Genomic DNA, 144,179 nt, shown 5'->3' with positions numbered 1-144,179 from the left:
TGTACTTATCTCGTTTCACATTAAATTTCGACAAAATAATTTAGCATTTGCTATCATCGTATAATTTACCTCTCTGAATTGTTTCTAAAAAAATCTCATGATAATGAATATCAAGATAGAAGATAGTAATTGATTTTCAAGAACTTATTTAAATACCATCAGTGATGCGTATCCAATGTCTAACATTGAAGATATTATAGACCTACTAGGAAAATCCGTATGTTTCTCGGTTTAGAGTTTGGCAAGTGAATTCCAACAAATTTGTAAGGCTGAAAATAATAAGTACAGAACAGCATTCACAACAACTTATGCGCATTTTCAATACAGATAAACGCCCAGATGCTTGAAGAACACACCTACCACGTCCCAACGACTTATGGATCTCATATGAGAAGGCTTGTTAAATGTTGTAATGTAATTGTTTTAGACGATATTTATATTTGGGCCAAGGATCTAGAAGATCACAACTATTAAGTAAGGTTACTTTTTAACTAGTTATGATCAGTGTGTATGGTACTCCACCCAGATAAAGTTTAATTGTTACGGAAAAAAGCAATATTTTTTTGGTATATTGTAAGTCATCGAGATATTGAACCAAACCCCTATAAGATACAAACCGTTAGATCTTCCCCAACAAAAACTATGAAAAATAATAATATTTTTAGAATTTGCAGGACATTATAGACGTTAAATAAAAATTGCTTGTTAAACAGTATAGCTACTGTGAGATTTAATAAATAAAGAAAAGAAAATTCATATAGATTGAAGTACAAAATGAAAGTTTCTAAATACTAAAAGACTGGCCATATCAAGAGCCTATATTTCATTTTTCTGCTGTTAAAAAATCGTTTGAGTTAACCACAGATGCCTCTGACTACGTTATTAGAGCGGTATTATATTGAGAAAAAAATGAGTTTTACCATCTTGTCATTTTTTTTTCAAGAATTCTAAATAAAGCCAAAACAAATTATTTCATGACGGAAATAAAATGCCTAGCTAAACTATTGTATACGCAATGCATCAATTTTATTCTTACTTATTGAAAAATTAGTTCATTCTTGCAGCTGATCATAAGTACTTCAATTGGATAAGATTTTAGGTGACATTTTTTATCAGTTACATCTGTCCGAAAATTTGTTGCAATCAATCGATGTACTAAGTAAATTATAAGCTGTATCCAACAATAGGAGAATGTAACTAATAATGTAACATGTAACCAATACTGTTATATGTAACCAATAAAATATACCATGTGCTTTACTGTATTTAGACTACAATGTACTTGGAGAAGAAACAAAACGTATGTATAAAAACATACGGAAAAAAGAGAGCTCATCGAAAAATAAAAAAAAACGATTTTATAAGTCAGGCATCAGCAATCATAGTCTCAACCACGTCCAATGATGCAGTATATGTCAATAAAAGAAGATCGAACGAAAAAAGACAAGAAAACTGCTAAGAGTTACAGATAAACCCATTAAAACTTTTGATAAGATTTTTATTGATACCGTTGTTAAATAAAGAATAACACTAAATGGTGATTTTACTTTTCTAATCAGAGATTAGTAGAAAGATTGCCAGTGCCTATGGAAGAGAGTGTGTAGCTTTTTTACCCTTATTTGAGCACACCGTCGTGGCAGACCAGTAGAACTATACGCACATTTTTAGCAGCGAAGAGAAAGACCAAAATGTGCTTACGATAGGTACCTCATAGGTACCTCATAGCGTCGGAAGGAATATGTACGTATACATGGGTATAGCTGTTTATGTTTTGGCTGGCTCCTGACTAAGCTCTTGGGTCTCTCGGCTCTTGGCTCTCGCAGCTCTCACATGCATGTGTACCTATATACATATAAGTTTCCAATGTGCTGTGTTAATGTGTTCCCTCAAAAAAGATTTAATTTTAAATAGTGGGCACTTAAGTATGTTATTATGTCCAGTCAAATATTACTTGTTAAATAGGTAAGTTTTAAATGCTTATATAGCTAAATATTGCTAAATAATTAATTTTTCCTCAATTAAAATGACAAATCGAGTTATAATAACGTAAGTCCTAATATTTAATGACAATTCTTGCAACTTTTCTAGAAAATTGTTATTTTTATAACTCAAATAATTTACGTAACTACAGCAACAAAGAAAAGAAAAAAAAAATTGCGTTGTAAATAACTACGTGCTCTAACGTTACAAATTATCAACAGTTTAATGAATATTTGCCTATTAGAACTTTTTTAATAACATACGTGCTCTTGGCTTTGACTTTAACGTTTAATTAACCATAAATAACTTTTCTCGAATTTAAATGTTGTTCTTCAACACATGTAACCTTTCCAATAGGAATAAGTTATTATTGAAATATTAAAAAAAATTATAATAATTCTGATTTGAGGTACAGAATCTCGGTAACGGCATATAATTTTTTTTTACAATTAGTTTTTTTATTTATTTATTTTGATATTACAAAGTATAAAATTTTTTCTTACTAATTATAATTTTCTTTATGTTCATGTTGCGTAACGAATTTCCTTAATTTGTTCGTAAGCTAGGGGATTTTCTCAGATTTAAATTAATTTTTGTAACAATATAATGCTTACTATGGTTTACATGCTTATTAACATTTTATTTTTATTTAGATAGATGTACAACTATTATCAGTATATTTAAAAATTATTGAAAGGTATAAAAATGACACTAAGTTATTTTACAATGGTTTAATTAAGTATTACCACTTTTAAAGGGTATCACCCCTTTTATAACCTTATCACCAATCACATAAAATATTGTTAAATAATTAATATGACTAATAAGTATCAGAAAAATTAAACAATAATTCTTTCTGGATGATTTTTTAATCAACAAATTAATATAGTTGGATGTTGTAGCACAAGCTCTCACAAAGAGTAGTGTTCCTTTGCGTTTTTAAAATAAACTAACGAAGAAAATTCGTTACGGAACGGAAACATGAAAAAATATAACCATTCCTAAAAAAATTTTGTACTTAGTAGTATCGAAATAAACAAAACAAAAAATGTAAAAAAAATAATATGCCGTTACGAAGATTCAAACCCTAAAGTACTCAGTGGTGCAAAAGTATACGTTGCGATACTTAGCTGCCCCAACTATTGGCGCAGTGTTTTTGAGAGTATTCAAAGTGACATATGTTAATGATAAAGTTCCATGGTTTAAGATTAGGTCTTAATTTTTTTCTCTATTGATAATTGAGTTAAAGTTTCTGTACCTCAAATCAGAATTATTATAATTTTTTTATATATTTCAATAATTACTTATTCCTATTGGAAAGGTTACATGTGTCAAAAAACAACATTTAAATTCGAGAAAAGTTAGTTATTTTTGGTTAAATAAACGTTAAAGTCAAAGCCAAGAGCACGTATGTTATTAAAAAAGTTCTAATAGGCAAATATTCATTAAACAGTTGATAATTTGTAACGTTAGAGCACGTAGTTATTTACAACGTAAATTTTTTTTTTCTTTTCTTTGTTGCTGTAGTTACGTAAATTATTTGAGTTATTAAAATAACAATTTCCTAGAGAAGTTCCAAGAATTGTCATTAAATATTGGGACTCACGTTATTAATACTCGATTTGTCATTTCAATTGAGGAAAATTCAAATATTTAGAAATATTTAGCTGTATAAGCATTTAATACTCACTTATTTAACAAGTAATATTTGACTGGATATGATAACATACTTAAGTGCCCACCATTTTAAATTAAATCTTTTTTTGGTACGCACATCTTGGTCTTTCCCTTCTCTGCTGAAAACGTGCGTATAGTTCGAATGGTCTGCCACGGCGGTGTGCTTAAATCAGGGGAAAAAAGCGACACACTCTCTACCATAGGCACTGGCCATCTTTCTACTAATCTTCGTTGCTAACAATGCACCGTAATTTTAATAAGTACATCACATTATTCCCTACATTAAATTCAAGATTAAGCATGCTTTCCAATGCACTTGTACAAAATCTAATATTGGCTCACAATGCACCTAGAGCAATTTCATCACACAGATATGCTATATTTATGTCCAATTTATTGAAACAACTTATAAGAACCCTAAGAACCAATCATCGAACTACATTAGCATATCATCTCGAAACTGACGGATCACTAGAGTAAATTATACAGCCCCAGCTGACTTTGCAATAATTTACGCTGAAGCGTATGCTGATAGGAATAGTTTGGCCAAATTTGTAGCTTGCACTTTGTTACATTCTGAGTCACTACAGAAGAATGACACTGTAAGTAAAAACGCAATTAATTTTTGAAATTCATACTATACGTAATGTGTAACGAGACACAAGCTCATACGACAAGTGGAGCTTATAAGTCACTAACATGCATGTGTTTAATTAGTTTGAAAGTAAGTATTTTATAATATGCTGATTTATTATGCAACCAGCTTTGTTACCAGAATACATATTTAGATAAAAATCATACAATATATATTTGTATATTTGTCACACTTAAACTTGTATTTGGTTTTTCTCTTGTTGCTGATGCAGGCTTGCATCATCACTCGTAAAAAAATTAAGTACACTCGTCAGAATAGCGGGATTGGATCTGTTGTATTCTTATTTCCTAATACATTAAGTCATAATATGAAACATTATCGTGTGAGCCTACTGTTTCGATGTCAACGCAGTTGCAAGAATATTGCTTACTAGTTAATCTCATTTAACCAAAGGGCTTATTGACTCGCTCTGGCACTATAAAAACGCACAATCAAAAGAAAAATTATTTTTTTCACGTCTGTCATCTGTCCTCCAAAGTTTTGGTCAACCTTCGACACGTGAGACTCTTAAGTACTTTATACATATAAGGCATAACGTGTTGGCTAGGGCAACTCAGGTACATTATAAGGACGTCAACAGTCTTGGACTATGCTAGGGAGTAAGGCGCAGCGATGGAGGCCCGCTAAATCATTAGAAAATCCTGAAGCAGCAGTAACAACAATAAATAATAGTTTTAAATTATTTGTCAGTAATACAATGAATACCAAACCCTGTTAGAGTGACCGTAGTAAGTTGTGTTTAAAGAAATAAACTGTTTTTAACTATTCTAATGAAAAAAGTTTAGTAACTAAAACTATTCATATTATTTCAATGAAGATTCTTACCAATCTTACAAGAACCAATAAAGCTCATGAGCTTAATTCTAAAACATCTATAGATGATACTAAAATAAGTTGGCTAAGACCATACTGTGAATAAGTCCGGTCATAACAACATTCAACACTAGGGTACATGCAGCTACAAATTTTATGCTCTATAAACTTTTATTTCTGAGAGTAGAAAAACGGTCTTCAAAGATACCTAAAGAAGATAGGTGACAAATTTATTCATTACATTTGAAAGATCCCATGAAATAACTTCAGGTAATACAAATTGCAGCAGGAAATCAAAAAAAGATAAATATATGCATTAATCAGATATGATAAAGAAATAAAGTCCTCATACGTGAAACTAGGAGATTGCATGTTAGTAAAAAAAGTGCATTTAATAAATATAAATTTGATCGCTACTATACTGTATTTCTAAAAGTGAAGACAGTTTTAAAGCAAAGTAATGTGTTGCAGAAAAAAGACGTTAGTGAAATCATACGAAAACATACAAATGACTTAAAACAAGTTTCTTAAAAAGGTTAGTAGTAGTAGTATTCTTATAACAATAATATCTTACATGTCTTGCAGACAAATAAAACAGCAGTGTAAATCACATTAGTATTCTTAATGATAATACTGCCTGAAAGTTGTGCAGATTCAAACTGTGCTAATCACGGTAAGTTTAGTACAAAATCACTAAAAATAAGTCCCGCAATATACTGTGAACGAATCAATATTACGAAACTAAAAGAACTGATTAGAAGATAGTAATGCGGCTTGACACCATTGAACACATGCTGTGTAATATGCACATACTTGAGAATTAAGTAAAACCTTTTCACATCATAATGCACAATTAGGTTATCCTTATTGTACTTATTATGTGGAAATAAATCTTTAAAATTTAAAGAGAATGTGATGAAAAAACTTAGAGAAACAGTATTGAACGTAACAAATACTGCATGAACCTATGCTGGAGATAACGTTACTCTACCTCTCAGCACAGAAAAAAAGTTTGACACCTTTTGGATTGTTCGAGGTATTGCTAAGGAACTTTTTGGCTTGGTCACAGAAGACGATGTCAATATTATTCACATTCACATCAACAATTTGCATAATGATAAAAAAAATATATTCAATTTAAAGTAAAAAAAAGCTATGTGTGTGCACCTGTTTTATAAGAACTATATGATACTATGAAGCACCATAAGTGTATTTTAGAAAAAGTTGTTGACATCTGACTTCAGAAAAATAGTTTACTCTCGACAGACATTTAATACATTTAAAAGTTTTCCTAAAAAAAACTTAGGCTACCTTCAATAACAACATTTATTTTCACGAAGATCTAATTACCATTAAAAAAGAAATCAAGGGCATTTGAAGTTATTTTTTCCAAAAATATTTTTAACCGTAGCCCAGGATGTAAAGAACCTATCATAAAACCTAGAATATGCAGTACCATGGGAGAATCCTTATGATGAAGAAATAATCAGTTAACGCAAATTCGATGTTGTGCATAAAGATAAAAGAACAATTGGATCAATTGGAACAAGATATGACCATTGGGTCATATAACACTTTCTACTCGTAAATTGAACCCCTTGTAATTTAAATATACTTCTGACAGTCATGACAACTCAACATGGACAAAAAGAATCTGCCAACATTAACTCAACAAGGACAAAAAGAATCTGCCTTTATTAAACTATCGTATTCTTACTTAGAAATAGTAGTATGCTATAATTCGTAATAATGATCAAACTTAGTTATGTTCAATCAATGTGATAAAACAGTAAAAGCTCAAAAATGCTGAGCTATTGAACCATTAGCCGAACTCTGTTCTATGAAGTAATGTGACATTTTTATGCTGTTAAGACCTGAATTATAAGTATGTAAGCACTATGAAATCATGTTTACACTGAAAATGAAAAGTCAATGGATTCACCTACCAGCTGATAATTTATGGTAACTCTCAACACCTAATAAAGAGCAGTTAAGCATTATCCGTCCCAATAGAATAGTTTGACAAGAAAGAGTTAAAGGTATCGATCTTTTACAAATAAATGATGGGTTATTGTAGAGGAACAACACACAAACTAATCTTAACTAATAAGCATAAGATTATCACTTAGATACAACCTTCCGGGTAGAAGTGAACTTGAACTTAAGTGTTTTCTGTAGACCCTTAAAAGACACCGATGCCTTTCATAATGCTATTAAAACGATTAAAAAAATAAGAAAGAAATTAAATAAAGGAAATACAAAAAAATGAAAAAAATGTAATAAAATGAAATATGAAAAAAAAAAAAAACAAGAAATGAAAAAAAAAAATAAATAAAACAAGAAATGAAGAAAAAAAAAAAAAAAAAAAAATAAAAAAAAAAAACAACAACAAACCAGGGGGAATAAATGGGTCATGGGACCCACGGTAAGAACGAAGTTCTTTGAACATGACGAGTATAAAAACACAATTTCTCAGGTAACAAGGGGGTCGCCAGACCCATTGAAAGAACGAAGCTCTATAAACGTTAATACTGCATTCATGTAGTTCACTAAACAAAAACTTGAAAAACGAATAAAAAAAAAAAATAAAAAAAATAGTTCAGTACTCACGATGGTTGAACTTCGTGAGAACGTCGTGCATAAATACAGTACTCACGAAGTTCAACCATCGTGAGTACTGAACTATTTTTTTTATTTTTTTTTTTTATTCGTTTTTCAAGTTTTTGTTTAGTGAACTACATGAATGCAGTATTAACGTTTATAGAGCTTCGTTCTTTCAATGGGTCTGGCAACCCCCTTGTTACCTGAGAAATTGTGTTTTTATACTCGTCATGTTCAAAGAACTTCGTTCTTACCGTGGGTCCCATGACCCATTTATTCCCCCTGGTTTGTTGTTGTTTTTTTTTTTTATTTATTTATTTTTTTTTTTTTTCTTTATTTCTTGTTTTATTTATTTTTTTTTCATTTCTTGTTTTATTTTTTTTCATATTTCATTTTATTACATTTTTTTCATTTTTTTGTATTTCCTTTATTTAATTTCTTTCTTATTTTCATATTTAATCTTTTTTTTTTCATTCCCTTTTTTTTCATACATCATTCTTTTTTTTTATATTTAATTTCATTACTTTTTTTTCATTCTTTTGTATTTCCTTTATTTCTTTTTTTTATATTTTTCTATTTATATTCATTCTTTTGTATTTTCTTTATTTCATTTTTTTTTTTCATATTTCATTTTAATATTTTTTAATATATTATTTTATTTGTTTAAATTTCATTTAATTTCATTATTATTTTTTTTCATTTTTCATTTTTTCATATTTCGTTTCTTTTTTTTTCATATTTAATTTCATTATCTTTTTTCATTTATAACAGTAATTATTAGCATTACTGTAATGCCAAAAAAACCTCAGGTTTAATGAAAATACAAATATTTAATGCGTAATAACGCGCCTTATTATATTTAATCTACATAACCATATTTATGCTAATTTAATTTTTTTTTTTTTTTTTTTTTTTTTTTTTTTTTTTTTTTTTTTTTGATGTATTATTTAGAAAACAAATACACAATTTATAAAACAAATTCATAATTGAATGTATTATCAGTGAATACATTTAAAAATGGAATGTTATAGTTACGAATCACACGACAAGTACAAGAAACCGACTTCTATAGTCGTCAGCGCTCGTAGCAGAGCGGGTAAGGTACAGGACTTACATGCAGAAGGTCGAGGGTTCAATTCCCTTTATTGGAAAATGTTTTTTTTTTTTTTTTTTTTTTTTTTTTTTTAGAATTGTAAAAGAAAAAAAAATTCAAAGTCAAAGAAAAATTACTGTGGGGAAATAAAATTAAAATTTGTTAAAAAATTAATTGCTTGGGAGTGTGAGGTGGAATGGTGGGTAAAGGTGTGTAGAAGAGTAACACGGCACGGTTGAGAGATATACATGTATAGTAAGGAGAGGGGAAGTGTGTAGAGAACACTTGGTGAGGGGGGACGGGGTGAGGGGAAAAACTTGAGAGAAAGAGATTTCTGATTCAAAAAAAAAAAAATCTGTCGGTTTTAAAATTCCAGCCCCCCGAGTAACGCGACATAAAGAACTTCGTTCTAAAAACTTTATTTTAATGAACAGGCACAGACAGATAAGGGATATTAAAGGTACAAAACATAATAAACCTAATGGAGGAAGCATGAATCCAAAAATTAGAGAAAAACAGAGTTCTCTTTTTCTTTTAATACGTTATGACTTATAAAATGGAAGCTATTATAATTATCACTATAATCGTAACTATCAACACAGCAAAAAGTTGTTTTTAAAACACTATGAAACGGAGTGTCTTGGAAAAATTCGTAAAACACACCGTCACTTTACTGAACACTGAACACCAAGTAAATGTAAAACAAGAACCAAAAAAACCTGAAATAACTGAACTGTACGTCAAAATTGAGGAAAATTAGATAATACCTCAATCATCCGAATTTTAACCTTTCATAAAGACACAGAGTTAAATACTCCCACGCCATACACCACAAAAGTTGAAAATATACTTATAAATCGATGGTATTCTGATACTTTTTTTCTTTAGGGCTTCATAATAAACTCCCACTATAAGATAACACTAAAGCCTAAGATCAACATAGTTCATCTTTTGCAGAAAGTGATTAAACAGATACAGAAAAAGAAGAAACAGCAACGAAGTGCACGTACTTCCAAATTTACATAAATATACCAATTGAACTAAAACTATCATTTACTTGTTTTTATTTGTTTGTTAAATAGCCTAAAGAAACACTACATAAGGAATAGAAAATTAAGACACTTTTTCCTTTGAAAATAAAATTTAATATGTGTCAAACATAAAAGATTTCTTTATCAACATTATCAAAAAATGGTAAAAATGATATATCAAGTATTAATCTAAAAAGACTTAAATGTTTTCTGCTGTTACGTATACAAAAAAAAAAGAAAAAAGACTTCTTTAACAAGCTCTTTTGATTTGGAGAACTAAAGTATTATTATACTGTTAGAGATTGATAAGATAGATTATTCCAAGGATATATAAAATACATGGATTTGAAAGCGCTATTCAAACATTGTAGAACAATTAACCCAAATATTGCACACGATATGCTGAACCCATGAAAAAAAAAAAAAAAATACAATTTGAATATAAAATTAACTTAAACTTTTGGTCAACAAAAACGTCAGTTGAGAGCATATAAAAGGTATGTTATTACATACAGAAGACAACAATGTATACCAATTTCAAGGCCAACTTTTGACAAAATCATTGATTTACGAAAAAAAGTTAACCGTAAGAGAGAATGTGCCTAGTAATAAGACCCTAACAGTCAACAGTCTTCATCCGACGTCAAAAGAATAGAAAAAACATAAATTTAATTTAATGTCTCATTTCAAGCTGTATGAAAACAATAAGCGAATTTATATCAAGTGCAATTATCAGCATCGCGTAAAAAAGAAAAAATGAAAAAAAATCCGAATATTACGTATCTAGATTTGCTTGAATTTTAAAACAAATAATTAAAGCTCAAGCTACATATGCAGATATACATAGTAGATTCAATTCAAAAATATTTCCATAAAAAAACTGTATTATTATATGCACAAACCCAAGCATGACTTTTGTTCACTAACGTATATGAACAGAATAAACATGAACAGCATGATCTTACATATTAAGCACACACATATATACTAATTTTATATAGCACGTACAATGGTTATTAATTACACTTAGAAAAATATATTTATTATGGACAATCAAAACCAAAAATTTTGTCGAAGTATTGGCTGATGGATGCTGACTTAGCATATTATTGTGGGGAAATTACAGCTGACTAATGCTTAATAAGGTCCTGAAAAGCTTTGAACTAGTTCAGTTCATAGAACAGGAGCCCGGTGATATGGGTGGTTCTATACCAGAGATGTTTACTATACCACAGGAGGTAGAAATTTTGGCAAACAACTTGAAATTGGCACCAACATTAAAGGGGCTTATTGACTTACAATTTCAACCACTAGATAACATGAGTGATCAAGCCACACAAACAAAGTTCATAATTCATGTAATAAAAGCAACACCTGAAGATAACAAAAAAGACTGAACAGCCCCGAAATAATGATTTGTAAGAGTAAACTGGACAGGGACTAAGGTAAACGTTTTTGTAAAAAAATCTTACATTACCAATTATACTAATAAAGTTTTCAAATACAAATATTTAATTAATGATATCTATTTTACAACCAAACCACAAAAATAAAAAGATATTATTCATGCTTATATAGTATATAAAAATGCTAAACAAGCAAAATTCGTATAAAGCACAATAGTATATTGCATAAATCAGCAGCCAAGAGATTTAAACATAGAAAATACAGAAGACACAAATACTTATGCAAATACGGGAAACAAAAAAAACATTAATGACAAAAAAAATCCTCAAGACCGTGATCCACTTTGTTGAAAAGTAGTACCAAAGGTGCCAGCTGTTACAAATCCCGATAAGCGGACCTAATTGTTATTGACGTTCGGTCTTTTAAGTCATCTTAACTACTAACAACTGCTGGATATCGCGCATGATGATGGGCAACAATCATATCTTAGCTTTGCTACTTATCGTAACAAAGTATTTATAAACGATTAGTCAAAAAAACTTCGATAGAACAACACATCTACCGTGTAAAAACTGTATGTATAAAGAATGATCTTGAAGTGAATCATCATTTATGCCAAATGCATATAAATTTGAAAAAGATTTGACTAGCACGTAAAAAAAATGTCAGTACCCGTATAGTGAAATATGACTGGCACTAAAATCTATGCCTTACGACAGGCTTCACATCAAATCTTGATACCCTTAACAAATTGACCGTTAAAAAATTAAAAGAAAAACAAAGGAATGAGAAGAAAAAAGAAGACATAAACCTATAACAAATCATAATAATTTCTATTGTCCTTAGTTTATGCACAATCCCACGTTCGAGGTCTGTCCAAAAAGTATTGGGCCTACCTCTACAACTAAATGCCGTAGTGTTTGAGTGACATCTGTGGTGCATAAATGTGAATAAAAAGGCCTTACTAACATAGTGGTTGCTCGTTGATACCTTTCGAACGTATAAATCGTGCACAGTATGTCTTTGTTTACAAAGTTACTTTGGAGCTTTGTGGATTTCGTGATTGTAAAAAATGACTAAAAAGCAAGATCAACGAATTTGCATTGAATTTTGATTTTAGTTCGGAAAAACGTTCTAAAGCTATTTAAATAATGCAGAAAGCTTTTGGAAATAATTGTATGAGTAAAACGCAAATTAAAAAGTGGCTTAATCGTATTAAAGAAGGCTGTACTTCTGTTCATAGTGATTCTCATTCTGGCAGACCTTTGACGACATAAAATTGGATAATATTGAGCGGGTGTGACTTGCGATTGAATAAGATGGTTGTATGACTGTGTGGGAATTGGAAGAAGACCTTGGAATACCAAAAACTACAATTGGGAAAATTTAAACCTTAAATATACAAATGACACGCGTGTGTGCGAGGTTCATACTAAAATTGCTCAGCACAGAGCAAAGCACCTCTGCTTAGAAATTGCACACGAAAACTTTGAAATGGTCAATAATGACTATACTTTGTTTTGAAAAGTTATCACTGATGACAAGTCATGGGCTTATGGTTATGATACTAACACAAAGCCACAGTCTTCTCAGTGGAAGGACTCTGGATCGCTAAGACCAAAAAGAGCACGTCAAAATCAAAGTAATGTTGAGTCAATGTTAATTGTTTTTTTTGTAATGATAAGGTGTTGTACACCACGAATATGCACTAACAGGTCAGACAATCGATAAAGAATTTTACGTTGAAATTTTAAAACGTTTGTGTGAAGCAGAGAGAAGAAAACGTCTGAATTTTTGGTCAAGTGTCTCCTTCATCATGATAATGCGCCAGCACATTTATCGAATCTTGTGTAACAGTGTTTGACCAAAAACAGTATTACATTACTGTGACAACCTTCGTAAAGTCCCAACATAACTCTCTGTGACTTATGGCTGTTTCTAAAACTAAAAAAACCACTTTAAGGACATAAATTTGATGACAAAATGACGGTTGAGAATAATGCTACGATAGAACTCAAAGCCATCCCTAAAAGTAAGTTCCAAGACTGTTTCAAGAAGTGGAAACATCGCTAAAACCATGTTGTTTCATAAAATAGGAATTACTTTTAAAAGTTGCCATGCATCAGATAATGAAGAATAATGCCAGCGTGGAGTTAAAGAGGTAGGCTCAATACTTTCTGGACAAACCTCGTTAATGTCATAATTTTATAGAGTAATTGTCACCTCCTTATTGAACATCACGGTATTAGTACGTGGAGAACGCAATGCGCATGCGTGTCCATCACATAACCTCTTGGATGAGTGATGTATAAAACTTTTCGACATAACGTGAGTGGGAAACATGATTTAGAACCATCCAATGTGGCTCTGCAAGAACCTTGACGTACACTCACATTCGCATGAGTGCGCAGAATGAACTGTGAGTCAGATGTGTAAATTGAGGTCTTTAGAGTCACAATAGATGGCTTACAATTGAGTCTGTCTGCATGGTGTGTCAAAAAGTATGTTACATGTATACATACAAAAAATATAATAACCATGCCTCTCGGATGCTTATGTTAGTTATTTGTACCCTAATAATTTTTAATATTGTTTAAGTTAATTAATATTCATATTTTTAGGACTATGGATCTGCTTATTGCCGCATTTTTTAGTTGCATAAATTTACAAATAGCTGCAAAAATCTGGAAAAATATTGGCATGTCAATAACTCTACTAATGGTGGATTCGTAAAGTGGACTAAGCACTAAGCCAACTTATGAAGCGAACCAATACTTTTTGGTTACGGTAAAAGAGCATGACTTCTAATGTAAATAAGAAAACTGCTAAACAGCATTATCACTTTAACTATTGCCTTGGAATCGAAAAGGTTATACCTATACGAGAAACATATAATTGCATTGAAATTTTTTTTAAGATCCAGAAATAAGGTCTTATTTCTTAATAGTTTCATTTTTTTGCTACAAAGTATGTGTTAATAGAAATTGTCGATGAAATAAAAACTTTTATTGAGAAAAAATCATTCGTTATTTAACAATCAATAATGTATAAGTTATGTATAGACTGTGATATTTTTAAAGTAATTTTGAGGTAGAGTTAAATAATCTTGCTCATGCAAGAATTAACAAAGCTTTTTATCACATTTTTACTTGCACTGTTAAGCTAAAGTACTACATTGCTAGCCCAGTAAGGAACAGTACGAACCTTACTGGGATCCTATGTACACCCTTCTATCCAAGCACTCACTCTGCATGTAAAATAAGTGAATAAAAATTATGAACTGTAGAGACTTGCTACATAATTATTGCATAAATAATAGAAAATACGCATTTACATCTATTAAAAAATTAGAGTCCACTTTAACTACCTCAAAAAGTTGCAAAGCTGTTTTGGCTCGATCAAGAAGATCTTGGCTATTAAAATTTATCAAGTAGAGTGAAAGCCCGTTGATGTTGTCAAAGCATTAGTGTCAAAGGATAAGATTTCAGTTTGAATTGACTACTTCTTAAAAAATACAAACAACAATATAGTTCGACAGCCCATTGTACATTTTGCTTGAGTTGATTCATTAAGCGAAAAATATTCTATCAAACAAAGATTTCAGTTTTAACATAAATGATTTATGGTTGATTCGAAAAAATTTTCTGGAAAGACATTTTTACCTTCTTACCTCTCTATAGCCTTTCAAACCAAGTTTCACAGTAATCTGAGTGAGTCACATGATGCATGCATGTATGTATGTACGTATGTATACATGTATCTACGTGATAAGATTTTTCAACCAACTCAAGTAATTGTTATCCAACTGATTTTGAATTTTGTAGGTTACCTTAAGTTTAATGTAAAAGCCAACGCATTTGGAGGGTTTTTATCAGAGAGAAAATGTTAATCTGAACGTTAACTATAGTACTCTAAGAATAAAAATGAGTTCTCCGGATTTGTAATACATTAAGTTTGCTTGTATGTGTTTATCAACAACAAAGTTATAGGTCACAATATAATACGACTTTTTTGTTTAACTCATTTGATTCTGTTGTGCAATGCAGGTGCTTTGTAATGAAAAAAAATTTGTTAATTAGCAAAAAAGTTGTTTTTTGCAAAAAATTTAATAAGTTTTTTTTTGAGCCATTTTAACGATACAAGTGGTAAAATTCTTGAATTCCAGAGTCGTAGAATTTATAATAATGCATTTTTTTTTGTTCTTATCATTTTAGTTAATCTTGTCTTCGTAACAATGTTCAAAAATAAATCGTTTTAAAACACTAAGAAAATTGACGTATAGCGTACAATTCAATTACGTGTCATTTGGTTACATGTACTTTACAAGATTTGTAGATGTTATTAAAATAGGCTTATGCGTAATTGACACTTATATCTTCAGTGTCATTCTAACATCAGATACAACACAAAGCGTTTGCAAAATTTCTGACTAATTGATTTCTCATTTGTATAACTATTATATTATTTGACATTTAGTAAGATATAATATTGAATTATAAGAATGATCTCAAACTAAACAACACTGAAAACTAAAATTATACTTTTATCTCTGATGAACCAGGGATTGGTTGAACCACTTATGCAAGACCAAACATTTTGCATGAATCGTTTAGCCACTTGTCATGCATATCGAAACTTTGAAGACAAACTTAACTGGTAAAATTCATTACTTATGTTCATTTGTCGAAGTACAAAGCGTATTGCATTTTCTGCATGACATAAATAAGAAACAAACTATATAATAAGAAAATGTTATTTGACAAAATTTATAATTGTTGCTACTTTGTTATTATAAAATAAAATATAAGTATTACTTTTTAACAAATTATATTCAAACAACTTTGTTTTGTACGTATGATGATTAATCTCTTATCATCTGTTCAGTATGAAACAATATATGTATATATATAACCATGGTATTACAGGTACAGTATTTTACGTTACGGTTACTCAATTCAGGGGCTTGATAACACAAGCTTTTGAGTTAAAGTTTGAATATTATTATTTGTACTGTATTATTAACTATGTAAAATAATGAAATTGCAAAGTATTTAAAACTTATTTTAGGATTCACTTAACTGCGTTTGCCTTATTTTATCAGATAAAAAAGAACCTTGAATATATCCTATATTTCTGGCCGTTAGTACGGCAACTACTTTCACGATTGTTTTACCACGTGATAATTTTATTTAAATATTCTTTTTCAATTAAGTTTGAAGTTATTTTTTCCATCATAAAGACAATCACAAGTACTTATAGAAATTCTTTCATAAGTTTTTATGTGAGTTCTTGGCTGAAAATCGACTACAAGATCTTAAGAAACTTCCTATATCAGTTCATGTAAATAACTATAAGGCAAGTTGTTAAACCGTTAATATACAAAATCGATTATTTCTTACAATAAATTAAACTGTAAAAAAATTTTTTTTAAATAAATTACAACGTTAAATGTAAGCTATTTCAGCTCACTGGGATCTTTTGATTTTCCTTTTATTCATAATTACATTAACACGATGATTTTTCGTAAGTGACCAAATTTTTAAAATTATTGTTCTTGTTAAATTATTTCTCAGCATACTTTTAGTACACGTAAAAACCGGTTTTATTGTTGACATTAGCAACTCATCAAAAAGCAAGTTACTTTTAAATACATGATATTCAGAGCAATATTTCCACGATTTAATAATCTTATTGCATTATTAGTAGATTACTATGTAATTAACATTTTAGTTTAAATAGTGTTTATTTTAAAAAAACTAAACAGACTTTTTTTATAGTCATTTACAAGTAAAAAAAAGATATTTTACAAGTATCTCACATTTCAAAAAGAATTCGATGAGAGATGTTACCATGGTTACAGTTGCAATAATATAGGAGTAGCACTAGTGTTACGTAGTATCGACTTTCATTGCAGTACGTCTATACTTCACATACTATTCCAGTAATTTTTTTACATTTAGTTTATGCAATAAAGAAGACACATGGCATTAACTCTCAACTTTTAGTGGTACAAAATATACATGTAAGATACAATTTTTTATTTATGTTTAGCTTACGTTGAATAGCATATTTTGTATCTAAGCATAATTAATAATCTATATATTTCATTCAATAATCAATACACATGACTAATGTTTCTCAGGGAGTATATTAAACTATGTATTATACAAAAGTTGATGATAAGTAGTTTTGTTCAAATTTTGTCTATTAAGAATAGAAAGTAAATGAACAAAATTAAACACCAAAAAGTAAAATATTTTCTATGACATATAAATAAAAAAAACATAAAAACTACACGTAGTAGTTTGATTTAAGTTTTAAGGGTAGTAATAAGCTTAAGTAAATAATTTTTCATTCATAAAAAATAAATATCATAATGTCAAATGGCACTAAAAACAGTTTTGTCTATAGATTTACATACTCACATCTATTTTAGTAACCAAAAGTGTTAACGAACTACTTTTTTCATGGTACTTTATGCTTGTGCAGTAATAATTTGTTTTAATAAGAAAGTTTAAAAAAAAAGTTTCAAAAGTTCACCCACATCTGAAAATTATTGTGTTAAGGTAGTTTTGCATGAAAAGAAAACAAAAAAATCATGGTAAGTCTAAATAATGGACGTACAGTGTTATAACTAGACGATTTGAAAAAACGTTTTATACTATATAATTTAGAATGCCTAATAAATAATTTTTGATATTTATGGCTATAATACTCAGATAATAGTTTTTATAAGAACCGATATAAGAAATTTTGTACCAAATTTTGATTCATTTTTGGCCAAAAACTAACATAAAAACTTTTAAACGAATTCACAGAAGTACTTATGACTACTTTTCTGACAAGACAAATTAGTTAAAAGTTAATTAGAAAAAAATATAGCAAGAAGATCACCACTTGGTAAAACATCTATGAAAGTAGTTATTATACGGAAAGCCAGAGTTATGGGGCACATTCAAATAGTTTTTTTCCCGTAAAATCAGACTTATGCATTTATATAAATTCTGAAATAAGTTAATATTATTCAATCAAAAGCTTTAATAGTATGTAAAAAATGATGTAAGAACTTATTTAAAAATTTAGATGATGTTTTTTACTGTACTATTTGTTATAAAAAATAATCGATTCTTGACCTTAACCTCTTCTATACCTATCTAAAAGTTATTTAGGTGAATTCATATATGATAAACAAGTCAAAACCTTAAACGTGAGCAAGTAATGCTCATCGTGATTTTTTTTTATTTTTCTATACATAACTATCTTAAAAAAATTAGTAACTATATCTGGGCTTTGTATCTCTCTCTGGTCATAATACGATTAGTTGGGACACTCCGTGTATTTAACAGTGCTTATTGCCAGAGTGAGAAGGTAAAGGCACCAAATTTATAACTGTAGTAACATGTTGGAAGCACTTAGTCCTACGAAGAATTTTTTAAGCTAAAAGTTTTTTAAATTCAGATTCGTGGTGTCAATCACAAAAACATACAGTACATAATACAAATATTGTACTATTTTTGTTTTTGCAATCGTGTAAAGAGGTATTTTACGCTTTAACACGAGGCAAAAATAATAATAATATTGCATCATTAATGTTTATACATTAATTAGAGAACACAAAGAAAAATGTTTTAGTTTACGGTTAACTTGAAAGTGTCAATTTCATTTTTTTTATTTTAATTAACTGTTTCTCTTTCACACAAACAAAACAAAAATAAGTCATTTTAAACTGCTAGAAATCTAATGTATATGGTTTGCTTACACCTACAACGTAATTCTTATCAGTTATTCAGTACATTATGTAACACCTCTTAAATCTTTTAATTCTTACACTTCTTGCATTTATGTGTCAACACTGCCTCATGTCTGTCTGTTAAAACAAAATAACAACTCTAAACTACGTATGAGTATAGTGTCTGTATACGTAAGAAGCCTTTTTTCGGAAAACGTTAAAAAACTAATCAGAGCACAGGTGAAAGTAATCTATATAGCCTGCGTAACTTATTAACTCATTTTTTTCGAACTTCACTATCGATGTACAGATGCTTGGCTAATGCTTTATACGTCTGTGTGAATTCAAATAAAACTGACATTTTTTGTATTTTTGATACATCTTTGTAAGCTGGAGGTAAAAAATTAAACGAAAAGTTTTAGCTAATTTCCAACATTACTACAATTATGCAGCAAAAATTTATGATTTTTTCGCTTCAACATAAACTTAAAATTATCATAAATACTCAAATTCCTTAGTTATAAGATAAATAAACCAAAAGTACAAAATTTTATAAATTTCCTAACTTGAAAAAAAATTGCAGCTCTTAAAAAAAAAGCAGCAGTTGGTAGAAAAATAATTTTGACTTTAGATGAATTTAATATTATTTTATGTAATAAAAAAACTGATTTCAACAAATAATAGTGTGTTTAAAAATAAGAAAAGCAAAAGAGTACTATAAAATATAACAAATTTTTTTTTAATGATTGATGTGTATATGTGTCTGGTTTGAAAAAATGTAGATCTAATAAGTTAAGTGTACTTTATCGGATAAATTTATTAGAAAATCAGAAAAAAATTGAAGGAGTTTGAGAAAAAGAATTTAACTCATTTTGTTCTTGAGCACTAGCAAAACTCATTTGTATGGTACACGATTGATCGTATCAGTCGACAAATATGACTGATACTTTCAGATGCTTACTTGTTATGCATGCATTTTTAAGATTTACACAACTTGTTGGGAGGAGTTATAGAAGGGAATAAGTAATTACCAGAGAGATTGTGTGAGCTTGTATTAAATAAAACGTTAATTTTTGCGTTTTCTGCCTAAAAATATGTAATAAAACATGTCATATTTGTCTACGGCTAAGATTTCAAGCGTAACGTACTAATCTGTTTAGCTAGTGGTCAAGAATTAAAAGACTTCAATTTCTTTCCTGAAGTTTCTTGTTTGTTTCTCATTTTCTAGGACATATGTACAATAAGGTGTAGTCCACATACATACGCACACAATGTATGATAAAAAAAAAATTAATATAAGTGACAATAGAGTGAAATGTAAGCTTATTATTATTTTTTCTTACTATTTACAAAGCACACAATGACATCTTGTAATCTACTTCTTAATTACAAAAACTTATAGTCGATTCATCTGAAGTCAAAGTTATACGTCTATCGGCTATCACCTCTCTATTTTTCTGAAGTGATTACGATTGAGGTGATTTGTGACTTAAGGACGTTTTGCACATAGTTATCGGGGAAAGATTCTGAGAAGTGAGAGCAAAAATTAGGAGATACCTACACGTCGTGTAAATGCAGTTTTTAGTGATTTTTCCATAAGGATGGTTTTTCTGATCCTTTTAGGTATGATGGTATTCTAGGTCAAAAATATGGACTAGAAATAAGTATGTAGGCATACTAAACATATGGAAGTGTGATGTTTGAGATGTAGTCAACGTAGGTACGAGGAAATCATTTAGAAATAATCAGAAGATTCGATGAAAGCAGACAGTCTTTTACTAGCCAGCCTATATATTGTTTATATTGTATTGTGTTTTAGTTAATTGTTAATTATTTATTTGTCAAATACTAATATGTGACTTGAAACTACACCCACGTAACGTAGGCATACTTATTCTCATGATTATTGCACCACCTTTGTAAATAATATTTATTGTCTTACAGAAGGTATTTTTATACGAATAATTGTATTGTCTGCCAAATAGTTTCATAAAAGTGTGACTTTATACTTGGGTACCAAAGCACCCCCTGTCCACTGACTTTTTAAGTTAAAAAAGTTATGTACACTTATATTCTTGATCCATCTGTTTTCAAATTAAAAAGATTTTATTTTTCAATAATTTTAAAATTATGTTGCAGCAAAACCTGTAAAGACTTAGTGCTTGTGTTTTTAAGTATAAGATTATGCTTCTGTTTTATTCCATGGTAAACAATACATAAATATAAATACACCCCATATAAAACAATACTTTTTACCCAGGAGATGCAATTATCCTTGAGACTAGGATATTCATTAATAAGGTGGGGTGGCAATATATACTTTTATATTGAATCAAGGAAAATTTATAAAAGACACAATATCTAAAAGAAGTTTCTACGCTGATAACGTTTTTAACGTCATGTTCTTACTAGTCACATAAGGTTACACGCCTTTGTCAGTCACAAACAGAGCACCTACGATGAATTTTTAAAAGAAGAGATAGAGAATAATAAGTAATAATTTTTAATAATCACTGTTCATTTAAGAAATTTTGTCTAATAATTGGTCTAGTAATATTTTGCTTTGGCTGTTCGTATATACTGATAGCTTGAAATGGACATGGTTAACTCTAGTTACCGATTAAAATTATGTGTAATTCACCAAAATCAGTACTAAAGTTACCTGTGCCTTGCTTGATTGATTGATAATAAATTCTTTAACGTACTTGAATAATGTTATGTCTTGTTGGACAACACGTCTCGTAAGGAGGAGCAGTTTTAATAAAAAAAGTTTTTTACATTTTATGGACAGTTGTACCATCAATACACGGAGGATAATTGTCGTAAATAATCACTGTTCTCACATGCAAGCACTGAAAACTTGGATGAAAATAAAAGAGCATCATCAATAAGCATGTATGAACAATAAAGTATGATGTATGACACGTTATTTTAACGACCACTGATAAAAAAAAATTAAGTTGTGTGTGCACGGTTACTTTGCGTATAAATATATCGTACACGACGAGATTTTCGATGTACGACGCAGGATGCATCCAAAATCTCGGTAAAACTCAAGGTACCGTGTAGGATATTTATAAGTTGACACATTACAGGTTATGTGGCTCGTATCATATGGTTGTCAGTATCAAACGTTCCTGGTTACACAAACGCATCGTTAAAATTTTGTACCTTGCAACTTACTAAAAACTCAAACCCTTTCTAAAAACTTCATGTGTATTAATAACTTTATTAACGTATCATTGTATCATGGTATATAGATACAAAATCTCAACTTGGATGCAACGCTTCAACGTACACTGGAAATTTCAGTGAATGCAAGAGCGTTCACTGAAAACTTTGATGAATGTATTGTGACATCGATATTAGCAATGTATGCACGCAATATAACCGTTTACATACACCTTAATTTTATGATGTCTGCATGCACTTGAAATGTTTGTGTCATACATCGTACTTTTTGGTTACAACACATTAATTAACAAGGGCGCTATTTTAAGAATCGACTTTCATTTAGACATTAATCCTCTGTGTAGCAACATTAGCTTTTTCTGTTAATACACCCATGATATATGCATTACAATTGCCATACGTGTCACTGAATTGATTGCATATTTCTATAATCAATTTAATAATAAAGGTCTTAACACAGCCAGGTAGGACAGTAAAAGATATTTGTAAAGGTAAACTGTTAGCCGTTAAGATATGATATACAACATGCATTCTAAAATTTATCTGTTTTTCATTAGCAAGTATCTTCAATTCACGGGAGGTATAAAGTTCAATTATATTTTTACTTTTTTTGGCACAAGCACCTAATTTATTTAAAGTGGCAATACTCAAATTTAAATTAAAGTCTCTATTTAAATTATTATCCAGTTCTTGCAATAAATAAGAAGCAAGGGTGTTTCCAGCTATGTCCGTCATGACATCTTTATTTGGATCCCCATTCTCTCGATACATCTCTATTGTTCTAGTGATATCTAAATTAAACTTAAATTTTTTCCTTCTATTTGGAATCAGGTCTTTATTATCATTGTAAATTTTGATAAATTTTAATCCATGCGAAACACCATTGTCTTCATTTTTAAATAATACACGTAGAGTTAGCATTTTTTTTAAAGTCATTAGGATCATTACATACATCGTAATTTCTATATCTAATAGTTCTTAGTTTCTTCTTAATCCAATTTCTAAAGCTGTTTTTCATAGATTTGAAAACAATTTTCCTTCAAAGTATCAGTCAAATTAGCATCGAGTTAATTAACTTCTCTGAGTATTTTTCGAATTTGCTATTATCTGGTGAGCAATACTACAATTATGTTCGTAACAGCCATAGAATGTAAAACATAGGCTTTTGTAGGAAGTATTTAGCTACTTCTTGATATGTCATTTTAACACTGTTTCATACATCGCTTTTTCAAGTAATTCAACAACATTGAGCTCTTCATGTTTATTCATAAATTCTGTAACTTTTCGTTGTAACTGACTAATGCTGCTATTTATTTATTGACATACTTAGCAACGTAACCAGCACAAGAGTATTGCTTGAGAATAATTTAAATCTCATAATGTTAAAAACATAATAATTTAATAAATCATTCAACTTTTTGACGGTAACTTTTCATAAAAATCCTTTGGTATTTTCATTTGGTATTTCAATATTTTGTAGTAATCGCTGAAAATACGATAAAGTGCAGTTCTTTTACAGTCATTTATACTCTTAAATCAAAGTATTTTAAATTCATTCTTATTCTGAAATATTGGTACTCTTTAAGTCCCACTTTTTTTCATAGAAATTATTATGACAGTTTGTCGAAAAGGCATGAATAAGGATTTTTTGGTGTATTAGCAACAACTGTTTTGCAACACGCAAAAGTATCTTTATAGTTTTGAAATTCTATATTATTAGAAGCTTTAGATTCACAGACAGAGACTAAAGTATCAATCAAACTGATAGTTTGAGCTTGAATTACATCACCAAAAAGATTTTCTAGAGTATTCACCATCAGAAGTAAAATGTAAGCATGCGGGCTTCCATGATGTTAAAACTTTTTTTTTTTTCATAGTGGAAGATTTTATATGGACTAAATGGAGAAGATCTTTTTGACTACAAAATTTGAGGGTTTACAGTAACGTTAACTAATTTATTAAGATTAACTACACAGTTAACAGCATTTTTACTGACTTGTACCCTTTTATGAATTAAATTCAACTCTGACAAGGCTTCTTCACTAATTATTTCTTTATTATTTGCCAATTAAAATAAAGTTTGTAATAAATCAGCTCACCCCAATTTATTGGCCCTTAGTATCACAAATGCTGTTTATTTACCTAATTGTTTGATCATCGCAAACAAATCTCTTTTTCTATCCCACCAATAGCAGACAAAGTTAGATATTAACGGATGGAAAGTAGGTTGGGTTTTCATGCAGCTGTTTACATAATTTTTAAGTTGTGTTTAATCTTCAGTAACGTTGGCACCATGCCCTATTTGCTTATACGCAACTGTGAGATAGTCTTTTACTTTTAATTGCATAGTTTCTACTAAAAATAAAAAATAACAGGAGGTACATCCGTCAGAACGATCATCGATTAGAACGTCTCAACCCGCTAACAGCCGTCATAAACTCTAACACTTTCTTGAAATACGTGAAATCGCAAAAAACAAAAATCTGTAAATAATAAATCTCTAGCATGGTTATTGAATAAAATGCTTTGCAGAACATTACATTTTCCAGGATTAATTCTAGTATAATGATCTTTATTCCAAAGTAATGTTTATTTTTGAGCAACGAGATGTTTTTTAATTGCAACAGCATTACTTTTATTATTTATACCATCGTAATAATTAAATATTGCATTTAATTCAAAGAAGATTTAATATATATTGATGTTACAAAATCTATATGAGAATCGTTGTATTAAGTAACTTTATGAAAGTTGAATCTTTCCTTTATTAACGAAGCCATGGACGTAGCTTAGTTTGTGTATTAACTATTAATTAATTCACATGTAAGATCTGTGCTTGTTATTAACATTTCTTGGCAAAGAAATGACCACAATATTAATAGACACTGGGGCGTCTATGGCTTGACTGAAAATGACACACTGCTTTTTTTCATGACATAATCTTCGTATATGCATCAATGGTATCTGAGAAAAAGTTAATCTTTCTCTTACAAGATCAATTTAAGGTCAATTAAAGATAAATTCTGTTTAATTTTTAAGTATCAGAAATAATTATAAACAGCCATTAAAGGTAATTTGATCTTATTGAGTAATAATGTGCAGGTAGAGCATTAATTAATAGATTTAACAACATTATAAATTTTTGTACGACTAATTGTTAGAAGATGAGTAATTTTATATAAAATGTGTAACTAGTTACATATATTGTGGGGCCTAATTACTATGAGTGCAAGATTATATTCATATGTATTTTTTATAGCGATACAGTTAGAGCAGACGGACCATGGACGTGGCCGCACACGCATGCTCTCGTTGGGTCTCTTGGTACGATGAGTGACTACCTTGTATTCTAATTTAATTTAAGTTATTATTGCTGCGTACACCTGTTTGTATAGTAATAAGTGTACATTTGTTATTCCACTACGTTGAAATACATTTATTCAAAGCTATCAAATAATAAGGAAAAATTTATGAATATAAAATAGAAATCAGCCTTAACTATAGTTTGTCCAATTTCAGTATTAATTTTTTTTAGTTTGATTTTTGAATCTCTTTGAAACCATTAGATATTATGAATGGTGCATGAATAACCTCAATGGTCGTTTGAAAAATTTTTACAAAATTGTTGTATATTTGTATTATTTCTACTGCTCATAAGAATTACGAGCTACCGTCAAATTACTCTTTATAAAGTTTCTTCAATCATATCTTTATTTTCGTTTATTTTTAAGAAACAATAAAAGTTTGACTTTTCTTCATAAGAGCAGTGTAAATTAACCTATACTCTAACTGTACGTATTAAGTGGGTTAGCGTGATTTCAATAGTAACAGCCAAAACATTGGGTATTTTTTATTTAAATGAGAAAAAATAAGTAACTAAAATTAAGTTCATTTGAGTTTCTTAATAGTAATAACCAAGTAAAGGTCCTAAAACGCTGATGCCCTAAAGTAAAAAAAAAAAAAAAAAAAAAAAAACAGGAAAACTAAACAAAGTAAGAATAAACTCCAACGGCTTTGGTCAGGCTGCAGACTTATACACGTTTAACTCCTAATAAGGGCACTACTATGGGCACTGAGCACATAGAAAGAGAAAAGGGAAAGGGATAGGGAGGCCTCTGAGTATAACGAGGAGGGTAGGAAGAATTGAGTCATTTGTTGCAAGAAGGTCACGGTCACCCATTTCCTTTATGAGAAGCATCGCGTGGTGAAAAAGCACCTATAAAAAATCACATATTTGAAGGAAATTTAGCCTCAAACCCCCCCCCTATTCCTCCATCCCCCTTTATTCCTACTTTACTTCTAAATAACCTTAATAGTTTAAAAAATGAGTGTCATAATGAAGAAAAATAAGCTATTCGTGTACCGAAATAACAATTTATTTCAAAAAAATTGTACATTATAAATTTATCAATTGTGAATTTGCATATGTCTCTTTTAATTTTCTTACCTTGAAAATATTTTGCACATTTTGTACGGATTTGCTTAATTTCACATTTACTGTAAATTTTTATATGCCTATTTAAATGTGTTAATTTCTGTAATTTTGAATTACAATACATGCATGTAAATGTTTTTTCTAAACTGTCTTCCTTTTGACATCTAACAAAATTTTTTTTTTCAAGTCAATACAATTTTACAAGTATAACAAACGTATAATAATTTTTGATGTGTCTTTTCATGTTCTACTACCTTTTCAGGGTTCAAAAACTTTGTTTTGCATAAATTGCAGATAAATCAATCTTTCAAACTGAAATACAATTCTTTATGACAAGTTGTGCTTAAATTATTGTGTGAGTTCAATAACATATTCTTACCTTAACTGCAATGTATGACCTAAAATAAGTAACAAGTTAAATTTTCTAATTAACAATGTCTATTTATTGTAATTTTTGTTACATTTCTAAAGAACCCTAACCATATTTGTGTACATTTAAAAAACAGATAATGACTTTTTTTTGAATTTTTTTATTTTTTAAAATAAAATTTACAAAATTCGAAAACTCACAAATTACGGATAACATTATGAAATACAAAAATATTCGTAGACGGATAAAAAATTTTTTACTCTTAAAATTTTTTTAAACATTGCTCAATGTGGATAATGTAGATAAAAAGGTATCTGAATTTTTATTAAGTATTGAAAAAGTTCGGACTTAACAATATTTTTTGTTTAAAATTTATTTTTGGATTCAATTTGAATAAAAATATTGCTTGAATTTTTATATCTCAAAAGGGCAACATATAACTGTCCATCAGAAAGTAAAGGTTTTTTAACACATAATCTTGCAGAATCAAAACTTTGACTTTGAGATTTGTTAATAGTCATCGAAAAAGCTTATACAAAAAGAAACTGTTTTCTGTACAAAATAAAAGAAAGTGATGAACTACTTGTACTTTATGTTATTTTCAGTTAAAAACTTTACATTCTTTTTTGTCATCTGTAATTATTTCTGCTTCTATAATACATTTAGATAATTATGTTATATTTATCCTTGTATTATTACAAAGGCCATCAGAAATACTAAAGTTTCTTTTTAACATAACTATAGAATTAATTGTTTAATTTAATTTTTGTGGTGGAAGTCATTCTTAGATATTATATAAAAATTTTATAGGAAAGTTAATGAACATATAATCGTTTGTTTTATCCACACCCTTATGAGTAGCATGGTCTATGCTTTAATAAGTTTTTTTCTCTTCTTTCATTTTTCCTCAAATTTTGTTGTTTAAAAAATAAGCGTCTTTATTATGAGACGTTAATATTACATTATTTATTAAAGAACTACTATTATTACTGAAAATTTTCGAACAAACATTTTTTGTTTTTCATTGTTCAGGTATTTTTAAACGATCTATTTTTTTATTACGAATATTCAACAAAAACATCAAGAATTCTTTGTCTAATAATATAATATACGTTTTCAAATCAGAAATCTTGAAATATATATCAAATTTTTGAGAATTCTTAGTCCTTTTCATAATCTTAAGTTTATCACCATATTCAACTACTAGCAGAGTTTGACAAACATCACCTTCTAAAATAATTAATTTGTTTCCAAACAATGTGTCTGTATTACGCAAATCTCTTAGAGTTCTATCAACTATTTCTAAAGCTTTTTTTAGTATCATAGAAGCTTCGTCCCAAATTATAACATTAACTTAACGTATTTTTTTCTATCAGGTTCTAATTTTTAAAAAGCACTTTCAATCAAATTTAAATCCAACAATAATCCAAAAAATCTGGGGCTCGTCATTGCTTTTGGTAATAAAATCGAAACTGTACCTGTCCAAGCCACAGATAGAATTTTTTCGTTTATTGAGATGAAATTATATATTAACGTTTTGTCTAGAAAAGTTTTACCAGTTGCGTCATTAACAGAATTTTCTTCTGTGTGTGTGATAAGTTTTGGTAAGCCAAAATCTACGCAATATTTCTCATAGGAACTAAAAATTTCATTTACTTACATGTAAAAGAGCTGTATTTTTATTATCTTTATAATCTTCGACGAATAATTTTTTATTTTTAAGCCAAATTATATTTTCTCAAAAATTATTAGATATAATGAACCATGTAAAAAAATTACGTAAGTGAAATGGTAATATCACGTTTTTAGCTTCTTTAAACATATAATATTAAAACATAGTAATAGCCATTTCTTAAACTGTATCACAAACAATATTATCAGAAGTTTTCAAATCAGAAACTTATGTTTTACCTTTAACTTTGTTTAGTATCAATTTTGAGGGAAACCATTTTGGTTTTGTGGACAAACAACATTTATTCTACCTATAGTAATATTTTTTTGAAAATATTTTCGCCTTTTCCGTTTTTTTACTTTATCATTAAATACATAATATTCTGAAATATTAACGTACTTTATAGATTTTGTGAAATTGTATATTTTACTTAAATCAAAAGTCTCCATGCTGCTTCCATAGGACTTAAATAACGTCTATCAACGTATAGACTTATTTCATCTTTTATTTCAGAATTTTTAGATTTACTTTTTTTTTCTAATGTACAAGAAATCCTGTCAGTGCCTCTGTAAATGTAATAAAAGATGTATTTGATACTTTGGATAGAAGCACAACATTTTACATTTATGTAACAATTATATTTTTTGATAAGTATTTATTATAAGGAAACCATTGAATTTTTAACAGAAATTTTTATGTTACTGTTCTTGATTTAATAATTATGATTATTACTTGTATTGTTTTTTCTTTGGTATTCGGGATAATCATCGTTTTAAAAGGAAATTTCTAGACAAAGATTTTTTGAAAAATTTTTTTTACAAATTTTTTTGTTGAAATCGTAACAATAAGTGTCTTTATTAGGAGTTTCATGAAGCATGTGTTTTATTAATAATTTCTTTGATTATTCATTGTCAGTTACATTTTCAGCTGATACATGTTCATTAACATTTTTTGGTTTTATTAATTTATTGTTGAGATGAAGTGTAATTAGAATGTGGGCATGTGGTAAGCCTCTTTTTAGAAATTCTACTATATCACCATATGTGAGAACTTTACAAAAAGTTTTTTTTTTAATAGTGTCATCTAAAATTTACTGTAATTTTGCATGAAAGAAACGAACCGTTATACGAGAAACGTCCTTAGGAGGTGTTCTTGTGGAAAATTTTTTCAAAATTTCTTTTAGTTTCTTTTATTTTGGGTTACACGAAACTATTAAAAATAAATCTGGTTTTTCAAATTTTTTTATAATGGATATAGCGTCTTGGTCATATTTCTATGGTCATTAAAGACTGCCTATATATGTTGAAGGTAAAATAAAAAGATTGCAGACATTTTTGTTTTCGAAATTTTTGGAAATATTTAAAGTGCTATTTATAATACGAGCCAATAATCCTTGGTAACATTCTGTATTTCGAATTTTTTGATAATTTCAAAAAAAATTTATTCTATTGCTTCCCACCATTAGGGAGGCATATAAAATAATTGCTCAATTAATTGTTCTCTATACAGTAAAGCACTTCATTTTTTAAAGTTTGGTTTATGTTAAAGTCCATAATAATAATATTGTAAGAAGGTCAATTTATCTTTTTCATTTTTTAAATTCTTAGTATAATTTAAACTCCATCCTAAATCGCTGTATGGAAGAAATAAAAGAACTACTATTAGATCTACAAAATACGATAGTTTATTTAAATAGGTATAAGGTGGAACATGAACTGGTAAATTTTTTGGATGAACAATTAAATCGTAGTTGTCTACCATGCCGGAATTTGGAACAATAAAAACATTACATTCTGGTTAAAGGTTTATTATAAGTATGACCTTGTTTGTTATTTTTTTGTATAAAATACATTTTATAACAAAGTTCATTTTGAACGTCTTGAATTGAATGTAAATATGTATAATTTTTTGCAAAAGTACTATTATTAAATTTTGTTGTTAAAACTTTTTACATGTTTTTTAACTTAACTTTTATTCGATTTTTAATTTTTTTTCAATTGCAACTAAGTCATCATAAATGTATATTTGACTTCTATGTGGTACTTAATCCTAATGTAAAGTACTGGTTGGAGTAAAATAAAAAAAATGAGAATCTTTTTTATTTTACTTATTAATTTTAAACTGGCAATAGGGGATGGGCACGCGTAATGCCCAGGGGGGTTGAACTCAGATAAATATATTCGGGGTAATGGTAGTGGTGTGTGTGTGTGTATAAACTTGAAATTTCTTTTAGAGGAGCTGTCCACGTCATCATATCAAATTTTTCTGTCGCTCCCCCACTGCCATTACCCCGAAAAATGAGGAAAACCTTTCTCGTTGTTTCCCTTACTTCTAGAGTCTTCCTCTGTTCCTGATCCCGAGCAATCTCCCCTGCCAATTGAGAGAAGCTTCTCCACACCTTCACTACAGCCTTCCTGCACTATCTGTTATGATGAATCGGAAATGAAAAATTTATCTCACATCTCTGCCTTGTATACCTTACAGTCAGTACTTAAAATTTTATCTCAATGACTTTAATATGGGTCTAGGTGTTTTTTTAAATCCTGAAATAATTTCTTTCGATTGCATAACAATAGAAATCAATTTTTTTTCACGCTATTTTAAAAAAAAAAAAATTTTCTTCATACGTATCAATTTAGAATAAACTAATTTATTTTTCTTATTTTTTATTTTCTTAATCAGTCATTGACAGATTTTTTTTTACAATTCTTAGAAGTATCAAGTTTAAGTACATTAACCTTTTTTCTTCGTACTATGTTTATCTCGATGTTAAATTATTAAATCACGAAGTGTGTTAGATCACACATAAAATTACATATAATAATCTTAACTCACCATTACAACAATATACTCAAAACCGTGTTTGACATGACCGGTAACCCTACGCATCCACAACGTAATAAGTATCCTCACTCCCTTAAATAAAAAAATTATAAGTATTATTATAGAAATACTATTCAACTTTTTTTAATAGTACTTGTCCACTCATTACCCTAAATATATTTAAGCCAAATCGTTTTAAATGTAAATATTCAATTCATAATCCTTAAATCTCAAAAAATACTAATATAAGAAATATTACATTTACACATTTATAATGGTATTATAGCCATTAGGAATAATATAAACTTTGAACAAAAATAATCACAAATAACGTTAAAATTTTAAAACCAGAATGTCTTTTTTAAAAAAAAAATTGATAAATACTGTAAGTAGTTAGACTAGATTAATAAACAAACTTAAAAATATCATTTTGACGTAAAACAAAAACATATAAAATAGAATAAAATAGCAAATAAAACTAAGTATAAATGGCTTTGCATGTAGAAGATATAAGAATCCTATTACTTACCAGTTTTAAATGTTGTAAAGATCAATGGGAGGCTAGAGTTTGTACTTCTATTGTTTGAGTTTTAAGGTACATATGAGTAGATTTGGAATATGTAAGTGTGATGTGCATGTAACCTAAAATGTAAGCACATGTTATCCAAACAAAATTAAAAAAGACAAATGTACTATTAAAAAATTCATAAACTGTAAGATACGTAAAAATACTTCATCGAATGGAAAGAAAGGAAGAAGAAAATTGTACAAAAAGCATACAATGATTTACAAACTTTTAAATCGTGAGAGGACAGCAGCAGTAGAAAATTAGGAACAAACATACAATCACTAAAAGAAATATGCAATTAAAGTTTAAAATTGATTTAATAATAAAAAATAATAATAGTCACATTAGTAAAACTAGCGATATAGAATCACAGATAAATGAAGATGAAAAAATTAACTGGAGCAGATTAAATTAAAAATAAGAAATAAAAATAAATTAACAGTAAGCTATACACAGATACCAAAGAAAAACATATGCACAAATAATGGAGATATTCACAAGTTACCAGATAGGCATATCGTATATTTTAATACAAACCATACTATATAAATTAGACTAAAAAAAACACAAATATCTTCTAAAGCAAAAAGTGACATGGGGAAAAAATTCACACTAAACTTTTTAACGTTAGAGTGATTATGATAAAGAATCAAAATAAAGTCAGGGTTTGAATTTAATAATAAAGTAAAGAAAAACTCGATAAGCCTAAAAAAAATTCGTAAGTTCTCTAGAAAATTAATTCAAAACAAATCTAGAAATATAAAAAAAGGAAAAAATTAGAATTGTTAGAATAGACAAATATTGCAGTGTCCCAGAAGTAAAAAAAGTAATAATGTATACAGTAAGATTATGTAAGGTTGCACAAAATAAAATGCTTTTTGATAACTACGTCTTAGTAATTTCTACAACATAACAACAAAAAGAAGGGTATATGCTAGCTGATAACAATGTACGGTAAATTAAAATATAAATACAAGCCAAAGAACAAATGTGCAGGTTATGGTCATAGTGCTAAAAAAGTAAAAAAAAAAAAAACATTTATTTATGCGTCTGTTATTCTCGTCCACATGACAGTTGTTCATAACAAAATAAACAACAACAAAAATTTAAATCATAAAGCAAGTTATTCTAAAAATTGTAGCACATCCAAACAAAACTGCAACATTTAAGATCAAAAATTAGCTACTTAAATTCTATTTGTTGGTGGTGAGTATACTCAAGTAGAATCTTGTGAAAAAATGGTTACAAGGAGTTACAACTCTCAAAAAAAACTTTATTCTGTGTCGATATAAAAAGTTTCAACTAAAACATAAATAAATTTCAAATACTATTATTACTTTTATTACATAGTTTGCTGTATGATTTCAGAATAATTTGATTTCATACTTTTTTTATAAGATCCTCTTATATGGTTAGTAAACACAACATGGACATTATAAATTAATTAGAAAATTAATTAGAAAATAGTATGTAGAAAAGAAGATTAATTTTCTAAATCAATATGTAATATAAAATTATTTGATTCTTTAAAAGAATGTACAAAGTGTGTTTGCGTCAATATTATGTATCTATAAAATTGTCGAAATACTTAAAGAAAACTTACATTTTTTTTTAAATATGCAGTAAGAACTGTTTCTGTTGGTGAGTGTTGCAAGTCTTAAACGTTTTTTGGTAGACTGGTCGTAGCAGAAAGATTCTTGTGCCATACTTTTAACCATGACATGTTTAGGAAGCTTGCACGTCAGTCGTATGATTAAAATATTTATACATTTTTGAGTATTAATTTATTTTTATGCTTAATTTACGTAAGAATTTCGTTTTTATTTTGGCGATCTAGATAATGCTACATAAAATTCACGGTAAAGAAAAAAAAGATCTTCCGAAGAATAAAGAATAAAGGTTGAAATATTAAAAATAATAATTATCAAAAATAATAAAGCTAAAATAAACTTGTTTCTATACACATTAAATGGTAATGATGATGTACTTCCTGTATTGAAAAAATTTTGTTTAATCTGTTTTCCAGTTATAATTTGTGTTTTCATATTTTTTTTTTAATTTAGCTACTCTGAACCTCATACCATTGCATAAGCCATCAACTATACTTCAATTTCTTATCAACATAGTTATAACTTCAATTTTGAAAAAATGTTTATGGAATGAGTGACGTTCATGGTTCATGAATACGTGTTGTTACGTGGGATTCGAGAGGTTCAGGATGCTTAACAAAAAATGGCAGTTAAATTAAGTCAATCCCTTTTTACTATTCCTTGGGAGAAGGCGCTTGGCTGTCCCAAGTTGCTTAGTGTGACTACCCTCTTTTTAGTCCCAACGTTCTAGAGCTAGTTCTCCGCGGCCACTGCTGCGGGCCTTTTTATGCTCTTTACTCCCCCACTCGCCCCCCTTTCTTCTCCCAATAACTGAGGCCCATCCCACGCAGTATGTTTCATACTGTACGTGACACGTCTGAGACCGTGTCATCGTCGTCGTCCTTGACGGTGCTCTTTTTTTTCTTACTTGGGTATGATTGTTTAATTGGTGTCCGTATTTTGTTGTTCGTGTTGTAATGTATACTAATCACAACAAGAAAAAAATCAAAGAGGTGTTTTATGTACATCCCCATTTCTTCTTCTTTTACAGGTTCTGATTAGTTTTTCGCAAGTTTATAGTGAGTAATTACATATATTGTTCATGTTTACGCTCTTTTCTCTTATATAAAAACTTCATATATATCCCCTTGTGGGTCTTAGCTTTTATTTATAGTCATTTGATAACTACTTTTATTTTTATTTCAACATAATATTAACTTACATGTTGATTTTTTTTAAATATTATTTTAGGTGTATTCATCTTTATTTTTACAATTATTATTATCGAATTTTTTTTGTTTTATTTTCTATTTATTAGTTATTCCGTACATTTGTTTCATTTTTTATTATTTTTTTTTGTACCGTTTTCATTATATTTCATGCAGCGTCTTTTACAAAACATAACAAAATCTTTTACATTTTGTTATTATTATTACATACGTAATATTTCTTAAATATTTATTTGTTGCGCTAACGCATCACCTGACAACAAAAGGTATATGAACTGTTCTTAACTACATATCTACTAACTAGTTTCTTTTTCTCGATATATGTATATATACAGTGCTTAGGCATGAAGGTTCTATATTTAACTTAGCTAACGTGTATATATATATATATATATCTTATGGTAATTATTTGTTGCTGTTCATCGATTGATTTCCCCGTTGTCACTCTCCTCATACTTGAATTAATATTGGTTGCAGGGCCATAGGGTTCCCTGTATTTTCATTCCTTGCAGCATTGATCCTGCTTCTTCTTCCTGTGAACATTCTAGACAGATTAAGTGTTATCGGGACCCACCATTTCTAAATACTACCGTTCTTACCCCTTTTATCTTCTGCATTATTTTTTTAAAATTCATATTCGAACCCTTATACTTGAGTATCTGATTCTCGCCCTCTTTCTGACACGGGTCCAATCTCGTCTCTGATGTTTGGGCTGTGCAATATTTCGCTAGGTCTATCACTCCTACCTTTGTTACTTTAAATGTTTTGTGGTCGGTGTGATCGCATTGTATATGAACTTTTTTCTCTCCCGTGATACTGAACGTATGTTGGTTCTTATCGTGAAGGTGTGTCCAGTACGTACCCTTCAGTTATGCTAACACTATCGGGCATTCTTCCGGTTTCGTTACAGTTTCCCCGAGTATAAGTCGTATCTCACAAGCTTACCTTTTTCATCTTTTTGCATTGTACCGCTGTCTCCCATGCCACCAGTGCGAATCTCTTTTCACTTGTGCTACCTACTATATATTCATACGTTGGCTGTAGATAAGAGACTACGTTCGTCATATTTAACCCTTGTTGTTCTACTGGTAACGGTGATATCCTGAGAAGATCAAGCTTTCTCTTGTCACTAGCAATATCTATATGTAGTAGATAATTTCTCTATCAATCGTTCCTGTTGCTACTTTCAATATCTCTGCTACCTCCTCTTTTATCGTATTTGTCTCTCCTAAGAACCTCAGATCCGGTCTAAATTGCTCTGCTAATATTTGCGCTTCTGCTATTCTGTCCAGTGCTGTTTCCGGCAGGTGTGTCATGCCTCGACTCGCCAAATATATCATATCCGTTGCTGTTTCGAATTTAGCTACGAGTCCCTCGGCCAATTTTTCAAATTTTTCCACTATTCTCGATACTCTGTCGTATTTGTTTATAAGTTCTGCAAAAATTTTCAATCCTTCTTTCATTACCTTCTCTGCTTTATCTTCAAACTTTTTTATATCCTGAAGAACCTGCTCATGATCACTGAACGTTATAACCCTCATTTATTCCTTTAGGTATCTTGTAGTGTCAGTCGTATGCGTTAAGTTTGATCTCATCACCTCTAGTATTTTTTTCTTATCTGCTTCTGTTATTTGTTCCTGAAGTATCTGCATTGTTCCGATCTGGCTATCATCAGCTTTTTGGCCTACCACCCACCTGTGTGCCGTTTCCATTCTCTGCAGTGCCCCTGGAACTTTGCTAGTAGCACGTCCTACTTGATCCTCACATTCATCTCTCTTTTTTATGGTTACCCTACATTTCCACTTCGCTTGCCAGCTTGCTTTTAAAAATGCTTCTGCCTCTTGGACCATTTGATCCTAATCTACGTACCAAATTATTTTCCATGTTGATACGACTGACAGAATTGGACCCAAGCTTCCTACTAGTATCCCCGGATTTCTTTCAATTTGCTCTATTTCTCCTGGCTCTCCTGCTACCAGCGTGGTTTCAATCCTAAAACGTAAGATAGCTACCTTTTTTCTTTTCTTGTTCCCATTCCCATTTATCTTAAGCTCCTAGGCCTTTAAATCATCCTTGATTAAAGCAAAAAGAGAACAAAAACGAGAGACAAAAAAAAACTTTTTATCTCTCTTATTTTATTTTTGTTTACTTATTCTTTTTTCTCTAGCGATAAGCACATATATAAATTCCTATCCAATATAATTATTTAAAAATGTTTCACTAATGTTTTTCATAAAGCAAGTATTAAGACCCACTTGATTATTACGGTAAGTCGCGAGTACGGCTCTGTCTGTACATTCAAGGTATATTGTTACATACTATTTTACTTTTGTATTTGTGTGTCTTCTTATTCATTACACCATGTATGTGTTTGATATAAGCGTAAAACATATACTAGTGCTGTCCCTTAAGAATTTTCTGTTTCCCTTAAAAAAATTTTTTTCCCACTTCACGAGTTGAGTACATGTGTGTTTATTTGTTTACGGCGTCATTTTTGCCAATTTTTGTGATGTTGATGTCTGGTTCGTTTGTTGTACCTTACGAGAGTTGCGCACCAATTTGCAGTTCAGTCGTGTCCTGGTGAGAATGAACTTGGAGGAGTAGGTGGTTTTATGTTCACGCATTCCCGTAGTGAACCGTATGTCACGCTGGGACCCATACTTCACTTATTTTTCCTTTCATATTTCTTCCTTTTGTTACAGTATGCATCATTTTACTTTCGTATGTATATGTATCTTTTTTTTGGAGGGGGTGCAAGGAGAGGATGTCCAAGAGGTTCTGTTGGGTCTTCCTTCCTTCATTGCTGCTCGCTCGTCAGTGTCCTCACTGATTTTGCCTTGTACACTTTCTTGTCATTCTCTTGCCTCGGGAAAAAGAATTATTTGCCATGGCTAGTGTGAGCGCAATTTTTCACATTTTCGTGCGGCTGCCTAAGTTTTTGGAACTTGGTTTTGAAAAGTTAAGTGTGCCGGTGAAATTTTTGTCTCCCAGAGGGTCTCTATGCGCGGTCCTCTCAGGTCCCATCCTAGGGGAGGACCTTGCCTGTGGTCAGCCGCAATGCCGTCACGTAAGTAGCTGTTTGTGAGCTGACCACCACGCTTCATTTTCTCATGACTTGCCGTGTAAGTATTCTTTTCTTTTGCAGGTCACTTATCTTTATGTCTGCTGGCAGGTGCCAACCACCGGGCGACCATCACCTGCAATTGTCATCGTCGCCAAGGCCTCTACAAGTCTCGCGGCTGACCACTGCCCTACACACAGTTTGGTAAGACTGTTATATTTAATATTGTGGTCTAAAAAATTCCTTTGTTCTAGTTAGGTACACGGCTCATTATAGACCCATACGTCTATTTTGGCATACCAAGGCCTTTATGTGAGCTAGGGTGGCCCCCCAACGTGGCCCCCCTGCCCTTACGTCGGTACCCCTATTGTGGTGGCGTCGGAGCTTGCGAGGTTTGGTGTCCTTCAGGGGTGCCACTCCTTATCATCTTTTAGGACTGCGAAAAAATGCCTCACCCATCCTTTGACGGCCAGGTGTTACGAAAGTATCGCCAGATTCTCGAATCTAGAGCCTCATACACCGTTGTCATCGGGTGTAGTTGTCACCACGCCTTTATGGTGGTGGTGGTCGATGTGCAGCTTGACGCAGTCGCTTACCCTCTCGACAGCCGACCAATAATCCAGGTACGTTGTCAGTTGTCTTTTTTTTTTAGTAGTTTCCAGCTATACGTTTTTTGTTAAAACAAAATTGTCCTAGGTAGACGGTCCAACAGATGGTTTGTTCGTTGCGAAGGACGTGAGCGCCGAGCCAGTGTCGTCCTATGATGACTGTCTGCGTTGTCTACGAGGGCTGTTATTGCCAGAAAGTGACCCTGATGAAGGTGGGATAGCTCCTGTCGACGGTCGGAGGAAGGAGCGGGGAAAAGGGAAAAAAGGGCCCTGTCGCGAGTTCATGGTCCCCGGTGAAAATTTCGTAGACGCCCCATTTTATTTTATTTCCTACTCCTTCATGCTCCTCCCAGCCTTACAAATGTGCAGCCCAAAACAATAAAAAAAAACTCCCCCGTCTTTTTATGTATCTATATCTATATCTGTGCTGCTAAAAAGTTACATCTTGCTTGTGTGTTCTAAGCATGTATTCTTGTGTTTAATGGTTTCTAACGTTAGATAGAGCTACATGCGCTTCTTATTGTTTTTGATAAATCATATCAAAGGAAATTAAAATAAAATATCACCTTGTTACGATGCCTTTTTATTTATTCTCTCAAATTATTATTATTAGAATTACAATTATTATTCTTAAATGTTTCTCTCTTTACCTTAACTCCCCATTGGTGCTGACTTTACAAGCAGTATATCTTTCTTTTTGTTATCTATTTATCTCCATTTACATATATCTAACGAATCTTCGTGGCACGTCCGGGGGCTACGGAAAATAAAGGAAAATCCTTCCGTTTATTTTGCTACATCCTGTGAAAAAGAATTTTGTAGTCCGTTCAGGGGCCACCAAAATAAAAAGTCCCGAAGAGAAGTATTTATTTTTCCGTCTGTTTTGTCCTGTATTCGTCTGTAGTGCTATTATTAGTAAGTAACCGTTGAGATGGGGAGCAAGTTCGTTCCAGTCAGTCCTGATGCCTCTTGATTCCTTTCATTTTTCTCTCTCTTTTCTAGCTACAATTTTTCTGTCCCTTGGACAAAAGGCTTTAAGTACACAGGCTTTCTTTATTTTATCAGCATGTGAATTCGTATTTCTTCGTTTCTCTGTAATTTTGCATCATGATTTCTATAATCGATGCCAACTATCTCATACAGTCCCTTGTATTGCTCATCAAATTTCCCTTTAGACGGCTCTTTTAGTACATACACCATTTTACCTTCCATGAAACAATTTGTGCTCAGCGACCTATCATAGTAGTACTTTGATCGGTATTTGTTTTGTATTTGGATCATTGCTGTCAATGTTCGTGATTGCGCGAGCGTCCCCGTTACTTGCTGTAGTAACTCTGTATATGTTTGGCCTGTCTCTGGTTTCTTGAGGCTTGACGGGAGTTTTGCCTGGTGGCCGAATACAAGCTCGTAAGGTGAAAAGCCTGTGCTTTTGTGCTTTGACGTATTGTAAGCAAGCATACACAATGGCAGTAATGCGTCTCATTTTTCGGTCTCACTAACGTTAGCTTTCAAATATTCGGTTAGAACATGGTGCATGCGTTTAATTGCCCCATTGCTTTGAGGATGACATGTCATACTCCCAAGTTTTCCAATTTTGAATAATCGCATGAGCTTGTCCATTGTTTTGTTCATGAAATGTGTTCCTCGGTCTAATAATAATTTTTCCGGCTCTCCAAAGTACGCTAAAAATTTATTTGTTAAGGCTTCTACCATTTCTTCAGCTGTTGCTCTGTGTACCAGTATTAGTACAATAAATTCAGTTAGCCAATCTCGTATTGACAGGATACGTGTATAGTCGTTTGTTGAAGGCTTATTAGTTGGTCCATAATAGTCAATCGAGATTTCCTTGAACGGTCTGCTGGGCGTATCTATAACAAGCATAGCTTGCTTTGTTCTTACATGCACAAGTTTTTTAGTCTGACATGACTGGCATCCAAGTATAAATCACGTTGGCCCTCATATTCCTCCATTAATAGTTCCTTGCTATCTTATTGTAGGTCTTGTTCATTCCTTTATGACCCCCAATTGTTGATTTGTGGTACTCTTCAATAACCTTGTACCTTTGATCCACTGATGGTATAACTAAGGTGTTCATGTAAAAATTCGCTGTGACCTTGAGGTTCTTAAAAATTTTTTCAAATTGCTCCACAAAGTAGCTCCATTGATTCGAGTTGAGTATTGCCAAGTCACGTATCACGCCTATCAATTTTATTTTAATAATCCTTACAAGTGCCTTGAGTGACGTAATGCATTTTTTAATATCCGATTTTAGAGCAGTATCTTCAAAATGCGACTTAATATACATTCGCATTACCGCAACCTTTCTCACCTCTGTTTTCATGACGTCACCAACCGTTTTTTCCTCATCATTTAAGACTATTGGGTCTATGTATCCACGCTCATAAAGGGCGTCTATCGTTTTTGTGTTGGGCACGCTTTCTGTTACCGTCATAAATACCAGATTATCTTAATGATGGAAAGGGTGATCTTTTGCCCAATGGATTCTTTGTAATGGTTGTATATCCGAGTCCTTTTCCAGTAGCTACGGTGGTTTTTTATGGGGTAGCCGTGTTCTACACACTCTGTACTTCTTGAGCTGTGAGAGATTCGACAATACTTTATCTTCGAGGTTTGTTTTTCCTGGTTCATTTTCTGTTTTGAGCCTGTTCTTGTTTACGCCAGTCTCTTCCTCCACTAAGAAACTGGAAGCTCGAGGGTTCGAAGTAGACTTTTCAGTCGCTCGAAGGGATGCAAGGTCATCTCTTCCATAATTCGAATAATATCTCCATCGCTTAGTGCAGGAGTTGATTTATTGACTGTGAATATACAGCATCGTTCAATAATTATACAAATTATGAATAATAACACACTTCATACTAAAATATAATTTTCAAATAAGTAGGACTTTCTCCATGGATAATATTTACTCACAGTACCTTTCATCTTCTGCCACAAAACCTTTAACTTCTTCTATTTTGAATCACGAAGTCCACTTCTAGGCCGTTTGGTTACGCTGATGCATTATTCAAGAGATTTCCTGTATTTCTAAGCCTATCTCCCACAAGGTTTTTATACGCATGAAGTGAGCTGAAGTTGGACAAAATGCCATCAAAGAGTTATTTAAATGGCGATTTCGAAAAGAAGGGATTAATCTAAAAATCAATTTTAATGCCAATATTGCTGCATATGACTCAGCTTGAATTTGACTTTTTTTCTAGGATAAGCTGTCTGCTTCAAAAAATCATGTTCCAACGTGTTTGCAAGTCTTCTTAATCTGTAGAAGGCCAACACTCATGAAAATGTTAAGTGTCTGTTGTAAATAATAGCACCAGTGCGTGGCTTGTTTTCTAATTTTTGTTCTAAATATCTCAATAAACAATATAAGTGTTATTTAACTACTGCCTCAAGAGTCGTTAAGAAAAGAAATCAGCAGAATATTCTGTTGAAATTTCATTTTGTATAACTGTGTTTACTTGTGTTTATAAGTAAACCAACATGGCTGTCAAATAAAATAAAAAACATTTATCATAAAATGCAAATTAGTAAATGGTACACTGAGAATAAATAAGCCTACAAAGCTTTAAGGGATAACGAATATAATTACATATTTTAATTTAATTTAATACTCTGACAACTTGAAAAAAAAATTTCTTCAATGCCAAGTAACGGGCCAAATATCACCTACTTTAGCAACGCTGAAACTATGTACCCTTAAAACAATAACAAAAAAATGTTCTCCGTGTTTTTATGGTTACTGAAAACGATTGCCAACTTTTAACAAGCAAAATTAAAAAAAAAATATATTATCAATTTAAGGAAGATTATTACCTAATGCAATGTAACCTGGCTTTTTAGTTTCAAATAGAATTCAAATTGTCAAAATTCGAGCAGAATCTGATTAAAGACTTACTCAACGACTTAAGCCAAAATAATAGATCTGTAATAGCATATGCAACGACAGTCTTAAAGAACATTTAAATTCTTGTTTTTTCTAATTCTCATTACTCAATTAAATCTATTTATAATAAAAACTTAATTAAAGCAGAAAGTGTTTATTATTGAGAAAGTAAGACTAAGCTGTGCTTAGATAGCTAAATTAGCAGCAGATTTGACTATTTATTAATATTTATTGACCGTATCTGTATTATATTTGTTACATTCTACCTATTACAATAAATGAAACTGACTAATACCATAAAAAATCTTATTTAAAAACATTATCATTGTAAACATTGTTCGTTGATTAATTTTTCGTCATACACACGATCTCCGTTTCTCTGATATGAAAAGATTTTAACTGAAGAGAAGAAACATTTCCTTACTAATTGAACATTGTAATAAGAGTGTTTATTTATAAAGAATAGCTTAGGTTCTGCTTTTTTCTAAATGCATTTTTAAGGCTACGGGCACTTTGAGACAATAAATCTCTTTGAGCTTCTACACTAAATGTGAGTTCACCTGCTGATACATAAACAAGATAACCTGAACGAAAAAAAAACACAAACGCTTAGTATAAAGTGCCTCAGTCTTTATTCCAAGTAACAACAAAGTAGTTATTCTGACTTATCTAAGAGCTATGATTTTCCTACACTTAATAAAAATCTTTACCCGATTGGCTCTGTGCGCCAAAGGTATTAGTATTCCAGAGAATCATCGATAAGCAACTTGCGCAGTAAGAACGCGTCAACTTGGAGAAGCGAAACGCCCTGTATACAATTTTTTGCACCTAAAAAAAAATTCGGTTTTTTTCCAGCTACAAAGATAAGAAAACTTTAGAAAAAAATTTCAGTGTCTTAAGATCTTTGGCAAGTATTTTTAAGGTAATGTTGTGGAATATTTCTGTTTTTACTTTTACTTTGATTTAAAAGGATCATTTGACAAAAAAACAGTAGTTATAGTTGTTAAATTTCACGATATTTGGAAAGTATTGATAGAATTAGTAATAATTATTTATTTCAATATTGGTTTTATGGTTATGTACCAGAAAAAAAAAAAAAAAAAAAAAAACCCTCGAAAAAACAATTTCTCTCAATTTTGAGTGTGTGATAACGCTAAAATGATTTTTAAAATACCGCACTTTAAAAGAACGGAAAAAATAACACACAAAAGCGTTATTTTTAAGTCAGAAAAGAGTACCTGCATAATCTTAAAAACCATTTGAAATTTTCAAAAATTCCCTGGAATTTATTTCAATCAAAAAATCAGAACAAATATAATGTACGTTTGTTATGGAATCAACACGTTTTCCAATTTATAGAAAGTTTTTTGAAATAATGCATCGAACTAAAGCTTTTTTTTTAAACTCTTAGGTAAAATGGGGTATAGTGGGACACTTTTTTAAGAAAAAAATATTTATTTCTTATTTTTGAAGTTCCACCAATGCTAATTCACTTAACTTTTATTTTAAATTAAGAATATAGATCTTTACTTAAGAAAACAATATGTACTGACTATGCTTATGATTATCCGTTTCATTAAATAATTTTTCAAACAAGTCGTAAAATCGGCAGTAGTGGGATACAGTCTTTAAGGATAACGGCAGTAGTAGGACACTGTATGTGGTAGTAGTGGGATAGTTCATGACAATGTTATTTGCTTATGTAAGAACACAATTATTTTTTTTTTTTAGAGGTGAATTATCTCTCTCAAGAGCATTTAAATATTAAAAATGATCGATTCATAGGGACTTCTCTTTTATATACATTTTTTACAACGATATCACAAAATCCCTACTTACTATGTCCGGTAATATTAGAGGAAAAAATGTTGTCTCATTTATTATAAACTAAATAATAAAATTATTTATAATACAAACTACCAAAATTATGATAGTGAGCACAAGTTTAGAATAAATATTAGTTTCTAAGGTCTTAAAATTTTTCTTTTTTTCTTTTTATTTGGCTCTGCTACAAATGAACTTTACACGCACTTAATACTGTTTTATGATCTTTTAGTTTAGAGAAAAATTTTTTTTTTCCTGTACTATTGAGTCATTATTCGCATTTCCGTTTTCTTATTGTAAAGTTGGTAAACCAAAATTACTAATAATTTTTTTTCCCCGCTTGTTTCTTCGAAATTTTCCAAGTTGACTCAAAAGTACTGTCGAACAGGGACCAACGTGCATTTAAAAAGAGATAAATAACCTGCAAACTTTACTGGTAGCTGCAGCACATTGACCAAACATGATTCATGTATATGCACGTGGGTCTGTGCTGACCGGGAAAGAGAAGCAAATAAAATAATAAAATACCTTTTAATACAGGGAAACAAAATAACTTGAAAAACTGATAGAGGCAAAAAGTCCAACTGGAAACAGCTAAACTGGGGTACAATACTAAATGCTGGCACAACTTGATAAGATGTTAAAAGTTAGAATAACGTAAAGTTAATGCATTTAGACACATAATAATACAAACTACAGTAAACCTAGCAGAGCAACATTGTAAACTTTTCGCTCCTTTTAATAGATGAGCTACCCTCTTACACCATAGAATTTTTTTTCGCAATAGCCTGATTTCTATGATTTCGACAAATGTTGATACTCTTTAGAATGTAAGGGAAAATGGGAAAATTCAGCCAATAATTTACAATAGCTCCTTACCCTCTTCTTGAATCAGACATGTCGAGAGAGGGTTTGTACGGCCGCTCTCATATAAGTAACAGAATTTTTGAATCCCCAGGGCCCCACGTGCCAACATCCTCTCTGAAGAGTAAGCAAAAGGAAGAATGAGAATTGATCACACTATTAACATTTCGAAATATATTCGTAGCTAACAATAAATTAAAATGATCGGCAAGTTTAGTTAAGTTAACAAACAATGAGTCACGACAGACACTTGATTAGTATTTCGACCAAAACTACAGCTACTTCAGAGATAAGTGGTTGGACCACTGTTAACAATTACTCTTTTTCGACTATCAACTTGTTCGATTAATGTATTTGGCAACCTTAGCAACTATTATGGTTATTAACATATAAAAACTACTATCACTGAACCTGTAATTAATATAGCAATACATTAAGCGATTATTCTATTAATACTTACGTTAAATATTAGGCAATTTTCACCGCTTTTGTTACAACAAAGTTGATTGAGTAAACGAATCATGCTTAGTCGAAGTAAATTTTTGTAATATGTCATTCTAATGTTAACATAAAGTACCATAGAAATTTTGTAAAATTTTGATGTAAAAGAGAAAAAAAGGGCACTTATGAGTGAATCACCTTCCCTTCTCTTGACGCATGAAGAAGAATAAGCCGGATGTGGGATGTGCCAATTTTTGACAAGCAAAACTAAAGCATCTCTAGCAAATTGGATTTTTGGTAATTGTCTTTCCTCTCCAAGCTTTTTCTGGCTCAATTTTCCTGCGCTGTCTTGAACCAGCGCGTCACAGAGGTCCGCTACTCCTTACAGAAAGGCCCAGAGGCCCCGAGAAAAGCACTTGACTCGACGATGGCCCTTCAAGGTAGACTAAGTAGTATGAGACCGCCTCTGCTACAACTCAGTCTACTATAAAGAGAGGCACAGTACACTTCAAATTTTACCCTCAAACGATTGACTGGATAGTTAGAGTCCGTCTCTGCTATCCCACGGTCCTCCACGAGTGCGGTTTCAAAAGTTTTAACCTCGGACACTTCACGCTGGTTCTTCTTGAGTACATTCAAATACTTAAAATAAAAGTAATTTTTTTCAAAGTATTTAAATAGTTAACTGTGTTCTTTTCTTTTGTTACGAAGTCTGCATAATTGCCTATTAAGGCATCGTTAAGTTCTATAACCACGAGAATAAGTAATCGAGTGTTTTTCGTAAATCTAGAGCAATTACAGTTACTCCGGACGGTATTGCTGGATCACAGATTGATCGCAAACTCAAACTCATACGTCACGTAAATCTGGGGCAATTACCTTTTACTCTGGATGGTACTGGTGGCTCATAGATTGATCGCGAACTTAAAACTCGTTCTTTACGTAAATCTGAGGCAATCACTTTTTACTCCAGATAGTATTGGTGGATCACAGATCGGTCACAAACTCAAACTATTTTTCCCCTTGCGTAACCTCTAGGAAGCTACTACCTTTAACTTCTAGATCGCGGACGGGACACTAGTTTGACACCATCGCGTCGGGTATTCCTGACGAATCAGAGGCGCGCCACGAACGAGTGACAACCTCTTCAATTCGATCAGGACAGTTGGGCTTTCCCTTTTCAGGACGCCCTGTCAAGAGATTTAGCTACCTTTAAGCTCCGCGTCCCACCTACGTGCCCAGTGCGAATCAAGAGTTATTAAGTGCAAGCTTGGACTTAAATAATACGTTGCGCCGACGTAATATTATTTAAAGATTTCTTCTCAATTTTTAATTTTTAAGTTAATTTTTTTTTGTATTTCTAACAGTTTTCTTACTTTCTTGAAACTTCTTGTTTAAATTTTCTTTTAACTCTTTACCATTTTTTATTTTTCATCTTTTTTGCTTATTAACCAATTTTTACGGCTTTTTCAATGTTTTACCTTTTTTTTTTTTTTTTAGGTAAGTAATGTATTAAATTATTAACAATTGCCATGGGTCGGTTCTCCTTAGCTGCTTTTTTATTATCTTAAAATTAAGATTTTACAGAAAAGATATTTTTTAAAAGAGAATAATGTAATTCTTCTGTGGAGATAAGAAGCAAGTTTTTAAGGCTTAAATACCAAATAAAATTATAATGTGAGTAAAGTAATACCTGTACTTTTGTGTTGTTAATTTTCAGAGGTATTGAGTTTGTTCAGTTTTTTTTAATATTAGTATGATAAAAATTAATTATTGAAAGTATATATCATTTTCTGCAAAGTTCATTTTTTTACATTGGGTAGGATGAATTTATACAGATGGTATTGAGGATAGGTATCAGATTATGTCTATTTACCAGGTAACAATGCTTTCATTCACTCAACTACTAACCCTTCAAATATATTTGAGTTTAGTTTTACTATTTAAGATTAGACTTATGACACTTACACGATTATTATGGTAAAAAGCATGAAATCACAATCGTTTAAAATAGAGTTTGGTCTTGTCAAGTACTTGTCCCACTACTACTTAGTTTAAAAAAAAAGATGCAGTAGTAGGACAGCAAAGATAAGCCTTATCCCATTTTTACATGGTGTTTGCAGAAAATATGGGTATACAAGGACAGGCTATATTTTATGGTGAAGTAATTATTTTTCAGATCTAATTAATAAGTACTTGAGTGTCTCATTATTACATATTAATGAAATAAATGTACAAAAAAAATTTCATTTTTGGTATATCATCTTGATAGTCAACTTTAGTGTCACTCATAAAATGGATGAAATGCCTCGTTAAAGACGTATACATCAAACAAGTGCTTAGGCAGCTTGATAAAATATTTTTTTTTTTCTTTCTTGAACGTTTACCAGGATTATTTTTAGGAGTCTTATCTTGTTAAAAGAATATTAGAAATTTTTTTAAGAATATCTTTTGACAAATGAATTTATCAGTTATGATTTCTCCCTCCTGCCCCTCTTTCCCCTGCAATTTTTGCGTTGTCCCACTAGGGGAGACCGGGGAATGAGGGACACCTTATTATTAACAACTTATTGCAGCTTTCATTTTAAAGTTAGATGAACCAAAAAAACTTATTTCTAAAGAAAAGAGAATGTAGTTATCACAACACAAGCAAATTTTATAAGAACAATAAAACTTTTTGTTTGAAAACGGCACAAACCAAACTTATGAAAACTGCTAGTAGTGCCTCATAGTGTGGTACTTCTAGCTCGAGGAGGGGTACCACTAGCCTGATAAATCACTATGATTTGTTTGGGTAACTCGTAAAATTAATTTAAAAAAAAAAATTTTTTTTTATTGAGTACACATAAAATAAAATTTAAAAAAATACGAGAGCATGTATACATGTATACATATAACAAATATTTCAAATCACATTGAAGTTGTAACTTTAGAATTACACTTTTCATTTTTGATTGACATTTGGTTCTCATCCCAGTTCCCTCCGTTACTTTTTTTTTTATAGTGACACACCATTTGTAAGATTTGCTCAAACAACAATTTCTTTAAAAACTAAATTACTTCGTGTATCACGGTGTATCACTGTGTATCACAATGTTTGCTTGTCTGGACAAGGTTAGGAAATCTGTTTACGGTCGAAGCTCACCGATAATATAGAGGCCTTCCATGCTAGTAGCACCCCACCTTAAGGTGCCAGTCATTCCCCGTATAAATCACGTTATTATTTTCTAAATAACTTTTTTCCCATGCCTCTGAGAGCAAATATAAAAAAAGCATGTTGAAGCTCAAGGTTAAATCTATTAAATAGGTATTATAAAAAAGTTTAAAACAGGTTTATTTGTATCAAGTGTGTGCGATTAAAAATGAGGGAGCAGGCACTCTATTAGATACAATTTTACATGTTTTTTATTTAACGTCCGCTGCATTGTTAAGTGTTTTTACTGAGCCATGAAAAAAGTAATTTCATGAGTAATTGTTATTTACAAGGTTTGAATTAATAATATTTTATCATTCGGGAGTAACGGAGATGCTAGAGTTACCTAGTAAGCTTGTCATTCCCCAGTCTCCCCTATACCCCATTTTACGTTACGTTTTTTGGGTTTGGAAACTAACACCAGCACTTAGAGGGCTGTAACTGTAGCTGAAAAAGTCCTTACTAATGTACTTTAAAATATTTAACTGTAATGAAAAATCCAGGAAAGTGTTGTTTTTACTACTATATCCTGCTATATCTTTTTTTAAATAGTAAGGACAAAGTAACAATATTAGTGATTAAATTAACATTATTAGTAAGTAAAGGTGTAAAAATATTTATTTAGGGATGTTAATGGATCTGATTAAAAGACTGACATTAATTTTTCCACTTTAAGTCCTAAACAGTATTCATAAACGTCATTCATTCCATACATACAATTTCAAAATTGGAGTCATGATTATGTTAGTAAGGAATTTAAGTATCGTTGATGGTTCATGCAACGGTACAGGGTTAAAGGTAGATGAATTATTCAAAATAAATATTAAAATACAAATCATAACTAGAGAACAAATTAGACAAAATTACTGTAAATACAGAAAATATATAATTGTTACCGTTCAATTTGTACAAAAACAAATTTCTTTTTGCTCAAAAACTTTTGATGATTATTATTATTCATATCTAAACCTTTATTTTGTTTTCTTTAGAAAATCTTAGCTTCTTCACAGTCATTTTTATGTGACATCATCTAGATGCAAAAATGGAAACGGAATTTTTACGTAAATTAAGCGTGAAAATAATTTTATAATCAAAAATGTATTTTAGGTAGAAATTTCAAGTTTAATATAAAATAAAAATAAACAAACTAATTCAAATTAAAATACTGTGTTATTTAACAAAGAAGCTATATCGTATTTACAAATCTATGAAAAAAAATATGATTTTCATAGATTGAAAATTAGTATATTATTTTACATAACTAAATTAGTTATTCAAGTGATATAGGTTTTTTAATGATATTTAATTTTTATATTTCAAACAAGGTCAAAAATGTAGGTAAAAAAATCTAAATACTTTCGAAAAAATGATAATAATAATAAAAATAATAGTAGTGCCACATAGTTATTATATTTTAATGATACGGCTGACGTATAAGCTTTCCAAACATGGCATGGTTAAGAATATGGCACAAAAATCTATCTGCTTCGACCAGCACACTAAAAAACGATTAATAGTTGCTACACTCACTGACAGAAACAATTTTGAATGTATGATTTGAAAAAAAAATGAACGTGAGAGCTGCCCCAGCAAAATTGCGTCCACGAGGACTGCACACAGAGATCCTGCTGGCACGAATAATCACATTGTCACCAGAGCCATGTCAAAGCTGAGCTTCAAAAACTTAGACAGTGGTGTGAACACCTGAGAAACCCAAATTTTTCCAGACATAATAAAGGAAATTTAAAAGTTTTGTTGTTTAAAGAGAAAACAGCGAAAAAGCAGCGAACAAAATCAGCAAATCCGCATATGGCGTTGAGAGTGAAAGCAAACCAAAAATACCCATATAATCCTTACCCTAAACCTTATGTCATAAAAGAGAAAAAGGAAGTAGAAGAAAAACATAGTATACAGGAATGTTAGAATAAAGAGTACTAGTAAAATAAATTGATACAGGTTAAGCCATAAATGCGAAGTACACTACCGTAAAACGGTTTTTTCTTCCTCTTTATATCTCTAAGTTCGTCTCAAACAAAACACGACTAAAATGTAAGGCAACTGATCGTCGAACTATCTAACTCCACAGTGTTCTCAAACATGTTATATGACCCCACAGGCAAGATGGGGTACACAATATTACAACCAACTATCCCCACACTCAATAATTGACTAATCCACGCACTTAGTAGCTGATACGAAATAGGAGATAGTGCAATAAAACATATTGCGATAAAAAATTTTCAAACAAGAAACAATAATAATATTCATAATAATACTAAAATAAGCAATAATAATAACCGTACAAAAAAAAAAGTAAGAAAGGTAAAACATACGATCTTCATTATATTCTTTATGTGTAAGGAGAGAGGCACACTTACAGCTTAAAGCTGAGCTCGAAAAGGGGGAACGATTGAAGAAAGAGTACGGTACTTACGGTCATGCACTAAAAAATATAACTATGGATAAGGTGTTAATAGTGTCAGGATAAATATTCATTACAGGGACATCAATACTCATAAATCTAAAACGCTGCATATTGAAGACTATAGAAAAAAAGAAAAATATTTTTAATGCATGTCTACTATTTAGAAATGGGTGTGGGTGTGTGTGTGTGTGTGTGTGTGTGTGTGTGCAAAAATGTCCCTAGTGTATATGGTTGTTAAGGTTAGCGTAACGTTTAGTAGACATAAGCCTGCCAATAGGCAATAAGAGTATCGTGTGTAATGTCCAAAAACTAAAGTAAAAAAGCTCATTAAATAGTTCACATTTAACACCCTCCACTTTCTGCTTAAAAAAATATGCAGCACGGGGAAGTCTAACATAGCAAGTATGACTTTTTATATAAAAGGCAAAAAAGCATTATTGGAGAAGCTGTGTCTAATTCAAGACACTTCTTGCACAAAAACAAAGAAGAAAAGTAAGAGAAAAAAACCGCAGCATATTGCAACACCTTTTTCTCTCTCAATTAGTGAAAATCACAATAAATTGACCTCAGACCCTATTTAAATAGTTTAAGTGTGTTTGTGTGTGTTCGCGTACGCAAGCGTGTAAGTGTGTATGTGTGTATGTGCGTCTTTTTAAGGAACTATACACTCTTCAGAGCCTCTACAAATTTATTTTTCTGCAAAAAAAATCATAAATTAAATTTTGTGCTTTATTAAATTTAAAAAATATTGCAAGTGCTATTCACGTTGGCACGTCAACTGTCAACTATACTTTTCTGAAGCGAGCACACTGCTAATATCATCATCATAATCATCGTAATTACCATCATCATCGGTATCATTAAGACCACTATCAGAATATTTATCAACGTCATTATCACCATCATAATCGTCAATATCATCGTTATCTTCGCCATAATAATAATTATAATCATAACTATCATCGACATTTCAATCATTATGATCGTCATTATCATAATTATTAATAGCATCATCATTATAATCATTGTTATTATCATTATTACCATGATCATCATCTTCATTATTAACATTTTCATTATCATCATCACCATCACGAATATCATTAACATTATAAATATTATTATTATCATTATCATAACTGTCATTGTTCTAACCATCAATATCACGACTATTATGATTATCATCATCAGTATTATCTACAATGACAACATTGAAATTGTCATGGTTATGATCATTAGCGTCAGTTCCATCATTATTACCCAATTATTGTTATAAATATAATTTTTATCACCATTGACGTTATCATGATCATCGGTATCTTTATCGTAATCAACATTACCATAATCATGAGCAGAATTATTATTACTATTATTATTATTATTATATTTACCATTGTTATCATCAAGATAACCATCACTATAATCATAAACATTATTTTCATTACCATCATGATCGTTAAAATGATGATCTACATCATCATAATCATCGTTATTATAACCATTGTACTTATCGACGTCAATATTCGTATGATCATTATCATTATCATCATTGTCATTTTATTTTTCAACACTATTATAATCATTATTATAATTATTTTCATCATCATTTCAAGCATCATCATTGTTCTTATTATTATCATCGTTATCAATACTATGTTCATTATCAATCTGATTAACATTATTGTAACTATAATAATCATAGTCAATATCATTATCATTAATAGTAAGATTATAAATATAATCAATGTTAATATCATCTTTCCTATTATTATTATTATTGTCATTGTCATTGTTATAACCATTATCATTACTTTTATTGTTATAGCTCTCATGATAATTCTCATCATTATTACCAATACCATTCTTATAATCAATCATGAAACCGTTACTATTATTATCGTAATAACCATTATTGTAACAAATAATGTCACTTATGTTTTTATAATTATAAACATCATTATTATTATTATCGTTATTCTTACTATTAATACCATTATAAATGTGACCAGTACGGTTTTTACTAGAATTACTATTATTATCAATTTTCTTTATAACTGTTATTATTTGTATAATAATAACTACTATTAATATAACTATCATGTTTATCACCATTATTACTATAATTGTTATTAGAATTATTATCTCTAATTTTATCAGAATCATAATCATCATCATATAAGAGCGCGCGGTGGCTCCGTCGGCTAGGTCGTGGGTATGTATTGGGCTACTGCAGTTCATCTTTTTTCGTTAAATAGAATTTTATCTATCATGTTGTCGAGATTTAAAGTTTTGATCCTTGCAGCACGTTAAGTTCGGCTTGCCACTTAATGCAGTCAAAGAACGAGTGTTATACATCATTTTGCTCGTGGCCCCAGTACTTAGAATCAGCCGTCTGTGTTTTCCGTACCTTGTTAAGGTACAAGCAGAAGTACCTTCCATCCAATCCCTGATGGTATCTTCAAGGTAATTTCTTTTTCTTCTGTATTCTACGATACTATTTTTTAGTGAGAAGTAGCAGCTGACATACGTAATGCCTTCACTCTTTAACCAGACACAATGTTCTTCTAATGCACTTGCGTCTTGTTAGAATTTGTCTGTTCTAGGAACTCAAATAGCCGACATATTCAATGCGTTGCTCAGCCACTTAGGCGGCTCATAGTTGCTGTACTGTTTACTAATAAGCGCTATGTCTACCCTTGTTTCACAAAATTTCTTGTGGCAGAAGGGCATCTGCGTTAAATGTCCCGTTCATCATCCTTTACAGAACTGTGGGCATTATGTTAGGTTTTTTTTCGTCCAGGATCTGTGTGAATTCCCTTCATACTTTAGATCTAGGGGTACTTTAGATTTGCATAAAACGCATCGTTGTTCGGCCTTGCAGTCCTTAGCTATGTGCTTATCCTTCCCGTATCTCCAGCAGAGGCCTGATTGGTCCAGGCCTTTACAGTCGTATCTTGTGTGCCTATATCCCAAGTACCTGTAGCATCGCTGGATGATGATCCTGCGTCTAATTCGGCACCTGATCTATCCTACTGCTATCGTTCCTTTTCTTAAAATTGACACAGCACCAGCCTCGTTCATTTTGGCCAGCGCCATTCTCTCCAGCCATTATCAACATGGTGGTAGCATAGCTACTTTAATTTAACCTGGGTTTTCTTTTACAGTTTGAGCAGCCTCTTAAATAGCTACATCAACTTTCTCTTTATCAGCGACCGCCTGTTAGTCCAATACCTTTAAAGTAACTCTAGGCTTCCTCAATTGTACCTTGCCTGCGGTTCCGATAGCCAGTGAGATGGTCTGCGTTAGGTCATCGTCATTATTATCATTATTATGATTATCATGATTTTTATTGAATCGTTGATTATTATCACCGTTTTTTTATCATCTTTATCATTATAGTTATTATTCACAACATTGTTTTATATACATTATTACCATTTACAACATTATTATAATCATTATTATCATTGCTAATATCATTATTATTATTCTTATCATGATTATTGTTAAATTTACTCTGCTTATTATTATTTTTATTATTTCACTTATAATCATTATTATTATTTTCATCACTATTATTACCATAAATATTATAATCATTGTTTTCATTATTACAAATAACACCATCATTATTGTCATTATTATCAACGTCAATATTGTCATCATTATAATTATTTGATCATTACTTTCGTCATTTTTATTATCATTTCTTATTATTCATATATCCGTTATCATAAACATCGTCAACATAATGATTAATGATCCTTTTTGTTTGTTATCGTTGTCATTATTATTTTCTTCATTATCATTGTCATAATTATTACTATTATTATCATTATTATAATCATAGTCATACTTTATTATTATGATTGTTTTCGTTGTAACTTTTATTATTATTACTATTACTATTCTTATTTTTTTTTTTATGATTATTATTATTATGACTACTATTTTAATCATCTTTATTATCATTTATATGATCAGTATTATTACCATCAATAAAACTATTTTTTTTATCATCATCACCACCATTATCATCACCAATATTGTTATCATTACTTTTATCTCTATCATAAACATAATCATCATCATCATTATCTATATTTTTAACAATGTTATCATTATTATTATCATTGTTATAATGGACGCAGTTATAACTGTTATCGTAATTAATACTACAGTTTTTAATATTATTATTATCGTCATCATCATGAGCATCTATAGCATTATGGTTGTTATTGTCATATTTATTATCATTATTACTATCTTTATATTATCTCTACTGCATGTATTACTATTATTTATATTTTTATGATTATTATTATCATTATTACAATTATAATAACTCATTATTGTTATTTTTATAATCATGAGCATCATAATTATTTTTATTATTAATTTTATTGTTTTTATTTACTTTATTATTATTATTATTTTTATCACCATAACTATCATCATCATCATCACATCATTATCATTATCATTTCTATTTTCATTATTATTATCCTTTTTTTTATTATTTCTATCTTTGTCGTCGTCATTATTATCATTATCATTGATAATATTTTTACAATTGTGATTGTTATCATTATTGACATTGCCGTCGTTGTGGTCGCCGTCATATAAGTTTTCATCATTGCTTTCATCAGTATTGTTGTTGTTCATATTATTCTTGTTATTATCGCAGCCATTACTATCACTCTAATGATTATTGATATTACATGATTGATAGGTAAGGACTTTCTCTAGGCCATAGACTACGGGTTGGACGAGAAGGACACTCGTGCAAGTGCCATCTAGAGAATAAGGTGAACTAGCAAGTGCAAGTAAGTCTAGGGTAGAGAATGCGTTACGGCGATTGGTTGAGCCTAGTGCTAACAATTATACACTACTGACAGATTCCATGGTACAGACAATGATGACAATGACGTATACGTTGACGTACACGTTATCTTTTATAATGTCAGTCTTTAGATGGTAAAAAACAGGCTGAAATCTAAAAAGGAATAGTTGCGATCGATCACTGTCGATCTTAACTTGCAAAGGTGTGTGATGGTGGGTTTTCAGAGCAAGAAAACTTTTAGTGTGACTATCTACACCCTTGGTAAGTGCTTTTCTTTGACAACAGAGATTTTTCCAAGAAATGTTGGCACACCTGAAGAAAAATTATCCAAGGTCAACACAAGAGAATCAAGAACTTCTAAGGGATTCATTGGGACACAGATAAGTTAACCAGTCTGAGCCAAGGGTGAGCTATGCTTGATAGAAGGCAATAAGGGAACTGAAAAAACAAATCTGACAACTTTAGCAGATAATTAAACACTCCTTGAAGATGGTAGGGGAATCCCAAAAATTAAAATAATTTCTCAAGAATAAAATTTTTAAAAATGCATGCAGGATTTCTATTAACCGTACAATACCATTCAAAGCAAATTTTTTACTCCCGGGTAGGAAGTGAACGTGGTCGATTGGGATCAGAAAGATGGTGATGAGTACGGAAGGTGGACAAGTAAACAAACTCAATAAACTGAAGACAAGTATAGGTTGGATTGCGCGAGGATGAAAAGAAAGATATACAAAAATATAGAGAACAAGACTCAAGTAGAAGAAAATCTCTAGTTATGTAACAGAATAAACAAAAAACAAAAAAACAAAATAATAGTGGTGTCAGAACTCAGATCCACAAACAGTTTTTCGTGCACAATGCAGCCAAGTGAAACGTAGTGCGACAAACCTAACCTTTACACAACCTCGGGCCCTAAACAGAGTTTATTGCCTCACAACCTTGCTGGACTTGTTTTAATTTTTTTCACTACGGCGGAAAACATAAAATTTGTGATTTAACAGTTCACTGGAGCAATTTTTCGAGTGGGTCACCTGTCCACTGTAACTGAATCAGCATCACTAGTAGAGCCTCGAACGTCACAGTTTTCCATGCAACTTTACCATGCTGCCCATAAAATTGCAAAGGCCAGGAGAATTTATTGCCTATTTCAACTTGAGACAACCATAAAATATAACCTTTTGCGGGTATGGATCATGTTTCAATTGGATGCTTATTGAACTAACGTTCGTGGGTTCAAGTTATTACTGCAGGATTAAAGTGTCAAGTTTTCGGGAGAGCATTTAACTCCTGAAGGCTTAAAGAGTCAAGTTTTTGGGAGAAGATCGAGGTGAGGACGTGGAAGAGTTGGACGGTCTGGGACCAGGGACCATTCGCCCTGTAGCCTTTTGTAGGGCTACTTCGTGGACTCTGTGCTTCTTTGACCCTAGAGCTTGGCCTGTGCTGCTAATATTTTGTTTTTCACTCAATACCTTCAAATACGGAGTTATTTGTAAGCCTGGGCTAATTTTTATCTCTCTAGCTAGTTAAACTAAATCACCTCCTCTAACTGGGCTGTAGTACAGGCCAAAATTTTATGTCTCGGACGTCTACATGCCTACATCCCACAGCGGAGGGATTACTATGTATGTTCCGTAAGCTCGGCTTCTTGTAACTCTTCGGCTGCATCTTTCTGTCCTGAGGTGGTAAGAGTGGCTTTGTCAAACCAATGCGCTAGTTAACTATTCATTTACATACACAATACAATTAATGCATTCATACATGTAATATACAATTTCAAGACATGCCTGCATTCTTACAACGAAGCTGGTCAGATTATATGTTAGCATATGATGAAATATTTACTCTAAAGCTAATACACACACATGCCTTTATGTGACTTATAAGCTTCTGTACATACGTAATACAGAGTATATTTTTTTTCGTGATAATCAATAATCATTCAACACTTCTGCTTTAATCGTCAAGCAGTATAGATATCAAGCTACTGAATAGAAAGCGTGCGTTAGGTTTTAATAACTGTGTGTGTTTTTTTATGTATACATGTATGCATATAAGTATTTTTTTTCGTGAGATTCATGATAAAGGTCTCGAATTTTTTGTGTAGTTAGAGTTTTTTCCAGTGACATTCAGTAAATAAAGCTGTTACAATTTGTGCTCATCATGTAGGACTGTAGTTCTTGTACTACTATAGTGAAGATAAAGAAAAAAAAGAGGAAGAATGTGGTTTACTTCTTCATTGATAATTTTCTTGTAGACTTCTCTGTTTTGAGATCAAACATTTGAAGCAGCTCTGGAAACTTAACTTAATAATAATTATATATTTGTGTATATTACTACTAAAAAATTTACTTACACATTTATAAACACACACATATATATACATCTTCTTTTTTTTATATTATAGTGCTCGACGTCTGGTGCCTTTAGTAAGGGCACTACTATGGGCAGTTAGCACTTGGGAGAAGGAAGCGAAGAAGGATGGGAGGCCTCTCATTACTGAGAGTGAGGTAGGGGGTAATTAGAAAATTTTTGCTGCGGAAAGGTCACCTAAACCTTCCTCGAGAAGCATTGCGTGTTAAAAAATCACAGAGGTACTTGCCCGAAAGTCGCACTGGCCGGGAATCAAACCACGGTCTCCCGCGTGTCAATTTATGACCTAGCTGACTGAGCCACCGTGCGCTTACATATATATATATATATATATATATATATATATATATATATATATATATTTCTAAATGTGTAAGTGAATTTTTTCTCTCTGTAACAATTCAAAGGTAGCAGCGTTTTACTTTGTCAATATGTTTGTTACTTTTTTTCCCATTTTCTCATTCTTATATAACGTTAATATTGCTATGTTTTTTTTTCATTTTCAAAATTCCGTTATAAAATCCATGTAGTTTTCCTTTCTGAGGTTCTTTCAGCACATAGACTATCATTCCAACGTCCAAGTTTTGTGGCTTCAACTTATTGTCATAACACGATTTTGTATTTTGTTTTGATATTTTAAGTCTGTTGCAAGCTATTTCTTTGATTGTACATAGATAGCGAGCAAGGTCATTTACGTATAAGCTGTGTGTTTCGTGTTGAAATTCGTCTGGATGTAGATTTAAAGAACATACCTGTATACCAAGGACAAGTTCAAAAGATGTAAGGCCTGTTTCTGAATGAAGTAAAGTGTTGTACTCATGCACTGCAAGGGAACCATTTTATCCCACTTGTTTTTATTCTTATGGATAGTTCCTCAAAAACTGTTCAACATAGCGTGGCTTCTCTTTCAAGATTGTTGGTGGTATGCTCTAGTGAGAGCCTAATGGAATACAAACATTTTTTATATTTCTGTCAATACTTGATTAATAAAACTTTTTGATTTGTCACTCAGAAAAGTTCTAGATACGTTAAAAGTTAAAATAAAATGTCTTTACCAAACATAGGCAATAGTTATTTAATTGCCCATAAATAAGGAGCAGGAACTGCAATGAAAAATTTTGTGAGTAAGCATCGCATTGTTAAAGTGTGTTTATTGCCTGATGTACTCGTACTTTGAGGAAAAGGGCGTACTGTATCTATAGTGACTTTGTAAAATACTTCTGATAGTGTGTTTGTTATAACCACAGGTTCTCTGAATTTTATGTGGACTAATTTTTGTTCCTGTCAAATTTTACATTTTTGTATATATTCGGTAATAACGTGGTGCATTTCCTTCCAATTTCATTATTCTCTCATTCATCTATCAATTTTTACAACTACTACTCTATTACTTCTAAGAAAGCTAGTTTGACGAGTAATTAACTTTTCTATTCTGTCTTTTAGGGATTGATAAAAATATGCAACAAAACAAATTTTCATCGTAAGAGAAAGATGACGTTCTTCTTCTTATAAAATGAATGGCAGTTCTTCTCTAGAAACAGTATTGGTGAGTATACCTTTTCTAGAATAACGAGCAGTGTTAACTCTTTTCACTGATAAAGCATTAGCAGAATTTAAAAAGCAGGCTTGTAAAATACTAGGTCTTATTTTGCTGTTAAAGTTTTTATTTACCTCTTGTACCAATATGTAGCGGTGTCAGTTTTTTTTTAAGGGATAACGTCTTCGAAATTTTGTTAAATTTCTGATAATTCTTCTTCCAATATTGTTTATATATCTGTTAGTAATGTATTAATTATTGATTTTGAATCTATAGTTTTTGGAATAAAATGAATTTAGTTGTCTTTCATATGAGTTTAATTTCGCGAGTACTTAAAAATGTTAATATTTTTTTTAAAAGTTACATTAGACTGATTTTAATAGGGCTTATTTTTCTTGTGATCTTTTTGCTACAAGTTTAGTTCCAATGTCACTGTATGAGTTCTAATACTGCTGTATTGCTTGCTCACAGTAAAATATTTTAATTGAAAGTTTTCTTGTAAAATAGTTATTCTGAACAGTTTATTATTAGAATTTAGCAATTTATTCCTGGTAGGTCCATTTCTGTGTGGTTCAATTGGAGATTTGACTATGATAAGATTCTCGTTTGCAATACAATTATTTATTATTTTATTGGTGTATTTATTTGATATAGTAGGAGAAATTAAACTTCAAGGAGAGAATAAAAGTAAATTCAGTTGTTCTTGATCAAAGTAACTGCTATTATGATGTTCAGAAGGGGACGTAGGTAAAGATTATTGTTTTACAAGATCGCTATTATTTGGTATTTTACTCTTTTTATCATAAATATCCCACCATAAAGAAGTATGATTCTATTCTTTATTAAATTTTCCTCTGTCACGAATTTCATTATTGTTAGTATAATTTTTAGAATCAGGTAACTGCTATTCATTTTCATTTGTATAGTTCACTTGAACTTATAAGAAGCGTTGAAAACAAGATTAAAATATTTGTTGTATTGTAATTACATTAAAAGTTTCTCCGCCTAAAAAAGGAGAGTCTTTGTCTGGTTTAAATACTACAGATTTTTTATGAACGTTATTGGCTCAGAATAAACTGGGCTTATTTGGAACGTTATTTTTTCTTGTCAAAATGTCTACATTTTTTTTTATTATTCCTCCAATTTTACTGATTTTAGAATTTGTGTCACTTGAACTTTCCATTTTATTCTGTGTGATTTCTTCCGCAGGTGCATTTATTAAACTCAGCTTAAGTCATTGTTTTGTAATGGTATTAGCGTGTTGGATTGTGTGTCACTCAACTGTGAAATAGACGTGGTGTTGAGTAAAGATGACGAATCTTTCATTTAAACTCTTAGTGTTTTTTTGCTTTGTCTAGCTTTTAATCTCTCTGCTATTATAAGTGCATTTAATTCACCTTATCTGCCTTTTATACCCTGACATAGTTTTAATAGTGCATTCCTAGGTTTAATCTTTTTTACTTTAGGTGCTAATTGTATACTTTCAATTGTATCGGAATAAGATTGATTAGTTTTTTACGTACTATGGTGAGCCACTAAAGTTTTAGTTTATTAAGGCTTTATAGGTTACAAACGAGCTTTAAGTGATATTCCTTTGCACAAATAATTATCTTCTCCACTTGTGTCTTTATTAAATTCTATTGTATTTGTTAATAAGGCATCTGCGTTTGTATTGAATCCACCAGGTTTGTATTTATGATTATTGTTGTAATCTTGAAATCTTGCTATTTATCTACATAACCTACTCATAAGATCTTTGATAGATTCAATTAAAAATAGTGGTTTGTAATCGTAAGCTTTAAATTTTCTGCAGTATTAGTGATGTCAAAATATTGGATTGCTACAACTACTGCTAAACACTTTTTTCCGTTGTTGAATATTTTTTTTTAGCTTTGTTTAGAGTTTTTAATACATACGCCATTATGCATTTTTTTTTGGTTCTCCTTTGCTTAATCCGACCCCTCATACAGGTGTTCTGCATGATATTTTTTCCAAAGCTTTTTTGCTAATTATCGGTTGACTCTAACTTGTTTTCCTTAACAAAGATGTTAGAAGTTCGGCAATTTCTCTAAAATTTTTAACAAAATGACGGTAGTTGATTGCTAATACAAAGAATTGTCTAAGATTTTAGTAATTGTATTGTTTCAAAAATTTTTTAACAGCTTCTAGTTTTTTTCAATCTGGTATGACTTCGTAGCTACCTTTTTTATGTCCTAAATAAACTACTTCAGGCTTTAATAATTGACATTTGTCTAGTTGTAGCTTCAAATTTGATTTCATAAGTTTTTCAAACAAATGAGTAATTTTTTTGTTACATAATTTTTTGAGTTGACCATTATGTTAGGAAATACAAAAAACTTAAGTCCTTGCAGTCCTATCACAGTAACTAACATTAACCGCTGAATTATTGCAGGTGCATGGCATAGCCCAAACTGCATTCCAACATATTCATAATATGAAATATTTACCTTAAAGCTAATATACACACACGTTTATACGTGACGTATAAAATTTACTTTTGTCATGTAAGCTTGCATACATACACAATACGTCTTGTAAAAATATGCCGGATAAAGTACGTTTTTACTTAGAATATAATTTGCCTGTATCAATTAAACATGTAACAATAGAAGGTGTTGTAAATAAAAATTTTCGTCAAGTTTAAAAATTTGTAAAACAAAATTTCCAGTCTTCTACTTACAATATGTTTTTGCAATATTATTTAAAATTTTTTTTTTCGGAGATAACAAATATGTAAGTTAAAATATTTTTGAAGGAAGTGAGGTCTAAGTTGAAGGATTAATAGTTTTTACATACAAAAAGACATAAATTGTTGTGTTAAAATTTTAACCTTATATATTTCTTTTTTTTTACTTCTATTTACGTCATATCGATACGAACTGCATACGATAAATATTGATTTTTATAGCTTTTCTGACATTATATCCCTCTAATTTTCGTGATTTAACCTACATGTAACCAATGTCTTTAATACATATGTTTTGAAGCATCCTGCACCACATATGTTTTTTTTAATTCTGCACGCCCTTCATAAATAATAATTTTCTCTGTAACCAGAAAATTTTATAGCACTTTGACTTCCAAAGTCTCCAAATTTCTTTTACTCACTTAACAAATCTTATCTTATCTCTGAACTCTCTTTCTTTTAATAAAAAAACTTAAGGCCCTTTCACCTTTACAGGGTACTATCATGTAAGAAAACAGGTTTTTTCACGAAGTCGTTTAGCAATAAAAAGCTTCCTTACTCTTCCGGGACCCCGATTTTTTCACACTATAACTCGGTCTGTTACTAGAAGCTGTCAACCTCAAGTTAAGATTATATAATATTTGGGCTGCATTAACAGCCCACATAAGCCTACCTTTCAAAAAGACATACTATCCTGATACTGTAGCACTTCTTTTCCAGCGGCATTAATAAACAAAATAAATTTTCCCCCTACCCCCCTCTTGTAATGGAAGGCCTCTCATCCCTTTCCTTGTCCCTTTCCCAAGTGCTGAGTGCCCATAGTAGTACCCTTATCAAAGGAGCCAGACGTAGAGCACTATAATATAAAAAAAAAAAAAAAATTTAAAAACTGCGCTGGTATTCGAAGCCTCTTAAAATACCCAGCTAGGGTCCTCTCTTGTCCCCCTCCTCCGTCATCCATCACTCCTCCAACAACTTGGCTAACTCTCAGACTACTCGAGACAGACTGTTACGTCAGAGGTGTCTGAAAATGACTCACCCCTGCCTCTGCCATCAACAAATTAATTTTGTAATGCAGTTTTTGGGAAACATCAAAAATTTCATGCAAAACTTATTTTTGTAAGAGTATTGTCGTACTTTTGTATATCTTCTTTTAGTAACTGTCCTTTTCTTGTGAATTTAAAATTTTCTGCAATCTCGAAAGTGGCTAGGGTATATAATTATTTTAATTTTTCTTTCAGTGTCGTATGATTTCGCGTAAGATTTTTCACACCCATATAATCGCACAAGTTATTTAATGTGATTTCTTCTATGCAGTCTAGTAGATAAGGAACTTTTTCTCTGATGTTAGCTTCGTAATAGTAAATAGCCCGTCAAGTCTCCATAGCCATCTGTACCACAAGACATGATATTTTAAATTTAATTACACCAAGTAGAATAAAATAAAACAGTAAGCCATGTGGCAATAAAGATGCACGGCTTGCTAAAAAAGGTTAACAGTACTGCATGAGCACTTGGTTGCTTCCACAATATTTAATAAGCTCGTACACGTATCTAAAATTTTGCGCACTTAAAAGAACTGCATCCTCATAATCATTTTGTTACGTATTTGCTTGGGAATAAAATAAGAAAGAAAATACCTACTGTACGTAATCTGACATTCCGTTCCTTCTATGCTTTCCATTACATAAGTGGACAAGGTGAAAGTTACATATAGTTTGACTGCTGTTAGCTTTTGCAACATTCTCTTGTCTTGTGATATGTACTCTTTACACTCCTACGCTATAGAATACACAGACCTGTACGAACATACTCTTTCACGTTTGCTTATATGCATACGAAGACATTGACTTTCGCCTGACAATAGTACTTTTTATAATAGCTAATGTAACCTAAAGAAAGATCTACTGTAGTGTGACAAGAGTTGCTTTTTACGAAACGTAATTTTTCTCTACGTTTAGAGAAAGATTTATGCAAAGCGGTCTAGTCACATTAAAATAAATGATAATAATCGTAGAGCTAAAACTAAAATCCAAAATGTCACTTTACTTATATTGTTAGCTTGAGAAGCAACATACTTTTTTCTAAAATAGCTGTAAGGACCGTTGTGATTTAAATATCATACAAATTAAACTAAAATTATTATTTAAAGAAATAACATTATCTTTAATGATTCAAGTTTCAAGTTAAAAGGCTACACTAATAATAATTTGTTCATAAATAAAAAATATTCTTCCAAACTAAAAATAAAATTTTTATCTTATTTATTTTTAACAAAAATACTGTTTGATAAGTTCTTATCTAGTTTAATGCAAAGATTTAAAGGTTGCTAGGTCTAATAGTCTGCAAAATTATGATACCAATAATGCAAGTAATATTTTCTGTGTAACGTTACAAGAGGTTTAAGTAGTAAGTAATTATCAAGGTTACGTTCCACATATTGATAAGAACAAGAGTATTGGTTACTAAACAAAAACTCTTTCGCAACATACAGGACAAAAAATTGTCATCTGTTGATAAATTATATATATATATACTAGTGGGGCTCTGCCCCCTGTGTGCTCCACGTGCCAACCCCCCCTTTTGTTGTGTCATAAGTGTAATTTTTTCAAAATAAGGTTTGTATTATTATTTTTTAAAGCCTTGAAAAATCATAAAGTTAATTGTTAGTATAAAAATAATATGTTGATGTATATTTTATAGAATTCGGAAGACGATGGCATATTTCAAAAATACTCGGGAAGTAATTTTCTACGCTGGGGAATGATTACTGATCTGCTTTTAAGGAAATATAAAGAACAAGCTGCTAATTTCAAATAAAAGTGGTAAAGTTTATATAGACAGAGGGATGTGTTCTTGACTTTTTGTTAGTAAGCTTTATTATTTCTTTTAGTGGCTCCCTTTTTTAAATAAGCTGTCTATCCTGTATGTGTCAATAGATATTTCTTAACTCTTATAACTACATATGCCCTCTGCAGGCTCTGCGCACTAACCCCCGTAATTGCAAATTACATTTACGAAATATAAAAAAAAACCCGAATTATACTAGTTGTTTCTTAAATTTATATATTTAATGAATGTTTATTAATCATTATTAATTATATGAATTTTAAACAATCGCTTTCTATTTTCCCTAAATAATGCCTAATTATTATTTATTTAAAACGATAAAGTATTAAAAGATTTCAAGTATCGTCAAAAATTACAAAAATTACGATATTGTTAGAATCACAAATTGATTTTGTTCTAACAGTATCGTTAGTTGATTGTTTTTTCTCTTTTGATTTTTTTTAACCAAAATTTTGGCCCATTGGTATTTTTTTCTTCGTTTTTTTTTTACTTCGTGAATTCGTTTTAAAAAATTACAAAATGTTTTAAAGAAAAATTTGACAGCAAATTAGACTCTTAAATTGCAACGAAAAAAATAAAATTCTTCCTTTTACATTTACAAAGAACTTGAAGTCATAATTTAATGTTGGGGATAGATCTGTGTAAGAAAATTATTGTCAAATAATTAAAATTATTGAGAAGCATTGTCTAGATCTAGAAACCCAAAAAAAATTTTTATCCAAATTAAATCAGAAAACAAATTTAAAATCAAAAATATTGTTTGGAATCAAATCTTAGAGTAACAAAAAAACTATTTTATAGTTCATTACTATTTTTATACTTTCTTGCAAATTTTCTCTTTCATCAAAAAAGCAAATTTTAGTACCGTCTTGTATTCAGATTTATGTAATCATAAGCAATCCGTTTTTTGTAATATGTTTTCAGATACACCGTCATCAATGCAAAACTTTAACAGTGTGACAAATGTAACTCAAAATTTTCAAATCAAGAGTGTCTATCATCGCACGAAAAAATTTACAAAAAAAAATTTTTTGTATGTGATATGCGTAGCATTATGATATTAGACAAGAAAAACTATTTGCGACACACAAAGAAATGCCGAAACATTGAAAAAAATTTAAAGGTTTTAAATGCGAAAAATACCAAATGAGAGTTTTTATAAGCACTACTCTGCTTACGAAGTAAAAAAGATAGATTCAAGTATGGTAAAAAACATGAAAGATATTTTACTTTTACACAAATGTATATTTTTTAGAAAAAAAATCATTTTTTTTTGTTTAACAATACATATTGTAATGTGATTTTTTTGATACTAAAAAGTGTCCATATTTATTTACTATAAAAGGAGTACCTTTATTACAGGAAAAATGGATGCGTAAACATTTTACTACGACCTCTCCTTTCACATATTGTTTTTTTACTTTTACACTCTGATTATACTTCAATTAAACATCACATTACTATGTATATTTTACACTAGTCTTTGTTCAACTATTAAAAATACTAACCCTATTGAAGTCTATTTATAAACAAGTTCTACTGGGCACAAAAGTACAAGTGACTGTTAATGAGCGATACAAAAATAGCATGGGTCATCGGCAGTTGTGCAAGCTGTACCAATGACAGCTGTGCACCTACCTGCATATGCCACCTTTGCTGTTTATGCAGCCGTATGAAGCTGTCTACAGTCGTACCAGCAGTTTTTTTTCCAGCGAATAATAGACATAATCTCATTAAACAACCAAAGTAAATCATAATGTTATTCATGAGTCTTAGGCAGCAAAGGTCTTATAACAAGCTCACAAGGATGAAAAGCAAGCAGTATTTTTATTCACAGAGATAAATTTTACAAAAATTATCTCACGCTAAAACGCTATAACCAGCTTAATCGCTGAGTTTAGTCCTACTGGCGTGCTAGAAGATTAAACAGTGCCACTACATATAGAAATATATATATATATATTTTTTTACATTATAGTGCTCTACGTCCGGCTCCTTTTAATAAGGGCACTACTATGGGCACTTAGCACTTTGGAGAAGGAAGGGAAAAGGGATGGGAGGCCTCTCATTACTGGAAGGGGGGTAGGGGGGAATGAGGCAATTGTTGCTGCGAGAAAGTCGCCTAAACCCTCCTCGAGGAGCATTGCGTGGTAAAAAAGCACATGTGAAAGACACAGAGGTACTTGCACCAAAAGTCGCACTGGCCGGGAATCGAACCATGGTTTCCCGCGTGCCAATCCATGACCTAGCCGACCGAGCCATCGCGCGCTCAAATATATATATATGTATATATATATATATATATATATATATATATATATATATATATATATCCCCCTGTATAATATAGTTATTTAAGTAAGGCATTTTACATATCCTCCCACAGCCCCCTTCCACAGACCCCCCACAAATAAGCTGAAATTTGACCATTTTAATCGATAATTTGCCATTTTAAAACTTTTTCTTTAGATCCCCACATCCCCCCACAGCCCATCCAAGGCCCACCACACTATTTTTTCTGCTACTCCACAGACTCCCCACAGCCCCCCACAGGCCCTCCATACCATTTTTCTTACATTATGTAATGTATACTTGTTAAATGATAAAATATGAATAAGTGACTCCTAATTTATCACCATAAATATTGCTGATTAAACTATGAAAAATATCAAGTAAAGTCAATAAATTATGTAAAAATCTCTTTCCAAACAATATTTTCTATTTCTGTTTTTTTTGTCTTTCTACTTAAATAAATAAATTATTTTTATTTTTGCATCTTAATGAAGCCACATATAATTGACCATTAGAAAAAAAGGGTTTTGTTAAATACAAACCTACATTATCGAAACATTGACCTTGGGATTTGTTTATTGTCATAGCAAATGCCACAATGATTGGAAATTGTTTACGATATAAAATAAACGGTAATGTTAAGGAGTTTCCTGTGTCTAAAGTTATTCTTGCAATGAAGACTCTATTTTCAATTATCTCTTGAGTTATTATTTCTCCTTCTATATAATACTGTAATAACTTTGTAATTTATAAACGTGCTTTATTGCAGAGTCCATCTGATATACTTAAATTTCCCAGTAACATCACTATTTTATTAACTTTTTGATTTAGTTTATGAGGTGGTTATCCTTTACGAATATTGTTCAACATTTTCACCGGAAATTTTAAATAAATATTATAGTCTGATTTACCAAGCCCTTTATAAGTTGCGTTATCCATACTACAGTAAATTTTATTTTCTCCGGTTAATTTTTTAAGAATTTCAATATTTAAGTAAGAGGTGCTCTTCTTATGCGATGTAAGTATAATCCTATTCATCGAACAATTGTAGATTTTAGAAAGTATTTGAGAACATACATCATTTGAGATGCAATTTTAAGGAATGTTCAAAGTTCTTATTTTCCCTTTCCAAATTTTTAATAACAGTTTTAAAAATTCTTTATCGTTAAAACAAATATTGATTTCTAATTTTAAAATTTAAGATGAATTCTATAAAAATAAAGATTTAATAGTTTGTTCAAGTATAATTTTTCTACATCTGTTTTTTATCACTGGTAGAATCTGACGAAAATCACCTCTTAAAATAACTTATTTATTTCCAAAATACTTTTCAGTATTACATAAATTTCTTAACGTTCTGTCTACAATTTCCAATGCTTTTTTTGGATCATTAAAGCTTCATCCCAAATAATTTAATCAACTTCTCTTAGTTTTTTTTTATCTGACTTGAATTCTAAAAATGCACACTTTATATTATAAAGATTTAAAGGAAGTCTAAAAGTTCTATGACTGGTCATCCCCTTTGGAAGCAAAATTGATGCTATCCCAGTCGATGCCATTGACATGATTTTTTTATTTTGAGAAATAAAATAATAAATCAACGTTTCTTATAAATAAGTTTTTGCTGACCCTCCAGGACCACCTATGTAGAAAATTGTATTTTTTTGTTCGCAAGTAATATAAAACATATTTTTCTCGTCATCATTCAAACTTTCTTTCACAAGGTTAAACGCTTTTTTACTGAAACGTGTTTTATCATCCCTATCTTCTTTTTTTCTTTCCATTTTTTTTGGTATAGGTAAATTAAAGCATTCACGTGATTTATCTTCTGATTTTAGAATTTAATTCATATGTAAAAGAGCAAAATTATCTTTATTATTAGGCAAACCCATTGTTAAAATTTTTTTGAATTTATTCCATATTTCATCACTTTAGTTGTTTTCTAAAATTAAAAACCGATTGAAAAATTGTCTTAATTGATTTGAAAACATAACAGCAATTTTATCTTTAAAATTATCATTGATTTTTTCATCACTGGGTATAAAATCTATTGCAATTACAGTATCTTTAAAAGATTCAGAAGTTATTCCTTTATATGTTCTAATGTCTGTGAACGATGTCGAACCAGTGACTTTATTTAATACAAGCTTAAAAAAAATCTTTCAGTATCTTTTGGAGATACAATCTTTAATCGACCAATTGCAATATTTTTTATTATATTTTTCCTTTAAGATAAATTTTGAGTTTAAGATTACTATTTGAATTTTCATATGTTTGAATATTGTTGTTCGAGAAATTAACTATAACGTGAACATTAAATAAATCTCAGAAGCTTTAAATTTTAGTACGTGTACCATAAATCTTATTTTTTGACATTATGTTTATATATTTATCATTACTTCTTACGTTTTGATAATAATTGTTTCCTACTATAAATTTATAATGATTCTGCCATTTATTTTCAACATTATTGATTGCAAAAGAACGAGTTCTCATGTGGAAATCTTTGTTACTATACAGAAAATAAGAAAACGTTGTGAATAAACAATTTCCGTCCTCTTTTACAATAACTTTTATATTGTTTATTTAAAACAATTTTAAAACTATTTAGTTTGATTTTTAATTACGCTTTAATAGTACAAAGTAAAAACAATTTTTTCAATTCATCGTGTGAAATACTGTAAAGAAATTATTTCTATATTTGCCATTGAATCTAAAAATAAAAAATTTTTTCTAACCACTTATATCAATTGATAAAGTATAGACTGCATAATAGTAACAAATATAATATAAAGTACATGTTATATAAAAATTAAATAATTTATACGTGATTAAAGTGATTAACACTTTTCGTTGTTTAAAATGTTATCAATAAAAAAATATTGTATACCCTTTTTCTCTAAGCATATCGGAGAGTTCGAAAAAAGACTCTCAACGTACCACAATAGTACGTTCTGGGTGGTGTGAAAATGTACTAATTAATATATATACCTAATGCTTAACGATGTAGATCAAAAACTTTTCTTTCTCACAAAACTCTGGGCACCAACTTCTCCTCACTAACAGATGGAATTTAAAGACTCTTTTTTTTAGTTAGAACAGTAGGGGGTTGGTACGTGGAGCGCGCAGGGGGCGAAGCCCCACTAGTATATATATAAGTGTGTGTGTGTTAGCTATAAATTAACAAACGTATAACCCTTTATTCTTTCACTACCTCCCGTTTGTGTGTTTATTGATCTTAGATATAAAAAATAATCTATTTTACGAATGCAATTTCAATTCAAATGAAATGGCATTAAATCCAATTAACTATCAGTTAAACTCAAAGATACAAAAATACGAAGGCAATAAATATGTGATTCGATTAATTTCTTGATTATCTATGGCCTACTTGAATGTTATCAATTAACTCTTGAATGAAAATCGATGCTTAAACCAGTATTATTTTCCTTAGCAAACAAAAAATACATAAGCACAAATAATATAATAAAATAATATGTCCAGTATTAAAACAACGTTTAATGGTAGTACTATCATATTTTGTATTTATTTAAAAAACGAAGAAGCATTTCGGCCATTTGGACAACGTCCTGGCCCTCATCAGGTACAATAATCTATGGGTAATAACAATTCTTTACAATACAAATTTTAATAAGTTACAATGAGTGCAAATTTAGTTGAGTGTATAACATACCTTTCACTTTTACGAAAGGGATGTAAGATCGTCATGTAGTCACAGTTCTAAGTTATACTGCTTTCATACTCTGCACATACATAAATGACATATTACACGCACGCAATATTATCAAATAAGAATCGCAAGCAGTTCTTGGTGAGAAGCATTCTATAAGCTTTGAGAGAAATAAAAAAAACTCCGCAAATTAATAATATCAAGTTTATCCTCTTTCGTAATTGTCTAAATTAGGGACTAAATCAATTTTTAATTTCTTCGTATCATGTTCTTTATAAATATTTTTATTAAAGTAAAGTACATTGAAAATTTCGAAAAAAGGCTTTTTCTGCAATATTTTTTTGTGTCTAAGATTTTTATTTTATCAAAATTAGGAGTATATAAAAGCTTAACGCTGGGTTGCGATGGCACCGATCAATTTTTTTTTTCTTATGTCTCTTTTGCGTTCTGCAATTTCCGATTTCAAATCTCTGGATGTTTGACCCACATCACAGCGATTGTAATTTGCACATGGTATGTGGGAAACGACGTTTTTTTATCGAGTGGCTTAGTTACATCCTTTCCAAGAATATAAATCGAGTTTAACTTATGATTTAAACTGTATACAAGAGCAATGTAAACTTTTTTACAATAATATTTAATATGACTCTGCAAGGGAGGAATATACGGTAATGATAAAATGAGTTTATAATTATTATCATTTCTATAGCGATTGTTCGTTGTGTTCATGTTTTTAAAGGTATTTTTTGTTTTGTTCACGAATGTATCAATAAATTTTTGAGGATAATTGCTAACCATTTAGAATTTATAATGAATTTTAAAGTATTATTATGAAATTAAGTGTCAGCTAGTTCAATGCAAAAGTCTACTGGTGTATAAGTTATACCTATGTTATGTTGTATTGGATGGTGGGAGAGAAAATTCAAGTATCCGTTGCAGTGTGTGGGTTCTTCATTACAATTGGTTAGTACTGAATTATTTTGTTGATTAATAATTTTAAAATCTAAGAAACTAATGCTGTTGTTAGTACATGTCTTAACAGTGAATTGTAATTCAGGACAACAGCTATGAAAAACGTTCAATGATTAAAAGGAAAGTTAACTATTTTCTTATTATCTAGTTTAGTTTGGATTTGATTTTAAATTTAAAACAACATGCATCGATTTTGAATAAAGTTAGAATGGTCATGGTTTAGTGAAAATGTCAGCAATTTGAGACTTTGACTTAACCCATTTAATTTCCTTTACATAGTGCTCGCAAACTTTGGTCATGTGTCACACTTTGCCCCCCCCCCTCAGCTACAGTTTTTAAAATTGCAGCCTGATTACCAAACAAAGTACACTCCTGACAGGCTCTACTCATCGATATATCATGTTCCACCTGACAGATGGAAAGTGCGACAAAAGACTGTTTATGGACCTTCCTACCTATCAAATCTCTGAATGACATATCCACTGGTAGCTAAAGATCCCTTGTAGTCCGCAGAGTTAGGGCCCAAATAAGCCTTTAACTTGCCAAAGTTAGTTCGGAAGTTTAAACTCAGATGTCTCGTATCTTTACGATATCGAAAAACTCGTTTTACTGCCCTTCCATCATCCTCAGTGGGATTGCCTTGGTGACGACTTAGGACATTCACTGAATAGGCGATATCTGGACGAGTATTTGCTAAGTAGAACAGAATTCCTATGGCCTCTCTATATGGTACATTAAGTTTCGATTAAGCTTCTTTAAGAATCGAATCATCAAATTTTTCTTCTTTATTCTTCAAACTTCAAATAGTGACTTGATTTGTGATTATAGAAGATTTTTGAGGTTTTGCATTTAGAAATCTGTACCTATCGAGTATTTTATTATCAGTGTAGTTGATTTGAGAAAGATTCAAGTGCTTCTTATTTTGATTTCAATTAATTTCAATATTAAAGAAAGTCTTAACTTTACCCAGATAAGTCATTTTAAACTCTTTCTTCAGTTACATCTTAGCTTCACTGAGTTTGAGAATGCAGTTACTATCTATTATCATGTAGTCAACATAAAGCAACAGAATAATAATTGTGCCTAAGTAAATAGAAACGGTTCTGACACATGACAGTTAAGCCCAATTTTATGAGCAGCCTGGAAAAGATACTCATTCCAGCGCTTGGAGCTTATTTTCAAACCATATAACGATCTATTTGATTAGCATATCTTCGATTTTATGCTTTTGTACAGGAGACTCAAATTCTTAGGTACTTCCATGTAGGTGTCTTCGGTCACATTTCTTTAAAAGAATCCCGTTTTGACATCTAACTGACGTGTCTCCAGGTCAAGTTTATAAATTATAGCCAGAACTGCTATTATGAGAGCTAGGCGAGACATGAATGCGTAAGTCTCCAAGAAATCATAGACGTTATGGTTGCAGAACCCTTAAGTGACCAGGCAAGCTTTGAGCTAAGCCAAACTGTCCTGGTCAACTTTGCGCTTGATGAACCATTTGAGGTCAAAATTAATCAAGTTTTCCCTTTTTCCTCCTGCAGACGAGTACGGTCGATCAACCAAAGTTAAAACCTAATTCCTATACATTGAATGTAGCACCTTCTTCATTGTATTTTCCCATAAGTACTTTTTGGCTGACTACATAGCTTCTTTGTATGAAACCAGATCTTAATTGATACTAGCCAGGACAGCATAATAAGTTTAAATGCCAAAGTTAAGACTTTCATCGATCTCAGAGAATGAAGTTCGATTAAAATCATCTTAATCTTTAGTTTTTATCGTATAAATTTAAATCTTCGCAGAACTAATATCATATATAAGAGTAGAAGAAAATTTTGTGTTATCAAGAACTTTCTTAGGTACCTCTACCTTTTTTACTTTTTTACTTCCTCCATTTTTTTGATTTCTGAATTTTCATCTAACAAATTCCCGAATTCTATTGGCCATTTCTCTTTGTTTATCGATTCTACCTCTGTTTTCCAGTTTTTAATACAACTTTTTTTATAAAAATCACGATACACTAGTTTCTCATTGAATCCAACATCAAGACTTTCATAGAATTTACTCTATTGTGCTCTTAGAAATACATATCCCAATCTAGTGTAACCTATCATGATGGCTCGTCGACCCGTGCATGCAAACTTAGGGCCAATTTTCCTCTGTATCCTGAATTAAGCATGACATCTGAATCTTTTTGTCTGGTCAATATGGTTACTATAATTCAGGGTGAATCACTGTAATGGACCTATTGTTTCACTTGGTTTGTGACGGGATCGATTGTAGGCATATACGGTTGTGCTAAGAGCTAAGTCCCACACATCCTCAGGTAAACCTGAGTCAACCATTAAAAATCATGTTTCTTTTTAATTGTTCGATTAAGCCTCTCAGCTCCACCATTCAGTTCTGAAGGGTTTGAGCTTGCAAGATGCAATTTCGCACCTTGTGTACCTTGACACTCAACGGTGTACCCTTTGGTAAAGCCGGTGCCTTGATCAGATCGCAAATAGGAAATCTTAGTGTCATAACCTAAAATATTCCGGGTTGACTTTACAAATGATTCAGGATGCGCACCAGTTTCATCTTTCAATTTCATTGGGTATGCCATGGCCAATCGGAAGATGTCGTTGATAAAAACTCAGATAAAACGATATCCTTTAAAAAATATCTCAGGACTTACAGCACACATAAGGTCCGAATAAATTACTTGCAAAGCTTGGATTTATCTATTTTAAATTTATTCAAAAGGCAACTTGGTAATTTTGAAAACCAAACAGACTTCGCAATCTAGCTGCTTATATTCCAGAAAACGTATTTAAGAAGCCCTTAAACATGAGAGGGACGCATGCCCTAGCCTATAACACCAGAGCAAGGCTCTTTTTTTTATTTTATCGAATGTGTTAGAGGGTAGACCTACACTTTTAAATTTATAAGTATTGCATTAATCCACTAGATCATTGACTTTACGGTATCGTACTGTTAATTCGAAATTAGGAATGTCAAACTAATTGTTGAAGTGTAGTTTTTATTTCAAGTTTACATTTAATTCTCCTGATCCATTATCATTTTAACTTCTTATACTAGTGTCTGCTTTGTTATCCCTAATGTTCCTCTCAGTTTCAAATTGAGCTTTACTTTTTGAAATGAGATATCTCGGCGTATTGTTCAAATTAGAAGTTAAACAGGCTACAATTTAATTTTTAAGTTCAGTATAAGTAAGTTTGTCAAGATTTGATTTAAGTTAATCTATTTTGAAATCATTCAGCCTATAAGGTTGGTCATAAACTTCCAAGATAATCAACTCTTTCGATTCAGGCCCAATTCTATAAATAATTTCAGTATTAAGGTAGATGAACAATCCTATGTCTACAAATTTCCATAAGTACAGCAGGTTTTCAGCTAGATCTTCAGAGAATATTACATTCTACAACTCAATTCCTCTATTATCAACAAGGCCTGCTATATCACCTTCTCTCTTCGTTTTCAAACTTGTGGCTCAATCATTGTTAGCACAATAAATAACACCCATATCTTTATTTTCGAATGTTTAAGAACACACTTTTAATTCAACTAAATACTCGGTGGCTTCCTTGTCAGCCATGAACCTGGATGCCGGAAAACTTTTACAATTTGACTGCTCTAAGCATGTGTAGTAAGTTGATGCAGAAATTAGATTCGATCTTGTTCTACTTATATTAGACTCTGTGACCATTGGCCACTCCTACAAAAAAAAATAGTAAATTTTTTTTATTAATTTCGACTATTAAAAATATAAGATTATTATTTAGTTTTTAAAGCTTCCGCCGATAAGTAGGATATGCAAATATAGCGATAGTGTGCGTTATGAAGTGTTGGAGTAGAGGAAAACAGACAACAACATTCTACCAATGATGAGAGTACACAAATTTCCCCCTCACGAAGCAATTGCCGAGCCGCCGAAAAACCGAGGTTTGCTGTACGATCAAGAGACAGCCACATCAGATTCTAGCTCTAGATTCTCTGCCTAGCAGGTCAAAGTACCTTGCTTTTCGGGCTTCTAGACTGATCTCTCAACACTGGCTTATAGCAACGTGCTTGGTGAGGCATTGTGTCCGAGCCTTTCGCGTACAAATTACGCCAGCTATTTTTATATTCTTGTTATTCATTAATTATTAAATCATTCTTTTGATAATTTTTTTATAACGATTTTCAATTGATTTATTTGTTTTAAGAATAGCGTATTGAACTTTATGATTATTCAAACACTTTAATAAGTTTTCATGCAAACGAGCGTATTATGCCGTTTATGTAATTCGAGCCACGTGCTCCTGTGTAAAGAACTTGATTAAATACATGATATTTTCGATTTACACGTTATTTTGCATATTAATTGCGTTGAAAAACTATTTATATGTACTATGACACCTTTCACGAAGTTGTAACGTTAGCCACCATAAGATAATTTATAGGTTTGCGGGTAAGGGATCCTATTACCTTTCCTTTAGATGTTTGATATACTCGTAATATATTGAGTATTGACAAACATCTAAATTTTCCATAGTTCCTCTCTTTTCATCTCTACATGGGGCATTAGAAGGGTGGGAGATAATTCTTAGTTTTATTTCATGCATTAGATAGAATGTCATGGTCTAGGTACGTACCGTGAACCCACGACTTCTTGATAGTCAACAACGTGATTTTCTCCTCGGTAATTAGCCGTAAATAATAACGAGAACGTCATAACTCACGTGGGCTTCTTTTTTTACCTGGGGAATTCTGATCTTTCCTTTTGTTATCTTGATTCCTTTTATTTAAATCATTTGTTTTATTTTTGTTTTTAGGGTTTTTTTGCTCTTGTTATCGTCGTTTTTATTTAAATTATTTTAATGCTTTGTTAACTAAACTGACGTTTTCAGTTTTAGATTATTTGTATTTAATATAAAACTAACATACCTCAAGTTCTCTCGTTTTGATCTAACTTCCTCATAATTTGCTTTTCTGTCCAGGCAGTCCCTGAAAATGTGACTGATAAATTTTTTTCATTTATAGTAAAACTTAACGTTGGTGCCTCGATGCAGATACTTATATAGTATGTAACTAGTGCTTCCGCATTAAGTGCAGACGCTGATCCCTTTGTTCAAATTCGAAATAACAAAGGACAGTTATTTTAGTCATCATAGCATTCCGTTCGGCGTCAAGTTTAATCAGGAACGATTTAAGCCTATCTAATGACATACTCACACCATATTTACTCCGATGCAGGAAGTCTAATGATGGAACAGCTGGGACTGGCAGCATAATCATATCGTAAAACATGTCTTTTTTGTCTTTCTTAGTCACAAGAGATTGATTACTCAAGTTGTTATTAGTTCTGACCAACTCTTCGAATCGATCTCAATAATTTGCCATGGCTTTTTTTTTAGGATTGTATTTAATAGCATAAAGCTTTTATCTTAAAAATTATGTGGTAAGATTACTTTTTTATTTCCGTATTTTTCCAAGTTTATCAACTATCTCGACTGGTTTCTTAAGATGAATAACTTTTGCATAGTATTTCGGATTGATTCAACTGAACAGAATAGCACGCACTCTGTACTCGTTTGAAATTTTTTTTTTGCGTGACACTGTGCAAATACATTCTTATATGCACTGTATACTCCTGAATATAATCCTGCATTTTGACAGAAACTGTCAGAGCCTATGGAGCCGACCAATTTAATAAAAAAGGTTTTCGTATTTTTGATGAGAATGTCGTCCTATATCATGTTACCATATAAAGTTATGCTTCTGCACAAATGCATGTTATTGTATTATTCTCGCATTGTTTTTCTAAAGTATACTATTTCCCCATTTCTTATTACAAAATTATGCGACCACATGCCACAGTTTTAATTATTTGTAAGCCTAATTTTGCAATACATTACACGTGTAGATGCGTGGTCGTTTGAATGAATAAGTGACACGTGTATTCTAGTTAAGTTTATAACTTGTTTTAGAACATTGCATTCTCCTGTATTAAATACATAGAAGGTTATAAAATTAGCAAATGATTGTCTGCAATTAGATCCAATGATTGATGTGGCTTAGGTAAAGGTTTTGGAAAAGGTGATAAGCTATACAGTTGTTTTTATCCGTAGAATAAGCAAATTTTAATTTTTTCCGTGCAATTGATCACATTGTTCTTTTTTTTTAGCGTGATCATTTGGCAGCACATTGAAAAAAAACGCCAACAAAAATACACACTAGTAATAGGTGAGCAAAGCTGGCAAAAAGGTTATATTTTCCTGAAGGTGGTGCGTGCTTGTGTATGTAATTTTTTGTTTTCAATTCGTTTATTTGTTCATTTGCTTAGGGGCTATAAAATGTATGAGTAGCATAAGCAATTGTTGTGTAATATTTTTATGTTTGTTTTATTAATCTTAATTTTTACGTATCCGTTTTCCCATGTGTCGATCACCAAGTAAGGTCCTGATTACTGATTGTTAAATTTATGACTATTAGGGCCCTGCAGAAGCCGTACATTGTCTCCTATTTTAATAAATTTATATTTTAATTTTTCACCGTAATTTTTTTTTTCTTTGCTTTTAGCCATTGTTCAATTTTTTTGAGCGATCGCATGAAATATACTTAGTTAAGTAACAAGATTGGTAATGTATTGTGTGTATATGGGTGATAAATCGTCTGCTTTGAGGGGTTTAATACTAGGTAACCTTGCCATGTTTTCAAAAACTGATTCAAAATGTGTGTACTGTGTGCTTTTGTGTTTATTAGTATTAAAATTAAATGTCACTAACTCCACACATTTATTTTACTGTTCTCTTGTATCGAATATTTTAAGGTATTCAGCAAGTTCATTGTCTAATCATTCAAGGGAGCCAATTGATTGGGGGTTGAAGGTTCTTATCTTTCATTGTTTCCTTTCGAATCGACTTACTACTCTGTTAATAAATTTGCGAAGAAAATTGGTGACTTGGTACGTCAGTATGGCTGCTGGAGCTCCATATATACAAATGAATTTCTTTACAAATGTGTCTGCTTCTGATATAGCAGCTTAATTCTTTAGTAGTACTGCTGTAGCGTACTTTGAGAAAATGCATCGTATTATTAAAATATATTCGCTATTTTGTTATGTTGCTGGTAATGGACCCACTTTATCTAAAACGAGTTTTCCAAAGGTGTGGTTAGTGTGTCAGGGATAATAAATTTAGGTTTAGTTTTTATACGCACTAATTTTTTTAGATGCATCCAAGGCATTATTGTATAATTAATTCGATGTCTTCTTTCTGATGTTTCCAAAAATATTTGTGCTTTAGTTTATTATTAGTTTCATTTACTCATTTATATTCCCCTATAGTAGCGTTACGCATTCCTTTAATAACGCTATATTTATCATATCGAGACTGATGTTGTATTATTCCCAAACAAATCATAACTTTTGTTTATCTAATGTACTTCCGTAACATCCTCAATATCTTTTGGAACTTAACATTTTCTAGTTTGGTGGTTCTAGCCATACTGACTGTCGATATAATTTTTTCTCCAAATATTTCGTTCAAGTTTAAAAGTGACTTACTTATTATTAGTGCTGTTATTATGTTTGTTATGCTTAGTTGGTCTTGACCTCTTCTGGGTAAAATTATGAGGAAATTCGTCTTATTTTTAGTTAATTTAGGTGTTCTGAGGATAAATTTTTTTACATGGGGAAATTTTTTCATTGTAGGGAGATATTGTGCTTCGTCATGCAAAAGTTGAGCAATGTTCTCGGTGATGTAAATAAAATCATCTTTTCTTATATAGACCTTTTCTCTAAAAAAAGTTAATTTATTTTTTTTTTGCGTGATTTTGGTGGATCAGCTATTCTGTGTACTATTTTCAACGTGCTGTCCTAGAATGGATGATTCGCATAACAGTAGGGTATAAAAAAATTTATGACCGTCACGATTTTGACTTTTATTAGATTTTTGATGAGTGATTGGTAAGTTTCCTTATGCTTGCTTTTTTTTTAACAGAGGAGATCGCCTGCTTTTGCACGGTGTTCTCGAACATAGATAAGTTAGTTGCATGGTCTTTCTTTATAGTTCTTGAGTTCTCATTTTTTGGGAGCTAAGGCTGATGGGACTTTTCTGTATCGGGAGCTCTTGGTTTACCTGCTCTTTGGCAAAATATCGCAGCTAGAGCTTTCTTGGGATAGGTACAAGCGTTGCTTCCACTTTTGTTCAAGGTGAAGTATATAAAACTGATGGGCCTGTCTTTTCTAATTTCTCCTTATGAGAATATCTCTCCTACAGTGAAACCTAATGTACCTCTTATCAGTACAAAAATTTTTTAACGTCAGTTTTAATTAAAATTGACGTCAAGCTTATATTATTTCTTACAATTTTAAATGTTATCTTAGTTTTTTCATTTCAGGAGAACTCCTGATCTTTTTTGTGCAGTGTATTTAAGGGTTTAGCTTTTTGCAAAGTTTTCTCATAAATCTATGAAAGTAGCTCAATAATTCTAAAAACTGCCGAACTTTTTTTTGATTTTTTTGTCAGAAAAAATCTTGAACTGCCTCTATCTTTTTATACTAGGGTTTCAGTCCTTTTTTACTAACTATGTGGCCAAAATAATTTATTTCTTATTGTAGAAATTTGTTCTCTTAGCTATAAGATTAAGTTGGCTTTTTTTAGTTGCTCTAAAAATTAAATGATTATTTTACAGTGTTTTTTGAATTCTTGGGAGTATAGGCATACATTGTCGAAAAAAAAAACTGATCTTTTAATGTTTAGAATTAAGGCGTCCATGAGTAAAGAAATGTCGGTGCACTTGTTTCTAATCTGAAAGGGCATCTTCTAAAATGAAAATGTTCTGTATCGAACATAAAGGCAATTCTGTCTCCTTTTTTATTCTCATTTGGTGATAACTAGCTTTTGAATCAAAAACTGTAAAAAATTTAGATGCACTTATTTTGTCTACAATATCTGTTATGTTGATTGTGGAGTCCTTGCCGTCAGGTATTACACAATTGTGTTTTCAAAAGCCTATTACGACTCTGTATCTCTTTTGTATATCTGGTTCCAGCTTTTTTAGCACGCAAAAAAAGGCACCACGTAAGCGCTCATGCAAATCTCAATTACTTCGTTGTTAAGCAGTTCTTTAAATTGTTTATTTATTTTTTCTCATTGGACGGTAGGTTGCTGGAAGAGCTCAATTCTAATGGGGGAACTTGTTAGTTAATTAAGCTATTGTTGAGATGTTTAGCTCCATAAGGTGAGTAGCAGGTAAGCTTTCATCTTTTTTTGTGAAATCTGTTGTCATAGTCTACTATTATTTTTTTATAGTTGTTAGTTTCTTATGCAAAATGTATTCGAGACGTTATAAATTCAGAATCTTTTGTTGATATTGTGTTACGCTTGAGTGTATTAATGTGTTTAAGATCTTTCTATTTTTGATGATTCTAGAATGAATATATTTCTATTTGTTTGTGTAAGTTTCAAAGCCTTTTTTGGTACTGAGTCTTCAAATATTTTTTAGACAGATTTTAATATTGCGTGTAGTCACAGTCTTTATTTTTGTGTATCAGTGATTTTCAAAAGCTTTCGAGGCTTTCAACGATTTTGTTTTTAGTGCCACTTTCATTCGCATTATGATTTTGCGTGTATGGATTTTGAGTAGTTTTTGAAATGGATTGCTGTTACGATTTTTACCATGGGTGTTTTTTAAATTATTAACGATTTCGCAATACTTTCTGTCAGGGCTTAAATTTTTTTGATTTTCAAATATAGATACTTGATAATTGTTGAGTTCAAACTTTTTGATTTTTGTGTCGTAGGTGTCTGTATTCAAGGTCTTACAGGTTTTGGATTTCAGAAATTGTTACAAAAGTTTCTGTTTCTTGATTTCGGATTTCAGCGTTTGTAATATCACTTTTCGTCTTATGACCTCGGATTTCAGAGATTTTTGATAATTTTAAATTTTTAGTTCTTCAATTACTACTGAATTTAAATTTTTTAGTTTTCAGAGGTTCTGAGTTCGAATGCTGAGTTTCTTTAAAGCGTAAAAAATTTTATGGAATATTTGTGTATGAGATGGAATTTTCAGGCTGTTCTTAAGAATGTTTTGCGTTACTTATTCTAGTTTTAATAGGTACAACGTAATTTTGTATTTTTAATTATTTTTCATAGTATATTAGTTTCATAACTTATTTATACCTTATAAGTACAAAATATTTTATTTTTTACGAGGCCGTATGTTTCCATACGGAAATTATTTGTTATATTCAGACATTCAAAGAAGCATTCATAAGAGCTAAAAACGATGATGTATCCTTGAGTTCTGATTTTCCCCTTCATTATGCCTTCTAGATGCAGAAAGATTTCTTTAAAAGTCATAATGTTAGGTGGATTGATGGATGTTTTAATGAGTAAGGCCTTTGCATGAATGTCAAAAATATACGACAAGGAGTCATTGATTTCACTTAATTTAATTGATACAGAAAGTGTTTATACTTTGATATTTAGTAAGATAGTTTTGTTAACCAAAGTCTGTTTAAGAAAGATGTCAGTGTTACGTTGCTGATTTTGCCCAAACTTTCTCTCTGAAACAAACCTGAGTCGTTTCTTGATGCGTCTTGCTGAATTTTATCGTTGTAGGCTGCTTTTTTTTTAAATTTACTATCTATGTAACCTAAGTTTTTGCAATATTTCCATGCTTTTTTATTGTTTCGATCATTATTGTTTAATTTTCAAGCTTGTTGCTGAGTGTACTTACTTGGTACATCATTGTTAGGTTGGTATGTGAAACAAGACTGTAATGTGATAGTTCACTCCATGACACGCTTTTTTCAGTGGTTGTGTGTATAATAGCTTAGGAAAATGGCTCAGACGGTGCTTAGCTGCAGATGGTGTAGCGTTATACATGGGCGTGGCTTGGCGTGAGTCAGCTTTACTGGTATCATAGCAATACTAGCAATCGCCTACTGCGTGGCCTCCATCTTCCACAAATTTGGCATTATTTTGGTAATTTGATAGAACTTATTCGTGCACCTAGACTTTGTCTATTAATTATGATTTTTACTGCTTTTATTAAATGTTCAGATTCATAGCACACCAAGTCTTTCTTGATTCATATTGCTTGAGTTGTCGCTGTTTTGGGGTTATTTGCGTAGTTTACTCGTGCTTTTATTACCTAGTGTATCCTTATGATAAAATATTTTAATTTTTCGAGTTCTAGTTGCGTATAAAATTCCTAATTTATTAGAGCGTGGCGGAAAATCACTTTAATTATTTCTTGGTCAGTGCCCTTAACTCTATTAAAAAAAGAAATAACGCTCTCCATTTTTTTGTTTTAACGCTTCTAGTTTTTTCATTATTTAATCCTACATTTTTGCGGATCTGAAGATATTTGTGATTAATATTGCTATTTCTTCCATGGTGTCAAAGATTTCATTTTTGTTGCAGAGAAATTCTTTTCCTGAAAGTAATATTATAGCTTAGGTTACTTAATCTGGTTTGTTTATTTTTATAATAACGTGGCATGCTTCACTGCAGCTGTGTAAAAGGGTTGAGATGAGAAAGACATCTTTTATATAAAGATTATATAAAGTTTAAATACTAATTTATGTTATACAAGCTGTTTATAGTTGGGAAAAAGGTGTTTGAGGCAGACTTTTTATAACAATTCCAGTGGTTATTGTGTGTGAAAATTGTTAGGGTGATTTTGTTTTTAGTTAACTGGGTTGAATTATTGTATTGTAGAAATTAACATTTGCGATATTTTCTAATAGCATTGGTAAACTGTGATGCTTTCATTTATGGGTTTAATGAAGTGTTAAGATGTCATTCTAAGAACTCTTCAGTTATTTCAATGTCATTTGTTAAAAATTCATTTATTTTTTGGTTGAAGTCAACAATGTCTTTATTTTGCTAAATGGCAGTTATTATTACAGAAGGGCTTATGTTTTAAATAAATTCATCTGTTACGATGTAAAGCATAAATTTGCCTTGCCAAACGTTTGTAATCGTTTCTGTGTCTATTACTTCATACAAAGATGCAGCCATTTTTTTGATTTAAGAAGTCTTAACGAGATTTATTGTAATTCGTAAGTTGTACTGTCTCATTTTTGGGTAGGTTAAGAATCTAATAAAGTTAGTTGTTTTGTTGCTGTAAAAGTAGGTTTAATTCTGCTAATGTTAGTCAGTATAATCTCGAGTGTGTATCAGCGAGGCAGTTGTCCATTGTACATACATAAAAAGTAGTGGTGTTTTAGGACTAGCCCTAAATTGTTTCGTTGTGGCCATCAACGTAACTTTTTCTTGCGAGTATTTGAATCTTGCAGGTAATGTAAGAACAACAAATGCGTTTGTGTTTAGCAGTGTTCCAATGCACTTGAAATATTTAATGTAATTCACCAATACGCTTACGTACAACGGACGATTTAATGTTGACAGATTTAGTGTAATGGCAATTGAAGTAGCTTAGGATTGACGTTGTTAATTGACATAACGAGAAAAAAAAAATTAAATAACTAGCAAAACTTGATTTTGTTTAGTCACAAATATAACAAAGGTAATTAAATCAATTTAATAAATGCTAAATTAATACTGGTTACTTGTCTACAAGTCAGCTGTTTCTCAAGAAAAAAGAAGGAGCCTACAGGGTTCAGTCCTATTTAAACTCTAACTAGGATAATAAGCAGATGTGGGACTGGGGGTGAGCCAAAAAGTGAAAATAAATTTGATTAACATATTTCTGAAAAAAAGTGCAGCTGCAGGCCTAGGCCATATGTTAAATTTGGCATTGGGATAAAGTTAGGATGAAAGTAGAAAGCAGAAATTGTTGGTGAGCAGGCGACTAATCGATCGTACGTTAGTATTAATCCATGGCTGCGACAACTAGACAAGGAGCGCCAAATGGTATTTAACACCAACGGTGGAAGGACGTCACTTTGTGTGACAAAGGTATAGTGATTTAGTTACAATCTACTTAAATGTTGATAAACAATAACAAAAGAAATGGCGTTAGACTTACATGCACAAAGCTCACGTTATTTGTTCGCAAAAAAACATGATTGCTTTCTTTTTTGGAAAACAAAGCTTTCCGTATTTGCACTATCTCTTGTAATTAAGCAAAATATTTTCAATTATAAACTCTGGAGTTTGCTCTTTTTTAATAAATTTGTTAGTATTTTGGGAGTAAAAAATAGAAAACGATTAAAAATTAACAAAACACAACAAATCTTGAGAAAACTTTAATTTATTTAAATTTTCCAGTTAACAATTATTCTCCGTGCTTTGAACGTATAGAGGCAAAGATAATGAAAAAACATAAAGAAAATTGAAAAATAGTACAAAAGACTGTACCTTATTATTGGGAGTACAAACATAAGTTGAATGATTCAAAAATAGAAAATACTGTATTTGGAGTATTTCACATTTCTGATTGTAATGCGTACTAGAACAAATAAACTTTAAAGTTCAAAAAATCAAAAAATCAATCCAATGATATTCAGTTTAACATTATTTTGCTATTAACGTGTTTTGGTCAAGCTCAAAAATAAATTACTATTGATACTACTACTGCGACTGCTACTGCAACTACAACTATTATTACTACTATTATTACTACTACAACTAATACTACTGCTGCTAATACTACTACTACTGCTTCTACTACTACTGATGTTGCTCCTAGGTAAGGTTTTCGCTAGTTTCTTCATACCGGGCTCTTCCCCGGGTGGCGGATAAGGGCATCCTCTTAAAATAAGAGGTGACAATGGGCAGCTAGGGTGGCTTTCTGTGGTGGTGGTCGAGGGCGTGGATCGGGGGGCGTGTGTGGCGTTATCGTGTGTATCTGCGGCGAAGTGGACGGGGGACTAGTGCACCATGCCTCCATCGGTGTGGATGCATCGGCTGGCACTGCTTGTGCTCTTTTGGCACTCTATTGCTTGATGCGGGCCAACAAAAACTAGCACCCGTCGTGTATAGAAGTGAGCGTCAGTTAAAAAATTCTTCTTAGATGCATGCATCACACACTTTTACTAAACAAACACAGGCACACTTACGGATTGTTCTGAATTGCGTGTTGCGGGTCCTTTTCCGGGTTTGCGTTGGAGGCCCAGCGACAGTTAAAGCCGGATAATAAGGCCTGGGTAAGTTTGGGTAACCACATCTGATATGGCTGTGCGCCTCATGAAAAAAAAAAAAAGTGGTGGGCCTACTAATCTAGGCTTACTACCACTGAGAAGGCTATATGGTGGCACCTTAGTGCCTTACGCCAGCCAGATTTGTTGGGTTGTCTGCGCGGTCTCAGGTCTGAACACCTGCTGCGCAGCTCGCTGGGATGACCGTTGTGTACCAACAAATACATACATTACACACGAACACCATTCTTACACTTGTTACTCAACGCCAGGGCAGTCACCACGGGTGAGACTGAGGGAGAGTGGCGACTCCCGGCCGGCCCGAGCAAGTAGCGGTCTTCTCTAGTGACAGATAGGGCTGCTGCCCTGGTTTAAACCCTTTCCAAATACTTAATTCTAGAAAAAAGGGTAATGCTGGCCTTCGCGGGTCAGTACGACACTAAAGAGATGCCACAATGAAAAACGTCAATGCAAAACAAGTATCCCAGGCGGTAACCTCTCTGAGGGAATCCGCCGGCAGTTCCGATCCGCTGAAAGCCCGGGTGATTGACGCAGGCCCAACGAATTCTGGGGCGGGGGGGCCACAAAGACGAGTCTCATGGCCAACAGGGACTGCTAAATGTTCCATGGCCTTTTTTTTACAAACAGAGTACGAAGAGGAAGCCTGTTAAGTATAGGCACTAACGACACCGAGGTAAGCAACGTGTCGGTATTTTTTCACCAGACCCAGAAAGAGCTTGCCTCTTTCAAAAAAAGTGTCACTAGGCTTGGAGTAAAGTGACAGTTAGTTGTTGATGAAGTCCAATCAGCAACGAATGACATTACAGAGACGCTACAACTGATTAATAATAAGTACGGCAACACATCGAACGCTGTTAAAAATGGGCTCAAAGCGGCGCTTTAGCATCTTCAAGAGGCAGAGATGCTAAGAAAAGGCTGTCTTACTGTAGAAGATTTGTATACCAACGCTTGGAAATCGTCCTTTGAATCCCTGCAGTGGAAGGAAAAAAGGCGAGATAATTTCCAACAGCATGTACAGAAATAAACCATAAACACTGCCTTAAAACAAATAGAACGAAGTAAGAGATACAAGAGCCCATCGGACAGCCCTGAAAAACGCCAGTAGGCTATGTCTTTAAAGATAAAGCAGACAGGCAGTGGCAAACAAAAAAAATTTCACTAAATGACAAAACAAGCCGGAAGGAAAAAATAGACGCCACAACAACAGAAATAGTGAAGATGGCTGAAGGACAGACATTTGCAACGGTGCTGTAGACTATGAAGGCGAATTTTGACACCGATAAGGCTAAAAAGGCAGTCCAAAGTAGTGTCACTACAAAAAAAGGAGACATACTTATTAAGGCCAAAGGTATAGAGAATGCTACTGCATTCTCACAGTAAATTGAAAGGTCGGTAGCCGGACAGAGTACTGTCAAAATGAGCGACAGAGAAGTGACATTAGAGGTCCGAGACTTAGATGCCATTGTAGAGGAAGATAAGGTCAAAGAGACTTTCGCTAGAGCTTTTGGACATCAGAGGCAGGAGCCAGCAGTAGCTCTCTTAAAGCCAAATGCCAGGGGACGGAGGCTGGCTTTAATAAAGGTGGAAGAAGCATCTGCTGGACAAGTAGAAAAGAAAGGCAGGCTGCGAGTTGGCTTTGTAAGCTACTGAATTCGAAGAAGAATTGAAGTAACAAGATGTTACAAATGCCTGGGATATGGACACGTCTTAGGCAAATGTGAGAACGAAAACAGATTCAAGCTTTGCTTCCGGTGTGAAAGCTCAAACCACCGGAAGAAAAAGTGTCCAGGCCCAGCACGGTGCTTCCATTGCCCAACAACAGACAACAAGCACGAAGCAGGCAGCGGGAGCTGCCTCTTATTAAGAAGAGCCCTTAAAGAGGCCAGGTATAAGGCCCAAGCAGGATTGGAATAAGACAAAAAGGCTTTGAGTTGAAAGACAGGCTAATGTAGACCCACGCTGCGTTGGGTACATTTTACCTATCAGCAAGGGAAAGCATAAATCTTATAGTGGTACCGGCTGAGTAGGCGGCCTACTATAATGCGCTAGACAAAGTGCTGGTCCTCAGGGACCCCGAGTCCTTTTCCGGACTCAAGAGCATCAGCACTTCTAGCAAATGGTGGCAAGTTAGCTCGTTAATGCTGTGGGACGCGATGGTCTCCCTGCTGGCTCCACCCTGTGAAGTATTGTTAACGCGGTTCTAGGGTGTATCAAAAGCCACGCGGCATGAGGGGAGTTTTAATGGGTATGGGTGGTCTAGTAAGAAAAATTCACTAAGTCCCACACTACCGCTGTCCCTGTGGTGCGCCTCAATGCATTACCCCTTCCTCCACAAGAAAAAAAAAAAAAAAAAAAAACTACTAGTCCCAGTGGGGGTTTTTACTAGTTTCTTCATACCGGGCGCTTTCCTGGGAGGCGGACAGGGGCATCCTCTTAAAATATGAGGTGACGATAGGCACCTGTGGTGGCTTCCTGCGGTAGTGGTCGGGCGTGTGGATCGGGAGGTGTGTGTGGCGTTGGCGTGTGTATCTGCGGCGATGTGGACGGGGGACTAGTGCACCATGCCTCCATCGGTGTGGATGCATCGGCTGGCACTGCTTGCGCTATTTTGGCACTCTATTGCTACATGCCGGCCAACAAAAACTAGCACCTGTCGTGTATAAAAGTAAGCGAAAGTTAAAAAATTCTTCTTAGATACATGCATCACACACTTTTACTCAACAAACACAGGCACACTAACGGATTGTTCTGAATTGCGTGTTGCGGGTCCTTTTCCAGGTTTGCGTTGGAGGCCTGGCGGCGGATAAAGCTGGATGATGAGGCCTAGATAAGTCTGAATAACCACATCTAAAATGGCTGTATGCCTTATAAACAAGCAAGACGTGGTGGACCGACTGATCTAGGATTATTACCACTGAGGAGGCTATATGGTAGCACCTAAGTGCCTTACGCCAGCTCGTTTTATTGGGTTGTCTGAGTGGTCATGAAATTGCACACCCACTACGTGTCTCGCTAACATGACTGTAGTGAACCAACATACACATACATTACTCACGAACACCATTCTTACACTTGTTACTCAACGCCAGGGCAGTCTCCGTTGGTGGGACTGAGGGAGAGTTGTGACTCCCGGCCGGCCCGAGCAAGTAGCGGTTTTCTTTGGTAACAGAGAGTGCTGTTGCCCTGGTTTTAACACTTTCGAAATACTTATTTCTAGAAAAATAAGGACTGCTGGCCTTCGCAGGTCAGAACGACACTAAAAAGATGCCAAAGTGAAAAACGTCGATGCAAAACTAGTACCCCAGGCGGTAAGCTCTCTGAGGAAATCCGCCGGCAGTTCCGATCCGCTGAAAGCCCGGGTGATTGACGCAGGCCCAACGAATTCTGGGGGGGGGGCCACAAAGACGAGTCTCATGGCCAACAGGGACTGCTAAATGTTCCATGGCCTTTTTTTTACAAACAGAGTACGAAGAGGAAGCCTGTTAAGTATAGGCACTAACGACACCGAGGTAAGCAACGTGTCGGTATTTTTTCACCAGACCCAGGAAGAGCTTGCCTCTTTCAAAAAAAGTGTCACTAGGCTTGGAGTAAAGTGACAGTTAGTTGTTGATGAAGTCCAATCAGCAACGAATGACATTACAGAGACGCTACAACTGATTAATAATAAGTACGGCAACACATCGAACGCTGTTAAAAATGGGCTCAAAGTGGCGCTTAAGCATCTTCAAGAGGCAGAGGTGCTAAGAAAAGGCTGTCTTACTAAAGGAGATTTGTATATCATTGCTTGGAAGTCGTCATTTGAATCCCTGCATTGGAGGAAAAAAAGGCGATATAATTTCCGACGTTATGTACAGAAACGAACCCTGAACACTGCCTTAAAACAAGTAGATTAAAGTAAAAGAAACAGGAGCCCATCGGACAGCCCTGAAAAACGCCAGCATACTATGTCTTTTAAGAGAAAGAAAACAGGTAGTGGCAAACAAGAAGAAGTTCCCCTGAGCAAAAACAAGCCAGAAGAAAAAAGAAGACGCCACAACAACAGTAGTAGTAAAGATGGCTGAAGGACAGACTTTTGCAACGGTGCTGAAGACGATGAAGGCAAACTTTGACCCCAATAAGGTTAACGTCGCAGTCCAAAGTGTTGTCACTACAAAAAAAAGGAGACATACTTATTGAGGCCAAAGGTGTAAAAAATGCTACTGCATTCTCATAGCAAATTAAAAAGTTCGTAGCCGGACAAGGTACTGTCAAAATGAGCAACAAAAAAGTGACATTAGAGGTCTGAGACCTGGATGCTATTGTAGAGGAAGATGAGGTCAAAGAGGCTTTCGCTAGGACTTTTGGATATTAGAGCCAGGAGCCAGGAGTAGCTCTCTTAAAGCCAAATGCCAGGGAACGGAGGCTGGCTTTAACAAAGGTGGACGAAGCATCTGCCGGACAAGTAGAAAAGGAAGGCATGTTGCGATTTGGCTCTGTAAGCTGCCGAATACGAAGAGAAATTAAAGTAACAAGATGTTACAAATGCCTCAGATACGGACACGTCTCAAGCAACTGTAGAGAAAATAACAGATCAAAGCTTTGCTTCCGGTGTGGAAGCTCAAACCACCGGAAGAAAGAGTGTCCAGGCCCAGCACGGTGCTTCCTTTGCCCAACAACGGACAACAAGCACGAAGCAGGCAGCGGAAGCTGCCCCCTATTTAGATGAGCCCTGAAAATGGCCAGAGATAAGGTTCAAGCAGGATTAAAATAAGGCAAAAAGGCCTTGAGTTGAAAGACAGGCCTATGTGGACCCACGCTGCGCTGGGTTCTTTTGACCTACCAGCAAGGAAGAGCATTAAGCTTATAGTGGTGCTGGCCAAGTAGAAGGCCTACTACAAAGCGCTTGACAAGGTGCTGGTCCTTAGGGACCCCGAGTCCTTTTTAGGATTCGAGAGCATCAGCACCCTTAGCAATTGGTGGCGAACTAGCTCGTTAATGCTGTGAGATGCGATGGTCTCCCTGGTGGCTCCACCCTGAAGTAATGCTAACGTGGTTCTAGGGTGGATGAAAAGCCATGCAGCGCAGCATGAGTGGGGGGGTTTTAGTGGGTATAGGTGGTCTAATAAAAAAAATCCACCGAGTTATACACTACCGCTGTCTCTGCGGTGCGTCTCAATGCGTTTCCCCTCCCTCCACAAAAAAAAAAAAAAAAAAAAGAAAAGGGGATGCTAGACCTTGTTGTTCGTGGGGGTGCCTGGCTTGGGATAGGGTAGGCTCTAATGAAATAGGTTATCATTCGTCTGAATGTGTGAGGAACTGTGTTTCCCCGAAAATATAAGAAAAAACAAAAAAGAGGGAGTTTTAAAAAATGAATGAGAGTATGAGTGGTGTATGCGAGTAGAGACTAGAGCTCAAACTAATCTGTCTGGATTCTTGAATCAAAACCAGCCTGACGGGAAGGGCTGGCAGGGGCTGACTCCTTGTCTAAGCCACTAAGAATTAGCCAGCTGTCTTAGTATGGTGGTAACCTTAACAGGTCTTAACCAATTTTCACCCTGTCGTATACAGAAGTAACTAGCAGTTATAACATTATTCTCAGATAAATGCATTACACACTCTCACTTAACGAACAAAGGGATACTTACGTCTTGTTCTGGGTTGCGGGTGGTAGGTCCTTTCTAGGGCCTGCGTTGGAGGCCTGGTCGCAGGCAAAGCCGGACAATACGGCCCAAGTTAGTCTGGGTAACCACATCTGAAATGGCTGTACGCCTCATAAACAAAAAAGACGTGGTTGACCGACTAATCTAGGCTTATTACTACTAAGGAGGCTATATGGCAGCACCTTAGTGCCTTACGTCAGCTCGTTTTGTTGGGTTGTCTGAGCGGTCATGAGATTGAACACCCACTACTTGTCTCGCTGAGATGACTGTAGTGAACCAACATACACATACATTACTCACGATCACTATTTGTAGACTTGTTACTCAACGCCAGGGCAGTCACCACGGGTGGGACTGAGGGAGAGTGGCGACTTCCGGCCGGCCCGAGCAAGTAGCGGCTCTCTCTGATAACAGAGGGAGCTAATACCTTGGTTTTAACCTTTTCCAAATATTTATTTCTAAAAAAAAAGTAACATGACCTTCGCGGGTCAATACGACATTTAAAAAGGTTCCAACATGAAAAACGTCGATGCAAAGCCTGTACCCCAGGCGATAATATTGAATAAATCCGCCGGCAGTTCTGATCCAGTGAAAGCCTGGGTGACTGTCGGAGGCTCAATGGATCTTAGGGAGGGGGGCACAAAGACGTGTCGCATGGCCAACAAGAACTGCTAAATGTTCTATGGCCTGTCGAGCATAGGCAATAACGACACTGAGGACAGCAACGTATTAGTATTTAGCCAGCAGACCTAGGAGGAACTTGCCTCTATAGACAAAAGTGGTGCTAAGCTCAGAGTAAAGCGATAGCAAGCGGCTGATAAAGTCTAATTAGCAACGAAAGATATTACAGAGACGCTACAAGCAATTAACTATGAGTACGGTAACACATTAAATGTTGTTGAGAATGGGCTCAAAGCTGTGCTTAACTTCCTCCAAGAGGCAGAGGTATTAAGAAAAGGCTTTTTTTATAAAAAAAAGTATTTGCGAACGCTTGGAAGTCATTATTTTCATTGCTTAAGTAGAGGGAACAAAGGCGAGATAATTTCCAACGGCATGTACAAAAAAAAATCAGAAGAAGAAAGTGGACGTGATAACAACAGTAATATTGAAGATGGCCGAAGGGCAGACCTTTGCAAAGGTGCTGAAGACGATGAAGGCGAATTTTGACCCTGATAAAGCTAATGTGGCTGTCCAAAGTGTTGTCACTACAAAAAAAAGAGACATACTTATTAAGGCCAAAGGTGTAGAGAATGCTATTGCATTCTCTTAGCAAATTGAAAAGTCGGTAGCTGGACAGGGTACTGTCAAAATGAGCTACAAAAAAGTGATACTAGAGGTCTGAGACCTGAATGCTATTATAGAGGAAGACAAGGTCAAAGAGGCTTTTGCCAGGACTTTTGTACTTGGGAGCCAGAAGCTAGAAGTAGCCCTTCTAAGACCAAATGCCAGAGAATAGATGCTGGCGTTGATAACGGTGGACGAAACAATTGCCAGACAAGCAGAGGAGGTAGGCAGGTTAAGAGTCGACTTCGTAAGCTGGTAAATTCGAAGAAGAATTGAAGTGACAAGATGTTACAGATGCCTGAGATATGGACTTTTTTCAGGCAATTGTAAGGAAGAAAACAGATCGAAGCTTTGCTTCTGGATTGGAAGCTCAAACCACCGGAAAAAAGAGTGTCCAGGCCTAGTACGGTTCTTTCTTTGCCCCTATAACGGACACTAAGTACAAAGCAGGCAGTGGGAGCTGCCCTTTATTTAGAAGAGTCCTAGAAGAGGCTAAGAATAAGGCCCAAGCAGGACGAAAATAAGGAAAAGGGGCCTTGAGTTGAAAGGCAGGCTAATGTGGACTCACGCAGCGCTGGGTACTTATTACCTATCAGCAGGGAAAGCATCAATTCCATAGTGAGACTACTACTTCTATTACTAGTACCATTACTGTGGTATAAATGTACCTTTGAGTAAGCATGTGTACGTAAGTATGCGTTAGTAAGTAATTAATTTATTTTTAAGATTCTTTTAAGTAAAGTGAGCTTATAAAAGAATTTTTTTAAAAAACCTTTACAACCACAATACAAATTTAATTTTGCTAACTACATGTTGTGATGGAGCCGCTGCATCAAGCACTTGCACGTTGGTATCTGGCTGTAGTAAATTCCTTAATCTTAAGCGTACGGGCCTGCATGTATGCTTGGCATTATTAGATTCTACCTCTCAGGCCATAAGTCGTGTGCACGCGCTTGCTAAGCAGCACTGACGTGACTTAGGCATAAGAGGTGTGGCTTGTTGGTTTATGGTAGGGAGATTGCTTGTGACACCACCTTAGAAGGGGGGTTCTGGCTCACATCCACCCTTCTTCTTAGGAAAAAGCTGTAGCATGAGGGTTTTGGCTCACTTAGGCTGTAGCTGCAGTGCGCGGGTATGGGGCTCTTTCCTATAAGTAGGAGGCTGTCTTTACTCTGCGTGGAGGAGTATCGCGAGAAGTGCACATACGTACACGTTTGTGTGTGAGAGCTCGCGAGTTAGCTGTGCTATTGCACGAGCTGGTTTACGCATCCCCCATTTTTTGTATTGGATTGTTCCCAGGATTAGTTTGGGGATGGGCCCCTTTGATCTGTTACCTACATGCATGTGAAATGTATAGATGTGTACACACATGTATGTACTTGCATGTGTGCTAATATTCTAAGTGATCATGTTTGCAGTTATCAGCAAAATAAACGAAGTAAGCTAATAAAGTTTAATATTTTGTGTAAGAACATTTTTCACCTTTAATGATGTCCTTTTTTCTTAGAATTGTAAGTAAATATTTTTTTGACAATAATACGTGGTACTTATGTCTTACTTATCTTAGACGCAGTACCTTGACAATAAATAGAGCAAACTTATATTAAAATTTGAGATTGTTAGAATGATTTGTAAATGGACTTTAATGACAAAAAATTTTAATTCAATACATATAATTGTGAGCGTGCGGTGACTTGGTTGGCTGGCTTGAGGTGGGTCCCCGGAAGACTGGAGTTCAATTCATAGCCAGTGAATTTTCCGATCAAGTACCTCTGTGATTTTTCATACGAGCTTTTTTACCTCGCTATGCTCTGTATGATAGGCAATCTTATTACAGAAAAATGGCTTACCACATAGATCACTCGCTCTCAACTTGGTCTATGTACCATTATCACTGTACCAACGAATTGAAATACTGTATCTAATAATGTAAACTGTGTAACCAATAATGTAATATGTCACCAATACAGTAATATATAAGAAATATAACCTAAAATGTGCCCTACTGTAACGGAGCTATATGTACTCGTCTATATTAAAACCATAAAATAAATACACAACGGAAGTAGATATTAAAAAAAAAAAAAAAAGTAAATAAACATAAGTTTTTAGTAGTTCCAATCAGTAGGGGAAAACTCGAAAGGGTTGTGCCAATTTTTTTTGAGAGTAACCTTAAAAGTGTGACACTCAGTAGGATAAAAATTACTTGGCATGATAATTTGAAGAATCCTCTCCATGTGTGTTCAAAAATTATAACTGCAGGTACTAGTTGTAAAAAAATGGCATAACTGACCACTCCTGGGGCAGTTGTGACAATGCCTGAGAACAATTGCGACGGATTGAAAAAAAATACATTGAAACCGTTTTAAATCACTTTTATTGTATTTTATGTTTAACAAAGTTAAGAGGATTTTTTTGGAAAATTTAACATCAATTTAATTAAAGGCATCAAATTTGTAACAGGTAAGGGCTTATATCTACTTTTAAACAATATAATTTATCATTATAGATATTATCTACCAAAAGTATACATCTGCGCCACGTAGTATTTTGACAACTGCTGTTCCTGCTCCTTGGAAAAAACTTTGTTGTAAGCAACGTAACCTATACTAAAGCTGCCTCTGTCATTGTCGTTCACATTGGCTGCGTCATGTTTACAAACGTATTGCGATAATTTCATGTGATTTACTTGATGCATTTTTGCACCTTTTTGTATAGAAATCCCCTGCTTTCTATCATAGTATGCCCTTCAACATTACTTGCACTTCTTTCTTTTCTCCTACCTATGACCTTTCTTTCAAGGCTTTGACTTTATAATTAAGAGATATTTATATAAACATAATTTTAACGTAATTTTTAAATGTATTTACAAGTTCTCGAAATTTATTCGGTTAGGCAAAGATCGAACCAAACATACAGATAGATGTAACGCTGTAAATACAGTTGTATTTAATGATTACGATAGTTGCTACATAGTTCAATCCTCCAGGCGGAGTGGCTGTAGCATTGTGTGACTTAAATATACTCATGTACAGTGACACACTTACACTGACCGATAGTATATAAGCACGATCGGGACTTACGAAGTAACACATTATTGTGCAATTTTCTTGGAAAGTATTGTTGACTTAAAATATTATTGTTTTATATTTTTATATTTTTATATTTGTTATTTAGAAAGTAGAACCTGATAAGGGCCTTGTAACGTCGGTTACTGTACGGGCCGAAACGTTGTTCACAGGAATAAACGATTTTGATAGCATTACCAAGAGAGTCATTATTTCTTTACAATAATTATCTGCTGTCACAAGAGCCACTGACAAAATAGGTTTATATTCTTTTAAAGTATTTGAACAACTTACAAAATCAGAAGATAAATCTTTTTCTAACCTCCATGATATTCCTTAAAAGTATACAGCACCGCACACTAGTATATGTGTCTGTCTTTAAATGTAAAACAACGTGTAATGGGTTTGCATTACTTTTAGCTTTGAAATCAAATTTCTACAGTTTCCATGTATTGCTGTCAGTAATAAGTTCTGAGCACACACTATTCAGTCGTTTAACTAAAATGTCCCACAGTTGAAAAAATTTATAATGATTCTTCTACAGTAGAATTTCTACCATAACGTTCTCTTTTACACACTACATAGGAAACAGTCAGTGACTTCTTAAATCAAGCAATGTATGAAATCTAGAATTTTCTATTAGTAAGGTCGTATTAGTAAAGTCGTACTCTTGATAAATGATGTGGGAGCATCGTTAGGAACGGTGGCTTCCTCACTCGAAGATATCTTAACGACTACAGCCTTTTCTAGCAGTTCCTTTTACTATCAAAAATTTAAAGCTAGTTGAAAGTTGTATGTTTTAACTGTAAATGTAAAATTAAAACGTTCATGTATATTTTTAAGCTCTTTTCTACAGTAGGGTTGCTAAATTTTTTTTGAGTATAAATTTGCTGAACTATAAAGGCATAAGCAAAAGGTCTTTCAAGAAACTTTTACTTGTCTAGAGTCATAATTATTGATGTCTTTTTCCACGTCTGTATATATTTTCAACGCGAGTAGGCCTTTGGCACTGTGCTCAGAAATTAGCAATTTCCTTAAAGTATATGAACAAAGCGGCTTGTGAAGATAAAGATAAAAAGTCAATACTTAAAAGTATTTTTTGTGATCACTTTAATAATACAAATAAAATAAAATCACTTTTCTTATGAGTCTGGCTGCTGCTTCTGCGGCTGAGGTTTTTTATTTTTAATTTCTATAAATCAACTTTATATCAAGTATAGATTATCGGTCAAGCCTTATTCTTTTTTTAATATTTCTTTTTTTTTATAGCTGCAGCATTCTTCATAGCGCATAGGCTGATTTCAATAAATAATTTCTACGTGTCACATAAGTAATCTTAAATTTCTCATTCTTCAAAGTTGTGAACGAACCTAAGAGAACGAAAATAGTAACTTATTTCTTATTTATTATCATTTATTTATTTTACATTCGATTTTATAAAGCAAATACCTACTGAAAAGCACTTAAAAAAGCCATTTTGGTTTTTGAAGTCATTTAACATAAATTACGTCATCTTTTTAAATAACACTGAAAAGTGATGATTAAATCTGCATAAGGCACTTCTCCAGAGTTACAAAGAAGACAATAATATTGATGTTAAGGTTAATGTATGATTAATATTAATGACTAGTGTAAATGTTGACTTACAACTTTTTTCTATACTCTATACGTATTTTATAGTTTTTTATGGCACCACCACGAGGTAGCACTTTTATCTACGTAACCAAATAGCTCAAAAAATATGTTAAAACACCATAGAAATTATTTAAGGACGTAAGCAATTGGCGTCTGCATCATGAAGCGACTTTCTTATAGCTCTGCTGATGCTCACTATACAGAAAATTTTGTGATATTTTATGAAATAGTGTGAGTAGAACATCAACGACTGTTAAATAGTAAAAATATAATAAAAATTTGAGATATAGTTGACAATAGTGTGATAGTGCTTGAAAGCAATAAAAACTATTAGAAATCTTTGAAATTGTCACCGTGCACTAGGCAAAAGTTATTAAAAAGTAAGCCTCTTATAACAACTTTATTAAAAACATTTTTTTTTAATTGTAAATACAAGGATATGGTCTTGCTACAACATCAATCCATATTAATGATGATGCTGCTGTGATGTAAAAAGAACTTGATAGAGCTTTTTAGAATTGTATAAAAACTGTCGTTATTGTAAATAGCAAACACCTGAATGTGGTAAAATTTCTGAGCTCTGCGAAAAAAAATTTGTTTTAAAAGTGCCAGAATTTCTATATAGCTATAGTTGACAAACTGTACTCAGCTGTTAAAAACCAAAACACTCAGATCATTACCTCAATACTTATGCCGCGCGAATATGTAGATTGCAGAGTGTAAAATAAATGATTTTAGCCAGTGGGTAGTGTTATACTTAAGAATTAAAAATAATTAAGTACTTACTCTCTGGAGATCTGAGTACTGAAAGCCATTCTGTGACTATATGAATGCAGCTCAAAAGATTATGTATTTGGTGGCATACCTTTAGGTCTGTTTCGTTTCCAAGTACATTTATATACTAATATAATTTCCATAGTGTGGGTATAGAAGATTTTAACATAAATTTTGTGTGTAATTGAGTTTTATATACAATTGAATGACTTCTACGAGTGTGGCTGCTGCAGACATTACCAGAGTCTATATATATTGTTTTCTATTTCACTTGCTCTTTGCCTCGGCTTTGCCTCGGGTAACAATATACATGTGGATGGAAATGTAATACTTACCTGCCTCGTGACGTAATATACTATTTCATACAACTGATTTGCATAAATGGTTCGAAAAAAATTTTCAGGAACCCATTGCTACCCACATAGACGAATTTTAAGAACGAGATTCCAGGTAGACTCTGCACTCTAATTTAAATTCAGTAGTAAATACAAGTTGATATCAGACTTTTAGTAGTAGTTTTAACATACAACTACCTAGTTCTGTTATTAAAAAAAAGCTTGCACTAATGTTAAGAATTTTGATCGCCAATGTTTCAAATGGGCCATTTTATTGGCACTGAATCCTGCAAGTAAGAATGTGTATCAAATCTTATATTGTAAAAAATATGAAAATTTTTACTAGTCCACAGGAGTAACATTCCCAGAGCAAACAAATCATGTACTGTAATTTGAAAAACAAAATGATATCTTTCTTAACGTATATTTTTTTAAAAAGAGAAAAGACTTTCAAAACTTTTTCCCTTTATTTGACAGCTAAAGAAAAGGCTACTTATGTAAATTTGTTACTTATACAAAATTGGTATATAAAAATGAATTACAAGAAAAAAACGAATAATGTGATGATTTTCATTATTCTGAAATAATGAAAAAGGTAGTCAAAGATGATGCAGAAGGAGATGATATAGAAGAAAGTGATAAGACCAATTATGAACTTAACCGTGCTAATAATAGGATTATAGACAAGGTATATGAAGAAGAGGCATACGAAGGAAAAGATGCTGAGTTAAAGGTAAGCTTAGAGAGCAGAGTTATCCGTACGGATGATGATAAAAACATTTGCTATTATATGTGGGTTAGAGATGGATCTCGGTTTGTAAGAAGTTTTCTCACTAAACGTAAACGTAAAATGTACATTTGCAATAGTTGCCTGCATTACTTCAAAACTCATGAAAAAACTTATTACACACACAGTGGAGTGCGTGAAAGTCAAGAAATGTAAGGTTAGCTAGCCAAAATATGGTATTAGTATTTTAAAGTTTGAAAATTATAAGAATAAAAATCAAGTGCCATTTTGGGTATACACAGACTTTAAGTGTTTATCAAAATCTGTACATAATAGTGAGAGAGCAACAAAACACCTTAAAGCATTAAATAATGGATACTACATAAACTGCAGTTTTGACAACACTTAATCACGATACGTTTTCTATTGAAAAGAAACAGAGAGCTGTAAAAATCCAGCTACCTGATTTATTAAAGAAATGCACTCCAGTACTAATAAGATGATTAACTGAAAAAGAGAATTGTGATTTTTTGAATGCTGACAAATGTCATATATACAAAAAGTATATTTAGTAATAATGATAAAATTTATGATCATTGCCATTTTACTAGAAAATAAATATTTTTTATAAGACTTCTTGAAGTATTATTTTCTCCTCAAACAAGTTTTTAGTTACAGGTATCAAGGCTCTGTACATAATTAATGTAATCTCAAATACTGAAACTTGCGATCAATAGCCATGATTTTCCACAACCTAAGTAACATTGTTTTATATGACAAACTTGTTGCTTGTGTTTCTGGAAGAATGTAAGTTACATCTTAAACAAAAGAAAAATATGTTTCTTTCACAAAATACATGGAGGAAATGAAAACCAACTTCTATATGATTTTCTCTTATCGATTTTTATCTTTATTGCTTGATAAATTAGCATACTATTTGGAGCAGCATGATATTTAACAGACTGCTTTAGTCAAGACGATGCATACACCATACATCAAACCAAGTTGGTTTAAAGAACGGGTGTGCTTCCTCACGTTTATGTAATAACATTTGGAAAACTCCAAGAAAGTGTGCTTCCATCGAAAAATGATTCTTACACCAAATTATATGACGCACATTTAGGTACGAAGAATTATATACATGCTCAAACAATATGGAAAGTATTTTATACAGTGAGTCTTGGACAGTATTTAGATATTCACCTTAATGCGAATGTGCTTTTATTAGGAGAACTTTTCGAAAACCTCAGAAGTAATTGTCTAGTTGTATACAAATTAGATACAACTCACTATTTTACAACACCGGGCTTCATTTGGGATGCTATGTGGAAAAAACAAAAGTAAGTTAAAATACATGCAGAAAGAGTTGAACTCAAATATTCAATAATAAATTTATTACTTTTTTTACAAATATCACTGACATTGACATGTTTATGTTCATTGAAAAAGGCACAAAAGAAAGAATAAATAAGTGGTGCAATAGATATGCTAAAACAATTCATCACTATATGGATAATGAAAAAAAAATAATGTTGGAAAACATATCATCTATTTGGATGTAAGCAATCTATACGGTTAGGATATGACTCAACGACTTTCTTATATAGGATTTGATTAAATTAAACACGTTGACAAACAATTTCACGATTTTCATAAAATTGGAAATAAAAGTTAATATGGATGTATTTTTAAAGTAGATTTGGAATATTCAGAGTTGCTTCATGATTCTCACAAGGACTTACCGTTCTGCTCTGAACACATTTCAGCTCCAAATTCGGAACAAAAAAAATTAATTGCTTTATTACACGATAAACATTAATATATACTTTATTATAAAGCTCTCAAGCAAGCTGAGAATCTAGGATTAAGAGTAATGAGAATTCATCGGGCTTTAAAGTTTCAGGAAAGTCAATGGTTCAAGAAGTACATAGATCTAAATAGTCATAAAAGAAAAAAGCTAAGAATGAGTTTAAAAAAATGCTTTTCAAACTATTAAACAACCCTATTTTTTGAAAAACAATTAAGAATGAAAAAAAGCCAACGCATATTAAAAATTTAGGCCACTGAGATAGGCGTTACGATGCAGACGCATATACAGCTAAACCCAACTTTTATAGCTGTGATAATTTTTATGAAAATTTTGTAGTAATTTTATCACAACGTTAAAAAGTAATAATGAAAACACCCATGTATATTGGTTTTAGTGAATTGGACTTGTATACTGCTTTCATCATAATTCTAAGATTTTTAAACTGAAAAATGATTGTAAACTGTTGTAGACTAATACAGGCAGTTTAGTACATGAAATTAGAAACCATGATATTTATAAAGATATGGAAACTGACACTTAGAAATTCAATATGTCTAAGTATTCCAAAGATAATAAGAATAAAATTCCACTTGAAAATAAGAAAATCGTGGATTTATGGAGGATGAGTGTAATAGGAATATAATTACAAAATTTATCGGGCTTATAAGTAAAATGTACAGCATTTTCGTTCAGAATCAACACATAATAAAAAACAGAAAAAGGTTTCAAGACCTATGTTGATAAGGCCACTTGATTTTAATAATTACATGTATTGCCTCTGCAATTAAAACATTAATATTAATCAAGAGCAGATTAATATTAGATCTCGTCTGCATAAGATTTATACTGAAAAAACAAAAAAATTGCTCTTAGCTCTCATTACGATAATTGATGCAGTTTTCTTAATATTACTGAAAAATTGCCCTAAGAGCATTATAAAGTAAATTAAAAATGGCGAGATAGAGTTGCAGAAAAACAAAAAGTTAAAAAAGCTAGAAAAAGTCCAAGATATGAGAATCATACTTATCTCACAGAGGGATCATAAAATAGTAGATTAAAAACTGAGATTCACAACACATGGAGATGAAGAGAAAAAAAAGTAATAAAGAGGATAGATAGGAATAGCTTGTATAGTAGAGAGGTTTCGAAAAAAAAAAAAACTTAGTGACATCATAAAAAAAATAAGAAAGCCTTCATATCTAAAGCAACTGCAAAATAAGCATACACATGACTTAACGCTATATAATAAGCAAAATATGATTACTTCTAGTTTTTATGATAGCGAGCAATATAATGGTACTTTCATGACTAAATATTGAAATAAATAAGAAACGTAATAGAAAAAACGAAAGGGTGACGACAACGGTCAAAAAGTAACTTGACAAAAAAAAATTAGAAGAGATTACTGTAGCAAGGCTACCTTATGTGGCAGTAGAAACCTCATATTAAAACCGCACCAACAACTGCATGCCAGTATGATTGGACTAGCCAGACAACGATATGAAGTCATTGGCCGTATGTATAGTATTTAAAGCATGGGGTATCGACCAACAACAACTTAACAAGAGAACAAGTGCAGAAACGGACACTTTTCAAGAACTCTTACTAAGGAAAAGTCCAAAACACTTATTTTAGAAAAATATAAATTAGCTTTCTTTATGCACAGATTTTCTTACTTATTTCTTTTTTTTTCATAAATATCAAAACGATTAAGAAATTTAGGTTTTTTTGTTACAGATATCCGGTCTGGTAGTTTTAAATAAAGTCGCTTCTAGGCTTTCTCCCATACAAAAAACGCTTCGAGATGACAGTAAACTACAGCTTTATAATTACCAAATAAAAAAAATTAATACTAAATATGGAATGAAGGCAGTTGTGGAACTCAATGACGAGTTTTGAATATTTTTGCCTATTCCAGTGTAAAAGATAGTAATTTGTTGGATTCCTTACAAAAAATGAAGCTTTTAATAGCTTATAATGGTTGCTATAATTAATTTGTAAGTATATCGGTTAAACAGTTTTTGTGAAAAAAAACAACCATACACTGTATTTTTTCATCAAATATTTTCTTAGTATCAACTTCTTTATAGCTCGAATATTTTTATTTACTTCATTTTTTTCCATACTTGTGCCATGTATCTTCTGAACATCATTTTTTTTTTAATTACAATTGATCTTTTGAAATCTATCTATCGTAGGTATTGTCAAAACCCAGAAATTTAACCAAAGTTTAATTTTTTTGTCGGCATAGAATTTCCTCAAGAACATAAGTATTAGGATACTTAGTTCTCTGCACTTCTTACTTGTCCAAGCTACCAGAGGTTGGCTGCTGCTGATAATCCTCTAAATAGTCGTGAGTGGTTGAGTTGGTGCTACTCGGGATGTAGTAACAATTTCTGTTGACCAGTTCGGCGCATAACCTTTTTCAAAGACTTGCTTAGTATTACTTACACGTACTTTATCACTAACTTTAAGTTTAATTTTTTTTTTTTTTTTTTTTTAATATCAATTTTTGTAAAAAAAATTTTTTATGAACCACTGAAACATCTTTTGGCTTAACATTAATTGTTTGGTATTTTTGATTACTGTAAAAATTTATCAGCTGATATAAAATATTAAACCTCTGATAATAACCTCTTACATTTAACTTTTTCCACATAGCATGCTTAAGTGTACGATTAAGTCACTCACATATGGACGCCTGAAGATTACTGTACATGGAATATAAGTTAATTTTGTAATTTTTCATGAGACCTTGAAATTTTACGTTGTAAAACTCTTTACCACAATCGGTTTGCAAATTGGTTGGAACTCTTCTTTCCGTTTATATAGTTTTCATGAATGCAGTCACATCTGTACCAGCTTTATTTTTTACGAGCGTGGCCCATGCATACTTGGAAAATACATCTGTGACTGTCAGTAAGTATCTGTAACCTTTATTTTTACAAACAAAAGAGATCATCTCCACAAGGTCCGCTTCCCATGTTTGAGACAAGCCCCAAACATTAAACTTTAGGTGAAGATGGTTGCGTCTAACAGAATAATGAAGCTCTTCCACTACTGCTTTTATCCTTCCTAACTATCTTCTAAAGTTACATTAGATATCTGGGTCAAGATCTTCTTAATTGTTTTTATTTCATGCTGCAAGTTTAGTATTGTTTTTAAAAATACATCACTCAAATTGCTCATTAGAATATTTATTTTTTCTTGTTCATTCAAACTAAGACCTTCTTGCTTTTGTAAATGAGTAAGATTAGAAGCATCGTTAAGTTTAACAGCTGATGCAGCATTTCACAATCTTTTATTTTCTAAGTCAAATTGACCATCTGAGGTGAGCTACTATCTGATGCCAGGAAGACCTTGTCTACCACGTTTAGACTTAGCTTATCCACGTCTGAATACATCATTGCTCATTTTAATACTATAGTTAAATTATCAAGCAAACTTTATACCTAATATTAGCCTCATGAAGCTCCTCAATGACTACATTTATTTTATGAGTATAACTAGGATTACCCACTGACCTTTCTGCCACTAGTAATCTTATTCGATTAACTAGTTCGTTAGGGTTGTTCCAGTAAGCATAGTTAATTTGCCTGTTGAGTTAACTATATTTTAAGTGAATCTATGAATAAACCTTTTTTACACGTGTAAAATTAAATAATGCAGCAATAACATCATTAAAACTTTGACTGTTGTATGAACGAAGAGTTTTATTTGTATCAAATTTTCTTTTATGTGCACTTAAAGTTTCCAAAATATTTCAATAACGAGATGAATTATATAGTGTTATGCATGCTTTAATAGGATCCATTTTAATAAGTAACTGTATCAACCCATCAGTCATTGGCTATCTTAGATTCTTTATTCAAATTTGATTATTTGTTAGAGAAATGGGTTATTGGCAAATATTAAAATAATCTCTGAGTACCTATTGTCCATTTTTTCTCTCCTTATTTTATAAATTAGATCTAATTCTGGCTTATTTTCATCAAGAATTTTTGAATAAAAATTTATAAATTAAGTTTTATTGATATCATCCGCTAAATCATAATTCCTTTTTTTAACGTCAATATCATAGTTGTTGATAACATCATTGGATGAAAACGTATGTTCATTATCACTATTACTATTAACTGATTAAAACAATAATGTATCGATATTTATTTCTGTTTAAAAGGCTTAAAATGCTTAAAAGGCTCTTTGGAATAAGATTCGAAGCTTTTTGATACGTTTTTTCCCTCATTTATTTTACACATAATTTTATTAAGTGGATAAGTAAGAGGCTTAAAGGTCTTACTAATTTAGTTTTTAAAATTTCTTTTTCCTAATTTTAGAAATCGATGCTTACATTTAACAGCTTCTTTCACTTTTTAAATTTGTTGAAAAACGTGTTTTTTTTATCACATGCATTCATGTTAATCGCTTGATAGTCCACAAAAAACTGTTGCAATCTCAATGTAAATAAGTAGTATTTTTTGCAAAGGAGTCAAATCCTTTTTTATATCAACCATTATTTACATCTCTTTTATTGTCAATTACGACAATACATGCTTCTTGACTCCCTAACATTCAACAGATAATTCTTTAAAGTAATTGCACGTTAGATTGGTATTAAAATTATCATTAAAGATGTGTTTTAAATTCGTATTATCTTGACAAAATATAACTTAGAAGTTAAGATTATCCCAGACTTAATGCTTTGGAACTTAAGCATAAGATTGACAAAGACATTACAAGCAACATTCTTGTGACGCCCCATGCAGAAAGAAGCACTCATATTATCTTATTTTTTATAGGCAATATCATTGAATATTATAATAAAGTGAGATAGTACCTTATCCAGTGATATAACTTATTTATGCTTGCTAAATAAGGAATATTTAACAAGAATACGTTAGAAGCTAGTTTTTGGGTTGATTCAAAGATTTTGAGAATAAATGAATATTTTAAAATCTTAATCCATTGGTGTGACTAAAAAGAGAAATGAAGCTATTTGTTTTTCCACAGTTTAATGGACTGAAAAAACAGCTATTTTAGTATCGGGTAGCAAATAACCATGGGGTTTTATTTTCCATGTTGTTCAACAGTATCATCAAAATTAACGATGGGAAGTTTAATATTTTGTTTCACGAAGCTCATGTTAACTTTATGCTGACTTAATTGAGACTGAAAGTGATTGTGTAGTCAGCACGTTTTTAAACATTTAATCCTTTTTTTTAACATACGTAGCGTGCTACTCATATTTACGAAATCAGTTAAGGTTTCACACTCGAGAAATGATAATTATTTATTAAGAAAAAAGTCGTGGTGTCATGAATACAACCATAAAAAAACTGCCAGTAAAATTACACGTACCAGAGTATCAGTATTGCGGACCAGACACTAAATTATCTTTGAGATTAGTCCGTGAAGATCTGGACATTAACGTACTGGATAAAGCTTGTAAACAACAAGATATAGATTTTTCTCAAAACTCTGACAGTATTACAGCTAAAAATTTAACAGATAAAATTCTTCCGGAAAAAGATTGGCAATGCTTTAAAGCTAAGGATTCAAAGATTGGTAAAAAGGCTCTAGCTTTAGCTGTTAGTAGCGCAACAAGAGTAAAATCAAAATTAGAAATGAGCTTGTTAAGGAATAAAAAAATTTAAAAGTTAGAAAAAAGAGAGTTGGAAAGATAGTGACTTTGGAAAACGTAATTTTAAGTGCTGAAAAGTCTATGATTATAAGTGAATGGGCTCACAAAGTTGTAAGTTCTGCTTTAACAAAAGCTCAAGCAGCTATAAAAAAAGATGGAGGTTAGAAACATAGAAGAACCCCACGCATGTTAAACATACCTTAAAAGATTTAAGGTTTTTTCCCATACATTGTACCTATGTTTGTAGGTCTTAGCACTATGAAGGCTATTGCTAATGGTGAGAATGGTTTGTATAAAACAATAAATAATGTAAACAACACGAAGAAATAGCTTGTAGAAAGTGCGAGACACAATAAAGAATTAAGTTCAGATTTATACTTTGAGCCAGACAGGGAATTTAAAAAAAAAGTTTGAAGTAAAACTGCCTGTCTCACAAATAAATATATTATGAAGTATGAAAAATTTTCAAAGATACCTTATTTTTGAAGAGTATTCATTAAAAACTATCGATCGATTAGTGGTCTACATCAGAATCAATATCAAAATAAATTAGGTATAGTTAATCTAGATGATAAAGAAGGTCCTGGTACTCATTAGGTTGCATACTAAAAACAAGGTGATGACGTATCATATTTTGATGGTTTTGGCAATCTACAAACACCACTAAGTTGAATCTTATACCTCAGTGGTATTATTAAGTATAATTACAAAAAATATCAGGAATTCAATCGTTATAACTGTGGTTATCTCTGTGGAAGATTTTTAAGTAATAACCTCACCCGTGAGCCTTTATCAGCAAGTGATAAGAAAGAATTTATTATCTATCAATGAACTGTCCCAAGAGACGCATTGACTCTAAATTTATCTAGTACATTATCCGTTCTCGAAGCACAATATTCTTCTCCGACTAAGCTCTCCCTGCAAAAAAGGACATTCTTGGTTTAGAGGAAGAACTTACCGTTAATTCTATTCTAAGATTGACGAGGGTAATAACAAATTTTATTTCGTTAAGAGGTGGTTACTTTACCTATGGGCAGCTATGAACTTCGAGATATAGAAAAATTTTTTATCGACATTTGAACACCTGAAGATATTTCGATAAGTGTAAAGCCAACCAACGAGTCGCTTTGTAGCCTGATTCTGTATAGCTACCCAATGAATTATTACCAGAAGACTCGTTAGAATTAGTTTTAGGTTTGACAAAACGCATACTCACACCAAATAAGACTCATGAGTCAGACAAACCTGTATCGATTTTTAGTGTAAGTGCACTTCGAGTTAAGTGTATCATTACCAGTGGAGCAGGTATAAATAAATGCGAAACTCACAAGATTCATGAATTGTTCCCTGCAGCTTTTCCTGGGTAAGAAATTATAAGAGTTCTAATACGAATAATTTATCTCTCTTTACAGTTAAGATAATAGATCATCTTTAAGTTTGAATCGTTGATCAGGAACAAAAGTTAAGAAATTTCTGAAGAGAAGTCATAACAAGAAGGCTGCACGTGAATTAATAAAATTAAAGAAATGGGTTTTTTAAACGTTATAAAGAAACTGAAATGTATCGTAAATGAAAGGGATTCTAAACATTTAGTCAGATGTTACATTTGACGAATAAATTGTTCACTATGAAATTCATGTACATCTGCCTTACATTTCATCAGTATTCTACAATAGTGGTAAGATCCGCATCTCAATTCAACATCAAGATTTATCTCTCTTGCCCTTATGAGATCCTCTGCATATTTGCGGAAGTATTATATTAAACAAAAACACTGTAGTAACAGGAACTAAGTTAGTTAATTGTTTTATTTGTCATTTGTTTGAAAAATTCGTAACGATCTAAATGCCATGGAAATAGACAAGAGCAAAAATAATGGTAGAACAACTTTAATCAAAGGTTAGGTATCGCACTATACAGATCAAAATAGAATGCTAAAAAATACAGGATAGCTAGATATGACAGAAACACATAAATTGGTGAATGATGAAGGTTATTTTCATATTTTTATACATTTAAGTAGATACTTGGATTTGCTGAGGACTATCGTAAGGTTGTAGTAAATGCAAAGCATAAATTAATCCTCATGAGATTGAGGAATGACTTGAAAGCAGTCGTACAAACAGTTGCTAATAATACTTATAAAGACGTTAAAATAATATTGACTATAATAGAATGGCTGTTGCTTTACGTAAGTAAGTCAAACAGAATAAAAATTCGTCTGCTTAATATCATTGCAAAAAATGAACCAATTTTCATGAGTTTTAGCAATTGGGAGTTGTATGAATATCTCTTTTTTCAACAACTATGAAACATGTTTGGACCGTCAAAACATCAAATTAACTGGAAAAACCACGCTTTGTTGTCTTAGGATTTCAAACAAATCGTAAAGGTCAGGAATCTTCTACTGCTAGTCACTTTCATCATTGTAACATATGAATTGTTAAGTTATTTTCTAACTTTTAGTACTACCCCTATGGCAATCTCAATCTATTTATTAATCATGATCAATTTTATTTACTCTAAGGTATGTATACAAATTTTTAAAATGTCTACTATGGTAAAGGAGCAGAACCAATGATTAATACAAACGATTTTATTATACACACACCACTCATCGTTAGTGACTGTTCGAAACAAAATAAAGCTTTGAAAAGCGTACCAGTTGATGTGCGTTTGGGATTCGAGTCAAGAGATAATTTTTTGCAAGGATCAGCTACCTATTGCCGGATTCTACATAATTGCATAATCAAGAATAATTCTGTGAATGGGAATGTGAAAAAACTTGTTTTTAACTTGCTCATAAAAAATAAGGCAGCAGTAGTCATTTAAGTCAGTCTATTCTATGCTGTAATGAAATATGTAGTTGACATGCGAGGCTTTGAAAAGCCTGGCAGTGATTATGTGATAATAGAGTTAGAAGTTATTTCGTGAAGTGAGAGGTTTGAACCACATGTGTTTCTTTTTAAACCACTGTTTTCTTAGAGTAAGTTGATAGAAAGGTATGAACGTAAAATTTTATAGCTTGAGCGTAACTATCATAAATTGGATAAGGAATCTGGTTATCTTCATTATACAGAAGTTGGAAGTAAACTGTGAGAAAATTTTAAAAATGCTAAGAAGTTTTGTGTAATTTGAGAATTAAAGAAAAAGTGGCTTGAGAGGTTTAATTTTCAAGTTAATGACATAATTGACTGTCCAGAGTTTGAACTCCCAACATTAGCAACTACGAGTACTCATCGTAATGGTGCATATAAATCCGTGTGTGCCACTCACAATATCAAACAAACGAAAAAACTCTATTTTGCTACGGAGTAGAAAAATGTCCATGATTTTGAACATATTGTATGATAAAAACTTAATAAAACTGTATTTTTTTAAATTATTCTTACAAATCAATAAATTGAGTTTATATTGTTGTTTTTATTCATTTAACCTTACTTTCAAACTAGCATACTATTAAAATATTAAGAACCAATTATTAACTTTTAAAAAAAACATAAACATATACAAGCTCATAGTAGGATATAAATTTCAGTGCCAAGTGCTGCAAAGTTTATCATGCAGCATTAAACGCGACTGACACGCTTTTATGTCATAGTAAGTACGACGTTTTTAAGCTACAAATTAGACAAATGAATTGATTTACGAATTATATTATAAAGATTTAAGGTTTTTTTAAGGCTGCTCGACAGTTTTTACTAATAAAAGTAGGTGTTGTGTCTCTTATAACGCGAGCCATTAGTAATTGGATTGAGTGGCCCCCGTACAATTTTTCTACCTTGCCTAAGGATGTATGCCGACACCACGATCGTTACTGAAAGAAAGTGCATGGACTTCGCTGGTTCATGGGTATTTGCTCCATTAGAAAATCTCAGCAGCACTTGTACACTATTGCAAAAAAAGTGCGTCGAATTCACATTTATGAAGATAGTACAGCTGTGTATTTGGAATTTATCATAAAATGTGCTGTGATTAACTTTCTGCAGTAGATGCCATCATGTCATATTCTTTGTATAGGATATTTAGCAAAGGCGTTATTATGGGGTACTCATGACGCACACAAAAGTGTACATAGAAAGATATTTTTCACGCTTAGTAAAGCTTATCAAATTAAATTATTTTTGTGCTTTTTGGTGAAAAGCAGCATTGAAGCAGACACGTTATGTTTGATAGACGCACTTAATAGTTATAAAAATAAAATTTTTAAATGAGATATCCTTGATGGACCTACTACTGCTAATACTGATAGTGACTCTGAAACTGATAATAGTATTGATGCCAAAAACGATGGTTATGTGTAGGCAAAGAAAAAAAAAAAGTATAAAATTTAAGATAAAAAATATTAAAGGACATCTTGCAGCTAAGTACAAAGAAGTTAGTGCCTTCTAATAAGCTAATAAGAATTCATGTACAGCTTCAGTTTTCCTGAGATAATTAGGCAGTCAAAATCAAAGAAACATGGCTGTGTATTTGAGCAAACAACAATACGAAAGCCTTAGTAAGGAAAAGGAAAATTAAAATATCCGAAAATCTTTTATAAAAAAGCACGTTTTGGCATCTCAACCAAAAGTCAAGGAAAATTATTATTTAAAAATTATTCGCTCTTATCCAAAGCAAAATGAATATGATATACTTTGAAAAAATCAATAACTGGTCCTTGCTAGAAATATGAAAAAAAATTTTTTTCACTTATTAAAGCTACTCCAAATAAATATGTATTGAATAAAAATTTTTGTTATTACTGAAATTCATTTACATATCAACCTTACAGGTTAAAAATGTTCTTACACTAAAGATTTAGCTTATAAGCTTATGCAATAGCATGGGTGACCCACGAGCTTCTATACATACGCACGTACATATGTGCGTTTCTCACGCCACTTGCCCTCCACGCAGAGCGGTGACAGACTCCTACTCGGAGGGAGGAGCCCCGTACCCTCACGCTAGAGCTCTTCCCTAGGTGAGCCAGAACCCTCACACTACAGCTATTTCAGGGAAAGGGTAGGAGGTAAACCAGAACCCTCCCACTATACCTACTCGCCTCCACTGTTAAGGTAGTGGAAAGGTCTGAAACATGAAGACCAGATGGGTGGAGGCGCCAGTACGTTTTTCCGTCGTAATTGTTATGCCAATAAAAGATAAGGGATGATTAAATACATGAAAAAGGGCGCTGTTGCATAATTAGCCAATTAGAAATCATTGATTAACGGTACGTAATTGATCAAGGGTTATTGGCAGAGACATTTCCGAGGTATCGAGCAGGGGGAGGTGGTTAGTGGGAGGTGGCTGCAAGGGTTGCAAGAAGACCAAGACTGGAGCTGATATCAAGTACCAGAAGTTCCAAGGAACCAGAAAATCATGAGTACATGGGTGAGGACGATTCATCTGTACATGCAATGGTCATAGAATGCGTCAGATTTGTTAGATAGTAAGTTCGACGCGTTTATGGATCTCTCATTCCAAGTTAGTGGCTTTCTTGGGGCAGGAGTTAGTGGTTGCGTGACATGTGGCTTGGGATGATTCGTGCCCCCCTCAAGCAAACTGGGTAAAGGCTGCTGGTTCGTGGTTAGTGGCTCTGGGGTGTGTGAGTAGTGGCTTCTTAGGGTCATTGAAGCAGCTCCTTGGGGGAATTTTAGTGGCTTGTCAAAGGTTATCCAGTGGCATTATTAATGTAAAAAATATACAGCTGCGTGGGGCATTTCGGGTTACGGTGCTGCAATACAACGGTATTACCAAAGAGACCGAAGCTCTACAGCTGTATTCGTAGCATTGTACTCAAGGGGGTTCTAGGCGTGTACCAAGCTGGCTGGGCATAACGTTAAAATGTCTTCAAATTGAAGCATTAACGATTTTTGAAAATCTAGCCTTTATTTTGTTCCAAAATTCTTGTTATCTGCTGAAAAAAAACTAGTTTTGTTGTCAATATTCCTTCTTTTCATATTTTTACCACCTTTAACTATAAAACTTTTATCAGAATTGCTACGAAGATTTTTAAATTTCCAATACCCTTGCAAAAAAAATTTAATTTTTAGAATCTCATTTGTATTTAATTAAACTTTTTTTATTATTTGTTACGTAACAATTAAACTTGTTCCTAACGACAGAAATAAATAGTTTTTTTATAGTTACGTTTACACGTTAGAATACTGATTTAAATTTTTGAAACACACTTATCGTTATGATATTGAAAATAATAGTCTTTGTCTTCTTCTGTGAAATATTTGGAAGAAAAACAATTGATTGCAAGAATTGTACCTTAAAAAAAATTTGAGCGTATTGGTAAAAAACTGTTATTAATAAAAAAACTTTTCTTCTAAATGATTAATATTAACGTCATTTTCAAGAAGTTGACAATAGAGTACAGGATGCTTCTACTCGTACTGTACCTTAAATTTTAACAACAACATCAGCAGATTTATTGGGCATCATATATTGTACTTTATGCAATACATCAAACACGTTATTATTGAGTAACTTTTATTTTGACTGTAGCATTTTTAAACGTTACGACACCAACACGGCATTCAAATGTCCACAAATAGAATACATTAAATTAAAGCTTCTCTAACCTCATCACTTTATAACCTCTAGTTTTATGACTCTATATTGTATCTAGATAACCAGAGTGATTACACATTGTATTACCTGACGGTAACTTTAATACTTTATGAATAAAAATAGATCATTAAATAATCAGTTTTAAGCTAAAATTGTTCCAATAGAATTGTTTTAATCATTTGTATTTTAGTTAAAAAAATTTGTAAAAAACTAAAGATTTGTGCTAAACATAAATTATTAGTATATCTCACATTTTTAGCGTACTATTATTCTAATATTTAAAACAATAAGGTTATTGAGCACTACAACATGTTTTATACCTGCTGTAAAACATGTTAGAACTTAAAAAATTTCAATTAAACTTTGTTTACATCAAAGTGATAGAAATCTTTACACGTGATCATGTAGCCTACAATAAATGAATATTTATAGAAGACCAATGACTCTTGGCTAGCCACATGATAATGTAATATAAGCATGTGATTTGCTCAACTATTGTAAGATTATATATATTTCTCAAATTATAAAATTAACTTACCAAAAACCAACAAAAACTGTGCTAATTTTTAATTATTTAAAAAGTTTTATTACAACTATCACACAAATCCAACACATTCATTGACTAATAAAGTAATCATTTAAATTTTTAAAGCATTGATTTTATACTAAAACTAATCCTTAAGTTTCAAAAGACTTTTTAGAGAGCTTCGGGGCATTTTATTTGCTCGTATTAATTTAACATACAAAAGGAGAAGAGTTCTATTAAACTGTATACCAGATTTTTTATCACATAATACTGTGAAAAATTACAATATCCAAACAGAAAAAAAAGTTGTTAAAGCAGATTGTATGTGCACATGTAAAAATCTATGACATTAGATAAATTTGCCTTTAAAGACAGATTATAGACAAAGAAACCATAAAATTGGCTAGTCTTTGATTGCATACTCATCAAAACTATAGTAGTGTTGAGATCCCATAATACCAATGCGTTTTCACGTATTCAATATGCTTAATCTCTTTACGGTCCTTGTTCTTTTTTCTTCTCAGATGACTCTGTCATCCATTCTGCTGGGTATTATTAATAGGGTGTAACAATTGTCTCAAGCACACCCCAGTTATTATCTAGTTCTAGTATCTATCAAGTTCCATGGAAAGATATGTTCTAAATTGAGCATTAGGCGTACTCTAATAACAGTGGATGTATTAATAAATAATTAGTGAACTTAAATGGTTATACTGCTAACTTCTGTTTATTATTGAACGACGTTTCGGCCCGTACAGAAACAAGTTTCAAGGCCCTCATTTTGGGCCTTGTTCTGTACGGGCCGAAACGTCGTTCAATAATAAACAGAAGTTAGCAGTATAACCATTTCATTTCACTAATTATTTAAGATATGTTCTAATAAACCATCTAACTCGCTGTAATAACCTTTTTTGAATCAATAGTGATTTTACCCGATGAGATGGCTAGGTGTTAGCTTTCTTTCGAAAAAGAAGCCGCTGGTGGTCCAGACATCACCAAAAAAACCTACTGTTCGATTTTTAAAATTGGATCAGGGATGTTTTGGCATCCTGGTTACTTATCCCATTGAAAAAACTCGACAAAAAAATCTGGATGATCTTCGATAGGCTTTCAATCAACTATCCCTCGAGTTAAATTATATTTTACAGTACAATTTATTGTATCATTATGCTCTGTCATTGCGGATCAATAATATTTGTAATTCTAAACTAATACCTATAATTTATGACATACAAGTAGAAACAGAACCCCAGTTAAATAAAAATTTGTATACAAGTAATTGTATAACTCCATAAGTCTTTAATCGTTACATATTAAAAGGAAACTTGCAAGAATTTTTTTAATTCAACAGTTCACTATTTAAAGGATAAATGGAGTCGCAAAAATTAAAATTGTAATAAGTAATTTTGGAGTAGCATATGATTACAAGAATATATATTTTGTTTTATTAAGTGTTATGTAAGCCTAATGCAGTTTTCAAGAATCGCCATTTGAAAACTTTATTTCATATACTGTAATAATCTTATCTTAAATCTCATTTGCTACATCTTTATGATAAAATTTCTGTCACTATCGGTCACTGTCTAAACAAAAAAATTATTACAAAAAACTGTTGTCAAGTTCAATAATACCTGCATATTATACTACAGTTAATCTTGTGTACCACTTACTTTAAACAAAACTTATTTATCTTAATCAGATTAAATAGCTCTTAAGCAAACAACAATTTAAATTTCAGAAAATGGCGTGCAAGTACTGTATTTACACTTATAACTTTGCAGTTGAATTAGTAAAAAAACTTTGTAGTTATTTTGTTAAATATAATTAAATTATAGTTAAATCATATATAGAAAACTAAATTCATTAAATTATTAGACAAACCTAGTAATGCTTCCCACTTAAAAGAGATAAGATCATTAGGACTGACAATTTGTTAAAAGTTTCTAACAAAAAAAAAATCTACGATTAAAAAACCTTATGTGTCCTTATCAAATTTAATTTACTCATTGATTTATTACAGTGAAGATAAACAACAAACGTAGTAAGACAGTCGTTCTTTCCGTCGAACAGTTTCAAAAAAACGTACTTGATGACAAACTTTAATAACATCATTGCCGTCCTGCAAAACAGAAAGCTAGTCTGTGTAACTAAGATCTGACATAAATATTTTAGTGTATTATGTAGTATGAAAACAATTTACTATTTATCATTTTGTTAGTAAAAAAAGTTTTAAGCTTTTCTCCAATTGTTCACCTCCCTGCGTTAAAAATATTTTTTTTTTGTATATAAAAATACTGCATTTTATATCTTGAAAAACTGATACTTTAATTATTTAATGAAACAATAGACCAAGTAACAATTTTTAAATAAATGTTTTTTTTTATTGCAAATTAATTATATATAACGATAACTGTAAAATTTTTATGTACTTGTGCTCATTCTCACGGGTCAAGATATATTAAATCAAGTTCAAATACGTTGTTAAAAATGAAACAATTGAGTATAACAAAAAAAAAATGATAAATAAAACGTACAACGTTAAATGAGTCTGATTTTTAGTGGTTCATCTGAACTGTTACATTAAATTTTATTTGCAGTTATCATTTTTCAATGCAAATTATTGTGCTTCTCTTGAGTACTTTCTGGGCAAACGGTTTACTGCTAAGAAACAGTTTTAATTTTATTATTTACTGTACAGGAGTGCATTCTTTGAAATATTTAATCGAAACATATTTAAAATTAACATCTACAAAAAAATTATACAATTGTTGTAATTTTGTGACACTAAAATGCAGTTCTTAACAATATTTATGTTATTGGTAAACAAATTTTAAAAGTTGTATGAGAAGTAAGCTTCGTTCAGAAAATCGGAGAAAAATTGTACCCTAACTTTATAACATTCTTCTAAGACGACTTCCTGAATGTGTTAGGTCTAATTCATTATTTCTGAAAGGGTGTCAAAGGAAAGGAATTCCTAAGACATTTTTATATTACAGAATTTGCTGGGAAGGATAGAGACTAGTCTTATGTCATATTTAAGGTTTATATTTTATGACTTAAAAAACTAAATTGCTGAGTTTTAGACATTTAAACAACACGCATACTGCACTGCCAATGCTCATCACCTGTGCAGTACTGAGTCCACAAGTTATAAGTCCCAGTGACAAATCTGCTGCTCATGTGAACGCGACTTTATGCTGTTTGCCAGCCAAAAACACGTAGTGATAGGTTGTATGCCAAGTCCATAATGACAGCTTTTGCTGGTATGTTGTTTCATTTCTGTTTTATTTTTAAGAGTTCTATTAAATATTTATAATGGCTTTGTACAGATATTTTTAGCCTTAGTTGTAAGAGGTCACGTAAGTGAACCGTCCAAACAGTGCGTTCAAGGTAAATGCAACACATACTGAAAGGATCTTTAACAACAGTTTAGAGGCAAAGAATGAAATGTTGCTATTGATCAGAAAATTTTAGAGCTGAAGGTTAGGATAAAATTAATGCAGGATAAAATTAAACTTGCTTCACTTTTTAGTTCAGGTAAAAAATTTATAAAATCACATGCAACATCATTTGTAAAAATTGATTTCGATAAATGTGCATTGACTCTCCTTTTGTGTTGTCATCATGATTGTGGTACACCAATATACAGGTTCATCCTTATTGTAATACGTATGTACAATTACGCAAGCATACGTATGTACAATTTTTCGTTTTCTTTAAGTCTTTTTACTTCAACTACTATATTATGAATATAAAACATTATTGTATTATCAAGAGTGATTTACGTGTAAGAAATGCGATTTAAAAAAAAAATCATTTTTCAAAACTATAAATTGACGTTTTCACATAGTCATCTACTTTTGCAACTAGTACCAGTTGTGGTAGCTAAACTACTTCCACTGTATTCACTGCAATGTCTGAAACAAGCTGCAGCAGTGCGACACTTGCTAAAGATGTTAAGGGAATTTTTGATCACGTGGAGAAGAATTGGGTTAATTTGGTTAATAAATACTCATTCGAAAAATGTACAAAAATGGAAGGATGAGATCCCGGCACAGAACAGTTCATGACAGAAGGAAAATACAATACGAGGCTGTCTGTCATCTGGTTATGACGCACTACTGCTAAATTAAAAAAAGCACTCAAAGAGCTCTTCAAGCAGCAGCAGGTTGTTAAAAACAAAGAAAAAAATAATATATACTAGGCAAAACATTGAAAAAAAGTAAAAAATAAGCTCAAGAAAGTTACTTCTTCTAATGCTGAAATTGGTGTGTGGATGAAATCCAGACGTTCCCACTTTGAAGGAAATCAGTAAAGTATACTTGATGCCATTAACATGGCTACTGTCTCTGAATGCGCAGCTCATGAATGCTGTCAGTTACACAAAAATTAAATGTTGTAAGACTTAAGATAAGTTGCAGTCCAAAAGTACAAGAAACGGGCTATGGTATTTTAAGAGCTGCACTTTATACTAGGCTTATTCCAGAAAATCCTCGAACTGGCAAGGCTCACGCCACCTAGTTTCTTGTTATGCTCGTTGACTATAGAATTCAACTTCCAGATCATGACTTTGTCATTGGAGAGTGGTATAAGCTTGTACTCTGAGTCTACGCTGGAACTCACATTAAACCGAATAGTAAAGGTGATCCTAAAGATTTTACTAACAGTGGCTCAACATTCATGGCAATTTGAAGTAAAAAGAATTTTTAGTATACTGCTATGGCTTATGCCTATGGTACTTACACAATTACGAAGGAGCTGAACTTTAGAGAGATTCGGAAAACTAAAAAGACCGATGTTAAGTCAATTATAATTTTTACTGTAGATGGAGGTCCAGATAAGAATCCAAGGTTAATTTTAGCTTGGAACTTACGTATATAAATAAATATATTAGATAGTAAAACAAATTGAATTATCAGCATACTTAGAAAAGCTGTTTTTGTTTACATTATTCTGCACTTCACTAATATAACTATATTGACGTACGAACTTTATAACATCTTGAGCTGTAATAGTATTTATATAACTCAAAATTATATGCTGCTCAAGGCCTTGATACTTTTGAAAAAGCTACCTATAGAAGATAGACTGAAAATAAAAATTTTTTTTTTTTGGTTTTTCTGAGTATTAATATCTTTATGTAAACCTAATACATAATAAATTATTAACGGTAAAACTAATGAATTACAGTGATAAAAAAATTTGCCTGCAAAAACTCAGACAGTAATTACTCGTTTTTTGTTTGATTATGAGGGGTCCACAAGTTTATACCACCAAATTTTTTTTGACTGTATAAAATAAGTGTACTCAAATACATTGTTTACCATACATACAGAACATATTGTCAAAAAACCATGTTTTTTATCGGTTACATAGCTTGCAGTAATGACGGCAGAACGTTAAAACAATTTATGGACGTAGCAATACCCACCACGTTAGTTGCTGTCAAAATATGATTGTAGATATAAATTTAATAGCAACGAATCAGTCTTGTAATCAGTCTTATAGTTATTTTAACAAAGGAATGTAAATGAAAATATCTTTATAGAAATGGCTCGCTTATCTTTGAAAAATTTTGGTTAACCTCCATTTTGATGGTATCCACCTTTAATTACAAGGTCCTATTGTTAATTTAAATACTAGTGAAGAAACATTTTATTGTAATAACAAATTATGACAGCTTTTTTGCACGTTATCGAACGGTAAATAAGTATGAGCGCGGTTATTTAATTGTAAAAAAATGCATCATATAGTACGTTAGCATGGAATATTTTAAATGTACTATGCATGAGGACCGGCAGAATTAGAATTCTTTATTTTAAAAGATCGATTTAATAACGTTGTGTTGCAATGCACCTTATTTTCTTAAGGCAATACCATTAAAATGAAAGGAAGCGGTTATGATTAGGTAGTCCTCTCGTCACTTGGCAAATATTAAGCTTTATTGAGAAATAGTTACATTATTAAACTAAAATAAAATCACGTCAGAGCGCGATGAGATAAGTTTGAAAAAGCAGATAAAGCCTGGGCAACCGTGCTACTATTTACTTCAGATTTGCGTACTCAAGTTTTTAAATACCGAAAAATAAGTACTTTTGCTGGTATGCCTCATGTATTTTGATTTAATTTAGTCTCTGTTACCCTACTCTACAGCTTTACCGAAAAATATAGGTCAAAAACTCTTTATAACAACGAAAACGAAGCATGTGTATCTTGAAAAGCTCAAGCCAAGATTTTTTCGGGCTCAGTGTTCAAGAAACGGTCTTATCGGTAGGTTAGCTACAAGCCAAATTTTTTCTATGTCTGATTGAAATAGGCATGTTCTAAAAATCAAGCAGAACTGCTAAGAATGTAATACTAACTACAGGTACTTCCTATTTTCACAGGGGATAGCACACAGCATTGGGAGTTTTCAGTAGCTAAGATGGTAGAACACTTACTTTCTACCTAAAGGGCTTGGGTTGTGGGCAATTGGTATAATGCCTTATACCGTGGCAAGTAGATTTGCAGATAATAGTATAGAACAACGATTTTTCAGAAAAAGGAAGGAATGGTTGGATAACTTTCTGATAGTAAAATTGTCCCTTATACAACTAATAATACAAAGAATAAAAAATATACAGTGGATCAAAATCATGCATGTATGTATGTATTTTGTACCTTGCCACATAAACAAGGACAGACAAAACGTGGCGTTTTCAAGGTACGATACCTACTTAGTGGTAAACTTTAAATATACATAAAAATTAAATGTCTAGTATTCATGTATATCCTATCATCCTAACCCTCAATCCCCTCAATCTTATGAGCTTTAAACCTCAATACTTTAAATTCAGTATCTGATTTAAGGTGTGTAATGAATGACTCAACTACCAACAATAAATTGGATTATTTTCTTAGTACTTTAGCTATCAACAATCAATCGTGAGACACAGCTGAAACAGTATCAACATAATCTGATCAATAAGATAGGAAACTCTATTTCTCAGAGTGCCCTCAATAACAAGCTGTAATTCTTACGACCTTCCTTTCTTTTAGTTCATCCGTGATTAGTTAGCAGTAGTCAAGATAATAGCTAAGAGTTTTATCTGTACCAAGGAAACTCTAATATTAGGAACTAACACACAATCAATGTCAGTGATTAAACGTTAAAGGGTGGGTTCGTTGCCCAGAGTAAAATAGCGAAGTCGCTCGGGTTGGCAATTCTATGAATAAAAACATCCCAAGGTATTTTTCATTAAAATTAAAAAGACCATATCAAATAATCTATTAATCCTTGCAATATTTACAGTGATTATGTTCGATTACTGCTTTACGGATTATTCCCTTCTTTAAAAAGTAAGTTAAACTATTTCGTTATGTCTTTTATTTTCTTTTATATATTTAGGTCATTCTCTCTTATTCAAAAAAAATTCAATAACGTCTCGTTGAGCAAACATAAAATTCTTGAACCGTAGAAATTAATTTCTTGCATAATTTAGTTCCATAGCAAACTTTAAAATAAAGCAAAATAAGATGGGATAACAATTTTCAAATGAAAATAATTTTTTAATTCGAATTAAATGATGGCTTCATAAAATATCTTACTAACCAACGTTTGAGTTTTAAAACAAACCTACAATATCTTAGGACCCGCAATCACCTGTGAGGGGTAGGTTTGAATAAACTAGTACACTTAATTTTTCATTAATTTTTTTAAGTTATTTTAATTTTAATAAGAAATCACCTATTTAATCACTATACTTATTACTTATATTTATTTAAATTTTTGCGAAATTCTAAGTCACAAAACGATTTGATTTATCAAAAAAAAAATTTCACAGACGCTGTAACATTCACGCTCAGACACGTACTAAAGTTTTTATTTAAATGTCAATTTTCTTGCACTTATTCTAAGCGATTTTTGTGTACACGATAATTTTATCTTCAAAATTTTCCAGCACTGACTCTCTCCTACCTTCACTTGATTAGGCTATGGCAGATTATTAGCACAGCCACGGAGTATTAGTACTGAACTCTATGCCTCTTCTGAAAAATTCGCGTAGAGTTAGATCATTCCAAGAGACCTTGAGTGTCTTGAGCACGGCTTAAGAAATCGACCCAAGTACTTCGCCCAAGGAGCGTTATCGCTATCCCTAGTATCTAGACTGCTTGGGGGTACGTGATCACAACGCAATAAGCGGTCAAGCAGTGGAGATCCAAGTAAATAGTAATTACAAGTAGTAACACTCTACTAGTAAACTTACAATGATGCTCAAAATTTTGGGTATGGTGCCCGATCCTCTTCATCTCAGCGTGTGCTTTTCGTGGCTATACTATCATTACACTAGAGAGTTCCAGGTCTGGGTAGGCAGTGGTCATCCACGTCCCAAGCTTGCTGAAAAAGACATAGTTTCCTCGTGCATCAGCACCTTTTATAGCTGATTCTCACACGATTTGCCACCATAATCTGTGCTTCCTCTCTGCGCACTATCGATTATACACATTCACTGATAACGCATAATATTCCTTACGCATATTTCATCGTGAATCCTGCACATGATTGACAGTGCACATTATATGCTTCGGGCCAACTCTCTAAGTTTTAACTTGACAAATTTAATGTTCGTTAGTTAATTATTTTAAGAGTAGAAAAACATAATAAAATAAATAGGCACAAAAAGTGTATATTATAAATTTTGAGAAGATAAAGACTGCCTGCGTACAACCTAAGCCTTATTTTACTTATCGATATGGGTAATTGATAATCATACATAAATCATACATTATTTAAGTAGTAGTTAAACAAAAATAATTCATTAAAAATAAATTTTTAAAGTAACTTGTGCGTTACTTTTACGATTTTCGTAGGTATTTTCGTTATGAATAATTATTTATTGAGATAACTCCGTAGCTAATTAACGACTGTAATGTGAAATGTCTGGATCTCATTATTACACAAAAAGACGTGATGGTCAAAGCTAGTTTAATAAATGACAAATTTAGAATTTTTTATGCGTATAATTACTCAGTATAAAATCTAAAAATTTAGTCAAAAAGAGTGATTGTGTTTATGTAGTTGGCTTAAGAAGGTTTTATCCCTTACTATAATCCATGCGATGCTCTCTACACTTTCGTATGTTATCTGTCTTTATCACTCTCCTATTAAAACATTATCTTTTGTAGTTTTTACCGCGCTTTTTATTAAGTCTCATCTTTTACAAGCATCCTCGAGATATTTAACAAAATAAAATAATATTGAAAAAAGAAAAGTTAAGTAAATTTTGTAACCAATAAAACACTTCCTAAAAGAAAAAATTGCCGATAAGTTTATAACTAAGTATTTTAATGAAAAAAAAAAAACGGTTTCTTATAAGAAAATTTTTTCCGTTTAGTTAATTCATGATCTATTTGTGACAATTGACCTCTGCTCATATACGTATATTTCAAACATATTTATATAAGCAACTTTAAGTAAATATTTAATCAGACCATTGTAGATCATCGTAGGTATATTGTACAGACTTCATTTTAATCAAGTACATTTTTATGTGCGGGATACATTGGTTATTAAGTTTTTAAAAATAAATATTCAAAAACGGTATTTTTCTAAAATGTCATGATATCCCTATAAATACCTTTTAACATAACTCGAATGTTAGGTTGGTTTGATATGTTAGATTCATATTTTGTAATAAATTTTGGAAGCCTTCGTACACCAGCAATAAATAGTGTTCTTCCCAATGAATATGTAGTCTTCAAAAGTTTGGAAATCAAAACATAAAAACGTTAAGGTTTTTTTCTGGTGCAACACATATTTTGTATGACATTTGTATAATAAAACTATTTAGTACCCGTACTTTCACAAAACGTAATATCAACTTTTGCCCTAACATACTCATTCACTTTTGACATTGCAAGCCATTAATATATTTGATGTAAGGTTTGCATAAAGTACCAGTCAAAAGCCAATATTTTTCAGTTTGTTTTTACAAAAATACGGATACCAAACAGTATAATAATACGAGTGTCTCACAAAATATATGTTACAGCGAAAAAAACTTCAACGTGTTGATATTCTTATTTCAGAACTTTTTTAAGCTTAAGATTTATTAAAAGAAAAACTGTTTATTACCATTATATAAAGGCTTCAGAAATTCCTTACAAAATATGAACTCAATAAATCAGTCTAACCTAAGATTTCTGTTTTGTTAAAAGTTTTTTTTATGGAGTCTTTTTTATCAATATTTGCTGCATTCATTACTCACATTTCAGTCAATTTAGTGCAGCTGTAATTCGTGCTTGGAAGGCTTAAAAATCGTTCTTTGCTTCAAATTTTTGGGTATAATTCTTACTTTAAATTGATTAATTGTTAAGTCGAGCCAAAGTCTAATGTAATCATGCAGTTTCACATCACAACATGAGTGTTTCACATCATTATTATGTTATTTTAATGTTTTACAACCACTATTGTTACAATATTTATTGCGTAAGATACTACTTATAACAAAAATGTAAGTACTAAAGAAATTGTAAGATGTAGCAGGAAAAAGTAAATAAAAATGGTTACTTTTAGTGAAGCATCAGCTTGGACTTTCAAGGTTTTTTATTCAACATTGTCGGTAAACAGTATATGATCCCATTTTTCAGGAGTTTTTACTGATAGACTTTCTCAGACAAGACTAAGGTAGAAACTGATTGTACTATTGAATTTAGAAGAAAGAATAATATGTAGTGTATTTTGCACTAACTAGTTTGATTATTTTCATGGCCTTTATAGTGGACGAACGATATGAATAAATTAAAAATCAAATTTTGAAAAAAAAGTTCCTTTTTTTAAGGTATAGAGAACTTTGCTGTAAAACTTTTTTTCAGGTTCACGTTAATATTTTGAAGCGTAAAGAAGCAAAACCCTTTAGTTACGCACCAACGGGTTCAAAAAAAAAAATTAATATCTACCCTAATGTACACATGCACACGTTCAAAAGATGTTGTTGATTTGTTTAAAAAAAAAACGTTTAATCTGTGATGAACAACAATGACTATGAGTTATGTATTTTGTTTACCAATACATTCTCTCTTTATTCGATGCTTTTCTTAAAATGCTTCTTTCTTTGCACGAAGATGATTTTGTCTACTACATATTGGTGCATTAACGAGGAATTATTATAACATTGAAAATTCACGCAATGGAAAATATAAGAAAACTGAATAGCTCTGGAAAACTCTTCAACGAAACGATAGCATGATAGTAAGAAACTGAATCATAGTGACAGCAGTGGCAGCAGTAGTGGTGGCATCTGCATCAAGACGAGCTGATATGCCGTGGTCAGGACAAACGGCTCACACATTGCTAATGATCTCAACCTTAGCTGTGATGACGATGACCTGCAGTTGACGATGACAACTAGCCACCACCACCGCAACCCCAAGCGCCAGCTACAACATAACCTCGTGCACCAAGTCAGATGGCTGTCTCTTTAACTTCTTAATCCTGACAAGCGTCAGTGCGTACGCGTTTTTTTGTCTTTCTGGTCCTGCTAACTGGCAGTGCGTATCTGTACGCCATTTCCTTAAATCCTGGTTTTTCTGAGATGCAGTGCGTTTTCGCTCGTCATCTGCTTAAGTTCTTGATCCTACTAAGCAGCAGTGTGCACACGCTTGCCGTATTATCGTATTGGTGATCCACTGTGAGTATGGGTGAAAAATGCATGGTAGGAAAAGCCAGGCTATTCAGTGGTCTGGTTCTAATTTTTCGAAAATACATTCATCTAAGAAAATTATTTTATTAAATAAATAAATTATTTATGAATCATATTTCTTTTCATTTATAAAAATTTGGTATTGATCACCAGATCAGGATAGTATTGGGGTCTTGTCTGTGGCTCTTGTAGCTTGGGGACTTGATCACGTATATGCTTATAAGCTTGATACGTAGTCGTTACTGTCTTAGCTAGCATCTCTGAAAAATTCAGTTCTTAAGTACGTGTTTTCTTCCGTAGTTCAATGGTCTTAGAGCTATGTAAAATAAGATATTTCTATTGCCATGTAAGAAACTAATTTTTAATGAACCTAATGATTTTTTACCATGTACATGCAGATTAGCACAACAATACAGAGACATCATACGCACAATTTGTTAGAATGGCTATTATATATATATATATATATATATATATATATATATATATATATACATGTATGTTCTTTATAAAGTAGTAACCTACACATATATGTGTATAGAAGACGACTTATGCAGACTTTACATGCTTGTACAATGGATATCAATAACATGGTAGAATTATGCGGACGTCTGCATAATTACACTTTTCTCCTCATAATTACCCTTACATACATGTAAGTGTCCGCATCAGTCACCTCTGCATACACACACCCACACACATACACACACAGGCACATAATAAACTTTTTTGTTTTTTTACATGCTATTAAATTTTAATTTCCATAAGATGAGTAATTAATAACACTTAAAAAATTCTTAATTTTTAGAAATCTTTTAAACTATGCTTTATCCCGTGGAAAATCTCAAAACTAATATAGTATTGCAGTTGTAAGTCAATTAAAAGATGGATAATTTTAGTAATAAAACATCAAGATGGTTAGATGTAACGTATCAACCTTATATTTCTTTGTATACGTTGCCCCATGCAATGGAATTAATAGATATTGCTGGTGATGGAGATTCAAGACTTATTGTAGCAGACATTAAAAGTGTTTTACCAACTCTCACTACAGTTTGTATTTATTACAATTATTTGATGATTTCTATTATTTATTACTGAAAAATATAAGCTTTAATTTTTTTATTTACCATTGATATTCACTTTCTGAGTTTATTAGAAAATATAGAACAAAGTACATCATATTACTCTTTAAATTTTACATATAATTTGAGTAAGGCATAAGTTATAATTGCCTATTTGTACGCTATGTCACCCACGTAGTACAAGCCTGTATCTAGAGTAGTGGAATTGCATAAAATATGCTTAACATCGACAGATAAACTGTTTTTTTTACAAGTTTGGCCCCTTAAATTTTTGTACACTCTTTCTTACTACTTTCATAATTCTGTCTCTAAAAAAAAAAGAAATTTTTTTTTACTTTCTCGTACAGGCCCTCACAGTTTATCTATATTTTAAAGATTATTTCCAAGCTCCTTAGAGCACCTCCATGTCTTCTATATATTTTTAAACTACATCAGGAACTTCGAACATTGAATATTATGATTATAAGATGTTTTATCTTTTTTTTTAATTCTTACAGCATGTGCCACGTAAAGGAAGAATTCCTGTACATTACATACGTGTGTGTTCGTGCATAATTTCATTTAAGCTTTTGAATAAAACAAACGTTATTAGTCTCTTGCTATTCTTGATTCAGACAGAAAAATATAGTTTTTTGTGTGCTTCTGTTAAGATATTATTAGTAACCATGGTTTAAGCTGTTATCAAGAAAACATGTTAAGTAAAAACGCAAGTTGCCCTCACGCAACACATACTGGCTGTTCTTTTCCACTGATTTACACAAGTGATGTTTGGATTCTTAACTGCAATGTAATCAATTTATAGTTGGCTATACAAAAAATCAAATTATAGTAACTTTTACTTTAATAGCTTCTACTTCTGCAGGTTGTTTTGTATTCATCTGTTGTTATTGTAATTAATTATATAGGAGACAGATTAGCCGTAACTTGACGATGATGAGAAAAACTGATAGTGTACTATTGTAAGAAAATGTAGTTATACAATTTTTCGGGTATAAATTTGACATTCTACCAAGACTTTTTATAAAAAAAAAAAAAAAGATGATGTACAGAACTTCTTATAACGATCAGTTCACCTGTACTTAAAAAAACAGTTGCATATTGGATGTTGTAGACTCTACACTCGTTATGTCACTTTATCTGTTTAAAAGAAAATTAGTTTAATTTTTGTTATATTTTCATGCTCTTTTAGGCATTAGAACATTTAAAACTGAAGATTGGCCGTGTACATTACAGCATTTACCTATGCTTTGGATGTTAAAAGCATTGGTAAGAGGGCATTTTGACGAAGGAATCGTAAATTGACGCACAAAATTGTATGAATTCTACACTTTTTTTTATAATGAACTTACCTGTTAGTTAATTGTTTCAAAAAAAAAAAATTATGGTAGCATCATTCATTTTGCCGTTACTCATATACTAAAATATTTATTAAAATGTACATAAACTCTTTTCACAGGGTCTTAGCACTTAGACTTGGATTTTAGCAATTTAGTTTTTCAGGTACAACTATAGTTCAAGCCAGCATATTTCATTAGAGGCTAAAGTAGAACGAAGAAAAGTCAAGATAAGCTTTGCCCAGATCTACGCCTTACTGTGAGGGATTGTTTATAGTGAGTGGTTGAATCTGTCGCTGGCTACAGCTAGTGGTAGCTTATCACAGAAGACAGGAGGCAGCAGCTGGCTGCAGCTAGCAGCAGCTCAGTCTACAGTTGATCCGTAGGCTACACGGAGAGAGCTCTGATGCTATGGTACTTTGCGTATCTGTATACTACCAAAGTACAGTGCATCACATACTACAGTTGCACCCGTGGCACTCAACAGTAGCATCGAGAGTCTGCTACGGTAGTATAAAGACCTATATACAACTGTAGATCCTGAAACGCACTACTAAAGCTTCTGTTTCATACTACAGTAGCACCCTTGAGGTGCTGCAGAAGTATCAAATCTCACGTAGTAAGTTAGCTCGGGACTCATACCACATTGGTATGGCTCTCGAGCAAACGTAGTATACGTCGTCTGTACTACGCCACTATACCGTTATTTTTAGGTATGCAAGTTATTTTTATAACCTTAGGATCATTAAGACAGTGCCTATGATGATGAGATTTATTTAATGGAAAGTATTAAAAAATTGTTACTGTGCCATCGAAATGTTTATGTAAATGTGTCTAACAAAACTTTTCAGATTTAAAAGTATGCAAACAAAAAATATTAGTAACTTGATTTAGCGTAGTCATATTGTTTATATGGGGTTTAAAGGAGTGTTTTATGGTAAAAGAAGTAATACTAGACAACAAATGATTTTTTAATCAGTTTTAATATATTGCTCTTAAAAAGTAAAAATGTACGGTTTTACAATGCTTTTTCTTTTGGATAATCTTAGCTTACCGGACGTCTGAATTTTTTCTTACACTTAGTAATCTTCAAAAAAAAATATTTAAGCTTACAGATTTAACATTACAACGTCTTTTTACAAAAAGTCTGATATAAAAATACAAATGAAGTTTAATTATAATAACGGTATTGAGGTAATAATTAAACTCTTTTGAGTAAAATTTGTTACACATTGTACATCGTCATGATCAATTCTTCGTCACCTTTTATGACGTACTGACAAGGTGGCAGAATTGGAATTGTCGAAGCATCAAGTAAAATTGCAGTAGTGGATGATTGAACGTAGTATTAATGATAATATTTATGAAAATAAAGTGTTAAAAGTGTCACAGCAATCAAAAATTTTTTTTGATGAAGTAAATTAATAATTCAACTAAAACATGGTTCTGTGCCCGATATGTTCAATATTTTGACTGTTCCTGGATTAAACTCTGTACCTAAAATTGTGACACTTTTAAGTAAAAAGGTGGAAATATTTATATCCGTTAGAGGTTAATACCTCCTCAATTCGTCACAAGCGTTTTCTGCTTTTACGGTACCAAGAGAAATTTTATTATTTACATGAGAACCGCATAATTGTCGATATGCACACTGCAGTTGGTATCTTATTGCTATAGTTAAAGGCTCATTTATACTTGAGACCGTTGAGTGTTTCATATCCTTCATATATTTGTTCATTCTTTCGTAAAGTTCTGATGAAAAAGGCACTGCTGGCCCATTTGATTTTAATAGTGGTATATAATGAACCCATATGTGCATTTTAGGTTTTGAACAACCAAAATAATATAATATAACCGATTATGTTTTTCTATCAACTTCTCTAACTCTTCGATTTCAATATTTGAAAGTTTTGGTGATGTCAGAATCCGTATTATCTTTCTTAGGCATCCATACAACTTCCAGTACTTATTATTTGAAGGAATAACACCCCCAATCATCAATACTAAATATCTTGTAAGACAAAGCATCTCAGATGAACTTTGTCTGAGCTTAAGCTTTCGTCCCTTTTTCTCTTCTGTAAAATAGACTGGTCTGGGTTTGTTACTTTTTTCAAAATTAGCATACGCAAATGACTTGATCCTTGCGTTTATAAACTCAATTGTTAAGATTTTACCAGCTATTAATGCATTTAGTATTTTGCTTATCGTATAATTGGCAATGCCCTCGTCGAGGTCATGCGTAAGATCGATTGTAAAGTTCTCAGCAATACGATAATTTGTTACTTTATTGAAAATACATGGCTCAACAATACTTGTTGCTTTTGGATTTTTTTTAAGACGTCTGCTTCATAAGACGTTATAGTTCTTACTAAATTGGTATTTTCTGTAAACATTTTTTCACACTCAGCTTTTGGTGCTACGCATATTCGACAGTACAGAGAAACTGAGAAGCTTTGTACAAACCCACAAACCGTATTAACTCCAAGGTTGTCCCCCACAACTTAGACACACTGGAAAAATAAATGATGCTTCGTATTATTAATAGTAACAACCAGCCTCTCTTTTGATCAAACATTCAGCTTATTAATCAGTACTGTAAATAATTTATTCGTTGCCAAACTTTTTCAAATTTTTAGGGTGGCAAATTGTAGACACAATAAAATTTTCAATTTTAAATACTTCTGAAGGAGGTGAAGTTTCTAGTTTAACGTATACGCCACGATATTTTTGCTCGCCAGAATGTGTTCCTAACGCCTCATCGCCAACCTCAAACTCATCATAGTACACGTTTAGTGGGTAAACTTTTTTACCTTCATATTTTGGTAGATATATGTCTATCCACATTCGGCCTTAAATGCAGTTACTCAATTCTTTTGAGGAACCACTCAACTCCTACACATACTTTTCAATACTTTCGTAAATGCCCGGTTTTTGAAATAATTTTGTCAGATTTCCTTTCAAAGGAATGTAAACTGTATTTATAGGCTTTGTATCAGTGGTACAATCATCATTTAAAACTGCAGCTTCTCTTCCTATCTCAAAACTATCTAGATGTATGTACAATCCATTCTCTTTGTATTTTGAGAATATCTTGTGTTCAGTCATATAATCTTCAAATAAATTCTTTTTTTTTTTCAATTATGAACTAAGCTCTTTAATAAGACTGAGCATCTGTGTGCGGCTTAAAATCACGTTCAAACTGTTGTTGAATGAACGGAATAATTGAGTTGTTCAAAAATTCATTAAGTGAGTTGATCACGCTATCGACGGCTTTTCTTGACAACAACGGGTTATTATACAAACCCAATGTAAATTTAAGCATTTCGCGACCCAAAATTATTTTGGAATCACTGTAACAATGATTCTCAATAAATTTAGCCATTTCTTTTAAATGTAGGTCATAAAAATTGTGATAAAGTATATCTAAGTATACTAACTTTAAGAAATACTTTAATAAGAAACCTTAATTTGCACTGTACAATAAAATTCGCGTCTTAAAAACTAATTTGATACTATACAGTAAAATAAATATTAATTTAAATACTGAACACCATTCCACTTTAGCACATGTAACTTATATGCCTGTGTATACAGTTATTGAGGTTGCAAACCTAAGGCATCCACTAAGTTTCCAACATTAACGCTTATACCAACCCTTTTTATATGGTATACTACTCGTTTCAAGAACATCCAAGGGTCCTCAGCTACATGAGAGAATGGTTTCTTGAAAACTGTCATAGCTTTAAACGCTAGATTCACAGCTTTTCCTCAATTATCTAGTTGATTAGACCAATTATCTTTTACAACATGAACACTATTGAAGCTTGAAAGATTTGGACTATTCAAAAGAATGTATGGTCGTAAAGGCAAACAGTGAAGAGTATGTAATGCCCCCAAATCAGCAGCAGCCTGCGCTAGTGGACCCTTTCCATCGTGTATAAAATATAAATTTATCATAGTTACAGCCAATTCTTTTTTGAAAATTAATTTCTTCTTTAAATAACATTTTCAGTCGGAAAAAAAAATTTGACTTCGTCAATGAACATTGAAAGTGTGATGATTACGTCACAAAAAATTGAAGTAAGATATTAATTTACCTTAACATGATAAATAAAGCAGTTTTGCACATCACGTTTTTCTGATTTCCAGTTTTGCTTGCTCTTCGATCGATTCATAGTTTTAGTCAATCGTTTGAATATGTAGGGTTAAACTATCAAAGCTAAGTTACACTCTTGATCTGAAAAGCATTGAATTTTACATGAAAGTATCATTACGAGCGTTATTGAATGAACAATAACCATTTTCTATTGATACGACCACCGTATGTCGAAAATGTGGCCGACTTGTACGGACATATAATTGTTTAGACATTCACTGTAGTCTAGTGAAACGTTCTCAAAACAAAATAGTACTCACCTTCTGATAATATTTTTGAGTTGTCTATTAAGATTTGTACTACGTCTGGGATTCTTGTAGCATTCACATACTTTATCAATAGTTAAGCAACCCGAGGAAATTCAGCTGCGAATACATCGTTCACTTCGTATTGCTTTGAAGAACCTGCTTCAATCTAAAAATAGTAACAGAATCCCCACAATTTTTTAACACGCTCTTATAATACAAAGTAACTAAGTATCGATGTGCTTTGATAATAATATACTTGTTGGCAGACCCAAAACTTATGTTTTGAATAATTAAAATCTATTATAAAATTAAAAATTCATGAAATTACTCAAACTTATGAGACAGTATCCAGTAACATTCATGCAGTTTAAAGATAAAGAAAATATGGTACTGTAGGAAGACTTCTCGTAAAAAATACTTGTCTCAGAATAAGCTGTTGATTTCCATTTTTGCAAGTACTCAGCATCAATAATTTGTACTTGAGTGCACAGCTCTTGAAATTCTTCAGAGGGTTTAAAGTCTATACCAAAATTATAAAAATTATGTGAAATAAAAATTCCACCTATAGCAATGAATGGAGCACTGGATGTACTTACCTATTTTGGCAGATTTCCCTTTGTTTCTTATAGGCAAGATAAGCCTCTCGATGGCGATTTCTTTTTCACGTTGTTTCACGTATATGTAAGCGAGCGGACCACCTGCAGTTCTGTCCTTTGTGTGTTGTGTATGAAAACTCTCTGGTGTTAATGGTGGTAATAATTTGGCCAAGATAACGGAAAATAGTAGTAGATGCTCTGGTGCGATACTACGGTGCCCATAAAAATGAAATTATACGTATAATTAAAAATATACATATATTTGCAAAAACACATACATAATATTTTTCTCATGTTTCAAAATAACGTGTTAATAAAAACGAATTTTTATGCATTCGCCTGACACCACCACCCCCTCCAAATTTCAGCGGTCAAAAAGAAGAATTTTTAATTTTACTGTCACTAACTAAAGTAGTGTTGGGCAAAAAATTTAATAAAATTATACTCATGTTTTTCCATTAAGTATTTTATCAATACCCGTGGTTCAAAGAAATAAAATTGTACATTTCGTCACCAGGAAAGAACATATGACTTTCATGCCCACAGCGTACGGTTTTTTTATATTTATGTTCGAGTGGCGTATATATATTGTTTGTCAATACAAGGGCATAAGATGCGTTCCAAGAGTAGAAAGGCTTTGGCACACTTTTTATAGAAAAAATATTTTTCTGACCTCGGGCATTTTTGGGGTCATGTGTGCCCTCGGTAGTAAAAAACAGATTCGCCACAAAAGCAGCATCTCTTCATGGCTACTTTACGACCCTCAGGTCCTACTTTGCAGGTACCTCGAGCCGCAAACCCCAAATACCGGAGATGATGGCACTCATCCGACGAAAACTACTATTGTTTAACTTGACGCGAAACAACCCACATAAGTATATTGAGTTTTTGAAACCATGAATTTAAAATATTAATAAATAAAGTACTGTGCGATAAGCTTACTTAAAAGAATTTGTTCTCATGAACTAATGAAACAAAAGTTTCATAATAAGAACATTTTTGCTAAAGTATGTTGTTTTCTTGGTTTCCAGTAACTTAGCTTTGTTTTCAGGATGACGTTCAATTAGGAAGGCAGCTAATTAAAACTTAGCCTCTCCATCGTTCAGAAACACTTGATAGGCAATGTTGTCTTGTCACCTTTATTAGGGATTAAAAAAATAACTGATTGCTGAAGATTATTCAAACTGAAAGATATTTTAAATATTAACTGAAAACTGTAAAACCAGCCATCCTCTTATCACACACAATATTTGATAGTGATAATGTAATTGAAGGAATTTCTAACTGACCAAAGTGTTTTTTTCAATGAAATAATGAATGAGAATAAAATTTTTAAAAGATGGTGATACCGTTGGTTTGAATATTAAAATTTCTGTCTGTGTTCACGTTTGAGTCGCGACAAGTAAGGGAATTAGAGTTGATCACTACAGGAAGTATTTGTACATTCATCGGTAATAGACTATTGAAAGAAGCTGAATGTGTCGATAACGATAAAGATTTACTCTGCAAATTTACGCAGTTGAATGGGTGAGAATTCTCCTGGGTGCCATCAAGACTCTCATTTCCATTTTTCGCATCCATACTGTATATGTTAAAAAAAAATTCATCTATTTTTTCACTTACTCCTTCTCATAAGAATCAACATATAAAAAGATCAATCTAATACTTGTTATATTAAGGTGTAATTTGAAAACAAATTTTAGCATAGTTTATTTTTACAGGAAAGTATAAAAATCAATGTTATGTCATGCATTTATTTGTAAATGATATTTTCCCAAAATAGGCTGATTAATAGCTTATGTTAAATAAGTTGAAGTACATTTACAAAATTGCACATTTCATCGAACCATTTTTTTCGCAAATGTCAAATTCCAATTTATTCATAACAGGCCAGCAAACGGTGATCTTTGATAGTTCTCAATTGTATGACTAATAAGGCCTGTGTTGTTGGAATAACCATGCTAAATGACAAAACTATGTATCCAACAAATAAATCATGACAAAGCTATGTATCCAACAGTAAATATGCTTTTAAACAGAAATACGGTATTTGACGGATTTTTTTTGGCAACCACTGGAAATTAAATATGGAATGGATTTTTACAAATGCACAACACTAAACGACTTGTGTCATGATAAGTTGGGGGTTACTGTTACCAAAATTGATATGGGTGCTTTAATTTAAATTAAATTGTTTGTAAGTAAGCCCGCACAAAAACAAGACAAATTGTTGGGTGCACATATGTGTGTTTTAGCATACTTTGATCTGATTACTCAACTGGATAATTGCATACATATTTTACAACACTAATATCAATTGCATTTGCAATTCGGTCTTAAAACCCAATAACCCTTGCACTAATCACCACACAACCCAGGACGCTTAGTGGCCGCTTCCTTAGCTTAAGAACAAATAAAATAATAACGTCAGCGCCAATGACCACACAACTTAAAACGCTTTTTGGTCACTCACTTGATTAATTAATGAACTAAATAATTAGGCTAGCTTAAATTTCCACATAACTAGAGGTGCTTACTAAAAGCTTACTTAATATATAATAAATAAAATATTAACGCAGAAGCCAATCAGCTCACAACTTGGGGAACTTACTGGTTCCTCACTTAATTTAAAAAGAAATAAAATTATAATGCAAGCACCAACTACCATACAACCAAAAACTTCTACTAGTGGCATATTTGATCTAGAAATAAATAAATAATGACGAAAGCGCTAACCACCACATAACCGAAAGCACCTACTGCTCGTTTTGATATTTTGTAATGAATAAATAATTACTTAAGTGCTAATCACAATAAAACCGGAGGTGCTTACTGGTTGCTTTGTTAATTAGGGAATACATATAATACAATGCTAGCACCAATCTCCGCATAACCCAGGACGCTTACTGGACGCTTACTTCATTTAAATTTTATAGAATAATAAAGCCAGCCCCAACTACCACACAAGCAATAATATATACTGTTTGCTTACTTAATTGATAAATAAATATTACCAGGGCACTCACTGTTCACTCACTAAATTCAGAGTTTAATAGAATATAATTAAAGGGCAAATCACCACACAACCCAAGGCACTTACAAGTCACTTACTTAATTAAAAAATAAATGAACATTAACGCAAGTGTCAATCACCCTACGACTCAGGGTGCTAACTGGTCGCTAACTGAATATATAATAAATAAAAAACTAACGCAAGCGCTAATTACTACACAGCTTGGTGTGCTTATTGGTCACTTTCAGTATTTGGATTTAACAAATATTCTGGCAATCACCAATTATTACGCAACCTAAAGCACTATCTAGTCACTTACTTAATTCATCAATAAATAAAGGGATAACGTAAGCGTAAATGATTACACCACTGGAAGTGATTACGACACGCTTACTTAATATATGATGAATAAAATAATGCTGCAAAAGCCAATCATCGCACAACCCAAGACACTTACTGGTAACTTACTTAATTAAGAATTGAAAAAAAACAATGCAAGCACCAATCACCACTCAGCCCAGAGCGCTAACTGGTGACTTTTATTGTTCGTCATTAATTAATAACAACGCAAGCGCTACTCACAACAAAACGCTGGGTGCTTACTGGTTGCTTTAATTCTTCGTAAAAAATAAATAGTAACGCAAGCACTAATCTCCACACATTTCAGAAACTTACTATTTGCTTTAATTGTTTGTAAAAATAAAATTATAACGCAAGCGCAAAACTCCACAGAACCTAAAACATTGACTGAAGGCCTACCTAATTAAAAAATTAATAAATAATAATGCAAGCGCCAATCACCACAAATTTCAGTACGCTAACGTGTTGCTTTCATTATTAAAAGTAAAGGAGTAACAGCAGTACCACCAATAACCACACAAGCAGAGACGCTTACTGATTGCTTAAATTATTTGTTATAAATAAACAATAACTCAAGCGCCAATCTCCACACATTATGGAAACAAACTGGTCGCCTAAATTATCTGTAAGAAATATAAAGTAAAGCAAACGCCAAACACCACACAACCTGAGGTGCTTACTGGTTGCTTAATTAATTTAGAAATGAATGAACAATAACGAAAGTGATAATGAAAACACAACTCAACGCGCTTACTGGTCACCTATTTATTCTGAAATAAGGCAAAATAATAACATAAGCCCCAATTACCACACAACCAGTTACATTTAGTGGTTGCTTTAATAATCTGACTAATATGTAAAACAAAGTCGCTAAAACCGTTGTAGTCGCTAACCACGAAAACTACTAAATCGATCCTGCTGAAATTTTGCACACTGATTCTTGACACTTCCCAGATGGTTTTAGTATAGTTTTTATCTTGAAAAATTAAATAACAATATCATGAAATAAGCTCAAAGTCTTTGCAAATATACGCCAGCTTTCACTTTAATTTAGTAGAATCCGCTAGTTGCCGTCGGTATAAGATCGAAGCTACCTGGAACATAATTAAATAAGCGTGGTTAAAATACGCCGGAGCGTCTTGAAAAGTACTGCAGTCGTCTACCAGCAGTTTAGTGAGCTGCATTGAAAATGTAGAAGATAGTCATGCAGCTGGGTATCCCAGTTATTAACGACACTCTTCTGTAATGGGCAAGGCACCTAGGTCTACATCCACCCTGAATCTCCAGGATTGACGAGTGCCACTAATAAAAAATTATTGTAACCGATAACGTCTCCGGAAGAATACTAGGAGACGTATCTAGCCAGAACAAAACTTGCTCCAACACTTCAGAGTTGTTAGGCTGGTCCACCATCCCGCCTGGTGCCGTCAAACAATTTTGAGCAACAAATGTAGGCCAAGGGAGACCACCCTGAAGGGTACGGGCAGCCATAACGGCAACCTTCTCAATGGTCGTGTCCTCAACGATGTACCCACATAATTCCAACTAATGATGAGCAATCCGTTATCCAGGGAATGATCCATGGATAAAATATTCTTTGATCAGCAGCGTACCTCTCTCCATCATAGTCTCCGTACATAGAGATGTCGAGAGTAAGAGGTAAGCTACTCGCAGCTAGCTCTTCATCATCAGGAATATCTAGAAGTTTTACCACTGGCCCTTTTTAGGGCCATTATAAGTATTTACGTTTCCTACTTAACCATAAATCTCATCGGTTGATTTAAGGGTCACTTAAGTTTAAACTATCTTGCTAACAAATACATTTTTACAACCATTTTCGGAAACGATTCGTCAACTAAAAGACTATGTTAATTCAATACGACCACTATTAAACCAAGTCAGTCATTCACTGGCAGTCTTCACAAGCGGAGTTATTCTTCGCAAGGCTGAGAAACCCCAGCGACCGATGATCCTATAATACTCTCTCGACTCTAAGCATTCAACCAGGAATCACCGATCCTCTCCCAGGTCTGCGCTGGGCGAACCTAACACCTATGAAGGAAAAAAAAAACTTGAGCTTACGGAACAGTCTCCAACGGGCAAGCATCACGAACCAATCTTCATATCTTTGATTACTGAAATAACTCAGTCTGCAAAAAAAGTCGAGGACTTTATCAGCAGGCCATAAAAGATCACCCTGAGGTATCCAGGCAGTTACAATTGCTGTTAACTTTAGTAAAGAGAGAATTTACTTAAAAAGCTCACTGTTTTTTTTTAGGGCCATTGGACGTCAAATAATTTTGCCTACAAATGCATCAGAACTTAACAAAGTTGACATAAAACAGCCTTTAGGGGTCACATAAGTCTTAAGCAGGTAAAAAGTCACAAAAGGGTGGAATGGAAAAAGAACTTTAAATGTATCTAGTAAATACAATTTTAGGTGTCAAGAAACTGACGCAAAAAATTTATCGAGATTGGAATAACAGCGTCAAAATCGACAAAGAATGCATTATGTGAGGGATCAGTTTTTCATTGTACCCCCACAGTAATCCCTGAAATCTTTATAGATCTAAATTCAGATTTTCAAATAAGTAGAAAATTTATATGTGTTTTTTTGACAATAAAAAATGTCAAGATTAAGTTCTAGGACGTTGCTGCTCTGGTAATAAAGTTGTGAGATAAGAGAAATAAAATTTTTTTTAATATATATTTATTAGGAGTTCTTAAATTTCAACAAATTTAAAAAATAGATATTTTCGTAGATTACATGAGAAGGCTGCAAATCAACGGCCTTTTAGAGCCAATGATTATTTTATGGCATAAGAAATACACAGTATTTTTCAGCATAATTATATTTTCTTTTATTTTTTACAGCTTATTCTGTAAGGATTCCGAACAAATATGTTTTATCTAATACTAAATAAGATAAAGGAAAATGTTTTTTAAAGTCTTATAAGTTTGTAATGAATCGATCTAAAAAGACTTAATTGATTAAATAAAATAATTTTCAATAGTACTTGATCGATAACCCTTGTAAGATTAGAAAATAATTATACACCGTTTAGTTGTAAGCTAATTATTGCAGGTACCTGTTCTCGTAAAATTTTTTTAATTTTTATGATTCTTTTTTAATTTGATCTTTCATTCCGTGTTTGTATCTTTAATATATGAAACTGTTGAAATGTATTTTTCCCGAGCGATGCTATACATATATGTGTATGCGCATTTATTTCCGTGTGCGTGTGTACCTGCGACGAGCAACGGTCCATCGAGAGCTATCCGCCTTAAAACACATTGCCTTGTGTACTGTACCTTATTCCTTCATATATCTAAGTTTAATAATATACGTTCAAGCTACTGGATCAATAAACCAACTGTGTGTTTCTTTTAAACAAACCTCTCTCGTTGTCTTGATCCTCGGCTGTACAGCGTTGCTGTATTAGGTTATGGGCCCAGGTACGTTATAATAGGGTGAGAAAGACTTGGTGAACTATTATTGTAGACTTGAGTGATTCTTATTGTGCTAATAAGTTGTGAATAATCGCAGTATGTGGACCATTCGTTTTTTTAAGTATTGTGAAGCGTCAAGATGGCTGAAATATCAACGCGTCACATCGAGAAATTCAATGGAGAGAATTTCCAGATGTGGAAGTTTCAGCTCGAGAATCTGTTTATCGCTCACGGTATTTACGATGTCGTTACGGGAGCCAGAGCGATTCCACAAGACGAGACTAGCAACGAGAGAAAAGAACGGATTAAGGACGACGCAAAGGCAAAGTTCATTATATCTTCAGCGATGGAGCATGAGCAGATGCGACATGTGCTGATATGCCAAACTTCCCAAGAAATGTGGAAAAAGCTCTCGACGATACATACACAGAGCTTTACAACAAACAAGCTGTTGCTAACGCAGAAATTTTACGAATACCGGATAAATCCGGCGGACTCTGTTTCCACGCATGTATCGAAAGTCCAGAATATGGCCGCACAGCTTTTAGATGTAAGAGGAAATGTAACGGATCTGGTAATCATCGCTAAGATACTCGCTAGCTTGCCGTCGAAGTTTTGAGGATTCCGTAGTGCTTGGAACAGCGTCAACCCCGGGCGGCAAACAGTGGAGTACCTACAACAGCGACTTCTCGAAGAAGAATTATTCTTGGAAGAGGACATCGAAGAAAAGGGCGCGTTCGCGGCGACGGTTAAACAAGGCGGTAAAACCAGTGCAGAAGAGAGCCGTAAGAAGAAAAGCAAGAAGCCTCGAGACAAAAGTCAAGTGAAATGCTATGTCTGTGAGGAATTGGGCCACTTTGCCAGAGAGTGTCCGCAGCAGAAAGAGTCAGGCAAGAACTCAAAAAGCGAAGATAAAAGCAACTTAGTGTTAATAGCTTCTAGTAACGCCAAGTGTACACCTCACGTGGAGCAAACACTGTTAGAGCAAGCTAAGTTGCTGCTTAATGCCGATACAGCAGATATCTGGATATCCGACAGTGGTGCGTCAGAGCACATGACTTTTCGCCGTGAATGGCTTTCCGATTACCTTTCGAGAAGAGATGGAAGTGCGGTCTCACTGGGAGACGACGAAAAGTGCAAGATGGTCGGTGAAGGTGCGGTGATTATCAAGAGGTTAATAGAAGGAGAGTGGCGCGACGGGCGTATCGAAAACGTGTTGTATGTGCCGGGTATAAAGAAAAACCTCCTATCGGTGGGTGCTTGCGTGAAGAAAGGCCTCAAAGTTCTCTATGAAGGCGATATGGTATATATTTGCAAGCAGGATGTACCAAGCGCGATAGAGGTATGCCAAAGCAATAACATATACCGAATGCTTCTTCGTACAGTCAGATGAACAGAGACGAGCCAAGCCTGTGTGGCAACGAGTCTCGCGTGTTGGCACGAGCGTCTTGGTCACCCCAACGCGCGCGCTCTTAAACAGCTGATTGACGGTGGACTCACAGCTGGAGTCGAGTTAAGCGACAAGTCAAGCTTCTTTTGTGAATCGTGCCAAGTAGGCAAGGCACATTGACTGCCGTTCGGAAAGGTTGAAGAGAGAGACACGCAGCCAGGCGAGCTCGTGCACAGCGATGTATGTGGGCCGATGACTGAAACATCAAAGAGAGGCGCGCATTTCTTTGTTACCTTCATTGACGACGCCACCGGCTATCGTTTTGTTTACTTCCTCAAACACAAGGCTGACATGTACGAGAGGTTCAAGGAATACGAGAGAGCATTAGCTAACAAGTTCGGTCGGCCCATGAAAGCCTTTCGCAGCGACAACGGTAGAGAATTCAGTAATACTAATATGCTGGAGTATATGATGTCACGAGGGATCAAGTTCAAACCGTCTGCTCCGTACACGCCGCAACAGAACGGCAAGGCAGAGAGGAGCAATCGCACAGTTGTGGAATGTGCTCGAACGATGCTTCTCTCCTCCGGTTTACCACGTCCACTGTGGGCGAAAGCAGTTGACTGTGCTGTTTATCTGCTGAATCGCGTATCTCAAGCAAGCTGCTCCAGCGAAGTGACGGCATACGAGGCCTGGACGGGCAGAAAGCCAAGAGTTTCCTTCAGCGAGAGGAAATTGACTACACAGAAACGTTTTCTCCAGTCGTAAGGTACGACTCTCTTCGCACGCTGCTGGCTGTTGTCGCTGAAGAGGATCTCGAGATGACTATTTTCGATGTTCGCACCGACTTTTTATACGGAAATCTCGAAGAAGAGATTCACATGGAAATACCGAAAGAGTGGATACCAACAGCATCAGCGCGTGTGTCAAGTCTGAAGATAAGAGTGTGAGTAAGCGTGAGTATGTGTGTCGATTGAATAAATCACTCTATGGTTTAAAAAAATCTCCGAGATGTTGGAATCGTCGATTTCGAGACTTTTTAAATAAATTTAACTTCAATGAAAGCGAAGCCGATAAGTGTGTTTTTGTCGGTAGAATTTTCGGAGAATCAGTTTGTCTTGCGCTGTATGTCAATGATGGTCTAATTATATGGAAATCAAAATCAGTCGTCGATGCAGTAATTAAATTTTTACGCGACAAATTTAAAATAACTATAGGCGACGGAAGTTACTTCGTTGGCATGCAAATTGACCGCGATAGAGTGTCTAAAAGTCTACGTTTGTCTCAAAGCACGTATGCTAGACAAGTTATAGCAAAATTTGGTATGAGTGAAGCAAAACCTGTGTGCGTGCCCTCGGATCCTAATAATATACTGCGCCCCGTCAAAGATGACGATGAGTGTCTGAATAGTGTACCGTACCGCAAGGCTGTCGGTTCTCTGACCTACTTAGCAATTGTATCGCGCCGGGATATTGCATACGCGACAAGTAATGTAAGTAAGTTCCTTAGCCGTCACAATTTGAGTCATTGGCATGCTGTCAAAAAGATTTTGGCTTATCTCGTCGGCACGATTGACTATGGCATCATGTATTGTAGTGATGTCAACGGGGGTCAGTTGGTTGGATTCTCCGACGCCGACTATGCGAACGACGTAGAAACGAGACGTTCTGTGACCGGCTATTTGTTTTTTTTTGACGAACGGGCCTATAACATGGTCCTCACATAGGCAAAAGCTAGTTACGTTGAGTTCGACAGAGTCGGAATACGTAGCAGCGGCTACAGTAGCGAGAAATGCGATTTGGCTTAGGAGACTGCTAATTGATATCGGACGTCCTTGTAAGTCGTCTACGTTCTTGTTCGTAGATAATCAAAGCACTATCAAGCTTTTGAAAAATGCCGAGTCTCATAAGAGGAGGAAGCACATGGACGTCAGATTTCATTTCTTGCGAGAGAAAAACGAAAGCGGAGAGATCACAGTTAAATATGTTTCGACTGACCTTCAATAGGCCGATATATTGACTAAGCCGCTTCCTAAAGATCGATTCGGATTTTTACGCAATTATATTTGTATTGGCGAAATTTCAGATTAAAATCGCAAAAGCGCAGCTTTTTTTGGGAAAAAAGGTGGAAGTGTTGAAATGTATTTTTCCCGAGCACTGCTATACATATATGTGTATGCGCATTTATTTGCGTGTGCGTGTGTACCTGCGACGAGCAACGGTCCGTCCGTGGCTCCATCTTTGTCTTTCGACTATACGCACGTCTAAGCGTACAGACAGACTTTGCCTGTCTCTGCTGCCGTGC

At 32.5% G+C, this 144,179-nt stretch overlaps 1 pseudogene; it reads right to left on the bottom strand.

The window, feature by feature from the left end:
* Nucleotides 1–40,502: 40,502 nt before the first annotated feature.
* Nucleotides 40,503–132,044, bottom strand: LOC149374417 (uncharacterized; annotated as a pseudogene).
* Between the last annotated feature and the right edge of the window lie 12,135 nt (nt 132,045–144,179).

The sequence above is a fragment of the Copidosoma floridanum genome, unplaced genomic scaffold, assembly GCF_036245765.1.
Source record: "Copidosoma floridanum isolate Cflo_tuat_1 unplaced genomic scaffold, Cflo_Japanese_pri ptg000020l, whole genome shotgun sequence".
Lineage (NCBI taxonomy): Eukaryota > Metazoa > Arthropoda > Insecta > Hymenoptera > Encyrtidae > Copidosoma > Copidosoma floridanum.
This window is presented reverse-complemented; position numbering and strand designations above follow the sequence as displayed.